This window comes from Mya arenaria, chromosome 10, assembly GCF_026914265.1.
Source record: "Mya arenaria isolate MELC-2E11 chromosome 10, ASM2691426v1".
NCBI lineage: Eukaryota > Metazoa > Mollusca > Bivalvia > Myida > Myidae > Mya > Mya arenaria.
The window spans coordinates 41163481-41297090 of record NC_069131.1 but is presented as its reverse complement, the minus strand read 5'-3'; the positions used below and the strand labels follow the sequence as shown (position 1 = coordinate 41297090).

Sequence of the window (133610 nt, the reverse complement as noted above, 5' to 3'; positions counted from 1 at the left end):
CGTTTATAATTGGTTTCCAAGATATATTTAAACTACACAATAAACATTAGTTTACTTAACTATAATAATGCTTTTCTAAGATGCGTATTGTGTAAATTTGTTTGGTTTTGTTGACACTATATATACTCAGGATCAAAACAAACTGTCGATCTTGCTGGCAGACATTTTATGAAACAAAACATATACGTAACAATAAATTGACTAATTGACTGATATTAACTGAAATTTGTTAAGCTCTGCTTAAAATAATAAACTGAATATTATAAGCCACATTATCTTATAAAAGCAAATATTATTGTTGTACAAATAAGAAAGCGATATTTTTGCACTTTTTAACTGGGGGAGTTTGTGACCACGTGGCTATTAATTTTAAAAAGGAAATCAGTTTTATATGTTCAATCTTTTCATCAAATTTTATGTGCCTTTCATACAATGTTTTCCTTTTTTGACTATATAAATCACTGACAACTAACGCACGCACGCAAGCACACAGGCACACAAGAACGTGATCACGCACGCAAGCACACAAGCACACACTAACGCACGCGCCCACGCACGCACGCACACGTACACACGCACACACATACACATTCCGACGCACGAGCGTACACGCACCCACGCACACACGCACGCACACACACACTCACACTCACACGCACGCACGCACGCACGCACGCACGCACGCACGCACGCACGCACACACACACACACACACACACACTTGCTTTCAAGCGTGTCTCTGCAGTCTCCACGTTTGTTATGAATTTAAGGCAACATCAGATTAATAATTTGGTTCTTACATTTACCGCACCTCTTTTTCCGAAATGCATTACAAGTACTGGCTTTTTTTTCATTTTGCGCCTGCACGTAGAAATTTTACCGACTTTAATTTCATAGAATTCATTGACATATCATGACTAATAGGAGATTATATTCCATTTTATTTCGTAAGGCTACACAGAAAAGGAACCATTAGCACTCTAAAAGCAGAAAGTGTGATTGTATTAAGAAGTTTCAAAATATGTTCTGCTTCTTAGCACATCGAAAAAACACGAAATCAGATGGGAAATCTACTTAGTATGTAGCAACGTATGAAACTATAATACAAAGTAGAATTTTAGCCTACTGCTATAGTGATTTGATTTTATGCTGTTCTGTATAATTAATGATAATATGCTTACAGCAGAGTAAAATGAGTTTGGCATCAAATATGTGAAGGTAAATAATAGATACAGCTTTTCGCACGCATTTAAAATGTGTGTTGTTGTTTTTTTTCAAAATCGCCTTTCGCCATTTTGTCATATCATTGAAATAAAAATAAGTACAAAATTTTAATTTGTTATCGCTTGCTCGCGCGAATATTTTTTTCTTGAAAATCCGTATAACATTTTTGTTATGTGACCTAATTCAAATTTAATAAAACAAATTTCGAGCTAAGACTGTTATTCTGTTTGCATGCCCTGATCAAGTTGTATTTGTATCGCAAACCAACGTTTCTGAGTCACCGTTAAACAATTATGATGATGAAGAGTACTCCATATTTTTCAATTGCATTGAAATAAATCATAGTGAATGTAATATGACTACTCATCGCACTTAAAATATCAAATAATCACATCCTTGCTCTTAAAATGTAAAAGGGGTTTTCTCAAAGAAGTTATACTATTTATAACGACAAATTATCGATGAGCATATCCTTGTTTCTCACTTAAATTTAAAAGGGACTTTCTCAAAGAATTTATATTTTCGACACATTATCAATGATTATATCCGTGTTACGCACTTAATGTTTTAAAGGGACTTTCTCAAAGAACTTATGATAACGACGAATTATCACAATTATCACAATAATATCCTCATTAGCACTTAATTTTTGAAGGCGACTTTTTCACTAAATTTGTTCACATTTCACCACGTGATTAAAAAGATCACGTGCTAGATACACACGGTAAACGCCTGATCGAGTTATGTCAGTCCACATCTTATATTATTGGTAATGGTCGGCTGCACAGCGATCACGGTGTTGGCGAATATACATTTCATTCAATGAATGGATCAAGCGTAGTGGATTTTTAATACTTAAGCCTCAGGATATCATTCATGTCTCGGACTTTCAAATACTTGATCCAAACGAATTTTCAGATCATTCAGGGATCGTTTTCTCTTTTAATAAGCGGGTTGAGAAAAATAATACCAATGATAATATTATTAATAATAATGATAATAAAATCAAATGGAATCCATCAAAAAATGAGGAACTTAAAAGAAATTTGTTACTAAAAAGTGATCAATTGTCTTTTCTAGTAGAACAATTAAACACTAATATAAATATTGACGGTATAACGAATTCGTTCATACAGATACTTCAAGATTCGTCATCGTGTATGTCTGCCAAAAAACAAAATAATATAACTACAAGAAAATTACACCCAAACAAAAAGCCGTGGTTTAATGCAGAATGTTTTAATGCTAGAGCTCATTTTAAAAAGGCTAGAAATAAATTTGTTCGTAATAAAACATGTGCGGAAAAACTATGCACTGTGTTAGTAAATATCTATATCATGCATTTCTGTTACGATCAGAACCTAATTATGTTGAGAATTGATATGATATATAGTATACTTCTCTATTGACTATGTCTTTGCTCTTCACGATGATTTGTTTCATATGATTTATTTCATATGTTTTGCATTTTGGCTATAGATGATATGTCATTTAATGCTGAATAAATATTATGTTATGTATGTTTTGTAAATTTAACCTTCAAATGATTCAAATTTTACTTAAAAATTATACACTATATTTACGTAACTAAATTAACTTATAAAACATAATATTCACCAACAAAGTTTTAAACACTTGACTGTTTTTCGCTGACTGAAACTTCGGAAATTGGTCACTATCTTTATGAATTTTGCCAATCATAATTATGACAAAATGAGTTTTGTTGGTGCAAAAGGAGAACATACACTTCAAATCCGTAAAACGTTCGATGATCATATTTATATCTCCTCAGCTCTTCTACACCAATAACAAACCAAATTTAATACAGGTTCCCAAACAGTGAGAAATAAACTCCATCGTACACATGACTGACCACTGTCATCAATGTAGAATAGTCAGTTTAAGGATATGTCTTTGTATTGAGTTCATTTAAAGCCGCACTCTCACAGACTTACCATTTTTACATTTTATTTTTTTGTCTTGGAAAGTGCACTTTTATGCGTAGATATCTGCAAACCAATGATATAAGGTTGCTGAAAAAAATATCAGATCGTAGATTTTCAAATTTCCGTTCGATTTTCGCGAAAATTGGCTCGTTCCAAGACAAATAATAATAAAGTTGATAAACGTTCAATCTGTGAGAGTGCAGCTCTAAAGTTTTTTCAATTGATATATATGTTTGATTTATTTTATAAACTTAAGTATGGCTCAGACAATCAGGCTATTTCATTTTAAACCAGCACTTTTAAGATAAATGCAATATGCAACCGTGGCTGATATTCAAAAAGAAGGAAACAAAACATTAGTTGTTCTTAAAAGACTTAAAATGTGCGTGCGTACAACCAAAGCATAATAAAAGATAACCTTACCTACAATGTAACATATTATAAATTGATATATTATGCAGAATCGTACAGATAGTGACCAAGGTTTTTTTTACTATACAGTCGATCCCAGTTGGCTCGAACTAGCTTGCCCCGGATTCCTCGTTGGCTCGAACTAAGTTGGGACTGATTCCTCGTTGGCTCGAACAAGCTTGGCTCGGATTCCCCGTTGGCTCGAACTAAGTTGGCTCGGATTCCTCGTTGGCTCGAACTAAGTTGGCACTGATTCCTCGTTGGCTCGAACAAGCTTGGCTCGGATTCCCCGTTGGCTCGAACAAGCTTGACTCGGATTCCTCGTTGGCTCGAACTAAGTTGGCTCGGATTCCTCGTTGGCTCGAACTAGCTTGGCTCGGATTCCTCGTTGGCTCGAACTAGCTTGGCTCGGATTCCTCGTTGGCTCGAACTAAGTTGGCTCGGATTCCTCGTTGGCTCGAACTAGCTTGGCTCGGATTCCTCGTTGGCTCGAACTAGCTTGGCTCGGATTTCTCCTTGGCTAGAACTAAGTTGGCTCGAACTAAGTTGGCTCGGATTCCTCGTTGGCTCGAACTAGCTTGGCTCAGATTCCTCGTTGGCTCAAACTAGCTTGGCTCGGATTCCCTGCTGGCTCGAACTAGCTTGCCTCGGATTCCCCGTTGGCTTGAACTAGCTTGCCTCGGATTCCTCGTTGGCGGGAACTAGCTTGCCTCGGATTCTCCGTTGGCTCGAACTAGCTTGCCCCGGATTCCCCGTTGGCGCGAACTAGCTTGCCTCGGATTCCCCGTTGGTGCGAACTAGCTTGGCATCCTATTCCTCGTTGACTCGAACTAGCTTGTCGCATATTCCTCGTTGACTCGAACTAGCTTGCCTCGGAATCCCCGTTGGCTCGAACTAGCTTGCTTCGGATTCCCCGTTGGCTCGAACTAGCTTTCCTCGGATTCCCCGTTGGCCCGAAATAGCTTGGCTCATATTCCTCGTTGACTCGAACTAGCTTGCCCCATATTCCTCGTTGACTCGAACTAGCTTGCCTCGGATTCCCCGTTGCCTAGAACTAGCTTGATCCGGATACCCCGTTGGCTCGAACTAGCTTGATCCGGATACCCCGTTGGTGCGAACAAGCTTGGCTCATATTCCTCGTTGACTCGAACTTGCTTGCCTCGGATTCCCAGTTGGCGCGAAATAGCTTGCCTCGGATTCCCCGTTGGCTTGAACTAGCTTGGCTCGGATTCCCCGTTGGCGCGAACTAGTTTGCCTCGGATTCCTCGTTAACTCGAACAAGCTTGGCTCATATTCCTCGTTGGCGCGAACTAGCTTGCCTCGGATTCCCCGTTGGCTCGAACTAGCTTGGCTCACATTCCTTGTTGGCGCGATATAGATTTCCTCGGATTCCCCGTTGGCGCGAAATAGCTTTCCTCGGATTCCCCGTTGGCGCGAACTAGCTTGCCTCATATTCCCCGTTGGCGCGAAATAGCTTGCCTCATATTCCTCGTTGGCGCGAACTAGCTTGGCTCATATTCCTCGTTGGCGCGAACTAGCTTGGCTCATATTCCTTGTTGGCGCGAACTATCTTGCCTCGGATTTCCCGTTGGGTCGAACTAGCTTGGCTCATATTCCTCGTTGGCGCGAACTAGCTTGCCTCGGATTCCTCGTTGGCTCGAACTAGCTTTCCTCGGATTTCCCGTTGGCGCGAAATAGCTTGGCTCATATTCCCTGTTGGCGCGAACAAGCTTGGCTCATATTCCTCGTTGGCGCGAACTAGCTCGGCTCATATTCCTCGTTGGCGCGAACTAGCTTGTCTCGGATTCCCCGTTGGCTCAAACTAGCTTGGCTCATATTCCCCGTTGGTGCGAACTAGCTTGGCTCATATCCTCGTTGGCTCGAACTAGCTTGGCTCATATCCTCGTTGGCGCGAACTAGCTTGGCTCATATCCTCGTTGGCGCGAACTAGCTTGGCTCATATCCTCGTTGGCTCGAATTAGCTTGGCTAGGATTTCCCGTTGGCGCGAACTAACTTGGCTCATATTCCTCGTTGGCGCGAACTGGCTTGCCTCGGATTCCTCGTTGGCTCGAACTAGCTTGGCTAGGATTCCCCGTTGGCTCGAACTAGCTTGGCTCATATCCTCGTTGGTGCGAACTGGCTTGCCTCGGATTCCTCGTTGGCGCGAACTAGCTTGCCTCGGATTCCCCGTTGGCTCGAACTAGCTTGCCTCGGATTCCTCGTTGGCTCGAACTAGCTTGGCTAGGATTTCCCGTTGGCGCGAACTAGCTTGGCTCATATTCCTCGTTGGCGCGAACTGGCTCGGATTCCTCGTTGGCTCGAACTAGCTTGGCTCATATTCCCCGTTGGCTCAAACTAGCTTGGCTCATATTCCCCGTTGGCGCGAACTATCTTGCCTCGGATTTCCCGTTGGCGCGAACTAGCTGGGCTCATATCCTCGTTGGCGCGAACTAGCTTGCCTCGGATTCCTCGTTGGCTCGAACTAGCTTGGCTAGGATTCCCCGTTGGCGCGAACTAGCTTGGCTCATATCCTCGTTGGCGCGAAATAGCTTGCCTCGGATTCCTCGTTGGCTAGAACTAGCTTGGCTAGGATTTCCCGTTGGCTCGAACTAGCTTGGCTCATATTCCCTGTTGGCGCGAAATAGCTTGGCTCATATTCCTCGTTGGCGCGAACAAACTTGGCTCATATTCCTCGTTGGCGCGAACAAGCTTGCCTCGGATTCCTCGTTGGAGCGAACTAGCTTGCCTCGGATTCCCCGTTGGCTCGAACTAGCTTGGCTCATATTCCCCGTTGGCGCGAACTAGCTTGCCTCGGATTCCCCGTTGGCTCGAACTAGCTTGGCTCGGATTTCTCCTTGGCTAGAACTAAGTTGGCTCGGATTCCTCGTTGGCTCGAACTAGCTTGGCTCAGATTCCTCGTTGGCTCAAACTAGCTTGGCTCGGATTCCCTGCTGGCTCGAACTAGCTTGCCTCGGATTCCCCGTTGGCTCGAACTAGCTTGCCTCGGATTCCTCGTTGGCTCGAACTAGATTGGCTCGGATTCTCCGTTGGCTCGAACTAGCTTGCCTCGGATTCTCCGATGGTTCGAACTAGCTTGCCTCGGATTCTCCGTTGGCTCGAACTAGCTTGCCCCGAATTCCCCTTTGGCGCGAACTAGCTTGCCTCGGATTCCCCGTTGGTGCGAACTAGCTTGGCATCCTATTCCTCGTTGACTCGAACTAGCTTGTCTCATATTCCTCGTTGACTCGAACTAGCTTGCCTCGGAATCCCCGTTGGCTCGAACTAGCTTGCCTTGGATTCCCCGTTGGCTCGAATTAGCTTGCCTCGGATTCCTCGTTGGCTCGAACTAGCTTGGCTCATAACCCCCGTTGGTTCGAACTAGCTTTCCTCGGATTCCCCGTTGGCCCGAAATAGCTTGGCTCAAATTCCTCGTTGACTCGAACTAGCTTGCCCCATATTCCTCGTTGACTCGAACTAGCTTGCCTCGGATTCCCCGTTGGCGCGAACTAGCTTGCCTCGGATTCCTCGTTGGCGCGAACTAGCTTCCCTCGGATTCCCCGTTGGCGCGAACTAGCTTGCCTCGGATTCCCCGTTGGCTAGAACTAGCTTGATCCGGATACCCCGTTGGCTCGAACTAGCTTGATCCGGATACGCCGTTGGTGCGAACAAGCTTGGCTCATATTCCTCGTTCACTCGAACTTGCTTGCCTCGGGTTCCCCGTTGGCGCGAAATAGCTTGCCTCGGATTCCCCGTTGGCTTGAACTAGCTTGGCTCGGATTCCCCGTTGGCGCGAGCTAGTTTGCCTCGGATTCCTCGTTGGCTCGAACAAGCTTGGCTCATATTCCTCGTTGGCGCGAACTAGCTTGCCTCTGATTCCCCGTTGGCTCGAACTAGCTTGGCTCACATTCCTCGTTGGCGCGATATAGATTTCCTCGGATTCCCCGTTGGCGCGAAATAGCTTTCCTCGGATTCCCCGTTGGCGCGAACTAGCTTGCCTCATATTCCCCGTTGGCGCGAAATAGCTTGCCTCATATTCCTCGTTGGCGCGAACTAGCTTGGCTCATATTCCTCGTTGGCTCGAACTATCTTGCCTAGGATTCCCCTTTGCTCGATCTAGCTTGGCTCATATTCCTCGTTGGCGCGAACTATCTTGACTCGGATTTCCCGTTGGGTCGAACTAGCATGGCTCATATTCCTCGTTGGCGCGAACTAGCTTGCCTCGGATTCCTGTTGGCTCGAACTAGCTTTCCTCGGATTCCCCGTTGGCGCGAACCACCTTGGCTCATATTCCTCGTTGGCACGAACTAGCTTGGCTCATATTCCTCGTTGGCGCGAACTAGCTTGCCTCGGATTCTCCGTTGGCTCAAACTAGCTTGGCTTATATTCCCCGTTGGCTCGAACTAGCTTGGCTCATATCCTCGTTGGCGCGAACTATCTTTCCTCGGATTCCCCGTTGGCCCGAAATAGCTTGGCTCATATTCCTCGTTGACTCGAACTAGCTTGCCCCATATTCCTCGTTGACTCGAACTAGCTTGCCTCGGATTCCCCGTTGGCGCGAACTAGCTTGCCTCGGATTCCTCGTTGGCGCGAACTAGCTTCCCTCGGATTCCCCGTTGGCGCGAACAAGCTTGCCTCGGATTCCCCGTTGGCTAGAACTAGCTTGATCCGGATACCCCGTTGGCTCGAACTAGCTTGATCCGGATACGCCGTTGGTGCGAACAAGCTTGGCTCATATTCCTCGTTCACTCGAACTTGCTTGCCTCGGGTTCCCCGTTGGCGCGAAATAGCTTGCCTCGGATTCCCCGTTGGCTTGAACTAGCTTGGCTCGGATTCCCCGTTGGCGCGAGCTAGTTTGCCTCGGATTCCTCGTTGGCTCGAACAAGCTTGGCTCATATTCCTCGTTGGCGCGAACTAGCTTGCCTCTGATTCCCCGTTGGCTCGAACTAGCTTGGCTCACATTCCTCGTTGGCGCGATATAGATTTCCTCGGATTCCCCGTTGGCGCGAAATAGCTTTCCTCGGATTCCCCGTTGGCGCGAACTAGCTTGCCTCATATTCCCCGTTGGCGCGAAATAGCTTGCCTCATATTCCTCGTTGGCGCGAACTAGCTTGGCTCATATTCCTCGTTGGCTCGAACTATCTTGCCTAGGATTCCCCTTTGGCTCGATCTAGCTTGGCTCATATTCCTCGTTGGCGCGAACTATCTTGACTCGGATTTCCCGTTGGGTCGAACTAGCTTGGCTCATATTCCTCGTTGGCGCGAACTAGCTTGCCTCGGATTCCTCGTTGGCTCGAACTAGCTTTCCTCGGATTCCCCGTTGGCGCGAAATAGCTTGGCTCATATTCCCTGTTGGCGCGAACAAGCTTGGCTCATATTCCTCGTTGGCACGAACTAGCTTGGCTCATATTCCTCGTTGGCGCGAACTAGCTTGCCTCGGATTCCCCGTTGGCTCAAACTAGCTTGGCTTATATTCCCCGTTGGCTCGAACTAGCTTGGCTCATATCCTCGTTGGCGCGAACTATCTTTCCTCGGATTCCCCGTTGGCCCGAAATAGCTTGGCTCATATTCCTCGTTGACTCGAACTAGCTTGCCCCATATTCCTCGTTGACTCGAACTAGCTTGCCTCGGATTCCCCGTTGGCGCGAACTAGCTTGCCTCGGATTCCTCGTTGGCGCGAACTAGCTTCCCTCGGATTCCCCGTTGGCGCGAACAAGCTTGCCTCGGATTCCCCGTTGGCTAGAACTAGCTTGATCCGGATACCCCGTTGGCTCGAACTAGCTTGATCCGGATACGCCGTTGGTGCGAACAAGCTTGGCTCATATTCCTCGTTGACTCGAACTTGCTTGCCTCGGGTTCCCCGTTGGCGCGAAATAGCTTGCCTCGGATTCCCCGTTGGCTTGAACTAGCTTGGCTCGGATTCCCCGTTGGCGCGAGCTAGTTTGCCTCGGATTCCTCGTTGGCTCGAACAAGCTTGGCTCATATTCCTCGTTGGCGCGAACTAGCTTGCCTCTGATTCCCCGTTGGCTCGAACTAGCTTGGCTCACATTCCTCGTTGGCGCGATATAGATTTCCTCGGATTCCCCGTTGGCGCGAAATAGCTTTCCTCGGATTCCCCGTTGGCGCGAACTAGCTTGCCTCATATTCCCCGTTGGCGCGAAATAGCTTGCCTCATATTCCTTGTTGGCGCGAACTAGCTTGGCTCATATTCCTCGTTGGCTCGAACTATCTTGTCTCGGATTCCCCTTTGGCTCGATCTAGCTTGGCTCATATTCCTCGTTGGCGCGAACTATCTTGACTCGGATTTCCCGTTGGGTCGAACTAGCTTGGCTCATATTCCTCGTTGGCGCGAACTAGCTTGCCTCGGATTCCTCGTTGGCTCGAGCTAGCTTTCCTCGGATTCCCCGTTGGTGTGAAATAGCTTGGCTCATATTCCCTGTTGGCGCGAACAACCTTGGCTCATATTCCTCGTTGGCACGAACTAGCTTGGCTCATATTCCTCGTTGGCGCGAACTAGCTTGCCTCGGATTCCCCGTTGGCTAAAACTAGCTTGGCTTATATTCCCCGTTGGCTCGAACTAGCTTGGCTCATATCCTCGTTGGCGCGAACTATCTTGCCTCGGATTCCCCGTTGGCGCGAACTAGCTTGGCTCATATCCTCGTTGGCGCGAACTAGCTTGGCTCATATCCTCGTTGGCTCGAACTAGCTTGGCTAGGATTTCCCGTTGGCGCGAACTAGCTTGGCTCATATTCCTCGTTGGCGCGAACTGGCTTGCCTCGGATTCCTCGTTGGCTCGAACTAGCTTGGCTAGGATTCCCAGTTGGCTCGAACTAGCTTGGCTCATATCCTCGTTGGCGCGAACTGGCTTGCCTCGGATTCCTCGTTGGCTCGAACTACCTTGGCTCGGATTCCTCGTTGGCTCGAACTAGCTTGGCTCATATTCCCCGTTGGCGCGAAATAGCTTGGCTCATATTCCTCGTTGGCGCGAACAAGCTTGGCTCATATTCCTCGTTGGCGCGAACAAGCTTGCCTCGGATTCCTCGTTGGCGCGAAATAGCTTGGCTCATATTCCTCGTTGGCGCGAACAAGCTTGGCTCATATTCCTCGTTGGCGCGAACAAGCTTGCCTGGGATTCCCCGTTGGCTCGAACTAGCTTGCCTCGGATTCCCCGTTGGCGCGAACTAGCTTGTCTCATATTCCTCGTTGGCTCGAACTAGCTTTCCTCGGATTCCCCGTTGGCTTGAACTAGCTAGGCTCGGATTCCCCGTTGGCTCGAACAAGCTTGCCTCGGATTCCCCTATGGTGCGAACTAGCTTGCCTCGGATTCCCCGTTGACTCGAACTAGCTTGCCCCATATTCCTCGTTGGCTCGAACTAGCTTGCCTCGGATTCCCCGTTGGCTTGAACTAGCTTGGCTCGGATTCCCCGTTGGCGCGAAATAGCTTTCCTCGGATTCCCCGTTGGCTTGAACTAGCTTGGCTCGGATTCCCCGTTGGCGCGAACTAGCTTCCCTCGGATTCCCCGTTGGCTTGAACTAGCTTGGCTCGGATTCCCCGTTGGCGCGAAATAGCTTGGCTAGGATTCCTCGTTGGCTTGAACTAGCTTGGCTCGGATTCCCGTTGGCGCGAACTAGCTTTCCTCGGATTCCTCGTTGGCTCGAACTAGCTTGGCTCGGATTCCTCGTTCGCGCGAACTGGGTCTAAAGGACTGATGCGTTTATTCTGAAGGTAAGCATTCCCGATTGGCTCGAATTTTCCGAGGCTCGAGGTATTTTTGCCGGTCCCCGGGCTCAAACTGGTGAACGATATATTCTTGATAGATTTCAAAAGGGACTGACTTCATCTAATTCTTAAGATTAAGTGCAAAATTATTACGTGAATTGTGTTAACCAAAAAAGAAAAGAAAGAGAGAACGCCTATTGAATATGCATGTAACAAGTATTCTTATCAGAGCTCAGAGTTCAATCACTGACTAATCGTTGATCAGCGATTAACCGATCAGGGATTGCGAGATTTTACGATAAAGGCACTTGAGCGTTTACCAAGAAAAAGCGGGATGATCCTAATTGGAATAGGTTTGTTTCATACTGTATAGTTATGATCGTTATTGATTATGGATCCTAAATGAATATAGTTTCGTGTATGTATTTGATGATGTACAAGATAAAAATAGTTGTTTATATAAGAGCGTCGCTCTCACCCGATATGTTTTCCTTTGCCGCATATGTCTCAAATCGGGTCACTTTCTAACTCCACAACTTCTAATACGGCTCTCTGTGTTTGAAACTTACTAATTTTTTTAATTATTTCAAGGAATCAATGTGTATTCGTAATGCTATTCCTAATTATCCATCTTAAAAATGTTCATCCTCGTAACCATACTGTTTCATACTGTTACAATGAACATTTTACATACACCTGACATGTATTTGATAATTCATAAGATATGTCATACATTTGTTGCATATTAAATTTGTCATTTACTAACATAACATTTGTTTCAAAAGTAACTTTATTGTGTAAAAATGCTTTATTAGGTACACTTTTATAGAATTTGTTTTTGAACAAACCAGGAGGAAAAACAAAATGAAAGTAAAATAAAACAATAAAAATATATAAATTCTGTAAAATTCCCTTCTAGATATAAAACTTGAAATGAATAAAATACTTAAGACCAGCATCGGCAACAAAAACTGCTTTAATGTCTAGTCAATCCTGACGACCATTGGTGGCTTATTTGGTTTTTCTTTATGTTTTGTTACTCGAACTTTGAAAAAAAATGTGCACACGATGTGGAAAATAAAAGATAAAAAAGTCAACATTTTTTGTTGATAAACTATTTAATTTCACAACATTAATATGAGTGTTGTTTAATATGAGTGTTGTTTTGACATACATTTGACTATCGCAAACAGTTTTACTTATGTTAAAATCAATTGAGGTATGTCTTTACTCTATACTGTTAATTAAATATATGGCCATTGCAATATATGAAAATACTTAAATACATGAAAGAAACACGAAGAATTGAAACTTTTTATTGTTATTTTTTATTATTGTTAATCATTTAAAAAGATAGCTTATTTTTATATGATTTTACAAGAGGTTAAACTGGTTTAAATGGTTTTGAGTACGACACGTCAAAAACTACCGCATATACTCAATAGGCTCTGGGAAAACTAGTTAACATTGATAACGAACTTACACATTTGTGCCAAATCGACAAAACAGATTTTAAGCTCGGTTTAATTCCCACAAGAGTAAAAAAGGCGGGGTACCACGGACTACGTATTATAGGTGACCCACCCACCTACGACTTCATAAACCCGTTAACATGTTAAGGGCACCCGCAAAATTGGCCCATTATCTGTACAAACCCCGTTTTCCGGCTTCGTCTAATATTCATGGCAGTAAATTAGGCGGAGTACTACATAGTATGTGGTGTATGGGACACACTAAAATTTTACCCTTTATAGGTCACATTCTGGGAAAATTAGTTAACTCGTTTATAGCAAATTGGTCAAATATCGAAAGAAAAACTTGTAGTCTGGCTGGGTCTGGTACTCACTAGAACAAAGTAGTCGGAGTTCTGTGTTGATTGTTGATAGTGGATGTGTTGATTGTTGATACTGGATGGAAACATCAGGACCTGATGAAACCAAATTAACTTTAACACTCAAACCCATTTACTTTATAAGTATAAAGACACAAGAAATCTTAACAATATTTAAAATACTTGACAATTTTGCGGGTTATAATCGATCATTATCATACAACAGGCTGTAAATTCAATTCATCCTTAAAATTCAGTTGAACTTTGCCTGTGCATATATCTATATTATTATGCCTTTATCGAGACCCCTATGATCGAATATCTCATAACCAATTTCTTAAATACATTGGAAATTGAAAGTAATCTTCCTTTCTGAATTTTTAATATTGTAATATTAATTCATTTCCTTACAGTTTTACATTTCATGGTAATTTATAAATATAAGAGTCCTAGTATCTCTAAGAAGTTATGAGAAGCTATAAGTAGATCTTAAGGGCTTTAAGTGGCCTTCAGCAGGAACAATTGTATCGGTATGATTAAGCGTTTCAATTTATGCATCTGTTCGCACTTCCGTTTTTATTAGTTTAGCGTATTGTCTATTCAGCATCTTCTAGCAATATCTGTGAAAAGGTTTCCGTGAAATACTTCAGCTATACATTTCCCAGGCGAACCTCCATTGTGTGTTGAAGCGGTAGTAGGAGCCTCGCAACTACAGTCACTTTGCGCTGCAGCCCTTGTTTTATCATACAATAGGAAGGTTAATCAAGTGGGCTTACAAAATAAACAGTATTGTTTCTTTATTTACTATAGTCGCGACACGGAAGTAACTTCTCGCTTTACGAGTTTAACTGGTTCAAAATACCACCTAGAATAACCCGTCCACCTACCACACAAAATAGGGCACCATTTTTGGTAAACTAGTTAACACATTTAAAGCCGGGCCAAAAAATGCCCAAATATCCGTTTTCGGGCTGTGTCTAATACTCAATATCAGTAAAGGCGGAGTATCACCAACTAGATATGCAAGTTTGTTAAGACTAGAAATGCTGGCCCCAAATTGACACGAACCCCACTTTCTGGCTAGAACTGTTTCTAAATAGGGTGAACTGGGCGAAGTACCATTAAGTAGGTGTAGTAAAGAACACACCAACCTACCACCCTATTTAGATTACCACTCTGGTTAAGTTTGTTAAATCGTTAAATGCACTCGCAAACTAGACCAAGGATCGACACCAAACTTCTTTTCCAACTGGGTCTGGCACTCACGAGAGAGCAAGAGGCGGAGAACTGCCCATTAAATGTTGTAGGGAACGCGCCCACCTACCATCTTATATATGTCACTTCTCTGGGAAAAACAACAACATTTACTCATTTTAACCACTCGAGGAGATTGCCCCAAATGGCCCCAATCCTACTTTTTTGTAGCGTTTAGAACTCATAAGTGAAGTTGGCATAGTACCGTCTATTATTTGTTGAATAGTACACGGCCATCTATATCCCTTGTAGTCTGTAAATGTTCGTTTACTAATTTTAAATACTCGCCAAGTGAGCCATAAATCACAACAAAACCCTCGGTCTCGATCTGTCTCCCAATAGGTTGAAGTGGGTGGAATACCAGCAAGTAGGCGTAGTAAGAGACACCCCGGCCTTCAACTCCATATGGGTGATCACCCAGTTTAAACTCGTAAAATCGTTTAATGCTCTAGCAAAAGTAGCAAAAAATTATACAAAACTCGTTTGCCTGCTTGTTCTGCTACTAAGATTGAAGAAGGAATTAAACAAAATAGGTGTTGTAGAGGAAACACCAACACACTACCCCATAAAGGTCATCGCTCATGTAAAAAAGTTTTAATGCACTCGCAAAGTCGGCCCAAATTTTTACAAAACCCAATTTCTGGCTGAGTCTGGTATATAAACGAGGGAAGTGAACAGATAAAAATGACAGGTGTAATAGGGCTATCGTCTCATATACGTCACCACTCTTCGTTTAAGTCTTTGTTTTTTAAAGCACTCGCAAAGACGGCTCAAAATCGCCACAAAACCCGTTTTCCGGTTGTGGCTGGTAATGACTTGAGTAGTTTATTTGGAGCACCACATACTACGTGTTTTATTTGACACACTCACCTAACACCTTATATAGTTCAACACAATGAGGAAATCGTTAGTAAGTTCCAAACGCTTAAAAAATGTGCCCCTTATCAACTCAAAACAAGTGCTTTGGCTGGGTCTGGTTCTTACTGGTTTAAAACACTCGCCCAAAATCGCCAACAAATTTGCTATCCTTTGTGATCTAATTTTTTTAAGTTCTCGATAAAATGGCCCATAATCACCATATTTTTTTCAGCCTAGGTAAATTAATAGTGTATAGCGTATTACAGCCTAGAATGTGTAGAGGGGATACGTCAACCTACCATCCTGTATAAGTTGACTCTCCTTGAAAACTCACAACTCGATCAAAGCACGCGCAAAATTGGTCAAAAATCGCCAAGAAAAACAGAGTGAAGTAGGGTGATCTCGACCATAGATGATGAAAAATGCTTGCCAACCAACAACAACATATAGGTCGTCAATCTGTGAAAACCCGTTAAGTTGTTAAATCACTCGTCAATATGGCCATAAATTGCCACAAAACACATTTTCCGGTTAAATCTGAGATACTACCATTAAGGTGTTTAGCGGACACGCCCTTTTTCTAGCCTTTTTAGGTCGTCACAAATTCAAATCTCTTAAACGTTTTGAATACTCATATCACAAACAGGTACAAATTCAAAAATATGTCTTAGTCTTGTACTCACTGGAGTAAAGTATACAAGGTACCATCAACAGTTGCATTAGGAGAGCAGACATTCTTATATACTTTTTTACGTCTTTATGTTTTTTAAAGGGTACTTCGTTTCATTAAATAGATTGTAATGGCAATGGTTTTAGTGTACTGATACATTTCATTACATTTATGTATTTTACATTCACGATAGGCTTGATCCTTAACGTAAAAATGAATCATTGAAAACTGTAACAAATCGCTTCCCATTGTATTATGAAACTTGTCACTTAATTGGGTGGAATTGATGCAGCCATCTTCGATTTTGTCGATTTTTGTCAGATGGTTGAAATCATATTGACATTAGCGAATGGTAAAGCGTATTTACGTTCATAACGGCCCTCATCTGTAGACATGTTAGACACAATCTTCTCCATCAACATATTTTCCAAACCTTGGAAAATACTTTGTAATTGTTGCCCTAAATATGTACAAAACCCGATTTTCGAATAGGTCTGCATTCATTTGTCTGAAGCAGGCTGGGTACCATAAACAAGGTTTGATAAGGATACTCCCACACACCACCATGTATTCGTGTAAAAGGACATGACTATAAACCTATACCGAATCCGAATTATGTCAGGATATTGTGTTCACTGCTGTGAAGTAGGAGGAGTACCACAAATCAGGCATGGTAGGAGACACGGCAAACTTCTAGAACATGTGAATCATAAAGATAGGGGTTTTCGTTTCTCATTTAATGAAATGGAAAGTTGATTCAAAACCGATATCTTTCCCGTTTCACGGCAAGGTCTGATACTGATGGAACATCCGAATTCCGGCCGTGCCCTAAATTGTGGTAATGGTGTAAAGAAGGCGGATTTGCACCTACCATTTGTGAACGAGAACACGCTACTTACTACAAATTATAATTCACTATCCTGGAAACACGCCCTTACTCGTTGACATTATAAGAACACTTAACACTTGACCCACAATTTTACGAAACCAGAAATCAGGCTACTTCTGATAAACACTAGAGTGAAGAAGTTGGAGTCGGACCGCTAACTACGCAACGGAAAGCGATCTGCAGCCCCGAGAATGAAACGAAACCCTTTCAGTTTTGGTTTGTACTTCTAATGACAAGTAACGTGGTAGATTCTATGTAATGTCATTCTATTTTTGAAGTTTAAAAAAAGTAGAAAATTTAATACAGCCACAAATATGCAATGTTCACGAGGTGAAATGATTTCTTGCTGAAACAAACATTATTCCTAAACGTATTTAAATTCATTTCATTGAATTACTCTCAATAGTGCTGAAATGCAATTATAGCAGAAACGTACAAAGTACATCTGACTCATAAAACATGATATTGTTTACTTTGTAAGACTTTAGAGCGCAACATTCAATCGTGTACGCCACGCTTATGTATTATTTTGAAGAACAAATGAGAAGTAAATTGTAAGCTTATTGTCCAAAAGAGAGCTTGGAAATATAATTCAATTAAATAAATTGAATATGCGATAACATGACAGGCGTGTAAAAACCCTCAATTCATTTATTTTTAATACACCTCTTAAGAAAAAGGTACTTAATTTATTGGCTTTACTTGTAACTCAAAAGTAGTTTTCACCATAATTAAACATGATGGTACTTCAGTCGTTTAAATTAAAACATAGTGTGTGAGAAAATCCAATCATGGTACAAGGGACTGTACTCGAGTTTAACAATACATCTATTTAAACTTAAAACACAGTTACCTCGCTTAAATATTTATTCAACATATAATTGATGTTAACATTTGTAAAGGTTCAAGAATTCGAACAAACACGAAACCAATCTTCAAAGCAATTGCACTGTTTCGTCCAACAACCCAGATATATGAAATACAAATTCAGAATGATCCCCTTAATCAATTCTGACGGTCAGAAACGTTGTCGGTAATATCAACACAATCGGAGGCAATGTGAAGATGCGGTTTAACGAAGGATTTGATGCACAAGAACCGGCAGCCTTCACATTCTATTGTGGTGCGAACGTGTGAAGTCTGGAGCCAAGAACTTAATTGCCTGCCTGGAATTTGATTATGCACTATTTGTACAATTCAATACAGCTTTATACAATCTACAACAGGCAGAATTAGGCCTTTCAAAAATTGCATTTGTTTAAATCAAAGATATTACTGACCAAAAACAGTAGCGTAAAATAGCTTTAAAGAATCATGACCTTCGGAGCATATTCTTGGGATGTTAAACAAGACATCATACTCATTGAAAACAGTTGTAATGACAGTACACTAAAAAACACGCGTTTTTTCTGCATATTTAGCACATTGCCACGATGTTTTCTCACCGCGGACGTTATCTTTTTAATCTAAAATTTACTATATGCCGCAATTGAAGCATAATGCCCACCGCGTTAAGTTCAAACCTTTTATTTTCCCCGCGTTCCACCGCGTCGAGTCACCGCGGCGTTTCGAAGTGTTATTAAATGGTTATTAAGATAGCTGTCTTTTCTCAGCTTTTTATTTGTTCCCGTCCTACAAACATAATTCAAGTCAGATTTATTAAACTAAAAGAAAAACTCGAATCGTAATCTACAAATCTTGGTACGCATTCAAAACGCTGTTTGATCCCTGAAAAGTATACTTTGCAATAAGTATTCAGACACTCTTGTCACCTTGTTCCAAGGAACTGAATTTCGAATGCTCTCTTTAAATTTGTGTAATTGTAAACAAATAATATATTCAATTTGAGTCAATTTACGTATAAAAATACTTAACCAACGCTCAATATACGAGCGACATAATAGTAAGTTTGTGGGATTCGATTGTTTACCCTCGCAATCGAGTGAAATCAATTCTGCGAGCACGATTCAATTTACATGTGTTTTTTTTGTATTTGTACCACGTTTACTTGTTAAATTCCTGCATATCGCGGTAAGCTGCATTGCGGCGATGTGCCGCGTGCTTGTTTTCGGAAGTGGAACGCTATAGCAGATGGACGCGCACCACCCCGTTGGCTACCGCGGAATATATCACCGCGATTTTCCGCGATGACGCAAACTCTCCCGCGGTAGCACCCCCTATTTTTGCAAAAAACACGTGGTTAGGAGTGTACTTATACTTTATACCACATCAGTCTCGAGGCCATATTGTAAAATGACAATCAAGGCGGCTTTTAAAATTATAAGTAATCGATCAATTTTCTGTTGCTGTTTTTATATACAAATACATTATATTTTTGTATACATGTTAAAGACTGGCGGTCATGTTTGATGGTATTATCCTCACGAATTTTCACAATTTCGAATATGTCAGACGGTAAAGGGTGCGCACGGCCAATAACATATTACGGCGGGGAATAAATTGAGCCACGACATTTCTTAATGCGTTGAAAATCCTCAAACGCGTTTTCCGTTCTGGGACTAGTTGTTTGAAAATCGGTAAATGAGGTAAACTGTGATATGTGTGTGTGTATGTGTGTGTGTGTGTGTGTGTGCGTGTGCGTGTGCGTGTGGGTGTGCGTGGGTGTGTGGGTGTGTGTGTATGTGTGTTTAAGTTTATACGATAAAAAACTTAGACTAAAGTGCCACATTGGATACATTATGTGTCGTGTAAAATGTAAAGGTTCTGAACAAACTCAAAATAAACTCAAAGCAAAATGTTGTGGCTCCAATTATTTCATGCTAGGATATAGGAAAGGACTTGTTCCGCATATAGAGATGAATGCTTACCTGGTAATCCATGCAGTGGAATCCGCCTAACAATGAAGTGAAAATCTTCTTTGTAGGGGCACATATATTCGATCTTCATCGATTAAGGCAACTAAAACATACTTTATGTTATTTGGTATTTAACTTGAACTTGATCAGCGCGACTTCAAAGATGGTATTGATACACTTTTTAGCTTTTTTTTCTTGCCAAACACATTACTTCCCTTTGTATAATTTACTTGTAAGTAATTGAATAAATGTTTGTTTTGATTTTTGTACAGTACAATAATATTAAGTATAAAACCCTATAAACGTATCATTGACATGTATGATATGCAAATCTGTAATGTTCAATGTAAAGCAATATGTGTTCAATACATAAATGATTAAGTTTAAGTAATCGTCCTAGTATATATGTTGATTTCGAAATGAGTTGAAATTGTCCAAAACAATATTGTATGATTTGAAAGAAACGTCAACAATATCTTTGGTGGGAACAAAACTTTCATAGTACGAAACGTCCAAGGTTGGCATACCTTTTATTCCACAAGCATAATTGTTTACAATGTCCCACCATAAGAATTGCTTAGAAATAGAAATCTTCGAAAGGCGGCGGTGTCAGGCGGATGTCTTAAATGTAAATAACATTTTACCTTCTGCATTCATTGCAAGAAAATGGCGACTTGCATTATATAAGATATGTTTTGTAATGCAACAAAATAGTCGGCGGTTGAGAGTAATGAAGTGGTAAATTGCTAAGTCTCTTAAAGAGGTATCTCGTAGCCCAATCACGACAAAAAGTGTACAAGCATTAGGTTCGGCCGAAAACCGTTCTCGGGGATGCTTTTAATAAGACCAATTTGTACGAACTTAACATATGTAAATGTATTTCGTGCCATGGAATTGTGTTCCTCTGTGGCTCTTTGTCCCTAATATTCCTTTTCGTGCTGCCCCGGTCCTGAATTATTTCCTTCGAACACGTTTGTTGTTGTTTACTATACAACGCTACGTCCTGGTTCGATATTGTTGATTATTTTGTAATTTTTGTCTTGTGTTTTTGACAGTGCTTGGCCTTACCGACAATATTGATATTGTTGTTCGCCGAATATCAACATAAAAAGTATTGTGTCTTCATACGAATCCGATAAATAAAAGAGGTTGCGAATTAATTGTTCAAGCTAAGCTGCAGACTCACTTTTATGACCAGTAATTTCAAAATAACAGAGAGTATGACATAATTACATACATAGCACATATCAAATTCTTCATTAAACATTGATATAAGTTACATATTAAAGCATCTTCTGAAAAATCAATTAGACTCGAGAGACATCAGTAAATGAGTATTTTATTAAGACATGGAAGCTGGATATACAAGACATGTGTACACGGTAAACAATGTTTTTCAAATCAGGTGTGCATACTGCAATATAAGCTACAGGGACGAGCCCAGATAATACTTGGTTGTCACTGCATATCAAACCAACACAATTATACTTCCTAAACAATGCGAATAACAAAAATTGAATGGCAAGTACATTTTACAATGACATAAAATGGTTAATCTTGCAATGTAAATAAAAGTGAGTTTAAACCGTTTTGTGCTTCCAGACATTTAGATTATTTCGACCAGCATAGTGATGACAAGCAATAATAGTTTATTGTTATTGTATTGGCTCTCATGAACTCTTCAAAACTGTTAACACTACCTAGATATAAAACAATATGCGCTCAAATCATTTGTTTGTAAACTATTTTCCTAATACACTTCGCAAGTTTTGTAGATCCGTTTGTTGATTTGACAAGATGGTGAAGCATTACCTATAGCTTGTTTGTAACGTGTAATCGAATGTCATGAAAAGGTCACTCATTAATCAATATCGTTAATGACAACCAACAGTTTAAATATGAGTGTATTTCTTTAACCATCCAAAAAGAACTAGACGGATATTAGTGTGCGAAATTCTATTTTTTTAGGTAAAAACATTAAAAATATAAATTTCAACTTGTAAACTTCAAGTTTCGATATTAACATTAACTTAATATGTTTGTTCATCTGATTTTAAGATATATCTTTTGGTCGAAATAAAACCCTTTATGTGGACTTAGAATCATCAATGTTTTTTTCCTTAAACCAACAGAAAATCAAATATCTTGAGCGGAATCCACATAAATTAGGCTTGTTTATGTATCATATAAAACAAGTACTAGCTAAAGTCAAACAAACGGTCTTTTTCTCTATCTGGTAAATATTGGGAGTCAATAAATGGATAATATTACAATGCATTGGAATGTAAACAGTCTTAGGTCTGAGCAATTTTAACCAGAAAATAAGTAATATTATCATAAGTATACATAATTGATTAATAAAGATACGAATATATACATGAATCTCAGTTATTTACAAACGCACACACACTACATATTGTTTAAAATAAATGGAGAGTACATTGATTTCCTTTCAATGTCATGAAAATCACGGTTAATCCAAATATATTATTTGTATCATTTATAATTTCATGGTTTGTAAGCGTGTGTAAATGTGACCCTGTTAATATATAAATGAGTGGCTGCTAGTTAAAAATTTGGTCTTTAATTTATTTAGAACAAACTTCATGGAACAAACATTGACAATTTTGCCATGCTCAATATAATAATTATAAACATTACAAATACATAATATAATGTAAAACACTTAAATATAAAAAAATGTAGGTGATTATTTTTTATGAAGTATCAATGAACTATTTTGTTTAACACGAAGCATGCAAGAAAGATAGAAACAATGTGCAACATTATAAAAGTGCAAACATTGCTGTGAGTGTAGACAATCATAGTTTAAAACAAACAAAAAATCGATAATGCGAATGCAACAAGTGTTTATAGGTTAAGGTTTATGTTATTTAAAACTGATATATTTTACCATGATAATGAAACTAGTTTTTACCATGTTATATCAACTGTTCTCGTTGGCACGATGGTACGCATACTGTGAAATAACTTTTTCGACATGGTGACCACAAGCCAAACACACATATACTTTAGGCAGTATTCATTTTCCGCGTAATTCATTTTAGCTTAGATGTGTTTCGAGATTCTTTGATAGGACCAATGACAATTTATCACGAACGTTACAAATGATACCAATACAAAGAATACAATATGAAAAACAACATCATGAAAATGAAAACATACCACTCGAATATTGTTCTTACAAATGCTTAACTAAGAATTGTTTGCCATGAGGTTACATGAAACTCTCTTTCAACGATACATAGTCTTTTATTAGTATTGAGACTACATAAGAGATCGTTTATTGATTGTATATCCATTTTCAAAAACACTCATACAATATAACTGCAGATAATACGGTATAAAATACACTTTGAAGATTAGTTAATACATTTATGTTACGTACATGTACAATAATGAAATAAATATAGTTTACTTTACATCTGACGTGCTGCAAATAATTAAACACACAATGCCCCTCGTCGGGCATTCGTAATGCCAATATTTTATAAACTGTCTTGTGTCTTAATCTTCAGCGGTAACGATAGGCCAGAGCATTAAATGTTCCCCGTTTTTTCACTAAACTTGGCGTAAACGTCGAACGAACTAAGATACTCCGAAACGCATCCATGGCAGAACACAAATTGTTCCTGGAAAAATAAATGAAAACATGTTGTTTAATAACACATAATGATTTCTAGCGCATAAATGCTGTAATCATAAATACTTTTTACGCATCGGATCATTAACTACGATACTGGTATCCGTCCCTAATATTTTTTAGGGATGAATTATTCACCTCATTGGGGATTGCTAGTCTCCGCATTGTTTTGATCTTCCTAACAGCATTGAGCACGCTGACTTCGTGTTCCACGGCCATTTTGTGGAGAAGGAACGAAACCACACAGAAAAGACCGCTTTTGCCCGCACCATCACTGTGTAATAGATAGTAATCGCCTTGATTTACATACAAGTAAGATAATTATTATTCAGGTATTTCTATTCAGTACTTAAATCCTACGTTTATGTTGAGCATTTCCAATCATTATTTTAAATTACATCGGCAATAAAAATAGCCATAGGATTCATAAAAACATTATTTTCTCGAACTTCATTTGATCAACTGATAATACTGATCATACCGATGTTGATATAAACCGGCATCCAAAGAAATTTTAAATGTGACTTTAAATTGAATGAAAACGTACAAACAATGGACCAATATCGGTCCGTCATCATGTTGTGTCGTGACAGTTTCTATCACGTTCAAAAACGACAGAAAATTTGTCGTTGACTTTGGAATATTCTTCATTTCATCCCAGTCGGTAAATTGAAAGTGTGGAATGGTCTGATCAGTGATCGTCTGTAAAGGTGATCGATTTTTTTTCCGAATGTATGGTTCAATTGATAGAACATTATTCAAATGATTACACTACAATCGTAAATCAGACATAATTAAATTTATTTCACAAAATTACGATTTTATGCCCAACATTTATTAGTCAAACGATTTCATTGTTTCTGTAGCATTCAATTACTTAACATCAGTGTCAGGGAAGCAGTTTTTGATGCTTACCCCTGCCCCTTTGTGCTGTATTGTCAATGTACAACGGTTATGTCCCTTTTGAAGGAAGCAAATCCATATTTTCGAATGGAAATCGCAGGCATTTCGTCACCGCTAATTAAAACCCCATCTGTCTACAGTAATATTCTATTGTAAGTACAGCAAGTAATTATATAATGAATTTTTGGCGTCAGAGTGGTTTAGTGGGGAAGATGTACGATTCTTCCAGACGGGTCTAGGATTCGCGGAGCGCCACTATAAATATGTTCATTAATTGTTGTATTTTGCCACATACGTGTAATTGGTAGTTAAGATAAGAATATAGCTGTTTCCACAGCGAGTTAAGAACAACTTATTCGAGCTGAATTAGGGTAAATATTTTTCGTGTAATATCATGGCAATGTGCTTCACCGAGAATTGTTATACCTAATATTAGTTTTCATGCAACGAAGGTCCATATCGGGGTTTTCTGTTGCTCGTTTCGTCTTTGTTTGTTCTGATCTTTGCGATCGTTAATTGTCGAATATGTTATTTGGTAGTTTTGCCTTCCCTTCGAGAACTGGTTATCATAAAACTGATTTGGGCGTTTTTATCCATTGTTTGAGCTAGCTACCCTTTGACACCATATAGCTCAAACATTTCATAATAACAGAAAGAAACAGACATTTATTTAGTATAATTCTATTAGTAATGATAACATATAAAAAAGAATTTTAAAGTCGATTTGACAGACTAATCACTAAATGAGTATTTCAATAATTCATACTAGACGGAACACATCATTTTCAACAATATTGACAGTGACAATTTGCGAATATACGTCACAGTATAAAGTTAAAATGAGAGACAATATTGACCATGGAATACGGAACACAAATTAATGTAAAATTAAATATGCCATTGAGAATAGGGAATGTATGGCTATAGAATGGACAAATGCTGTAATTACAGATAATTATTATTCACATGTTATAACATATATTTGTATCGAGGTTGGCTCTAACATATTGTACACTAAAGGTTTATATGAATGTACTCTCTGTTAATAATTTGGACCGATTTTGCCGTGAAGCATTTTGTTCTATCAGACATAATTATAACTAAGTAAGTAGTAATTTTTATAATGCACCAATACCGTTACGTCATTTCATAGTTGTTCGACATGCCAATAATACAACATCGATAATTTAAATCGGACATTTGGAAGTTCACGTAAGTATTTCAATAGTTCATTTATTTGAAACAAGCACTCTATTCTTATTCTATCACATAATTGGAAATCGATACAACCCCTTAACGGGGCTGTCACACGGATGATAAAATAGCGAAAAAAAAGAAAATTGTCGAAAACTGACATAAACTTGGCATCGATGTGTACAATGAATTGAAACTTACTAACTGAAGTACCACATAGTTTCCAATTTATTTAAGTTTAGCAGTTATTTCTTTTTTTCCATTAAAAATGATTACTGGGTATGTCTACCAGGTAGAATTCATTCCTTATGCGTGACTGGCTAGTCTGTGTTATCACGTGATATTACCGAGGTAGGTGTATAGCTTAATTATGTCACCCGATTAAAATAAGCCTTTGTAGCTCAGTGAGTTAGACGCTGGACTTCAATTTTGGCGTCGCGGGTTCGAATTTTTACATTTTGGTACATTTTTTTACAATTATGATATCAAAGCGTAACACATTCTATTAGATAATTGTCCTGAGATTCGTTACAGAAAAACACTTTTTTTGGTGCCAATCTGTGACACAGCCCCTTTAAGTTTTGGCTACTATGTTTTACTATGCTTGTCTTTATAATTCCCCTATCACTCTAAATGCAGATGTTTCTGCAAAAGACCCAGCTCATAATGAAATAATAGAACTTGAATAAAAAAATACCAACTTGCATAGATATGTATTATTATAGGTTTTTCTCAAGTAATGACTTCACGTAAATCGCCATTGTGCGCTCCTGCTATAGACCAGTTTGTGGAGTCGTGCGGAACGGAGTGCGGTTGAACCTGTATGTGGTACACCATGGTTGTTGAAGCCGGGTTGGTGGAAATGTATGCAGACAATGTATGTTTTAAATCGTTTCCATATTCATCAGCTTAAAAACCATAAGGCTCATAATTGTTTGTTTTCGTAATTTAGCAATTTTGACAACCACTATTAAGAGACAAGGGTGGTACGAGTGGGGCTTTCAGAAAATTTGAATGCTACCTTTTCGAATGGTCAAATAAAAAAGAGGAAATAGCGATGAAAATGTCTGACTTTATTGTCCATTTGGCAACGGACAATTATTTGGATATAATATATACTGGCCCCTTGATAACGCTGGTTACAGAATTATACAACATTCGAAGTAGAAAACCAAAAGCGACTTCAAATAATTGCTTTTGAAAAAACAAATCCGTTTGCCATTTTATTTTTTAAAGATGGCCACTTGCATTATTCATATAAGCTATCGTTTGTGATAATTACATATAGGTCAATTGATGACAGTTGCTTAGTGGTATAGAGGTACGACTTTCTAAGAGAGGTTAAGCGTTCAGGGAGTTCGACCATGGAAATGGTGTTTCGCTTTTTCAGCACTTCTTCATCAAGTTCTACAAGAGGACGGACTCGAGAGCGCTTTAGATTAGATAAAAACTGTCTTCAAAAAGAGTTATGGTTAAGTAATGCGAACTAAATAAAGGTAAAAGTTATTTTTGTGTTATGTCCTGGTAACGTGGTCCTCTGATGGCCACTGTACCTAATTTTCTGCATGCTGCCACGGTCTACCATCAATTAAACGCTCAGATACTAATAACATTACATTGCATATTAACTAATAGAAACACAAACTAAGATACTATACGTTTATTATAAAGCTCTCTGATTAACGGTGATAACATATATAAAGATATATTCATATTTTCTGAAAGAAAATCATGTAAAATTCGATTTACCTATCAGTAGATGATTTTATAAATAAGTCATTGTTAGTAATAAAACATTTGTATACTTTAAACGATGTATCCAAATCATAAATGTTGTGTACATGGTCTCGTAAAAGCATATTAAGATTTGATTGTCACTGCAAATCAAACCAACATGATTAAGTTTTTTCTTCAATGACACCAATGAATAATATATTTAGTTTAATCTCAACTAAATCCATCATGCTATTTTCAAATGTATATGCTATCTTGATTGTTTTTCTACCAAAACTTAAGGTATCAGATAAGTTTGAACAGTAGATGGATGAGCAGCAAAATATATTTTTGTTACTAAAATGTATCTTTAAAAAGGTCAAAAATCTGTTTTGAAACTATCCTGATATAAAACAATTCATGCTTAAATCATCATTTGTTTGTGGCGTCTTCTCAAACCTTTGGAAACCTTTTTATGTTCTGATCAACTGATGCAGCATATATTTAAGTATGTTTGGATTGAAATGTCAAATAGAAGTATCGATCAGTACAGTAGATAATCTTAATTATATGGAAATCCAAGAACAACCAACAAGAAAAATATGTTTGAAAAATAAAAACAAAACACCACATAAATGAACTGAAGCGCTTGGTATTCAAGATGTTGTGTAAAGGTCGTTATCAAAATGAAACATTAGAAAAAGGATAACATCAGTATAAGTTTGTTTAATTGTAGGAATATAAACCAAATATATAATAATGACATCAAATAATCTACATTTAAATTATACATGTAAAGAAAATTAATTTAGGCTTAGCTTAGAGCAACCATGTTATTAAACACACTAAGTTATGTATAAAACTAAGGGAGAGTACACCGATTTGCCTTAATATTAAATTTACGGGTTATCCAAATCTTACAATGAATGATATAAGATGAATATTATATTTTAAAGTTCATAGTATAACATGATGTATAAGTGTTACTTTGTTAATTATCTAGCCAATTATGTATAAAAAAGTTAAGGTTGCTTTATAGTTTGAAGTGATATACACTTTTGTCATATAGAACAATTATGCCAGGGATGCGAATATACTTTACAATATAATCTAAATGTTGAAAGATTAGTAATGGTTCAAAAATAATGTACACCTATCAATACTTTTCAATGGTTAATAACACACGCAATTTGACGATGGAATTAAAAATGAACTAGCAAATTCAAATACACATATGGCAGTACCAGAAGAAGCTGAGCATGCTCAACGACATTGGCGTCACGAAATACGACTCCGATAATATAATAAACAAGTTCAGTGTTAAAGCATCATGTTCACTTTACAGAAAAAAGCAAAACAAAGAGAGATAAATACAAAAGTGCACGTGCAAAATGTTCCATGACAGCAGTAAAACTGTAGTTATGAGTATAATATATTTAAGAATAAGATAATGTGAGTACAAAACAGTTTTTTAAGTTCGATAGAACCAGCAATAAATAAGTTTACATTAATGTTTGGCAAATGAGTTAACATTTCACAAAAAGGTGTGAATAATAAAATGTCTTACTTTTTACATACGTGTATTCTTTTTATAATGCAAACAGACCCTTTTCAAAATATACCTTAAAATACAAGATTACAAGACATCCTTAGTTTACAGAATTGAGCATCGGAAACCTTAAGACAAGAAAACCAAAACACAACACAATGGACTTAATAGACCAATTAAATATTGTTATAACACAATGTTCAATAGGTGTTTTCCAATGTTGTTGACTGGCTATAAATAGTATATTACGTGCAGCTAAATACAGGTTGTTCAAATAGTTAATAGATCATTAGAGTATGTACCATGAAATAGAACCGTACTTAAGGGCAAGTATGTACAAAGCTGACTATAAAAAATCATGAATATGTTTTGTAAGTAAGTCGATATAAGACATATGTTTTACGGTTTGTGATATCTATAATAATTTATAAAACATATTGCAAAGAAAAACATGAAACATAAGTTTGCACAATGTCATCTATATACTCTAAAATCTCCTTTTCTAACTTTGATATTCGATGAACTTCACAGTCTCCCCGTTTCTTCGTTCAAGTTGGCGTATACATCAAAGGAACTTAGATACTCAGAAACACATCCGTGACAGAAGACAAATTGGTTCTAAAACACAAAAACAAAAATGTAGACACAGAAACACGGACTTTGTCATTTAAACTACAGCACAATGACAGAATGACTATGACAAAAATAAATTTGAAACTATCTACCTGGTTTGGGATCGCTAACCTCCTCATAGTTTTGACCTTCCTAACAGAGTTAAGCACACTGACTTCTTGTTCCACGGCCATCTTATGAAGAAGCAACGAGACCACACAGAATAGACCGCTTTTGCCCGCACCATCTCTGTGTAAATGACACGTAGATTTTAGCAATACATAGTTATGGTTATGCAATGTTTAAGAGTTTATTACATTTGTCATGGACACGAGATGTGAAATCGATTGTTATGGCCTAGATGAACATACAACTAACACCCTCTCTGTGTTAAGGATATTTGTTGCAATACATATAGTCAATTAGTTGGTTGTTTTGCAATAATAAAGAAAATATTCCATTCGTTTTTATGGACAATCGATTGTAATGACCTAGATGGCAGATGGCAACACATTGTTAGATGTCTATACTTCAATCTGAGACTAATGCTAAGTCTTTCCTGTCATATATAAAAAAAAACAACATCCAACCAGGTTTTCTCAGCATTAAGTTCACCAATCAGTACTCACAAGCAATGGACCAAGATCGGCCCGTCACCTGACTGTTTTGTGACATTCTCTATCACGTTCAGAAATGACAGAAAGTTTATAGTTGACCTTGGAATATTGTTCATTTTATCCCAGTCGGTAAATTGAAGATGTGGAATGGTTCGATCAGTACTCGTCTGGAAAAGTAAGTATTAACATGTTGACTTTTACGATCATTGATTTGAAACAGTTTCCAATCGTATCTACGTGCATACACGTTTGCAAAACTTCAAATTGAAATATGTGTCTCATGTATTAATTGTAAAAATAGATAATGGATGAATACATATATATGTTTTCTTAAAATCGTCTGAAGTTTAATTCCGTTTCAAGGACATTGCAATTAATAAAGAATTATGTAAAGTCTACTACACTCATACATAAATGGGAAGAAAAATAATCGAATTCAACAGCTTATTGACAAAACGATTATAATTGATACATACATTTAAATCTCAATGAAACTACAGTAAGTTATTCCCCTACCCCTTTGTTTCGTATTTTCAACGTTTGCTCTGCGTAGAACGATTTCCATTCCTCTCTTAAGCATCTGACTTGAAATGTTCCAGCTTTCAGAACTTCTTGGGTTGCCGCTGGGTAATATATGCCGATATTCTGTGAAAATAATAAGATTTAGTAAAGCGTTCAAAAATCAAATCGTTTTACAAGGTATTGTTTTGAAATATTAGAAGCATCATTTTGATAAGACAATTTTTATCAGAACCATTCAACTGTATAATAGGTGGCCTTCCGGTCAGGACGAGATTGTTTATCCAAGGTTTAGAATTGTATTTGATGAAATAACTATTGGCTATAATTCATTTATATAATAGTAATTCTACATTGGTCTGTTTAATAAATGGCTGACAACTGGTACCTACGTCTGACGTTGTGTCTGTCGGTTATAATATATCTACTGAAACTAAATGATAAAGAGAACGTTACTCTTTGTTTGTCCATATCAGCTTCGAAGCTGACGATACATGAACAGCTCTCTTGGACAACAAGCGTCAAAAAGTCGATTACAGTCTCTGGAAGTGGAGTCTGTGCTACCAGGTAACGTTTCTTGGTTCTGAAGCTCTGTAAAACGCAAACCAATTAAAATATATTACGACCAATGATATTGTTTGTTGATCTGGAACAGGTCAGCTGATGAAGACGATGTTGGAAGACTTGTTAAAATATGAACCCTGATTAAATGAAATTTACTTGATAAATATAAAGACAATTAGACCAAAGAACACATCCATATTTCGTACCATCTGAACCAGCAGCGACAAATAACAGTCTTTAATATTGTTTTTGTCCACATTATATAAAGGGTAAAATATCGACACCATTGCACCACATGCAGACGATGGAAATGTTAATTAAAGTAATTAGTAGGTGGCTATATGTAACTATTAAGAATATGCACTTGATTTTAGAAACGCAAACTAAGAAATAGTGATATGCTTACGTGAATGTATACAGCATTGATGTAGTCTGACGCCCCATGTTTGAGGTTCAGGTAAAGTCTTGGCCTGTTTTCGTTACCTAAGCAAAAGCAGCACTATCAAAATCCGAACACATAATCACAAAGACATTAAGAATTGACATGGATTGTACTAAGTACATAAAACCTTCATTCTTTCATTACATCTGTCATTGTACATAAAGACAATGCAACTGGAACATTAATATACGTATTATTCAGCATCGATTGCCAAAAGAATATTCGAAATAATTTTACCACAAAAGCAGTTATTGTGATAGACGTTTTGAGCATGTCTGCAATATTTACCCGGAATATCTGCATTTGCTCTGTTTTTACTCAGGTGCTGTTTATTGCGCTCAACTGCCATTGTTTCGTCTTTAGTTCGTTTTACGACTGCGTGTTGCAGTCGCTGAAAATGAAATAAATTCAATTCAGGCAAACACACTATGTTTTAATTGCAGTCTACAAAATTGAATAATATCTTGAAATAATGTTTTTAAGATAGGACTACAACACGACACTTAAAATGGTATGCTTATGTTTGCAAGCTGTTTGTGAACCTCAAAACAAAAGGAAATACGGTTGCCATGTCTAATATTTCAAATACAAAATATATTTTGACATTGTAAATATCTAATGCGATAATCTACCTGAACTTAGGGTGACGATATGATAAAATTTCATTTCGATATGTTAATGCTTTCGGAGCATAATGCCTAGCATTAACATTTTTCACAACGCTAATGAAAAAACGCTATACTTGTACATTTACGTGTTTCTTAAAAGAGACAACCAGAAGACTCCCCTACCCTCATTTGTTTATATTTCAGCTGTTACGCTTATTAAAACATGACTTTAAGCTAAGACTTTTTATCGTACTTGTTCCCGTTCAAAGAACGGCATCCACTCGAATTTCTATATCGGGAAGTGAAAATGCTAGAAGTACACACGGACATGAAACCTTTTGGATGGCAGGCGATCGACTATAATACTTATCAATATAATGAATATATTCAATGATACCTACCTTAAACTGACTATTCAGTTCTTGTGTAGAATGGTTGCTCATGAACTGGTTGAAGTTCTCTCCCTTGATTTGTTTACAGTCGAAGGTCAACGAGTAAACCAAAGCTGTGTGCAGAAACTGGTACTGCTCCTGTAACGAGATAATGAAAGTGTTAAGAGTCAATATCATTTGAATACAATGACCGGATGCATAGACGATAGGATTCTTACTGATGGAATTCATATTTATTTGGAAAAGGAAAAGACTGGCTTAAAAAGCAAAACATTTAAAGAATTAAAAGTCTCAATTACACAAATTTGGATTTTATTACAAATGAATATTATGGCGACATGTTCTCAGGTGTATATCATCAATGCATGCGGTGTTAAGTATTAAAATATGCTCACAATTATCAAGGAAACTCGGAAGAGAACCCGCATTAAACAAGCGAACATTTTGGAGACATATGGAAAACTATACAAAAATTATGCTACTTTTAGCAACAATAAGAGGTATTCGTATGGTTAAAGTTTATGATCGTGCTGTGCATTGACTCGCAAATAAAATGAGCAAACATTAATCAAAATCTAACCATGACTTAAAGTAGTAGCTAGTTTATGCTTTGTACTCGTGTGGTCATGTTGCAATATCATTATCCAATCCAATAAATGCTTAAACTTGATCCATAAATCTCACCAATGTCTGAACCATATTCGGCCTGTTCAGGCGCATTTTGTGGACACATCCCGCGATATCAATGGCTCGTTCCGCCTCTCCTTCTTTTGTGAGAATGTCCAGAGCAATGTATGTGCCTGTTCTTCCTACACCAGCGCTGCAATGATAACATACAAATGTTACGGAATGTCATTAAAAACATGGTTATTCAGAATGAAACTCTACACTCAATGATAACAAACGTATTTATCATATTCTGATAAGTAAACATTTTCACTGTTTCATTAAAAATAGAAGCCCTTTTGAAATACTTTGTTCTAGGAAGTACACAATTTACTTTCCGCCATCTTTAAACAGTCCAAGGTTCAAACTATTTAACAGCCAAGTTTGTTGTATTTCTTCTCACTTCAATCATATATACGTCATCTTATGTTTAAAACGGAGTAACAATTTATTCAAATAAACTCAAAACTATTCATTGGCCACGAGAAGAAAAAAAGTATACACAACAGAATGGCATTTCTTTCTTTAACGTAAATCTAATATATTAATAATATTACATGAAATTTCTTCAAACCTGCAATGCACAACGGTTGGTCCATTTAGAGTATTCGGCGTACTCATAACCCTCTGTCGGAACTCTATCATTGCGGTTACATCGTCGGGTATGGCTTTGTCAGGCCAACAAGTGAAGTGCAGATGGTGCAACGTCCTTTCTTCGGTCCCCTGTATGCATTTAGATGTGTGAGTATGATACAATTGTAATGTATCCATTATTTGTATGCATACTATTATGATTTTACTGAATTTGGAGACAGGAAACCGGCTTATATTTTCAGAGCTTTGACCGTTGCAAGTGGTTCTCAAATATAGAAGTGTTTATGTTTAAACTTTTGCATACTGTGCTTGTTTCTGTAGTTTGTCAAATAAATATTGATGTAAACCGCGATGGTGTTTGCTCGGCTAAGAACTGTCGAATTGCCTACAGACGTTTGTTGTATGATAGCCTTTGTAACATGTCTACGGAACTTTCGCATTAAATAAATCTCAGCGCCTTCGTGACAAATATGTTTACCTAATACTCTATTGATTTGACTAAATTTTTATTTCGAGGAGAGAATAAATGACCATTGAGAGTCCTCCAACCGTAACGAATGCACATTGCTGAACAAATCTGATTCAATAGAGTTTCTTCTTGCATGTAAATGAAATAAATGAAGTTATATTTCATGTTTGAATGTCCCTTTGTAGCAAGACTTTTACTATTGCAAGCCCGTGCAAAACATTTGAAGTATACAGTGTGAACTAGATGGGTCATTCAGGTTATCGGTAGTTGATTATGTTAATGAGGCTTTCCCCCTTATTGTATTTTCAGTTGCGTGCTCTAAACTGTTGGTTGTATGTTTGGTAGTTTGGGTTTTAAAGTAGGCAATTACGATATTGTCATAAAATTATTAATGTTCAATGAGTGAAATGTGTTGCATCCACTCATTGACACGCTTATTTTGATCGTCGTATTAATAATTGTTTACGCTCTTGTAAGTTTACAGTGTGAACTGCTAATATATTGTACAGAAAGTTAATATAGATATCATTGTCTGATATCAAAAGAAAATGATATCATATTGTTAAATTCGGGCAAAAAAGTCACAAAAAAACACAGGTGCGTGGCACAACATTTTGAACAACTCATGCGAACTATTTCAATAGTTGTAACTAAAATAGCAGTGCAATTTAACATAGCTATGAATAATGCAATGGCCTAGTCATAAAAGGATTTCGTTACAATGAGCGGGGGTTGTTTGTCAATTAATACCCGGGAAAAAATATGTCGGTTTGCCTTCAAGATGCTTTAGTTTAAAGTATGCTAGTTTCAATGATCTCGCTGAAACATTGCAGTCAATATTGACAATGTACTTTTATGAATGCGTGAAACCCTTCGAGAATTGCTTCTAGTTGAAGTAAAATGCATTTAAGAAAGGAAATTATACCATTTTCGTAATCTGGTTATTCATGTAACAAAACTGAGAAAATGTGTCTTGAATTTGAACCAAACATGAACACAATTCGTAATTTTGTACAAGGTACAATGATGCATGATCATATTATATTGTTAATAAACTCTGCATAAAGATACCATTATATAATAGTATGAACATAACAGGTAACTCTATTTGTAAGAGTAATGATTGGTTGATTACAACGCCACGCAGCACTAGCTAAGAGGTTATCTTTGTTTAAAGAAGCCTATAACATATTCAATAAAGTCCATTGGTAGACATCGGTTGTCAGCTTACCATGGTCACTGATAAGGCTCGCCGGGTAAACTCGGCATATTCATCCTCAGAGCGGCTCTCCACCTTTATGTTACCATACCTCTTACCGGCCCCCGGGTTTGGCCAGTATTGCTCGCATTTAGGGGTCTAAAATAGTACTCCAACAATCGTTGACAACAATAACATTACGTTGTATTTTCACTCCAATAAGTGATGTACATATTAAGTCTACAAAAAGACATGCATTTAACACTCATGTTCATTAACATTATTATGACTTAAAGAAGTAGTTATCTTAATGTTTTCGAAATGCCGTTTCTCACTGATATATAAAAAAAGTTAACATTATGTTCTGGTAAAAAAGATGACATACATACTTATTTTCAAAAGCGGTCTACGACATGATCCAATTTTTACACTGATCACTCAATTTGTAATAAATGTACATGTGGAAATGTGGTTATGGAAAAATAATAATGTGATTAATAAGACAAAAACAAACTTGACCTTATTTGGGTCGATTAAATTATTTTCAATAAGTCCTTAACAGCACCTCGGGCATAGCTTTCCTTCCTTGTATTATACATATACTGAATCTTATCATAACCATACAAAATAAATGTTAATTTAATACTTACTCCATGTTCAATGAGATTGGTAACCATAACAATCTTTTCAACTCTTTGTTGCCAAATCATTTTCCAAAACAAACTGAAATCTTCTAATTGTTGTGACATTGGACCTGCAATGGAATTATGGCATGAAGCAAAAATCGTATCTTAGTTTCTTTCTGATGAATTCAATGTTTTCAATACGTCGTGTCGAAAATAATATTTATGCCCATTTGCATCATGTTAACACTATTATCATTACTTACTTTTATTTATGAAATAATGACATTTATTTACTACTTTCTGCTCTCTTTTTTACAAACTATGCGTATGATGACACATCGATTTAAGGTATGGCTATCACATGTAAGTTTTCCTTCTTACCTAATGTAGCGATATACTGTTTCTGCTTCTTAAAACCCTGAAAAAGGTATTATTATAGCGAAGTATTTAAAATCACTTTGCCCTTCTCTTCTCAACGGTTAGAAATAATAACACTATAATAGAACAGACTTGTAGAAAAAACATACTAGTATAAATGTTAAACAATACCAATTTTTTAATAACAAGGGCTAGGTAGCATGCCAATAAAACCACGGAGAAGATAGTTAATGTTTTACATATTTGATAGATTTACAAATGCTTATCTTAGATGGGTTTTTTTCAGGTCGAATAAGAGCCATACGTCCATAATTAATAAAGCCCTTTCTATGCTGGTTGTCAATTGTATCATGTGTACCAAGTTGCATTTTAATATCGTGAACGGTGGTTGAGTTATAGCCAAGGCTATTTTCCTTCAACAATCAGACGAGCTCATTCAATTACAATGTATTTATGGTACGGCATAGCTACATACGTCGATAAAGCTGGCATTTATGTAGTCTGATCCACCACTGCCCGTGACTCTGACCCTTGAATCATCGTCTAAAGGGTAGAAAACAACACATAAGTCAAATATATATATTAAGACTAACATTTCCTTTTTTGGGAACTCTAAAGATACAAATGTAACTACCTTTTCAGTTTCATTTCCTTATTATCAAAGGTCATAACGTCCTGAATCGCTACTAATTTGTACTAAAATCAAACTTGACACATACAATATGCAATAACAATGATCATCACTTACATGGATAAATGCCGTTGTACCGATTCTTACTCATGTTCTCTTTCTTCTGCGATTCCACATACGGCTTCACAAGACCGCGAGAAAATTTCTGTTAACGGGTAAAATGAACTCACACATTTGTAATTAAAACAAATAAGGAGTATAAAAATTATAATGACTTAAATTAAAATTTTCGGGAAATTAAACTATAGTATAACTCTTAAAATGTTCCTGTATAGCACTTTCTAAAACTTATTTCGTATTTTCAAGAATATACCTTTAGAATTATAGGTACGTCAATGTCATTCTTATACATTCTACTAATAACCATGTTATACGATCGATCATAACATTTACCTCAAACTCAGCACTAAACGCATCATGTGTCTTTCCGTCCACATACTTGACGAGTTGATTAATGTGTACTTTTGACTTATTAGTCGATGATCCAAGTTCATTGTAGTACGTCTGATCACCTCTTGAAGAATTCTCAAGAGCCCTATTCCTCTCGTCATCTACATTACACAATGAACTAATTAAAATGTAAATATAAAGACTATGTCACATCATAATTAAACAATTACAGAGCTAACTTTAAATCGAAGTCAAACAAATGACCGACTTACGTAACTGGCTTTAGATTTGTCGACAGAGTGTACAATTTAGACCAACTCTTTGACTGAAACTAATATCTTACAAAATCCGTTGTAAAGCTTACCTTTCTCAAGGTCAATCTCGTTTTCAAATGCAGTTTCCTCATGTGTAGATACTTGCTGCTTTACAGAAGTGGGTTTGTTTGCTGGTGGCCGGGGACTCTTTGGGTTTGGGTTTGCGGATTCTCTCTTAATTTGTCCTTCGTTATAGTATGTCCGATCTTGTGCTGATGAAAACAAGTATTTCAAGATAGATACAAAAATATATTTTTTCATTAAAAGGACAAGACAGATAGTCCCAACATCGGCAAATGCAGTATTTCATGAAAACAAGGAATGCATAGTCAATTTGAGCTAATATGAGGACGGTAATAGATCACTTTACATGATTAAAATAATATTTTGTCGCTGTCTCAGCTCAGTTTAGAATTATCGCATATTAATTTCCCAGTTAATATGGTGAATATTTAGTCTGTAAAAGTCACGTACTTAGTAAAGATAGCTATACCGACGCTAGTTCTAAATTTAATGGTATTTGCGTGGAATACAATTCCAGTGAATTTCGAATTAGAAATTTACGCAAAAACTGCACGAAAGATACATGGGTTATAAGCGATGTGATACATCAATACGTAAGATTCACTGCGTTGTACACAACGATATCAAGTTGAAGTAATTTTTTTTAACAATGTTCATTTCTTCTTTTTGCAGTTGTATCTTTGGTGTCTAATCACTTTAAACTCGAATTGTATAATCAAGATGATGCCTTAGCTTTTTAATATATTTTCGATAATGTTACGGAAAGTTGATTGTAATTCCTTGAGATATTACAAAGATGTTCGTATTAAAGATACCCTAACCTAACCGGCAAATTTAGTATGGACTTACTTTCTTTTTTCTTTTCGTCCGTAATGTTAGCCTGGAATGTTGTATTAACATTTTCCTTGATTTGGCTCGACGCAGGTAGACGAGTTGTTCTAATAAAAGTAAAGCACATAACGTAAAAATGTAGTCAGTTAGAGCTTTTTACATTAAAACAATCTGATCATATGTTATTTTAATCGAATTAAATACCTTATTTTTCAAATTGCACGGTATCGCCAAATGATTGTTCCCCGTCACATTTACATAATACACATAATAAACAAAGCTGGAATACAAACATTGTATAACTAATATTATATACCTTCGTCGAAAGAAGAAAAATGCAACAGCGACGGCAACAATGACTACAACGCCACCACTCACACCGCCCGCAATAGCTCCTACTAATGATCCGGCTGTTTCATCTTTTCAAGAAATATGTATGTTTGATGATCTTACTACATCATACGAACTACTAATTCGGCCCTAAAATGAACTTGGTAAGGCTCATACTTATTTTTTAATAATTGCATGATTTACTTGATCTAATTTCAATATAAACTAGGGATGGAAGCGAATATTCGAGTATCCGGATATCCGGATATCACGCAAGTATTCGGATACCAAAATGGGTATTCGAATATTCGTTAAGAATTAAAATTTCAATGAAATAGCCTAGCAGAGACAAAGCAATTGTTATAAAACTTTTCAGATGAAATATTTCAGGTGATCAACAGTGTCTGTCGCGAAGCGGGTATGTGTCACAAATCGTCTGCTAAGGACTAATTGGGTGTTTGCACAAGGCGTGATATTGTGTCCTTGTGCAGCACCCTGTGAAGTTCTATGACCTTGTTTACAATGACAAGTGTTGTTTTATGATCTCAGATGTGCTTAATTGACACTAATTGGCACTAGTTGATATTAAACGGATTGATCATTAATCCATGTTTAGTTTATTGATAAATAAAAAAGTACACGCATGTAAATAAAGAAAAATCAGATTATCTTTTTATCTTCTTATCTTTTCCGCAATTATATCCTTCATTACAAAACACCGCAGAAATTGTAGGTATTGCATTAAATCAAACAATGTAATGAAACAAAATTACAATCGACTATCAAATAATCAAAGCGTCATTTAACATGAAACCTGCTGATAAATCAACAAACTCGAAAGCACGTGGCAGTAACCAAGCAACCACCTCGGCCGAAGTGACTATCAAATTCGCGAGGTGTTTATGTGGTATTCATCATGAGTTTTATGACGTAAAATGAGTTGTTTAGCTTTGATTATAACATTATAAATTATTAAGACTGAGAAAGAATGAATGAAAAAGTGAAATTGCCATATGACGATTTATAAATTAAGTGGACAATTATGTCAAATAACAGGTTGGTGACATATAATAGGAAATTTACTTATTATGAAAACAATTTGATACGAGTATCCGGATAGTATTCGAATACTTGATACGAATATCCGGATACCGATTTGGTATCCGGTTTCCATCCCTAATATAAACCTAATGGTATATATGTCAACAATCAGTTATTGTGTATTTATATTAGTTTGGAAGCTTGTTTCATTGTATAATAATCATATTCTTACTTGTGCACTCCTCTCCTTCGTAGCCATCGACGCAGCCAAATTGACAGTGTCCATCGCCATTACATCTCGTTTCTGTACCACTTGTCCTACAAGCTTTAGGGCATTTTGTTTGACATTGTTCCCCGAAGAAACCGCCTTTGCATCCAAAAGAACAATGACCTGTGTTTTGATCACACTTGCTTTCAAAGCATGAGGAGCTGCATGATTGGTTACAATACCAACCATAGTAGGTGTTATCTGAACATGCCTCACAGATTCCGGACTGTTGGTGACACTGCATATTCCTACAGTTGCTATTGCAACTAATACAACTTCCATTTGCATGTGGATAAAAGCCGTCGTTACATATCAAACACTTTCCAAACGTCTGACTACATTTAGCACATTTAACATCCAACAATGTACATCTTAGGGAGCAGCTCATGCCATAAAACCCATCTTTACATCCATCTGTACATTGGGGTCCTGTCGTGCAAGAACCACCTTTACAATTTGCAGGACACTCACAACATGCAGAAAATAGGCTGTCAACAAAGAATGTATTGTTAAGACATTCGTTGCAACCAATAACATGGCAATACTTCGCATGGCATTTGCATTGATAATCAGGACTTTTCCACATATCATTACAAAGACTGCATTTATCACTCTTTTCACTACATTGACAATTAGGGGGACAACTGCATGAAGCTCCAGTATATCCTTGAAAACAAGAAATACAAATTGATTTATTAGACAGATCACATGTCGCGCAACTAGAGTCACACAAGATCGTACAATTTCTACCCGAATAACCAGCCACGCAACCAAATGTGCATGCTCCATCACCTTTCTCGCATTTCCGATATCTGCATTTATCCGAGCAATGTAAATCACATGATTGTCCGTAAGTGTCTTCATTGCATTGATCGCATGTAGCGCCGGTAAAATTAGGTCGACAAGCACAGGACCCGGTGTTACGGTCACATGTCGATGTTACACAACCAACACTACATGTATGCTGACAATCGTTTCCGTATTTCCCTTCTTTACAAGTTTCACATTTTGTACCAGTAAAATGTTCTTTGCAGATACACGAACCATCTTGATTGCAAGCCCCACCTCTGCAACCCTCAGAACAAGTCTTGTTACAGTTAGTCCCATAAAGTTTATCAATGCATTGGTAGCATGTTCCATCAGTCATACAATTTTCATTTCTACATCCGCTAGGACATTGTTTACAGTCGATTCCATAATAACCAGTAGTGCATTCGGTACAAGAGGATCCAGTAAACCCCCGCTTGCAAGTGTCACATTTATTTCCAGCAAAAGTTGCTGTACATGGACTACAATTTCCGTTATCATCACATGTCCCATCATCACACCCAACTGAGCATCTCTCGTTACACAAATTGGCTATATCATAAAATTCAGCCTTGCAGGTGTAACATTGTGTTCCGTGATTTTGTTCGCATGTATAACAGTTTCCCTTACAAGCGTTGTGGCATCTGTGACCATATATGGTATCAACACACCCTTCCGAACAACGGTAATCAGAATAACACTTGTTCCTTCCTCCTTTACAGCACACACAGTTCAGGCTACAGTTTGTCACCACCCCATGTATATTCACCGTCACTGAAAGGCATTTGTTTGAACAATTTGTTTTTGTTATAACTTCAATCAAATGTTCCTATATTTAAATAACGTTAGGTGGGAAACACTTTCAGCTATATGACACAGTATTTATAGCGTTTAAATAATAAAAAATCACCTACCTGCCATACATGTTCGTGCGACGAACAGTAGAGCAATTATCCGAATTATCATCCTGTCTCGGCTTTGTTCTCTGTTTCGGACAAAATAGAAAAAAATATTGATTGACATACATTTGGTAACCTTCATTCACTTGCTTGATCCTTCTTTTGGAGTAAGTATGGTTGATAATTATTATGATTGCCACTAAATAAACATGAGTTTTAATATTCAGTATTAGTATGTGTGCGATGTTAATTGAGAAAGATCATTTTATTTAACAGCTAACTATTGTTTTAATATGATACAAAAAGCCTAAAATAGCACAAGATCAACGCACCAACTTATATGTTTTTAGTTTTCACATTATTGATACATATTCGGAGGTCATGGTCATGCTATCTAGTAAAAGCTTCCTGTAGACTGAGTTCCAGTGAACTCGTGTTTCACTGACCGTTCCGAGGCGGTAATCCCATTATTTATCGGTTATAATGATATGTGTGAGGTCTGATTTTGGCGTTTCTAGTTATGTTTGTGGTTTGAATATGATGTGTTTCTGGTATTTTGTCGTTGGGTTCCTGTTATTTTCATTGTTCTTTTAAACTATGTTTGATTTATTTTTAAAAACAAACAAAAGTGATTACTAATAATTATTATAATATTACTCCTTTGAAGGCTTTGATATTTAAGCTCGATAAGCATGTAAGTTATTTGATGTAGGGTTATGTCTATCAACATTTAGATAATTATACAAAACAATAATAATACTTAACTGCCCATTAATTAATTAACGTACTGAAATATAATGATTTTAATGTCACATCAATGTTACTGGAGTGTACGGTTCTTAGATAAGATAATCAAAAAATTAATCCCAAAAATTTAATTTTACAATAATTAATGTAGACTACCGTTAATCGAATAGGCACTTTAGTCAAAATAAAATGTTACTTAATTCAATGCTATTTAAGATATTTTAATTTTTTATTATGCCCAAATAAATAAATTACATACGTCTTATATTGCATTACGCGGAAATAACACACGTCCAAAAGGGGGTGCACTCACATTAGTATTAAGCATGGCAATCCACAGTCACGACTGTCATATTTATATTTCTCAAACAGGAAGAAAAAGTCACAAACGTTGTAAGTCCTATCCACCTTACACTATTTCGACACTTGTATTTAACCGCTTGCAATGGGCTGAATAGACTTATGAAGCATGATACAACAATATGAATATTAGCCGCTTTGAATTCCACAGTGATTCATGAGTAAATGATATTATGTACCTGCAATATTTAATAATGTTGAAATGAAAGACTTAAATATCGCATTATAAGCATTACACTGTACAAAGAACCGTGTTTGGTCGTCGTTACAATAATTGAGGTTAAAGTTATTCGTCCATCCAATTAAAGCGCAATACTTCCTGCTTATATTGATTTGAAACTATATCGTTATATATCGCTTAAGTTATTATTCAATTGCCCTATAAACATAACTTTATAAATTGTTGTCGTTTATAGTTTTATAGAAATAATAAGCAAAAATTAAACTAAAATTTACGTTGTAAAAAGAAAGAAGACTTTTCAAGGTGCTTATTATGTAATTTTAAAGGTTCTGGCATTACCTTAACATTCTAAGGATCAAAACACACTGACGCTCTTGATGGCGAACACATTTTAAAGCAAAACATATACGTCAAAACACACTGACGCTCTTGATGGCAACAGTCTTTTGTGGAACTTATTTGTAAAACTGTCTAAAGTATGTGTTTAAAATATGAAAATACTATCCTCAAACCAGGATGATAAGGACAATATTGTAATGCAGTTAATATGGTGGTAAATTTCTCACTCATTTCGGACATGTCGATTATTCAAAAATTATTTTGCGGTACGACTTATCTTGACTAACAGGAGATTATATTCTATTTCATTCTATGAGACAAACATAAAAAAGAAATTATATGTACTCTGAAAGCAGAAAGTGTGATTGTGATAGGAAGTTTCAAAATATTTTCTGCTTCATAGGACATCGACAATACACTAAATTAGATGGGCAAACTTTATTGACTGCATCATTAATCATGGAAGTAAAAAACGTACTTGAAATGTGAAGTGAAAGAACATGATGATTTGTCCATGATTCAAATTCTGCAAACGCTGTCCAGTGTTTCACAGGTGAAATTTACAAGTGAATTGTTATGAGAAGTAGATTTCTCGGTCTTGTAACAATGTTCAATTGTTCAGATTACATGTCCTCGTTTTCTTGAATTTTCACATTGACTGCTGGTGCACAAACATCCATATTTGCCTAATGCAAACTTCTCAATGTGTAACTATGTATAAAAGTATATGTTCAAGGTGCAATTTTAGCCACACTGTTCGTATAAAACGACTGTTATGGTGATTTGATTTAATGCTGGTCTGTATTAATAATGAAAATATGCATAAAAAAGCGGTAAAGTACAGTAAAGTAATGTGTTGTGTTTAATTAAAATGGCCTTTTGCCGCTTTGTCATATCATTGAAATGAAAAAAAGTATTTAGTTTGTTATAGCTCGCTCGCGCGTATTTTTGTTTTTGAAAATCCGAAGAACAGATTTTTTTATGTGGCCTACCGCAAAAAATAAATAAAAAAAGTTAGGAGCTTAGCCATGAATGCGTTTTTCAGGCCTGGCCACATTTTATTTGTATTGCAAACCAAAGCTCCTGATTTACCATTCAACAATTATGATGATGAAGATTACTCCATTTTCTCAATTGCATTGACAGAAATCATAGTGAATGTAATATGAATACTTATCACACTTACGAATATCAAATAATCACATCCTTGCTAACCACTTAAAATGTAAAAGGGGCTTTCTCAAAGATTTTTTACGACAAATTATCAATGATTGTATCCTTATTACTCACTTAAATTTAGAAGGGGCTTTCTCAAAGAATTTATACTAACGACAAATTATCAATGACTATATTCTTGTTACTCAATTAATGTTTAAAAGGGACCTTCTCAAAGAATTTATGATAACGACGATGTATCATAATCATATCCTCATTAGTCACTTAATTCTTAAGGGGACTTTTCCACACAATTTATACTTACGACAAATGATTCAAATTTAACTTTAAATTTATACACTGTATTTACGTAAATTAACTTATAAAACATAATGTTCACCAACAAAGTGTTAAACATTGAATTGTTTTTCGCAGACTGAAACTTCGTTATTTGAAGGAAATTGGTCACTATCTTTATGAATTTTGCCTATCATAAATATGACAAAAATGAATTTTGTTGATACAAGAGGGGGAAAGATACATTAAATCAATAAAACATTCGATGGTCATTTTTATATCTACTCAGTTGCAACACCCCAATGATTAAGCAAGTATAGTACACAGTGTGTGTATACAACGTGAATAATTACGTCATAAATACTACGTCGGCAATATTTTGCTTCGAATGAAGACTTTAGACAAAGATAACTTCACTATTTCCTCACCATTTTAAATGAAACTTAGCACAGTCTACGCCGCTTACGGAGCCCCGCCTTCGGCATTTTACCAGAGTTTGATTGAGAATTTAGTTTCTTAAAACACTTCGACAAACCTTTTCACCGTACGGTCGTTAGACGGAGCATTGTCAAAACATTATTTTTGAAAAAGTTTTGTCGAAGTGTTTGATGAAACAAATCACCATATCAAACTTCGGCAATAAAACGAAGGTGTGACTCTTTAAGCGGCATAGACTGCCCTTTATTTTATTAAAAAAGGTGTAGGAAAAGAAAAGTCATCTTTTATTTAAGTCTTCATTTTAAGCAAAATGTTGCCTTCCGACGTAACATATATATACCAATTTGTAACGTGGTATACAAACACTGATAACGTTATCAAAACAGTGAGAATTAGACTCCATCGTATACATGACTGACCACTGTTATACATGTAGAATGATTAGTTTCAGGATATTTTGTTGTATTGAGACCATTTAACGACATAAGTTGTTAAACAGATGCAGATATATTAATTATTTTATAAATTTAAGTATGGCTTAGAGAGGTTTGATTAATCATAAGGCTATTTCATTTTAAACAGGCACTTTAAAGATAAATGCAATATGCAACAGTGTGATGATATTTAATAAGATAAAAAACAAAACATTAGGTTGTTCTTGAAAGACAAAACACTTAAAATGCGCTTGTGTACAACCGAAGCCTAGTAAAAGATAACTTTATCTACAATGTAACATATTATAAATCGGAACATTATGCAGAATCGTACAGATAGTGACCTAGGTTCGTTTTACTATACAGTCGATCCCCGTTGGCTCGAACTCGCTTGGCTCGGATTCCTCTTTGGCTCGAACAATATTGACTCGGATTCCTCGTTGGCTCGAACTGGATCTAAAGGACCGATCTGTTTATTCTGAAGGTCAGCATTCCCGCTTGGCTCGAATTCTCCGAGGCTTGAGGTATTTTTGCCGGTCCCTGGGAGTTCGAATGTTTTGATGAACTGTATATGCTGGAATAGACTTCCAAGAGGACTGACTTCTAATCCTTAAGATTTAGTGGAAAATTATTACGTGAATTGTGTTAACCAAAAAAAAGAAAGAACGCCTTTTGAATATGCATGTAACAAGTATACTTCTCAAAATAACTTAAGGACCACATTTCTTTATGCAGTATAACATTAAGCAAAAAATGTCTGAATAAAATAGGTACATATAAATTTTATGTTAATATTTAAATACAATGAATACAGAAAAAGAACGTTTACAGCGTCTGAGAATGAAATGTTGATGTACTCATCATAATGCGATGATATCAACCATGGCAAAGTATACGTCATTTAGCACAGAATGTTTTGAATAAACATATTCTATCAAACACGAACGGCTGCGTTACCGAAATGAGACTGAAAATAACTTCTACGTCCGTTTACAAAATACATCGGCTTTAATCTGCCTACTTGGCTACAACGGGCAATTCTAGCTGAAACTTTATTTGAAATGTTTAGGAGGATAAAATTCAGAGGTGTCTTGCAAACCTTTTTGACTGCACTGTTTGACTGCAACAAGCTCGTGTGAGGAATTGCTCAAATCCATTTGACAGATATATCGTGTATTTATTTACACGCAATGGCCTGGCAATCGCTCTTGTTGAGGATTTTGGCTCCTTGCCCCCTGGTAAACATTCATGCATCTTTATGCAGTTTCCGGTTGGACTGCAAAGGACGTAATGCAATACCAGTCAGTGGCATTCACTACAAGCATATCCAGGTTATCCAGCCGCTTAAATCGTCCAAGATTACTTTTTAGTTCAATAAAGGAGCAAATAAGTATTAAAATACGTCCAAAATGCACCATTTCGGACTAGAAATTGTTGGGGGAGTACCCCTAAGCCAAATGCCAACACTTTAAATCAAATAGATTTCGGTTCTGAGGGCGCAAGTTCAAAGGGTACGCCGCTAAGTTATACCCCATCTAACGCCAAATAATGTTACCGCCCCTGTTCACATGCACATATCCTTCGATTTTAATGGGTCTCTTTTGGGCTGGGCGATGGACTTGTTATTCTATTTTTTCTAATCTTTAAATCAAATTAATTTACTTCAATGTAGCGATAACTTCATAAACAAATTTAGATATATAAGTTTCTTTCTGTGGTCCAGAATATATTTTGAAAACTATATATACACTCGTACTATGTATTTGTTAAACAATGAATGAATTTTAGTGCCCGTTTCGATATCGCGAATAATGGATGGACAACACTCGATTAATCTGTTCATTCAACAAAGCGTAAATATATTAAATAATACTTTGTATTCTTGAAAGAGGTTGCGTCTTGCAAATTGACGTTCGTTGTGTACTTTCAATACATTCAATAGAAAAGAACAATACACCTGAGGTATATTCGTTCGTTTCATACTATTTGGTCCAATAGTGTAAATTTAGACTGGCCTTCGCAATTATTTATATAGATTGGCTTTCGCGTAGAGTAAATATCGACTGGTTTAAAAGAAATTTGCTTAAGACTGGCTTACTGGTTATGTATATCCAGACTGAATTTGCGAAGTGTATATTTAGACTGAAGCGAAGAGTATATTTAGACTGGCTTACACGAAGTGTTTATTTAGAGTGGCTGAAGCGAAGAGTATATTTAGACAGGCTTACCTGATGACTGGCTTACGCATATGATTTTTATAAGATTGGTAGGGAAATACCCTTCAGACTCAATCATTTGTTCCTACGCCTGTTTGTTAAGGAACTTAAGTTCATACCAGAGAGGTCGATACTTTATTCTGTTATAAAGACTTTTATAGCATCTATTGTCTGAATTAATGATAAACTATGTGATTATGTTGAATTCATTTTACCTCTACTGTTAATGTATTGTCTACAGCGTTATATTGTTCTCACTGTTATCACGTCCTTAAAAATAGTTCTCATGGCCAGGCATAATAATACACAGCTTATTATCATTTTTGTAATAAACAAGAATAATAACAATGTCCTATCAAACACGAAATCAATATCACAGATTAAGAACCAGGAAATAATTTAAACGTGCACATTGTAATGGTACATGCTAGACATACACAATACAAAAAAATCATCAAAATATCACGTACGCATTCGGAAGCCATTATTAACAGGCAACGGCTGCAAATGCTCAAATAAAAGGTCTAATAGTGGCAACTCTAGCAGCGGGCGGCAGTGCTCCTGAAGCGGAACTCAAGTTCGCACGTACAAACTGCACACTCATATCGTTGGCCTTTATCCGTCGGTATACCAAATTCAGAAGTCTGAACATTTTCTGACTTCGAATCCGTTATATCGTTGTCGAAGAAAACTAGTCTGTGCACAAGCATTGTCCATATGGTTTGTTGATTATTTGGCCAGCCCCATCCTTTCTTGTAAGGCTACACTTCAGCTCCTATTGGGCTAGTCGGGGTGTGAAATCACGCAGAACAGTTATGACATTCAGGGTAGAACTTCGCCATTAGGACGCTGATGTCGGATGAATCCCGCATTACATACGTTCGGCTTAAATGGAAATTGGAGCGGCGTCCCGCATCTCTCACATGGGGTTACGTGTACTTCTGGCTAAAAAAGCTTGGCAGCTAAATGCAGCACCGTGTGCACCGGAACCGCCTGATGGTGAGCTGCGGTGTGCTGTTGAGCCGCATCATGTCGACAGATATCCACTGACGGTGATTTCCGGCGTGCTGTGGAGCTGCATCATGTCGACAGATATCCGCTGACGGTGAGTTGCGGCGTGCTGTCGAGCTGCTACATGTCGACAGATATCCGCTGACGGTGAAACGCTCGTTCCGTTTAGAAATACGGATCCATCATCGGGAAACCAAAAGCACAAACATACTTATAATGACGCTGCCTCACTTACATTCTTGGCAAAGCAGCGGTCGTCCGGTAACTCAAAAACTCCAAATGCGATATTTTTATGTAATAAATTCCTTAAGGAGTGTTTAGCTTTGTTTCAAGTAATATTTAAGTTATTAAATATACGATCGTTGTTATGCGAATGGTGTTGTTAAAAAATCGTCTTGATTTTTTTTATAAAGAAGTTAAAGGACAATCATTATTACGCTGACAAGTTCTCATTTTATAACAATGGAGTTTTGGGTATGTAAGCATATTTATACCCGCACCAGGGCAAGGCTAATTCGGTGAGTGGTTCAAAATATTGTTATCATTTAAGGTTTTTGAAGCATTGTGCACATACAAAATGTAACCCTGGTAAGAGCTACCCTTGACTCTTTAACGCGCACCAGTGTATAGCACTGTCACACGGGACCCCACTTTATCGTCCCTTCCGATATATCAAAAACTGATCATGATAATTTTGTTCGCAAAAGTCATCAAACAATCTGGATATTACCCGCACGATTGATAAACCCTCCTCGGAAATTCGTATTTTTGCAGAAAAAATATGTTGATGCAACATTTTCGTCAATATGAAATTTTAAGGGCATTGCGATGTTCACAGTTTTGAATTTTTTTTATATCTTATTGAATGAACAAAAATATGTAAAGGAAAAAGTATCTTTTCTATTCGTACATTAACTTGAAGAAATGAAAAAGTGAAGAAAACCCCCCGACAAAAAGCAACTTCAAAAGAAAACAAAACAAAAAGCTACATTAATGAAATATTATTGAAACTCTACTCTTTCGTAGATGTATGGCTAGAACAAAATAACAGTGCTTTGTTAGACCAGAGATTTTTCTTTTTGTTATTTACTCGAACTCGAAAAACAGTGCGCATGATGTGGAAAATAAAAATAGAAATCAACATTTTTCATTATGTGTTGTTGATAAACTATTTAATTTCCCATCTTTAAGATGAGCGTTGTTTTTTCATACATTTGACCATCGCAAAAAGTTTAACGTAAATTATTTTGTGTTTATTAACTGTTAATTTTTTGCGTGTTTCCATTTTCATCAATCAATGTTTGAAAAAGAACTTTCAATAAATGTATATGCATAAGTAAAGGTAATAAGTATGACTGTTGCATCTTACTTATGCTGAAAATAATTGAGGTATGTCTTTGCTCTTTACAGTTCATTAAATATATGCCAAATTGCATTATATGAACATACTTAAATAAATAATAATAAAAAACCTACTCGTTTTATTGCCATTTTTAATTCTTTTCAAACATTTAAAAAGATAAAGTGTATTTTTAAATGATTAAACAATAGGAATTTCAGGGTCATATAGTAAATAATTTCCGGCCCGATTTTCTTTTGTTCAGAACTAAATATTAATTGCCCGGCCTTGAGTGTATCCTTGCTGGTTTAACTGGTTCTGAGTACGGAACTCTCACAAACAACCCTACACTTAATACTCTGTGAGAACTCGTTAACAATTTTAAAGGTTCACATATAGGTCACATTCTGGGAAAACTGATTAACTCGTTTAAAGCAAATTAGTCAAAAGTCAAAAAAATCTGGCTGTGTCTGGCACTCACTAGAACAAAGTAGGCAGAGTACTGTGTTGATTGTTGATATTGGATGTGTTGATTGTTGATTCTGAATGAAAACATCAGGATCTGATGAAATCATATTAACTTTGACACGCAAAGCTATGTACATTATTTTTGTATAGACACAAAAAACTTTGCAACATATAAACCATTTGCGGGCTATTATCGACCATTATAATACTAGAGGCTGTAAATTCAATTTATCCTTAAATTTCAGCTTGACTTTATGTGTATATCTATATTATTATGCCTCTATGAATAGATCATAAACAGTTTCTTAAATACATGGAAAAACTTAAGAATAATATTCCTTTGTGAATTTTAAATATTGTTATAATAATTCATTTCCTAGCATTTTTACATTTCATGGTAATTTATAAATATAAGAGTCCTAGTATCTCTAAGAAGTTATGAGAAGCTCTAAGTAAATCTTAAGGGCTTTAATTGGCCTTCAGCAGGAACAATTGTATCGGTATGATTAAGTGTTTCCAGTAATGCACTGGTTTAAAAGAAATTTGCTTTATGTTCGCACTTCCGTTTTCATAAGTTTAGCTAACTGTCTATTAATCATCTATTAGCAATATTTGTGAAAAGGTTTCCGTGAACTACTTCAGCTATACATTTCCCAGGCGAACCTCCATTGTGCGTTTAAGCGGAAGCAGAAGCCTCACAACTATAGTCACTTTGCGCTCCAGCCTGTGTTTTATCCTACAATATAAAATATATTCAAAGTTGCTTACAAAATAAACACAATTGTTTCCTTATTTAGTATAGTCACGACACGGAAGTTACTTTTCGCTGTACGCCACACAAAAATTATTAAATCGTTAAATGCACTCGTAAACTAGGCCAAGCATCGACACCAAACTTCTTTTCCGACTGGTTCTGGCACTCACGAGAGAGCAAGAGGCGGAGAACTGCCCATAAAATGTTGTAGGGAACGCGCCCACCTACCATCTATTTATGTCACTTCTCTGGGAAAAACAACAACATTTACTCATTTTAACCACTCGAAGAGATTGCCCCAATTGGCAACAAATCCTACTTTTTTGTAGCGTTTAGAACTCATTAAGTGAAGTTGGCATAGTACCGTCTATTATTTGTTGAATGGTACACGGTCATCTATAATCCCGTGTAGTCTGTAGATGCTCGTTTTCTAATTTTAAATACTCGCCAAGTGAGCCATAAATCACAACAAAACCCTCGGACTCGATCAGTCTCCCAATAGGTTAAAGTCGGTGGAATACCAGCCAGTAGGCGTAGTGAGAGACACCCCGGCCTTCAACTCCATATGGGTTGAACTGGTTGAACCTTATAAAATAGTTTAAAGCTCTATCAAAAGTAGCCAAAAATTATATAAAACTCATTTGCCTGCTTGGTCTGGTACTAAGAGTAAAGAAGGAATTCAACAAAATAGTTGTAGAGGAAACACCAACACACTACCCCATAAGGTTCATCGCTCATGTAAAAAATGTTTTAATGCACTCGCAAAGCCGGCCCAAAATCTTTACAAAACCCAATTTCTGGCTGAATTTGGTATAAAATCGAAGGAAGTGAGCAGATAAAAATGACAGGTGTAATAGGGCTATCGTCCCATATAGGTCACTTCGTTTACGCCTTTGTTTTTAAAGCACTCGCAAAGAAGGCTCAAAATCGCCACAAAACCCGTTTTCCGGTTGTGTTTGGTAATGACTTAAGTAGTTTATTTGGAGTACCACCTTATATAGTTAACACAATGAGGAAATCGTTAGTAAGTTCAAAACACTTAAAAAGTTTGCCTATAATCTACTCAAAACCAGTGCTTTTGCTGGGTCTGGTTCTAACTGGTTTAAAACACTCACCCAAAATCGCCAACAAATTTGTTATCCGCTGCTGTGATCTTATTTCTCGATAATTGGCCCATAATCTCCTTATTTTTTCAGGCTAGGTTAAATCAATAGTTGTTAGCGTAGTACAGCCTAGTATGTGTAGAGGGGATACGTCAACCTACCATCCTGTATAAGTTGACTTTCCTTGAAAAATCACAACTCGATCAAAGCACGCGCAAAATTGGTCAAAAATCTCCAAGATAAACAGAGTGAAGTATGGGGATTTCGACCATAGATGATGAAGAATGCTTGCCAACCAACAACAAAATATAGGTCGTCAATCTGTGAAAACCCGTTAAGTCGTTAAATCAATCGTCAATATGGCCATAAATTGCCACAAAACACATTTTCCTGTAAAATCTTAGATATTACCATTAAGGTGTTTTAGTACAATACAATACAATACAATACAATAGTGATTTATTTGTAATGCATAAGGCCACCGGCCCAAAATACAAATATACAGTGTTTAAAAAGTGATGTACATGATTTCATATAATATAAATGGTATGCACAATTTACAGTTGTATAAATTAAACAAATCAATGGAAATGATATATATATATATAATATGTGAGTTTTAAACAGAATATTTTATAACACATATATCTAATTAATACTATTTATGTAGACCTCTCGTAATTCAAATGATGATTTTAAGAACTTAGATAATGCAAAAATAGAAGTGATACTGTCGTTAGCCATCAATTTAACAAAACGGCGTTCACTGCTAACAATATTTTCTATATTCAATAAATATGTTGCTCTTTATTCATCATACAAAGGGCAATCAATAAGGAAATGTATTTCATTTTCTACAACATACACATTTCGATTGAGACAATATGAACAGAATCGGAAATCTCTTTCAATATTTTGATGTCTCCCTATTTCAATATTTAGAGCATGACTTGAGCATCTAAAATTGGCTAATATCCTTTTGTATTGAAACGGTATTGATGCAGAAATGTATGTCTCTGGCGTCAGTGCTGATTTAAACAGTCTATAACACAAAGCTTTTGGGGGAACTATTGATATCCGCCATAGTCTTCTGATTATAAGTGTCCGTCAACCTGTCCGTGAACAGTTTTATAAACATGTCTACTTGTCCTATTTCCTGGGCAGTCCAGGCGTATCCGAAGCCATGTTGGAACAGCAGACGTTTAACGCGTGTCGCCCACGTGGTGCGTCCGCTTTCGTCCAGGCGCAGTAACATCTCGTAGCACTGACGAGGGTTGCGGTCACGTGGCATCTGTGTGAGTTTAATCCAGTACCGTATACAACGTGATAGTGGACACGCTCTTATACTAGCCTTTTCAGGTCGTCACAATTCAAATCTCTAAACGTTTTGAATACACATATCACAAACGGGTACCAATTAAAAAATCTGTCTTAGTCTTGTACTCACTGGAGTAAAGTATACAAGGTACCATCAACAATCGCATTAGGAGAGCAGACATCATTTTTTATGTCTTTATGTTTATGTCTTTTTAAAGGGTATGTACTTCGTTTCATTGAATAAATTGTAATGGCAATGGTTTTAGTGATACATTTCATTACATTTACGTATTTTACATGCACGATAGGCTTGATCCTTAACGTAAAAATGAATCATTGAAAACCGTAACAAATCGCTTCCCATTGTATTATGAAACTTGTCACTTTGTTGGGTAGAATTGATGCAGCCATCTTCGATTGTGTAGATTTTTGTCAGATGGTTGAAATCATATTGACATTGGCGAATGGCAAAGCGTATTTACGTCCATAACGGCCCTCATCTGTAGACACTGTAGACACGATCTCCTCCATCAACATATTTTCCAAACCTTGGAAAATAATTCGTAATTGATGCCCTAAACATGTACAAAACCCGATTTTCGAATAGGTCAGCATTCATTTGTCTGAAGCAGGCTGGGTACCATCAACAAGGTTTGATAAGGATACTCCCACATACCACAATGTATTCGTGTAAAAGGACATGAATATAAACCTATACCGAATCCGATTTATGTCAGGGTATTGTGCTCACTGCTGTGAAGCAGGAGGAGTACCACAAATCAGGCGTGGTAGGAGACACGGCAAACTTTTAGAACATGTATATCATAATGATGGGGGTTTTCGTTTTTTATTTAATAAAATAGAAATTTGATTCAAAACCGATATCGTTCTCGTTTCACGACAAGGTCTGATACTGATGGAACATCCGAATTCCGGCCGTGCCCTAAATTGTGGTAATGGTGTAAAGAAGGCGGAATTGCACCTACCATTTGTGAACGAGGACACGCTACTTACTACAAATTATAATTCACTATCCTGGAAACACGCCCTTACTCGTTGACATGATAAGCACACTTAACACTTGACCCACAACTTTACGAAACCAGAAATCAGGCTACTTCTGATAAACACCAGAGTGAAGAAGTTGGAGTCGGACCGCTAACTAGGCAACGGAAAGCGATCTGCAGCCCCGAGAATGAAACGAGACCCTTTCAGTTTTGGTTTGTACTTCTAATGGCAATAAACGTGGTAGATTCTATGTGATGTCAGTTTATCTTTGAAGTTTAAAAAAAGTAGAAAATTTCATACAGCCACAAATATGCAATGTTCACGAGGTGAAATTGTTTCTTGCTGAAACAAACATTATTCCTCAACGTATAAACAGTGTACTTCATTTCATTGAATTACTCTCAAAAGTGCTGAAATGCAATTAAAGCAGAAACGTACAAAGTACAACTGACTCATAAACATGATATTGTTTACTTTGTAAGACTTTAGAGCGCAACATTCAATCGTGTTCGCCACGCTTATGTATTATTTAGAAGAACAAATGAGAAGTATAATGTAAGCTTATTGTCTAAGACAGCATGGAAATATAATTCAATTAAATAAATTGAATATGCGATAACATGACAGGCGTGTAAAAAACCTCAATACATTTATTTTTAATACACCTCTTAAGAAATAGGTACTTAGTTTATTGGCTTTACTTGTAACTCAAAAGTAGTTCTTAGTCACCATAATTAAACATGATTGTACTTCAGTCGTTTAAGTTAAATCATAGTGTGTGAGAATCAAATCATGGTACAAGGGACTGTACTCGAGTTTAACAATACATATATTTAAACTTAACACAGTTACATCGCTTAAATATTTATTCAACATATTATTGGTGTTTACATTTGTAAAGATTCAAGAATTCGATCAAACACGAAAACAATCTTCAAAGCAATTGCATTGTTTCGTCCAACAACCCAGATATATGAAATACAAATTCAGAATGTTCCTCTTAATCAATTCCGACGGTCAGAAACGTTGCCGGTAATATCAACACAATCGGAGGCAATTTGAAGATGCGGTTTAACGAAGGATTTGATGCACAAGAACCGGGAGCCTTCACATTCAATTGTGGTGCGAACATGTGAAGTCTTGAGCCAAGAACTAAATTGCCTAATCTAAAATTTACTATATGCCGCAATTGAAACATAATGCCAACCGCGTTAAGTTCAAGCCTATTATTTCCCCCGCGTCCCACCGCGTCGAGTCAGTGTTATTTAATGGTTATTAAGATAGCTGTTTTTTTCTCTGAGGGCTTTTTCTTTGTTCCCGTCCTATACATATAATTCAAGTCAGTTTTATTAAACTAAAAGAAAAACTCGACTCGTAATCTACAAATCTTGGTACGCGTTCAAAACCTAGTTTGATCCCTGAAAAGTATGCTTTGCAACAAGTATTCAGACACTCTTGTCACCTTGTTCCCAGAAACTGAATTTCGAATGATTGTAAACAAATAATATATTGAGTCAATTTACTTATAAAAAATACTTATCCAACACTCAATATACCAGCGACATAGTAATAAGTTTGGAGGTTTACCCTCGCAATCGAGTAAAATCAATTCTGCGAGCACGATTCAATTTAAATGTAGTTGTTTTATTTGTACCACGTTTACTTGATAAATCCCTGCATATCGCGGTAAGCTGCATTGCGACGATGTGCCGCTCGCATGTTTTCGGAAGTGGAACGCGATAGCAGATGGACGCGGCGATGACGCGCACCACCGCGTTGGCTACCGCGGAATATAAATGGCCGCGATTTTCCGCGATGACGCAAACTCTCCCGCGGTGGAACCCCCTTTTTTTGCAAAAAACACGTGGTTAGTAGTGTACTTATACTTTTTACCACATCAGTCTCGAGGCGATCTTGTAAAATGAAAATCAAGGCGGCTTTTAAAATTATAAATGAACAATCCATTTTCTGTATTTGTTGTCGTTTTTAACATATGTATAAATGTTAAGTAATAGCAGTCATATCTGATGGTATTTTCCTCACGAATTTTCACATTTTCGAATATGTCAGGCTGTAGGTGGTGGGCCAATAACATTATATGTTATATACGGCGGGGAATCAATGGAGCAACAACATTTTGTAATGCGTAGAAAATCATCCAACGCGTCACCCGTTCTGGGGCGATGGTTGAAAATCGGTAAAGAGGTAAACTGTGATATGGTCGTAGTATGTGTGTGCGTGCGTGTGTGTGTGTGTGTTTTAAATTCATACTATAAAAAACTTGTGCTACATTGGATACATTATGTGTCGTGTAAAATGTAAAGGTTCTGAAGAAAGTCAGAGCAAAATGCTGTGGCTCAAATTTTTCCATGCTAGGATATAGGAAAGGACTTGTTCCGCATATAGAGATTAATGCTTACCTGGTAATCCATGCAGTATGAACCGCCTAAGAATGAAGTGAAAATCTTTTGTGTTTGGGGAATAAATAATATTCGATCTTCCTCCATTAACGCATGCTATACGTTTGTTTCAACCAGAAGAGGATGTAATATTTTCAAGATTTGCTTTGAATCAAACTTACTTTATGTTATTTGGTGCTACATTGAACTTGATCAATGCGTCTTCAAAGATGATATCGATACAATTTTAAGCTTTATTTTTTTTTCTTGCAAAACACATAACTTCCCTTTGAATAATTTACTTTTATGTAATTGAATACATGTATGTTTTGATTTTTGTTTCGAAAAACAGTACAATAATATTAAGTATAAAACCCTACAAACGTTTCATTGACATGTATGATATGCAAATCTGTTATGTTCAATGTAAAGCAATATGTGATCAATACATAAATTATTATATTAGTGACACATATCACGAGTTGTTCAAGTAATCGTCCTAGTATATATGTCGATCTCGAAATGAGTTGAAATTGTCTAAAACAATATTGAATGATTTGAAAGAAATGTCAACAATATCTTTGGTGGGAACGAAACTTTCATAGTACGAAACGTACAAGGTTCGCATACCTTTTATTCCACAAGCATAATTGTTTACAATGTCCCACCATTAAATTTGTTTAGAAATAGAAATCTTCGAAGAGCGGCGGTGTCAGCCGGATGTCTAAAATGTAAATAACATTTTAACTTTTGCATTCATTGCAAGAATGTGGTATAAAGCCACTAAGGCATGATCGGTTAGATACATTGAACGGTTTGAAATCACAGTTGACATTTCCTAATTCTTAAGAATATCAAAGTTTTACAGAGTTAGTCATTTTTGCATTTTTTTCTGTTTGCAATGACTTTTCATTTATTTTTTGTTTGATTGGGCACTAGTCAGATTGCATAATGTTATACCTGAGATTGTATGCAATGCGTGCGATGTCACTCACTTCCATGTAGGTTCAAGATAGATTTATTCCATAAAACTCGGAAAAAAAGTTTGGAAATGTTTTATAGATTTTAAGATTGACTCGTTTAGAGCCCAAAACATTAAAATACATGTGGATAATTATTAGGATGATCCGTATTTTACATTTCCAACATTTATGTTTACCAAAATATATCAAGAATTGTAAGGTAAAATAGCCTTTATGCAATCTGTTCGACATAATTTCACAAGGTCCTGCAATTTTTGTTTATATTTAAAATATAAAAGCATGAAGTTTTGGTTCGCATTATCACACGATCATCATGGCATCGTTCATAGTTCCGTTGTGAACATCAATAACTGCAGTTCCCACTCGGCAATTATCCCTACGGTTGTCATATAAAACAGTGTGTGCCTTTATATATAAGAATGCATGTAGTTTTAAATAATAGCCATTGACGGTATTGTATTTGTAATTGAACGGATTGGGGTGACCGCTTGCATTTACCTTTAGTAAAAATAATGTATAGTACGTGTAGATACGTTTTGTTAAAATCAAATAATTCCAAACAATATTTCCGTCATTAGGAGTTGCAATATCGTTGAATGTATAACGCTTACCTTGCATAGTATGCAGTATAAGTATGATCATCCGAGTGGCTAGACATCCTAATAACGGTACGCTACAATACGCAATTACATATCGCATAAGATTATGACCGTTACTTAATTGTGTCATGCCAGGTCCTATAATGAAAGGATTTCAGGTGTAATTTTTATCTACGAAGATGGCGACTTGCGGTACCTAGTACTTAATAATCCATCGAACACATTTGTTGTTGTTTACTATTCACCGCTTCGTCCTGATTATTTATTGTTGATTATTTTGTAATTATATTTTGCAATAGATCGTCTGGTATTGTTTTTGACAGTGTAAGGCCTTACCGACAAGATTGATATTGTTGTTCGCCGAATATCAACATAAAAAGTATTGTTTCTTCATGCGATTTTACAATGTCATAGAATGGCCCAAATTGTAATGTAAATAAAAGTGAGTTTAAGCCGTTTTTTGCCTCCAGATATTTAAATTATTTCGACCAGAACAATGATGACTAGCAATAGTAATTCATCGTTGTTATAATGGCTCTTATGAACTGTAAACACTCCCTAGATATAAAACAAAATGCGCTCAAATCATTTGTTTGTAAAATATTTTCCTAATACACTTTGCAAGTTTTGTAGAGCCGTCTGTTGTTTGACAAGATGGTGAAGCATTGTATTTAGCTCGTTTGTAACGTGAAATCGAATGTCATGAAAAGGTCACTCATACTAATCAATATCGTTAATGACAACCAACAATTTAAATATGAGTGTATTTCCTTAACCATCCAAAAAGAACTAGACGGATATGAGTGGGCGAAATTCTATTTTTTGAGGTAAAAACATATAATAACATATATTTAAACTTGTTAACTTCAAGTCCTAAAGTTTCGATATTAACATTAACTTAATATGTTTGTTCATCTGATTTTAAGATAAATCTTCGGGTCGGAATCCACAAAAGATCAAATATCTTGAGCAGAATCAACGTAAATCAGTCTTGTTTATGTATGATATAAAACAAGTACTAGCTAAAGTCTAACAAACGGTCTGTTGTTTTCGATCTTGTAAAAATTGGGAGTCAATAAATAGATAATATAACAATGCATTGGAATGTAAAAAGTCTGAACAAATTCTAACCAGAAAAATAGTAATTTTATTACAACTATACACAGTTGTAGTAATAAAGATACAACTATATAAATGAATATCAGTTACACACACACTACATTTGATTTAAAATAAAGGGAGAGTACACTGATTTACTTTGAATGTCATGACAATCACGGTTAATCAAAATATTACTTGTATCGTTTATAATTTCATAGTTTGTAAGCGTCTTGTGTAAGTGTGACTTTGTGAAAAAAATAATATTTGTAATTAAATATAATTTCAAGTTGCTTAAATATAAAACCAATCCTCTTTTCTGTATTTCTATGAGTGGCTGCTGGTTAAAATGATATCATAAAAAATCCATAAAACAAATATTGACAACTTTGCCATGCTCAATATTATGATAATAAAAAATACCAATACATAATATAATGTAAAACACTTAAATATAAAAAATGTAGGTGATATTTTTGATGAAGTTTCAATGAACTATTTTGTTTAACACGAAGCATGCAAGAGAGATAGAAACAATGTGTCATTATAATAGTGCAAACATTACGGTGAGTGTAGACAATCATAGTTTAAAACAAAACAAATATTCGATAATGCGAATACAACAAATGTTTATAGGTTAAGGTTTATGTTATTTAAAACTGATATATTTTACCATGATAATGAAACTAGATTTTACCATGTTCATCAACAGTTCTCGTTGGCACGATGGTACGCATACTGTGAAATAACTTTTTCAACATGGTGACCACAAGCCAAACACACATATACTTTAGGCAGTATTCACTTCCCGCGTAATTCATTTTAGTTTAGATGTGTTTCGAGATACTTTGATAGCACACATGACAATTTATCATGAACGTTACAAATGATACCAATACAAAGAATACAATATGAAAAACAACATCATGAAAATGAAAACATGCCACTCAAATATTGTTCTTACAAAATGCTTAACTAAGAATTGTTTGCCATGAGGTTATATGAAACTCTCTTTCAACGATACATAGTCTTTTATTAGTATTGAAACTACATAAGAGATCGTTTATTGATTGTATATTCATTTTTAAAAACACACATACAATATAACTGCAGATTATACGGTATAAAATGCACTTTGAACATTAGTTAATACCTTCATATTTACAATGCGGTGTCATAAGTACATGTACAATAATGAAATAAATATAGTTTACCCCACTTCTGACGTGCTGCAAATAATCAAACACACAATGCCCCTCGTCGGGCATTCGTAATGCTAATATTTTATAAACTGTCTTGTGTCTTAATCTTCAGCGGTAACGATAGGCCAGGACATTAAATGTTCCCCGTTTTTTCACTAAAATTGGCGTAAACGTCGAACGAACTAAGATACTCCGAAACGCATCCATGGCAGAACACAAATTGTTCCTAGAAAAATAAATGAAAACATGTTGTTTAATAACACGTAATGATTTATAGCGCATAAATGCTGTAATCATAAATACTATTTACGCATCGGAGCATGAACTACGATACTGGTATCCGTCCCTAATATTTCTTTAGGATGAATTATTCACCTCATTGGGGATCGCTAGTCTCCGCATTGTTTTGATCTTCCTAACAGCATTGAGCACGCTGACTTCGTGTTCCACTGCCATCTTGTGGAGAAGCAACGAGACCACACAGAAAAGACCGCTTTTCCCCGCACCATCACTGTGTAATAGATAGTATTCGCCTTGATTTACATCCAAGTAAGATAATTATTATTCAGATATTTTTATTCAGTACATCAATCCTATGATTATGCTGAGCATTTTCAATCATTATTTCAAATTACATCGACAATAAAAAAAGCCATAGGATACATAACAAACATTATTTTCTCCAACTTCATTTGATCAACTGATAATACTGATCATACCGATGTTGATATAAACCTGTAATGAAAGGCATCCAAAGAAATTTTAAATGTAACTTTAAATTGAATGAAAACGTACAAACAATGGACCAATATCGGTCCGTCATCATGTTGTTTCGTGACAGTTTCTATCACGTTCAAAAACGACAGAAAATTTGTCGTTGACTTTGGAATATTCTTCATTTCATCCCAGTCGGTAAATTGAAGATGTGGAATGGTCTGATCAGTGCTCGTCTGTAAAGGTGATCGATTTATTTTTGTGAACGTATGGTTCAATTGATAGAACATTATACAAATGATTACACTACAATCGTAAATCAGACCTTATTAAATTTATATCACAAAATTTCCATTTTATGCCCAACTTTTATAAGTCAAACGATTTCATTGTTTCTGTAGCAGTCAATAACTTAACATCAGTGTCAGGGAAACAGTCTTTGATGCTTACCCCTGCCCCTTTGTGCTGTATTGTCAATGTTAGCTCAGAGTAGAATGTTTTCTGTTCTTCTCTCGAACAGCTGACTTCAAACGTTCCCTTCTTTAAAACATCTTGGTTTGCAGCGGGATAGTATATGCCGATATTCTGTAAGAAGAGTTATTCAGTATGGGGCGCAAAAAATGGAACTATATACACGTACTCTATTGCTTCGTAAACATATGTGTTGTCTATGAACAATATTAAAACAAAATGACTACCATTTCAAATACATAGGCATGTTAAAACACAGCTGAGTTATTGCTAATAGGTGTTCGTTTAAATATTCAATTGTTTTTTTCTTTATAAATATCATTGTATCCGACAATATACAATTCATGTCCCAAATCGTCATTACCTTTTGTTTGTCCATATTAGCTTCGAAGCTGACGATGCATGAACACCTCTCTTGGACAATAAGCGTCAAAAAGTCTGTAACTGTCTCTGGTAGTGGAGTCTGTGCTTCCAGATAACGTTTCTTGGTTCTAAAGCTCTGAATAACATGTACGACTACAAAATAATTTCACGAGCACGAAGGTTGTTGCCTTGTTCTGAACCAACGCTCGAGCTTTCCTTCTACACAAATACATGCTTTATACAACACGATATCAAAATATGAAGTTTGTAATTCAAATATTAAGTAAACTATATTGAAAAATGGGGACATGCTTACATGTATGTAAACAGCATTGATGTAATCTGTCGCTCCTGGTTGGAGATTCAGATAAAGGCGTGGTCTGTTTTCATTACCTAAAGCAAAGAAATAAGCATCAGCAATCAATAGCACAATGAGACCGACACATGTGTAAGACAATGTCTACCAATTACGTCGTAGCTTTACTGCAATAACCATCACATTCAAATCAATAACCATAATAGTATAAATTTTATATTTTTCTAGAGAACAAATCATTCAGCATCATTTATCGTAAAACATCTCAAACTGTTTTTACAAAAAATGCCCGAAGGTTTCTTCAGCATTTTTGCAATTATCACCTGGGATATCTGCGTTTGCTCTGTTTTTGACTAAGTGCTGCTTATTCTGCTCAACTGCCTCAGTTTCATCTTTAGGTCGTTTTTCAACCGTGTGCTGCAATTTCTGAAATAACGAAACTCCAAAAATTAATAGCAGCGCGTCGATCGTGTGTTTGTATAGTCGAATAAAGGACATAACTCGACATTAATTGAAGCAAGAAGTATGGCCATGTTACATTTCTGGCCATTGCGTTGCTGATGATCTGTATACACGGTTTTATGTTATTATCTAGCTCATTTATAGTTTTTTCCAACTGTCAAAGGCTTAACTCGATAATTACTAAATCAATAGTAATGGACCTTGCTACACAGATAACGTGTTATTGAACTTTATGGTCTAGTTGAATGCTTCTGCCATACAAACCCAATAACCTCCGCCGTCACCGCCAACGTCACCGCCATTACTGCCGCCAACGACGACGACACCAGGGCTATGGCAAATCTCGACTATTTCATTAATTAACGGACGAGATAAAATGTGCCTTATTTGAAGTGTGAAGAAATTATTCTTAAATGTCCTTTTTATATTATAAAACTTTGTTACAACTTAACTGTGCATCGTATACGTATCTGTTAATACACACACAACGAACGGTTGCATCTGTTTGAGACAGAAATTAAAAAGATTTGTCGTTTGTACACGATGACATGATGATAAACCTACATACAGTACCCTCAGAATATACATACTCTTGTGTAAAATAACCTAGTTAATATTCCAAGTGTTATTCTTGTAATATTGAGATCGAATGGCTGAAGTAAACCGGTATCGGACCTTAGGCCTGTTTAAGGGTTGGTATCCATATAAGTGTCCCCTGGAGGTCAAGTAAAAATGCTAGTTGCTACACATAAACATTGGGTCCCCTTCCGATGAGAAACGGATTACTATACTGTTAATCAACATAGAAAGTGTTCAATTAACCTACATTGAACTGATTATTCAGCTCTTGTGTAGAATGGTTGCTCATGTACTGGTCGAAGTTCTCTCCCTTGATTTGTTTACAGTCGAAGGTCAACGAGTAAACCACAGCTGTGTGCAGAAACTGGTACTGCTCCTGTAACGAGATAATGGCACTGAATAAAAGTCAATGTCATGTAAAAAAACCTTGATGCCTATAAACAAGTATTCGTGATTCTTAGCTTGTTAAACAAAAGGAAACATTTTGATACATTTAAAGGCTTTAATAACACCAAATTTGGTTTTACGTATAAAATGCTCATAATTATACAATGTCGGAACAAATTCACATTAAAATGTTATTATATTACGTGAGAAACTATATATTATTTTAGCTCATTTGCAATATATTATAAACACTCATATTACTATGGTAATCATGATACTCATTGAAGAAATCGAAAAATGCATAACAATTTGAACAAATATTAATCAAAATTACAGTATCTAATCCTGATTAAAAATAGCATATTTAGACTTGGTGACCTAACAATCCTTGATAAACATACCTAGTATTTTGTATATATAGTATGTATGCACTGTGCTGTTTGTGGATTTTTGTGCTGTTCTTCCATGTTTCTTGTTTGTGATTTTCGTTTTTGTGTTTTTTTAACCGTGTTTATGTTTAAACTTTTTGCTACTGTTTTTCACATAAGTATTGGTACCCGTTCCCATTCACGTTACATTGCTTGGCTTTAAATCAAGACCCGATCATTCCGACCATTCCGACCAATGCTTAAGTTAAATCCTAGTATCTCACCAATGTCTGAACCATATTCGGCCTGTTCAGGCGCATTTTATGGACACATCCCGCGATATCAATGGCTCGTTCCGCCTCACCTTCTTTTGTGAGGATATCCAAAGCAATGTATGTGCCTGTTCTGCCGACACCAGCACTGTTAAGTAAGAAAAAAAAGATTACACACATTCATTTCGGAAATCTAATAAGTTCAAACCAGTCTCTTCAAAATGAAAACCTACAACTGATTGTAACAAATGTATGTCTTAACTTCTATTTACACGTGTTTTATTTATTTATTAAAATGGCAAATCCAGTCTGTAATATTTTGTTCCAGGCGGGAAAATATTAACACCTCATACAGTCGATATTTAGGAAACATTCATTGACCAAGGATGTAGCCTTTTTGCCCGACTTATTGTATTTTCTTTCACTTCAAGAACATCCGCTCCGTCAAATATCGATGTTTGCTCTATGATGCAAACTCCAAAAACATAAAGAAATAATTTACTAAAATAATCTGAAAGCTTTTCGTAACCATGGCAGGGATACTAGTATACGGAACAACCTAAGCTTATCATTCCTTTTACGTACACTTTGAATGTCAGGTGTTTCTATACAAACCTGCAATGCACAACCGTTGGTCCATTCAGTGTACTCGGCGTAGTCAGAACCCGCTGTCTGAACTCTATGATTGCAGTTATATCGTCGGGTATTGATTTGTCAGGCCAACACGTGAAATGCAGATGGTGCAACGTCCTTTCTTCTGTACCCTGTTTTGATATCATTTGACGTATGTATTATATTTGATTTCAATGAATGAACGGATTGAAACCCAGCTGAACTCTCATTTTTTCATTGATCTTTGCGAGGTGTAAACAAGCACAACTATTAGAATTGATGTTATCTACTATGCTTTCTTTGCCTTCCCAGTAAACAAGTCAATGGTTAGTTGTTTTTTTTAGCTTTATCAGTTTTGAAAATTGCATGGACCTTGTTTATGAGTGTGACTACGATAAAATAATGAAATGTTAACGTTTTGTGAGTGAACAATAGTTTATCCAATTTTCAAAGACGTATATTTAGATCGTATTCTGACCGTAATATTTGTAATTTTTAGAGTTTGTCTTTGTTTACCTCTTTGTTTAACTGATAATAATTTAGTAATGTATTAATATAAGTATAGAAAAACTAATTATGAAGTACTAATAAAATAGACATCAGGAAACAGGATTGTTTTTGCATTATTTTGAAGTATTCATGCACGCAGTATAATTTTATTTAAATTTAGCAGAGGAATACAATATGGATATTTAAAATGCTTTGGTCTTGTTGCAAAATGTATTTGTAACAATACGCATGTTTATTTTTTTTAGTTTAAACCCGAAAGTAAGAAAACTTCGGTTAATGTTAAAGTTTCGACTATGCAATATTCGATTGAGCAAAACTGCCAAGTATAGTCAACGTTGACAAAGCGCATTTAGATTTTGTTTGGCATATACCCATCGAAAGTGTTATTAATGACAATAAATCCATTAAATCCTACGAAAATAATTTCTGAAAGCAAAATAATTGTTCGTCAAAACTATGTTTCTTTACTTTTTTGAATTGCTTCTTAATCGAATTGGCACAATGAACCATATTTTAAACAAACATCATCAGTCTCATTGAGACTGTTTTCTGTTAGTAATCATAAGCAAATCGTCCCTTTACAACAGCTATGCGGTTTTCTATGTTCGAGAATACTATTCAATTTCATCAATAATAAATATCTTATGTCAACTCACCATGGCGACCGTGAAAGCCCTCCTAGTAAACTCAGCGTACTCATCCTCCGAGCGGCTTTCTACCTTTATATCACCATACGTCTTAGATGCCCCCTGATTTGGCCAGTATTGCTCGCATTTAGGGGACTGCATTATCACACAAATAATCGTTACCAATGGTATTAACATTAGGCTAAACTTCAAGCAGTTGAAATATATAAGTTTGCCTGTACTGGAAACAATCTTAAACATAACATGCTATTTAAAATAGTTTAACTCATAAGGAAGAAATAAATTCAATAAAAATGTTATTATAATTGTCTTCAAAATTCCTGCTCATACTCATATATTAAGAGCGCTGGTATTGCGTTCGAATGAAAAAGTGACATACATCAGACAGGGCATGTGATACGGATTTAACTACGAATTCAAACTTTACACTAGTAATAATAAAATCAATGATTTGAAAAAGCAACAGAATAAAACTAATATTTATCCATTAATTCATTCAAAATAAAGTAACGTTATCTATTTTTAACTTAATGATCAACGCGACGTCGCTCGACAATGGTGCCAACTATAGCCTAAGTATGGATTGTCCTTCACAGTTTCGTTTCCTTTGTATTATATTGAATAAATTGAACGAGTCTTATGATTACCATATATATTATTCGGCTAGTAGATACTTACTCCGTTTTCAACGAGATTGGTAACCATAACAATTTTCTCAACCCTTTGCTGCCAAATCATTTTCCAGAACAAGCTGAAATCTTCCAATTGTTTGGACATTGGACCTGGAATGGAATAACACACCAAAAAATCGTATATAATAGTAAATTACTCACAAATATATATATGTATATATATTGTTGGAAATAAATATTACCAACGACAATTCATTCATGAATACGTATAGTAAGATATAAATAGTTAGGGCTGAAATAGTTTTAAAAATGTTAAATAAATAACTGATATTACCAACGACAATACATTATTGCATATGTGTAGGAGTATGTATATATAAACTACAGAAACAAATCATGTAGTCGAAAGTCAATTTGCATCTTGTTGTATGCAGGGCAAAATATCACTATCAAATCAGACAGTTTAAATTTAAAAATAATATATGAATTGCTTCGCTTTAATGGAAGTTTTAAACTTAATTATTTATGTTTACTTGTGTCAGTTGCATGATAAAAAAATGTCTGCTGTATGTAAGAAACGAAAATGCATTGAATCGTGTGTATTTAAATGAAACCAATCTAATTTTGACCTGATTTTACCATAATAACCTGGTTGCTTGAGGGTAATGACATGTCATATCCCTTCTTACCTAGTGTGGCGATGTACTGTTTCGGCTTTTTATACCCCTGAAAAGTAATTGTTATAAAGGGTTGATTATTATATACTTGTTCTTCTTTTCTGAAACATTAGAAACGACCACACTGTATAAATAAGCCGAGATGAAGAGAAACGTATGTAACTAGGAAGTTAAAAATAACCTTTTTCAATTTACGAAGGCATAACTAGCTTGTCAATAAAACTACTTAGACAACAAACTGAACAAAATATAGTTCTACAAAACCTCGAGCCTCGAGCGTTATTTAAAATGAAGTATAACCTGTAACTGTTGCTGCATCTACCATTGCATCGCCAAATTGCTTGTATTTAATAAGTAGGCATTATATATTGCTTAAAGATTCACCAAAGCATTTGGAATACAGGTGTTGCTTTTTCAGTCGAATAAGAAGCAGAGCTTTACATTAATTAATTTACCGAGTATGTGCATTGTCATACATAGTCAACGGTAATACATATAACGAAATATGTTACATTGAAATATTTTGAACGGTGGTTGAGTTGTGGCGTTGTTAAACTTTTATAGCCGACGACGCCAATGACATCAAGATAATGACAATACCCCATTATTTTCCAAAATCATCTAATAAAACAATTTATTGTTCATCATACGTCAATAAAGCTGGCATTGATGTAGTCTGATCCATCACTGCCTGCGACTATGACCCTTGAATCATCGTCTAAACGGTAACAGAGAATACAACCGAATAAATATAATGCAGTTATGCAATCAACATATCCTTATTTCCTATTTGGCAATCACAATAAATGTCATTATGTAAGTCAACAATTTGAAATCCATATATGACTTCTATTTCGAGATATGATGGTAACTAACTTTTTCATATTCATACATTATTATCAAAGGTTAAAGCGTCCTAAATCGTTACTTGTGTGTACGATTATCATACTAGACACAAACAATATAAATAAAAAAAAATGAGCATCACTTACATGGATAAATCCCCTTATATCGATTCTTACTCAGGTTCTCTTTCTTTTGCGATTCCACATACGGCTTCACAAGACCGCGTGAAAACATCTGTAAACAAGGGTCAACAAGGGTCAACAAGGGTAAACAAGGGTCAACAAGGGTAAACAACAAGGGTCAACAAGGGTAAACATGGGTAAACAAGGGTAACATGAACTCACATGTATAACTATAACAAACAAGGAGCAAAGTATGACAACAATAAATTATTTTTGCTGAATATATATTAAACCGCTTTTAAATTTGCTAGTATGGCACTTTACAAAACATTTTTGCCATCAATGATAAATTTCAGAAATGTACCATTAGGATTTAATGTAATATGTCAATGTCATTAAAATACGTTATACCAATAACCATGGTAATACGATCGTCCATGGCATTTACCTCAAATTCTGCAACAAACGCTTCGTGGTTCTTTCCGTCAACATACTTGACAAGTTGATCAATGGGTATTTTCGACTTGTTACTTGATGTTCCAAGTTCATTGTAATACGTATGATCATCAGTGGAAGAAGTATCAAGAACCCCATTGCTCTCGTCATCTACATTACACAATACAATACGTTAATGTAATTATGATGGCTGCATCATCTATCATGATTGAATTTGTAACCTAACAACTCAATTACACTCAATCAAGTCTAACAATCAAGTCAAGTATTTTATAGTTACCGATTAATGTTATTTTGTGTGTGTTACACCATGTTTAGATCTGGCTACAAGTTTGTACAGTTTAATACCAATAGCCTAACAGAAATGCAAACAATAATTTCCAATTCTTTGTAATAAATCAAACACTAACATACTGAAATATAGCTAACCCGAACTTTAACCTCTTTGAAGTCATGTCAGCATTATAGCATAAAGAAGCTGAAATATAACTTTCTCTATTTTAAACTGGTTTAAATCCATTTCAGCCTAATATCTCACAAAAAGCTTTTTAAAACTTACCTATCTCCAGGCCATTCTCATTTTGAAATGCAGTTTCCTCATGTGTAGATACTTGCTGCTTGACAGAAGTGGGTTCGTTTGCTTGTTGCCGGGTGGCAGGTTGATTTTGTTCGGAGGATTTTCTTTTGATTTTACCTTCATTTTAGTATGTCCGTAGATAATAATATAAATCAAGTCGATTTATGAAAACAAAGACGTATAACGTTAAGAAAATATTTTTGAGATTGAGCTATTTAGTTGAGATATAACAAATAAATTCATATTTAGGATTCTTTAACCTAAATGGAGAATAAATGGTAAGATTGACTTACTTTCTGTTTCGTTTTCTTTGATTATGTCAGCTTGGAACGTTGTATTGCCATTTTGCATGGTTTGGCTAGAGACAGGCTTGCGAATGGATCTTATAAAAAGAAATTGTATATGATTAAAACGATTTAGACAGTTAGACCTTTAAATATCGTTAAACAACTTTAAAAGTTTCAACTTTGGACTGCATGAAATTCATGTCATCATTTAGTTTGTACGATACAAGAATGAAACCTGCATATTTTCTACAAAAGATAAGTTTTCTAATAATACAAGTATTCATTAATTGCTATAATGTAAAGTCTTTGATACAAATAAGACAACTGTACAACTAATATCTCATACCTTCGTATAACGATGGATAATGCAACAACGATGCATATGACTACAACGCCACCACCTCCGGCGATAGCTTCTACAGGTAGCCCAACTTCATCTGAAATATATATTCTTTTAAAAATATCAGTTCCTGATTATTATTAAATCAAACGAACTACATTTTTCAATGATGAAGCCTACGGTAGTGGTAGTGATTAAGAAGTATGTATGAACACATTATTTTCTTACTCTTGTCGTAGTATTGCCAAAAGGCTGATATAAAACATTTACGTTAATTATATGAACTTGAACAGAATTAATAATGAACAACATCTTAATTGAATTATAGATTATAAGTAATCAGTTCTTTTATCACACTTGCTTTCATAGCAGGAGGAGCCGCAGGATTCGTTGCAAAAACCTCCGCGGAAAGTACGGTCTGTACATGAATTACACATTCCCGAATCTTGCTGACATGTTTCACAATTTGAACTACATCGACTGTCACATTTTTCTCCCCAAGTTTTGCCTGTACAACCGAGTAGACAAGTGCCATTGTCTGAACTACACTGCCTTTTCAAACAATTTCTATTGCAACTGATGCAACTTCCATTATCATAAGTATAAAATCCGATGTTACATTCCAAACACTTTCCATGAGTTTGATTACATTTAATGCAATGTTTACTGACGGACAAACAACTTTGAGTACAATTGAGACCGTAAAAGCCATCAATGCAACCGGATATACACGCAGGCCCTTTCTCACAGACACCATTTTTGCAGTTATCTGGACATTTACAGCAAACATTGCTGTCAACATAAAACGTTTGGTTTACACATTTATCACACACGGTTCCATTACAATAGTTTGACTGACACGTACACTGTTTTCCAGGATTGCCGTAACCATCCTGACATGACGTGCATACGTCTGCTGCACCGTCACAGTTGCAATTAGGAGGACATTCACACGTTGATCCATTGTTTCCATTGTGGCACGAGTCGCAGTGTGTTTTATCAAACTGTTGACATGTTGCGCAAGTTTTGTTACAAGGCGTTGTACAATTGTCACCTGAATATCCATCAACACATCCAAGTGTGCAGTTCCCCTGGTTTCGTGAGCATGTGCGTTGCTTGCAATTATCCGAGCAATTTAAATTACATGATTGCTCGTAAAAGCCTGATTTACATTGGTCGCATGAATCGCCAGAAAAGTTTGGAAGACATTCACAATGGCCATTGCTTTTGTTACAGGACGAATTGGTACATCCAACGCTGCAGATTTGGCTACAGTTTACACCGTATGTTCCATCCGCACACGTTTCACACTTATCTGTAACGAAGTTTTGGCCACAAGAACAATTGTCATTGTTTGAACACAGTCCATTTACACATCCTACAGAACAGGATACATTGCAGTATGCCCGATAATATCCTGACTGACATTCACTGCATGTATTTCCCGTAAATCCACCTCGACAAGTGCAACTACCGTCATCATTACAAACGCCATCCTGACATCCTAGGGAACAAGATGTTTGACAGAGGGAACTTTTGCCGTAGAACCCCGTTTTACAAGAAGTACAATCAGTTCCAGTCGAACATCGGCAGTTCTGGTGAGTACAATTAAGTGTACAAAGTGAACCATATTTTCCTTGTATACACGTCTCGCATTTTGTTCCTTCGAAGTTTGCTGTACAATTACTACATGTTCCATCATCATTACAGACTCCTCCATCACACCCGACTGAACAGCTCTTACTACACTCACTGTTTGTATCATAGTATGTTGCCTTGCAGCTGTAACATGGACTACCAGTTACTTGACTGCACGTAGAACAGTTACCGCGACAGAGATTATGACATTTATTGCCAAATACTCCTTCAACGCAGCCTTTTTTACAATGATGGTCTTCTTCGTTACACGATGTATTTCCTCCTTCACAACACACACAATCGAGCGCACAGTCAAACACCTCCCCGCTTATATTGACCGTCACTAAAAGATAATTATTTCAAACAGTCAACCCCGTCTCTAAGATTTTTCACGAAACGAATTGTCTTAAAACATTTAGTAATATATCGTATTCATTTTTCCACGTTTGTCTTATTTTAATCAGGAAGAAAAACATACGCTTTATTGGAGCAGTTTACACATACCTCCCATACATGATCGTGCCAAACAGAGCAATCCAAATATCCAAATTATCATTCTGTCATGGAGGTTTCTCAAATAGTTGTCTGCAACAGACACAATATGAACAAGGTTTACGTAAAATTATATACGTGCATGTACTTATTTGATGTTTACTTTAAACACAAACAAGTAAAATTAAATTGATTCTTACATGTATATACTGATTGCAATAAAAACTGCGTCCAACAAGTTCATTACTTTAAAATGCATGGCCCATATTACTTATGCATAGAGGAGTAAGTTTCGCATGTTCAGAGGCGTACTATGTCAACCGTATAAAAATGTTTCAGGTGATAAATAATAAGCGAGTGCTTAAGCACGGCTGTATAATTTCAATCACGAGGAATTTGAGAGACCTAACTATTTTGAACCATGTTTTCAAGGATCCCGTTCAAATAATAGCGTGCAATATGAGTAAAAAGTGTTGTAATTTATGTCCACGGTAGTAATATAACAGTTCTGCCCATTCTACTTCTTACAGATTCTACATCGCAGCTAATGTTTAGACAAAAAAAGAAAAAAACACTGCTTTAATGGTTCAAATCGTTATTTCTGTTAAAAGAAATGTATTATACAATTGTATAACATATTATTTGTTATATATATACAGCAATTTTTAGCATGATAATGTTTATTCTTACGGAAGTTTTAATTTTTATCAGCAAAATAAAGAATATAATTCTGCGCCTTGAGTCTGAATTTAAACTAATATATTAAGTCAATACGTTATTGATCTTTTATCAAAATGATCTCATTACATGAATAATTTAAACTGATGAAATCACGTTTCTTATCTTAATAATTTTACATTTTTAAATATTTATTCATTTCCGATATAGCCAACATATCTCTATCTGTGTATTCTGAAAGACGTTTTGTAATTTAAATATTGATGTACTGAGAAGAGACATGAATAACAAAACTCAACTATACAGTCGAAACCCGTTCGCTCAAACTCGCTTAGCTCGAGTTTCTCGTTGGCTCGAACGAGATGTAAAGGACCGATTTCTTTCTACTGAATTTAACAAAAACCCGCTTGGCTCAAATTTCCCGAGGCTCGAGGTATTTTCGCTGGTCCCTAGAAGTTCGAGCTAACGGGTGTCGACTGTATGTGTTTCATTTTTGTATTCATCAAGCGGCCATGTCATCAACGTGCGTACGAAACAAATCGTAAAATTAGGAATTCAGTCGAAAATTCGACGATTAAGATCAATTAACAAACTGTTCAGTAGACAAAGTCTATTATTTCCAGTCTTTCTATTTTTTCCAAGTTTGTGACCATACATTCGTTGATGAGATTTTCCAAACTTAATGTCTTACTCGTTTATTGTCTCTTTATTCACTGACAAACTGGCAAAAACAACAACGTTTTCAATGAAAAAATCAAAGAAATTGTCTGAAGAAATCAGCAATTTAGTATGACTAAATTCCATCAAACGGGAATGAAATCATATTAGAATTAAATGATATTAACTTAAGTCCAAAACATTTTTTTTACTTATTTCTGAGACAAAATGATGTTACATTAGAGACCAAATGAACAGGAACTTACCGAAGTATTAAATCATGACCATCAACAATTCATGTTTATGTTATATACTGGGTCGTTATCCATTAAACATCTTAACTAATTTTCTTACTTAAGTAAATGTTTTAAGTAAAGTTACACACTAGTCATATTCTATGGTAACCTTCAGGGGCGGTTCCATACATAACATAATGAACGATGTTTGAAGCGCCAACAGCCTGCTCCATACATACAGTATGCCCGCTATTCGAAGCGCAAACGTTCTGCTCCATACATTCCATTATGACATATATTTGAAACGCCAACAGCCTGCTCCAAACATACAATTATGACTGATATTTGAAGCGCTAACGGCCTGCTCTATTCATACCATTATGACCGATATTTGAAGCGCCAACAGCCTGCTCCAAACATACTATGGTGACCGATAATTCAAGCGCCAACGGCCTGCTCCATTTATACCATATTGACTGATACTTGAAATGCCAACGGCCTTCTCCATACATACCATTATTACTGTTATTTGTAGCGCTAACAGCCTTATCCATTCATATCATTATGGCCGATTATTCAAGCGCCAATGGCCTGCTCCATTCATACCATTATGACCGATATTTGAAGCGCCAACCGCCTGCTCCATACATACCATTTTGACCGATTTTTGAAGCGCCAACAGTCTGCTCCATATATACCATTTCGACCGATATTTGAAGCACCAACCGCCTGCTCCATACATACAATTTTGACCGATATTTGAAGCGCCAACAGTCTGCTCCATACATACAATTTTGACCGATATTTGAAGCGCCAACCGCTTGCTCCATACATACCATTTTACCGATATGTGTAGGGCCAACGGCCTGCTCCATTCATACCATTTGGACCGCTATTGGAAGCGCTTATTGCCTGCTCCATTTAAACCATTATGACCGATATTTGAAGCACCTACGGCCTGCTCCATTGCATACCATTATTATTGATACCTGATTTGCCAACGGCCTGATACACTCTTGTCATGGACGAACAGTTCGATACTTCCCTTTTGTACAATTATCGCGTTATACACACAACATACATTTTGTACATGTACTTGTTGTTATAAATTTGATGTAAAGAAATTAAATCAAATAAAGTTTCTTTTGCATGCTTGATCACTCCTTACTTTTGTCTCAAAAGTATCGAGAGTCATCAGCAATTAACAATAACCATGACATACTTATAAATTGTTTGCATATAATTAAACTATAATTGAATTGATGGTTATCACAACCATCCCACTTCTAAGTGATCCGATTTTCTCGCAAAACTTCACAAACTTTTAAGGGCATAAGCAGATCACAACTTTAAAGTGACTCTCTCACACATTAGCATACAAAATCGCAATGTAAGGGACCCTCTCACACATTGGCTTACTCTATCGTAGCTTTAAAGGGATTCCCTCATGCATTTGTTTACTCAATCGTACTTAAAAGGGATTCCCTCAAACAAAAGAACACTCTATCGTAATTATAAAGGGACGCTCAGCACATAAACTTACTCTATCTTTACGTTAAAGCGACTCCTTCTTACATCTGTACCTTAAAGGTTTTTATTCACACACAGAGTATACTCTTTCGTAACTTTCAAGGGACTCTTTCTCAAATACTCTATCTTAAACTTAAAGGGTTTCCCTTACACATTTACAAACGCTATTGCTACCTTTAAAGTGACACTCTTATTCAAAATCAATACATACACATGTATAACAAATATAAATTTTGAGAAATAAACCTTTAACTACTTACTAAATAATGCATTTATGGGAATACTAAATACTGATATTTAGACTGTAACCGTGTATTTAATAGCTGAAAACGCAAAAATATAACATGATTGGTGAATGCTAAAAGATTTTCTGTGGTCTACTTTTGTATCATAAGATAGATATACCATGTTTTTGCACCTTTCTTTCAAATTAAACTCAGAATTCTTCAAAAGAACAATTTTTTTACATTTATTCATCCTTTTTGGTATATTAAATCATTGTCTTAATTTTGGTAAATTTTATTTGGGAGTAAGAGTGCATCGTTACTCTAAGGAATTCTTTCACACAATGTATACAAGCGACAAATGTTTAGAAATTGCTCAAAATTGGACATTATATTTCATATTTTATAATTGAACAATAACGTTGAATTATTTATTGATAACCTCACCGTTTGTAAATGTTTGAATACCAGGATGTAATTGAACACATTTTGAGGAAACTTAATAATTATCAAGGGAGGGAATTCTTTTTCATTGCCGAATGTTCAATTGTCGCCCTTCTTTATTTTGGCGCCTTTCTTACTTGTTCTTTAATTTTAATCCGGTTCGGACGTGTGTTTAATAGGTTTTTCTACTTGTGAAATATAACCTCGAATTGAAAAACAAATTTTTTGTTTTGTTTTATTGAAAGATTGTAAATATTAATCATGTTTATTTATTGCATTTACTGATAACGCTAACTTTTCGTGCATAATCCCATAAAATGTTAGAAAGTCAAACATGTATAAAATACACTTCTTAGTATCTGCTATGTAATTGTTAAACACGTAATGACTTTCCGGACTTAAGTGGCTAAATTTGAATGGCGTATGTAACAGACAGCAACAATTGATAGTTAAACGTTTAAAGTGTAGTGCAGCTTGTAATATTTTATGAATTTGAGCATTGACATTTGGCGTACTTTTTTGCAAACACATAGAATAGTTCAACATCATGTCATTTCCAGCATTTGATGCGTCCTGAAAGTGTATTGCTTTTGTGAAAATTTTATCATACGTTTGTGAATGAACCGGCGTGATATTAATCGATTGATGTAAGAAATACATACAATACAAACACGATTGCGATGACATTGTTTAGGAATGTAATTTTATAGCAAAATGCTCCATACATACCATTATGACCTATATTCGATAACAATACTCCGAAAATGACTTATGTACGTTCAATCAAACGTTTTGCAAGACGACGAGACCAAAACTTTGACAGTTCTATGTATCTTAAAATAACACACAACAGCATGAGACTATAAGGCACATTGCTTAATTGCGACACTCAACTGGTCCGGAACAGTGCGGCAAAATCTTTCAAACAATTTCAACTTCAGCTGAGCGATTTTAAAAACATGTTTTAAACGCTATAAATGTCGTAATTCTATACTAATGCACCAGTCAATTGTAACCACGCCCCCCTCCAGTTCCGGGGGGATAGCCGGGGAAATGGGCCGTGTTTTTTACCTTTTATGTGGCCCACAGTGCCGGGTGAATGCGGTGGTTTTGTCTTCGCTTTAAATATAGCGTGAAATGGGCCTTACCTGAGTCCCTGGGGTGCGGGGGCATTTGGCAGGGATTTAATCATTTGTTCGTCCCCGCTGGGCGGGAATTTTAGCCGGGGTTAGCTGGACCGAAAGTTAAAGTCCCCGCTATTCCCCGGAGCTGGGGGGCTGTGGTTACAATTGACCGGTATGCACCAGTCACTGCATATTGCATTCACTATAGTTTTAAGCTGTTACTAATGTTAACCAATTCACTTCTTTGTATAATGCACCAGTCAATTGTAACCACGCCCCCCCCCCCCAAGGTCCTGGGGTATACCGGGGATAGCCGGGGAAATGGGCCGTGGTTTTACCTTTCAGGTGGCCGCCTCGGTGCCGGGTAAATGTGGTGGTTTTGCTTCGCTTTAAATATAGCGGGGAATGGACCTTACCTAGGGTCCCTGAGGTGCGTGGCATTTTGCGGGGACTTCTGACCATCTGTTCGTCCCCCTATTCCCCGGACCTTGGGGGGGCGTGGTTACAATTGACTGGTGCATAATGAGTATCACATTATTTATTGCAATTATACAAACTCGTAAACTTGTATACCCGTGTGTTGCAGCAAAAGTAGTATTGATATAACATAACAACAGTGTTTTAAATAAATGTTCCATTGATTTAAGAGCGTATGAAGTTCTTAACTTGATGGCACTTCAAATTGAAATGTCTTGTGTGAAAGGTGAATAAAAGTATAAATAATCATCAGCAGTTCTGCTGTAAATGAATAAGAAAAATCACTGACATAAATTAAACGCTTAAATAAGACCAGATACAGCTTGCAATGTTATCAAGCGAATGAAAACAGTATCTCATTCTCATTCCAACAGAGGACACTAACTAAAGAAATACCGCAGCATGAGGTATAATTCTGTGCTCAGCACTTTTTCTCCATATGACATATCTGCATGTGTTATTACCTAGATATTCCTAAAAACGAAATTGGAGTAATGCTCCGGACAAAATATAAGTCAGGCTTTATATGTAATACACTTCTTCTGAATATTATCTAACAGTATACGAAAACGTAAGAAACTTGTGGAGTTTTACCCTGGACGGAATTAAAACACGAAAAAAAACAGTGGGCTCAGACTTGAAAAAACGCATCCACAGTTATGATTTCTATGTACTTCTACTTAGTATAATCTATCCGAATATGAAGACTGATATCAACACGTCAAGGGCTTTTGGATATGTTGCAGACAAACTGAAGGTACTAGAATAAAATAACAAAAGGGTACTTCCTAAACAAATATCACAGCAAGACTAACGGTTTATGTGCAATACACTTTAACTCAATGTTATTTGTCTGTAACGGCATTTTGAAGTAATACCGCAAAGAATTTGGAGTAATACTCTTAAAATGAATGATTTGGACGCACGCCTACCAATTATATACCACTTTTCCAAATATTTAAGTTTTGATAGCAACATTGAACAGAAGTCAGATGCTGATATGGGTAGCAAAACCTAAACAAACAGTCAAGCTATATTAAAACAGTACCTGTGTTCCTTAACAATTGACTATAGATATAAATAACATAATTCACAAGACAGTGTTAAAGGAACGGAAAGCTGAATTTAAGCGATAAGATAACCCTAGAAAAACTAAAGGTATGTCGACATCGATTTTATATATACAAGTTAATTGATATTTCGAATTATATCATATTAATTTTCATTTGTTATATTATTGTAAATGTAGTTTTAAACAGTTTAGAATGCATAGTTATGAAAGCTAAAAGGCAAACAATTTGTGTTGACTGGATTTGTTTTCTAGTTTACAAACAAAGTTAAAAATACTGATCTTTGTACAAAAATAGGATCACCTTACCTACAGAACATAAACTGATGTTATCCAATCTCAATAAAATGCTGAAAATTTGGCAAAAGTATACATTGAGTTTACTAGCTCTAAGGCAACTCGTTATCTGGCCATGTTGAAAAGGGAATACGGTCCCCGCCTGCAGACCAAAACGACACAGGTTTGATGCATTAGCCTGATGTTACATTTATATTTTTTTTTTATGAAATATATACATGTTTAAACTGATCACATAGTTTTTTATTTCAAGATATACAGATATATGTAACAGACGATAACATAAACACTACAGATAATCAACCTTTAAGTGTTTTAGGAAAAATTCTGCTATAATAGTTTTAATTATTAGGTGAAAACATTAACAGTCTTTACCGGTTGTCCGGTTGGCGTACCCGCTTCTCATCAAGGTGTGTCGAGTTCAATTTACGGCCTGGGCGTATGTCAGTTTGGTTTGTGTTCACCAAATGGGATTTCTCCGGGTACTCAAGTTTCCCTAACAACACAAGACCACACTCTCGTGCCACACAGAGTGACCTCGCATACGTTCATACAACTTTCTTACAATCGTAAAATGGTTTAAAATTAATTATATTAAAATATCAAAGAAGGTTGGGTCAGTTAGGCTTCGAAAGATTTGAATATCTTATCTTATATTTCATTGCTTCAATTTTACAATCGAGTAATGAAGTAAGCGCCACCACTCATCTTTTATTTTAAAGTTAAAGAAGAGAAATGGTCTACAATTGTGAAAGAACGAGCTACCGACCTTATACTAACATGTGCATGTTTGGCCGGGTTACACTTTTTAAAGTCAGACCTCACATTAACGCGAGATGGGAACGGTGATAAGCAGAGTGGACTGTAACTACCTTGCGGATAAACAACGCCTCTATGTAGTTATACCGCACGAACAATATAAAAAAAATAATGTTGTGATTGGCATTTTACACGCGCGCTAAAGGGCATGTGCTAAATATAGCCTTGCCTGGCCTGTTGACTCAGCATTTGGTGTCAGGCCAGGCATGGCTATATTTTATACATATTGAGAGTACAAACACGGAATATACTTAATCACAATCATAGACCTTTATTTAGAAATGAAAATACATTTTTAATGTTATAAGTTTTATTTAGATAAAAAGTAGTTTAACTGAATGCAAGGGAATATTATTCCACTAATCGAATATTTTTTATTTAAGTGCACGGAAGTTGGTTTAACAAATCGAATCTTAAAATCAATGTGTTCAGACACAAATTTTACATGCAAACATATTTTATTTTTTACAACCATATAATTATATTTTATTTCTTATAATTTGATGTGTTTTCTTTATCTAAGATGTAGAATTGCCATCTTACAGTTCTTATAATTGAACACCAAGTTGTTCAAAACTATATGCATTGTTTAATAGAAAACCTAATGTTTGTATCGTAAATATCTTAATTATGCATTCAATTAAACTTCATTGTTAATCTAAATAAAACTAAGAAAATATATATTAAACATGCAGTTCAATTTCTAAATAAAGGTCTATCATTGTGTTCGAGTATATTCAGAGCTTGCACTCACAATACGTATAAAATCTGGCCTGGCAGCAGGCCAGACCAGGCCATGATTTAGAACATGCTAAAGTGCTCGGGTATAATCTAAATACCTCGGTTTTAGGGTGCCGTATCCATAACTTAGGAAATAAGTTTCATTATAAAACTAATAAAACGGGTAAAGATCAGAATTATCCCTTTCTAGTTTGGGTAATATCAGATTAATCTATATTATTAATTTCATCAGAAACGTATGACACACACTGATAATGTTCCAACAATTAATGTAACACTCTTATTCAAAATTAATACATACATATGTATATCAAACATAAAATTTGAATGATAAACCCTCAACTACTTACTAAATAATGCATTTATGGGAAATATTAATTACTGATAACACTTATATAACTGTGTATTTAATAGCAGAAAACGCAAAAATATTAAAATATTGGTGAATGCTAAAATATTTCCTGCGATCTCTTTTCGCCTCATAAGGTAGCAATACCGTGTTCTCTGCACATTTCTTTCAAATTAATCTTGGTTGCCGTCATAAGCACCATTGTTTTCGAAATTTGTTTATTTTTTCTGGTATGTTACAACAATTGTATTAAATGGGTAAAAAAAATTTTTGGGAGTGATAGTGCATCTTTAACTGTTTTTATACCCAAAAAGGTAGATGTTACCAAAAAAAGATCTAAAATCCTACCTGATTGTAAATGTTGATGACGATGTCAATCTTCAATTTTCAGTAATTGTTACGCTTATTTTCCCTTTGCAGCACTTGTTTCAGATGTTTCTATGACGTAACACACTGAAATGTTTGCGCCAACTAGAGTCTATTTTACACGAGCACAGGCTTAGTAAAGACTGCATGATATAAATAAATTTAAACGAGAACTATTCGAAATGTTCGGCAGCTTAATTTGGTAAATAATGCGTACGACTACTGTATATTCAAATCAATTTTATTTTGACAATATAAATCAAGATGCAAGAACAATACACTTGCAGGTCAATAATTTCACGGAAACGGCTCGATTTTACCATTAAGAAAACTACCGATAGCAATTTCGTTGCGCTCTGGTGAAAATTTTGTGTCCGACATTCATGCGCTCAGTATTATTTGTGAAACCAAATTACTGGTTTCATTACATTAACGTCTTCCTTATTGAGATAGAAAAAATAACTTTTAAAAGAAATGAGTCCTATGATCATTATGTAATTCCATTCGAAAAAAACAGATCCCGGGATTAGTGGTCCAAGTTCATGAGCATCGAAACACAAGTTCTTGTTGACAATGTTATGAAACCGACTGCCATGATTAATCAGCAATTAACAATTGGGATGAATCTTATAAAGATTTATCGGAATTGATTTACAATTTTATTGATGGCAATCATGGTGATTTCAAGATACTCAGCCCACGTGTCGATTATCATACAATCTCGCAAACCACTTAAAACTTTAAACTTGCCATAAATACTCGCACAAATGTGCATGCTAAATCGAAACTTTAAAATCTTATTATTGATCACATTATAAGTTAAAATGTCGTACTTGTATCGATTACCATGTGTTTATACAGACACCAAACTGCAACAGACTGATTCTCATTTGAACACTTTTTTGTAGACTCAAGCTTCATCAGATGATTTTTTTTCATCATTTTTTAGGAAATAACGACAAAAATCCTTACTACTGCAAATAAGTATACGATCGGGAGAATAAAGAGGGATCGGTCGGTTAAGTGAACCCACCTACCCAAAATAAAACAACAACAACAACACACCAAACAAACACCTTATTACTAAGCAATGTAGATACTACAGTTGAAACAACAGGTACAGACTAGGTAGGAAAACATTTCACGATGACGCTGTTTGTAAACTCCGAGATCAACTAAACAAGAGACACAGAACGTAAAACAACACCACATCATACAACATCTAACAAACAACAAACAAATCAGACAGAACCACTAAACAACACATATATGACACATGCAAAACACCAGACATATCAGACACAAACATTCCACACACAGACATTCCACATACCAAACAACATACATACCACACACCAAAACAACAGACAAAACACTCACAGACATACCATACACCAACAAACAGACATACCACCTTCCAAACAACAGCCAAACCACACATAAACCACAGACATACGACACACCAAACAACAGGCAAACCACACACCAAACAACAGACATACCACTCACCAGCCAATTGATATACCACACACCAAACAACATACATACCGTTTACTAAACAACAAACATACCACACACTATCCAACTGACATACAACACACAAGCCAACTAACAAACCACACACCAAACAACAGATATGACCTACACTAAACAACATACATACCGGTCACAAAATAACTTACATGCCACTCGCCAAACATCAGAGATACAACACACCATCCAAATGACATACCGCACCCCAGCCATCTGACAAACCACACACAAAACAACAGATGTACCGCACACCAAACAACATACATACCACACTTCAAGCAACGGCCTAATCTCATATCAAACAACATACATACCACACATCAAGCAACAGACATACCACACATCAAACAACAGACAAACTAACATCAAACAACAGACATACCACACACCAACTAACAGACATACCACACATCAACGACAGACATACCAAACACCAACCAACAGACATACCACACATCAACGACAGACATACCAAACACCAACCAACAGACATACCACACATAAAGCAACAGATATACCACACATTAAACAACATACATAGCAAACACCAACCAACAGACATACCACACATCAACGACAGACATACCAAACACCAACCAACAGACATACCACACATAAAGCAACAGATATACCACACATTAAACAACATACATAGCAAACACCAACCAACAGACATACCACACATCAAACAACAGACATACCACACATCAAACAACAGACAGTCCACACACCAATCAACAGACATACCGCACATCAAACAAAATTCATACCACACACCAAACAACAGACACACCACACATCACGCAACAGACATACCACACATCAAACATTATTCATACCACACACCAACCAACAGACATACCATATATAAAACAACAGACATATCACACACCAAACAAAAGACATACTACACATCAAACAACAGACATACCGCACACCAAACATCAGACATACAACACACCAAACAACATTCATACCACACACCAACCAGCAAACATACCACACATCAAACAACAGACGTATTACTCATCAAGCAACAGACATACAACATCAAGCAACGGACATACCACACATCAAACAACAGACACACAACACACAGACATACCACACACAGACATACCACACACAAAACACAGACATACCACACTCCATACACAGATATATTAAACAGACATATAGATATATATTTGTCCGCAAAAGTAGGGGTTGCCGTCTCGGCAAAGTCAGTGAAACCGGAAACGAAAAAGAAATGCTCATTTTAGTTTCAAGAAAATTCTGAAAGATTATTGGTGTATGAACGCAGTTGGGCTAGTCAAAGTGTGAAGGACTCCACGCGTATTTTGAACAGCCCAATTGCATTCATACCCCCGATAATGAAACCATTCCCGCTAATCATTACTTATATTTACACAAATAATGCATTATTTTATTCAACAATTGTTAAAAAATACTTCATTTCATTGAAGAAAACCTTTCAATAATATTCTTACCCATTCTGTAAATAGAACCATCCGACCGTAACCTGAAACATTTTTTCAAAAGACGTCACAATAACGCGGGAAAGATCGGCCACTTGAAATCACTTTTAAACGTAACGTTTAAACACAAAACATTTAACATATCATAAATTGAAACGTTCTCAATTGTGGAATAAATATTTTACGATCCGAAACTATCCGAAGGTGTTGCGTTCATCGGATGATAACCGCAATTGCCGGAAGGCAGTTCATTTAAGGAGTGGAACATAACGTTTAAATATATATTGATGTGTATTACAAACACGGCTTAATAGACATATTTTCTTGGGATAATGACCTTCAAAAGAATACTGAAACTACCCAGGATATCAATTAAACATAAACATTACTTTTGAATTGCTTTCAAGTATTTTAGACATATGCATTCAAGTTCTGCGTCCAGGGATGGTATTCAATATTCAAGTTTAGTTAATCTAATGGTCATACATCACTGACTTCTTTCACCTTATTGGTCAATTATTAATTACAAGTAATCCGATTAGCTACATCGTTCTTAAATCCATTTAAGACCAATATTGAATTCCAGTCCAGGCCGATGCATAGATGTCTTCCTGCGTAACAGAATCATTTTCTTTAAAATAAAATCAATTGCGTAGCAACAAATAAGAATATTAGAGCGCACTAAGACTTTATAGGTTGACGTACACTAGATTGGAAACCAACCCTTGATGATTACCAGCAAACTTATTAATTCGTTATCTTGGAAAATCAGCGCATTTCTGGTAATAATCAAGTAATTCCTACTAATATATACAGATTGTTATATTTCTAAGTGATAAGTGTGACGAGGAAATTGCCCACTAAACGTATAATTTTGAGAAAAGGGCTTATCAGTCCATGAAATCATCAGGAAATTAAACCAATCTATTATTCAATAATTAAGTGACAATCCGGCTGGGCTATTTAATGTATGGTATTCCCAATTGATCTTATCTTGGTTTTCATTTCTTGCACAGTGTTACTTTGATAGTGTTTCAAGTGGTAAATCACATGTTTGATCTTATTTCATTTCGCTGTATCTCTGCTATGGATAATCTATTGCACATAAAATGCAGTGACTTATGATACAATGGACCCCCATACAACAATTATTTCCTCTAGTATATAAACCTGTGAACTGGACACTAACAAATAATAAAGTTCACTTTTGTTTGTTAAATTTTGCTTAATGCATTTTTAGTTAAAAATGATTATAAAATCATGAATAAAGGTATTGCTCTTTCTTAAATGTGTGTTTAATCTAATACAATTGTGAGCATTTCTAGTAAACTTTTAGTATAATTAGAACAATCATATTATCACCAGTCACCATATGGCATAATTATCCATACCATACCTAAAGTTGTTTGAAATGTGTACGAATTTCTGTGTACCACATTCGGAGGTGTGATAAATATAATGAAAGAGGAGTAATAACATTTTATTGATATTATCAGTTTTATTAATAATAGTCTTGAGTTGTCCTTAACAAATATCACAACTAAATTATTTTGCATTAGTAATCTCCATGTAATGCAACAAATGAAAATATGTGATATCGAGAACAGGGTATTGCCACTTAGACTTACCAATAAACAGAGTACTGCCTTGATCAAGTCGTAGACTAAGTACAACGTCAATTTTTATGTTTGAATTCCTCCTCTGTTGGACTTTAGGGCAGCATCGCGAATATGTGACTCATATTGCTGTGAATCTAGCCAGACTGGCGACTTTATGGCACCACGGTTACTATGGAATCAATTGGAAGGGTCCCATAATTTCTATAAAATGAACTGCATGAACTGACTTTTAGATATTGTCTTGCATTATCGCGGAGTCGTAATAATTCCCTTTTCATCATTTCCATCGGATCAATCAGTCATAGCGAGAAATCAAATCTAAAGAGTTGATATGACTGATATTCCGTAAGGTCGAAATATTCATACCACAGTTTACGGTAATCACTTCTGAATATCAAATAATTGCAAGGGAGAGAATCGAAACTATGGGAGCACTCATATACCTACCCATATATCTCCAATGTCATTTTTTATGTAACTGATATTAAGAAATGGCTGAACAACTGTTTGCAATACAAGGATAATATATCTTCATCAAATTACGAGGAAGGAACATTAAGAGCATGCATATAATTCGATGAAATATTAACTATATATGAATAGTCTTTAAACACGATAATCGTCACTGAATTATGTGATGAATGTATCACAAAATTGCAAGGGAGGGGTTCACAACAGCATGCTCATTTATATATCTACAGATTTGTCCCCATGATTGTTTGTTACGGTTTCTAAAACTATTTAAATAACAGGTTGTGATTAACTTATAATATAATAGTTTGAAATAAAAATGACACTGACGAAAGCTTCGCAGCAAACGTTAAGAAATAAAGTATACTAGATCTTTGGAATTTGAAGGGAAGGAAATTAAAATAATACATATGTCTATAGGGATTTTTTTTTCTATAAATCATGACATTTACAATGATTTATGGCAACCTTCCTTTGAAATAGTTTTACAGGGAATGCAACTGACCCTCCCAATGACAATGACAGACGGGGACTGGCTGATTAGATAACGAAGTAACTGACGAAGAAATTCTCTCTCTCTCTCTCTCTCTCTCTCTCTCTCTCTCTCTCTCTCTCTATATATATATATATATATATATATATATATATATACTCTTTATTTCCACCCGTAAGTGATTTAACAATTATAGGAATTAACATATATACAACAATACAAACAATCGAACAATACATTTGAAAGAAGTAAGGAAGAAAAGTACAATAGTTTATATTAGCACTTATTTTAAAAAAAAAGCGAGCAAATTTACCAGTTGTTCAAGGTTCTCATTTGGTTCATGGTAAATGTATTTGTAGTTTCAAGAAACAAATCAGGTTCAGAAAATAGGAATATCTTAACAACAGCATTACATATGTTATTGTGCCTTGCTTAAACATGTTATCAAATCCAATAAATAGCTGGGGTCACTTTCCTAAAACATGAGTGAAAGTGTAATCGTACCAAATCAGAAGAAAGATCAGACAAGTAAGCACCCTATTTATAGGGCAAAATCACTTACAGTGAGTATCAGTAAACGATTTACTTACATCCTGACATAACGATTTGCAGAATGGAGCGATGGAAACAATATAATAAACGAGCCTCAGCGGGGTTCCAAAAATGATAATATATTCAACATACATACAGAAATATATCTCAAAAAGCAAAGGCAGAGCTTACGTGTTTTTATTGACTTTAAAAGGCAGTTCACTCGTTTATTTACGTTAATATATGGAACCGCATGACAGGTAAAATCTCCACGGAAGGCAGCAAATTTCTAATTTTCTAATAGATTTAAAGTAACTTGAAATCGTGTATACCAAATAGTCTTACTAAATTCTTCTAATGCAATATAGGAAAATAAGGCTGCCTGTGTTCACCAATAATTTTTCTCTGTCTATGAATGACTATTTGTTTTATAAGAGACTGAATAGCGGTAGAGGAATTCAAATATCTGAAGATGCTTTTATGAGTACTCTCGGAAACGTATGAGTTTAGTTCATTCGTTTCGAGTTATTAACAAAAGCAGAATAGGAAGTGAAAAATGCCATTTATTCAAATTAAATGACGGATATTGTTATAAACGAACAATATAAATGCCAAAAACAAAGTTGGAGGTAAATTAAACGCCATAAGAAACCCCAACCTCAACTCATTCGTGATGAGAGAGTGACTACTTTGGCTTGATAAAGGAAAAGTCAGAAATCGGTAAATGTGAAAAGTCGATCAAATGTATGCGATTGTGTTCGCGGACGGCATTGCTAGTGTTGCCGACACTTAACAGATTCTATAACGTCAGATCGATTGTAGTCAATCGTTCTTTGGTTAGATGGCATTTAAATCAATGGTGGTTTTTAGACATGGTGGAACACTGATTAAAATCGACTGACGGTTTTAAAATAATGAGCAAATCAAAATATTAGCCTTAATGAAAATACCTTGGAACATTGTCCACATTTAGATTTGCATTGTCCAAAACCTAAGAAGTTATTGACCAGCAAGGTTCAAAAGCGATGTTTTTATACATAGAGAAACAATCAATTTATTCGATTCCATATTGCAACCTATTTTGTGTCATTTCGCAGGACTTTGGCGTTCACGTTTATCTAAATAATGATCGGAAATGTTAGTATAATGTTTTGCAAACGTTAAGCCTGTCTTAATAGAAACCATGCTATGATTTTGGTAGCAGATATCCACTGTCTGTATCTTACATGAGCAATTGAGCAATAGTCTTGTTTTAACTAACCAGATTCAGGAACAGAAGATACTCAAAGCAATGCTACAGGATGCTAAAATCGTTATATGAGACTGATAGAACAACATGGGCAACATATTAAAACAATAATATTTGATTATGGATTTTGGTATGACTGGATATATGATCGCACTGGAGGTACCTCATGTTTCATGACATTGTTTAAGACTAGACTAAAAGAGCACGGATTGTATAACCGCGGCGTCGTTTAACCAACGAAATACGACGTTGCAAATAAATCAGCTATTCTTTTATGCAATCGTATGATATCGCTTAAACTTCTTTGAGAACAAATACTCAATTGAAAAAGGAACTGCGAATGACTAGTCGCAATGAATATTTTGTAAATGTAATAGAAGTAATTCCCCTTGCTTTTATGATGTATAAACGCAGTAGGACAGGCGTGCAAATGACCGAGAAGAGCTAGCGCGCTTTATGGACTTTGCTCACGTGCATTATTGCGTTCATACAGTATAAAGGCAAGAATATTTCAATCAATCAATCCTTAAATGTCTGTAAAGCCAAATCCCTTTGGCCAGATCATGTTTATTACAACAGTTTTCGAAATGAACATTCAATAAATTATTCATTGATATCATTTTCCTTGAAACAGACAAACAAAAATATTGCAATTTGCAATGCAATGAAAAACCATGTAAATATGATAGCGAACTATTATTACAGATATCAGTGATTAGATTGCTTGTTAGAATTTGTATTCATTTCCTGTTAATATTTATTTGTTTATTTAAATAAAAGAATACATTAAAACCTAGAGAACGAACAACAAAATGTAAATTACCAACAGTAACAATTAAACAATGTCTGCACTTGGATTACATTAACGTATTCTAATTTCCAGTTCAATTGTCGTTCGAAAACTTTGTAATGAATAATTTAAATATTCGGAATGCAATTTGAAATGCTCAGCAAAATAAATGAAAAAGATAATTTTCAAAATGATATATTTACATTCGCCTAGTCTTTTGTATAGAAAGTACTTGACGCTCATAGTGTATAATACGCAATAATACTGCGCTCCGATTGGATGAGCCATTTAACCAATGATTGACGACGTTACAGAAATCAGCTATTCTTTTTAAAACGTATGTTGTCGGTTACATTTCTTAAGAAAAATACGCAATTGCAGAAGATATTGCTAAATTTTAGTCGTAATTAAATTAGTTTGAATGTAAATATTAAAGTATTGATCGCATTGTTTGTTGCGTTTATGCTGTATGAACGCAAAAGGGTAAGCGAGCAAATGACCAAAAGCGCTAGCGCGCTTCATGGAATTTAATCGTGTGCCCTACTGCGTTCATACAGCATAAACGCAAGAAAATGCAATCAATCCTTAAATGAAGCATGTTCCATGTTTGGTTGTCCATATATCTATTGTTTAGTAGATCGGTGTTACAGTTTTATTTACTTATACTTTTTATAATATAATTCGTAAACTATGAGAATGTCATGGAATACAAAATGTATGTTGATTTTTATATTTAAGCATGTGTAAATACTATCTTACTATACGTATACTTATACAATGAATCCTGCCTGAGCAAGCCAGACAACTATCCAATATAAGCATGACCTTATTTCACGCTACACTGATTAAAGCCTAACTGACACTCAACAACAGACACACATCGTTACAAGAAGGAACAACTAGATCATGTATTACATCTACGCGCTGCATTATCACAGGTTGGCCGTTTTTTTGTTTTTTTTTTTGTCTTGGAATGAGCCCATATGTGCACAAACTAGTGTTTGTAAGACTGCTGACAAAAGATCAGATCGCAGATTTTTAAATTTACTCTAGAAGATTTGTGATTTATGGCTAAAAGCTGTACTAAGGCTTTAAGACAAAATGATTTTTCCGGCAGTTTTCAGAATATTGAGATTTGTTCTTTTGTGAAATTATATAACTCAATTGAAAGCATTGATGCCGAAATCAGTTGATTTTGAGTCAATAAAATAAAATAAGTCAAAGCAGTTTGTCTGTGAGAGTGTAGCTTTTAAGTATTTTATGATATGCTTTTATTATAGAGATGTATATGTGAAATACAAATAATATTTCAAATTCTCAAACAGTGAAAATATCAATTTGATATTTCACTGTTTTTAGTTTTAAGCCCGTTTTGTTTTCTATCCAAAACAAACATCAAGGCGCACAGAGCTGGTATTCAATATTGGTCTTAATTGGATATAAGAACGATGTAGCTAATCGGACTACTTGTTATTAATATTTGACCAATAGAGTGAATGAAGCCAATGATGTATAACCATAAGATTTACTTAAGTGGAATATTGGCTACCACCCCAGGGCTAGGACAACGACGATATCTTTTCCGAAACAACGTTACGTGCGCGTACAATGTGGTTTTTTTTTATAGTAAAATGAATAATAATAATAATAATAATAATAATAAAAATAATAATAATAATAATAATGATAATAAAAATAACAACAACAACAACAACAACAACAACAACAACAACAACAACAACAACAACAACAACAACAACAATAATAATAATAATAATAATAATAATAACAATAATAATAATAATAAAAATAATAATGATAAAAACATTTGTTTTAGTTTAAGATTGCAAAATAGTTCACCTCGTGAACACCAGAAGTAAATATTTCGGCACTCGTGAAATATAGCATTTGATGCTTACTCGGTGAAAAATATCACAATCTTACAATGGAACGAACAATTAAATATCATCAGGGCAATACTTTATGACGAAACATGAATATGACATTTGTTGTCATTTTAATTTATACAAAATTAATGAAAATGGTTATTTAAAGATGCGCTCTTACTCCCAAATAAAATTTACCACAGTTATTGATATTGTTTTAATAGTCCTTAAAGGATGAATAAATGTCTAAAACAATGGTTCTTATAAAGGATACCGAATTTAATTTGAAAGAAATGTTCATAAAACACGGTATTTCTTCCTAAGGAGACTATAGTTGATCATAGTAAATATTTTAGCATTCACCAATTATTAAATATTTTTGGGCTTTTTGCTGTTAAATACACGGTTACAATCTTGTTTTCAGTAATTAAAACATTTAGCAATTTTTAGAAAAAAAATGTGTTTTAACTTTCGTATTGAATGAAATCGCTTGCAATAACCTCTATATATTGCCGTGCTTTATATGCGCTTAGGATTAAGCTTATTTTTCATATGCATATTTTATTATCATTAGAGAATAATGTGCTTGTAAATTATTGATTTAGTTGATTTGCCAATTGTTCTGTTTTAAAATCAGTTTTACAAACCCTTGACACTCGATAATATAACAGAAATAAATTCCACATCGCTTATTTGAGTCATGTGGTCTTGTTCATAGTTTTGAATAAAATTGCCTGAATGTTTTAAACTTGTTATATAATGCATTGTAAAGCCAGTTGCCATCGAGGAATACAGGCTAACGCATTGCTTTCAAACTGCTGCTGAATAAAATAGTTAATATAAGATGCTAGCTCTTTTATTGTTTTGTTTCACGTTAAGTATTATTTAAGGGTTTACTTGGACACACACTGACTAGGACCAGAATTCTGGGAGCTTCGTAAAAAACAAATTCATTTAAACTATTTGTTAAACATGTATATCCGATCAATTATTTCATTGGAGATAATCATACAGATATATCTTGTAGTTTTGTACACAAAACTTGCGCTATTCTGTGGTTTAACTGAAGGACAGGACTTTGAATTTAAACAAGCTGGCTATGACAAAATTGATATCCCGAGTCCGAAAGTTTGGATACGCGATGTAAGTTTTGAAGTCTGCAGGGATGAATGTAAGGTCCGTCCATCTTGCACGGCCGTGAATTACCACACATTTGTCTTTCTGTGCGAACTGGACCTAGAGCCTAGTCCTGAAGTTGTTCCGACCACAGACAGAGGTCTACTCTACTGGATTAAAACGACCCTAGAGGTATTTAGCTTTATGATGTTTGAACATTTATAAAACCTTCAGGTAACAATATACATTTGGAACTCCTCGGCTATTTTTATCGAAAACAACCTCGGATGTATGCCGGTACATCAGTTGAAGTAGTTTGTATTTTTTTAATTTTATCGTTAATTAAATGTCGTGTTTTAGAGTTGTATTAATTAATCTTAGTTTCAATTGATTGCCAGTGAAGTGTATTATTGCAAACATAATTAAGATTCCAAAGAGTTAAGTCATAGCGTTTAACTGCTCAATAAAATTATTAAGCGATCTACTTCCAGCGGACAACTTAAACGTACCGCTTTTTAAGTGTGTAAACCGTCCAAATGCATCCGATGTTGTATTCGATAAAAATGGCCAAGGAGCTCCGAATGAGCCAAAAATTCCTACTCGTCTACATTACACTATTTCGTTGTTTTCCGTCCTTATAAGACAACGTTTCAAGTAAGGGAGCTGTCTTTCAGACTTAAGTATTTCAGTTCTACAAACACGTTTTTCATGGTTTTATCAGAATCTGAAAGTTATCTTTTAATACACCAATCACCACATACCTCTTTATTCTTAGTGTCATGTGTTGAAATGAACGGTTTCGTTTTTTTTTCTTCTTTTTTATTTGCCGCCTTTTGCCAAGTCGCATTTTAGTCTTTACATCTCTGAAATCATCCTAGAAACCCACTGGATATTATATATATAAAGACTTGCCAATATTTGGCATAACACAAGCCCTGACTGAGATTAGTTATCCTGAATATGGCAGTCGGTGAAATTGCTCATGTTTGCAATTCGAGATGGAAGACAAATTTACAATAGGAACTTATAAATGGCACTGCGGGGCAACCTGGAAGGTAAAAACACGGCCCATTTCCCCGGCTATCCCAGGTATAATCCGGACCTGGGGGCCGTGGTTACAATTGACTGGTGCATTACCAGAATGCTTTATGAACCTCAAGCTATCTCAAAAACCAATCCCAAAAGTTTAACTGCTACTCAGCTTGAGTATTTTATTCGCATTGATGCGAAGCGCATGGCTTATTATCATTTTTCGGAAATGTTTCTTTCATACTGCTTTCGGGTCTCTAATTGTCATAGGTTAATAAACTATTTTCGTCAACGTGAACTTTTAAGGACATTTTGATGTTCACAAGAATAGATTAAAAGTATATATTTTTGACAACAACGATTGTGAAAAAAATACATTTTAATTTAAATAAGTGGTGTTTTTTTTTTCAAACCGAATAAGATATTTACTCTTCTTTCCCGGTAGAAATAGAGTTAGAAAAAAATAACAATAATTCAGTTACGTTAACATCTCCTAATGCGGTGGAAGGTTCCGCTAGAAATTATGTTTAACTGTATAAGTATAGAACTGTAGATTGAAATGTGTGTTGTTCGTCATTAGATATAGTTAAAACATGCATTTCTCTCGAAATAAATTTCCATTTTGCTAATTTAGCAAACAATAATCCACTACCGTCCCTATAAATAGTGACCTTAGTTTCGTTAAAGCTGTACTCTTACAGATTTACCGTTTTGACAACTTTTTGTTTGTCTTGGAATGAGCAAATTTCTACGTAAATATCTGCGAACCAGTGATATAAGACTGCTGACGAAAGATCATATCACAGATTTTCATATTTCCGTTCGAAATTTGATTTGAAATGGCTAACGTGTTACTAACGGCTTAAGTAAAATGCATAACACATCATTTTTTTTAACTTAAATATGAAAGTCTGCGATCTGATTTTTTGCCAGCTGTCTTATATAACTGATTTCCATGCATTTTCGCATAAATTGGCTCGTTCCAAGACAACAGATAAAGAAGTTGTCAAAACGTTCAATCTGTGAGAGTGCAGCTTTTTATAAGTGTATAAAGTTTTTTTGAAAAGCAACTGAAGCAACATATAACAAGTTACTCTTGACATATGAAAAGATAATGGCGCACGTATCGTACGATCGCTCTTTCGAATGAATATTAATTTTATGAGTAGATATACTATTTTTATTTGAAACTAAGAGCTTTATTGGTCAGGTTTTGGAGTGTTTTGATATTAGAAAAAAAAATACAGTAACTTGATTAAAGGGACATAATATTTAAAAATGCACTCTTACTCCTAAATACGATTTACCACAATTAATACAATTGGTCTGATATACCAAAAGGATGAATACATGTCGATAACAATGGTTCTTATGAAGGATAGCGAGTTTAATTTGAAAGAAATTTGCAGAAAACATTGTATTTTGTACTATTGTTAGCACTCACCAATCTTTTAATATTGCTCCTTGATAATGCACCAGTAAATTGTTAGCACGCCCCCCCCCCAGGTCCGGGGAATAGCTGGGACTTTGACTTTTGGTCCAGCCAAGCCCGGGTAAAATCCCCGCCCTACGGAAACAAACTGCTGGTAAAATTCCCGCCAAATGCCCCCGCACCAAAGGGACCCTAGGTAAGGCCCATTCCCCGCTATCTTGGCGCGAAGACAAAACCATCGCATTCAACCGGCACTGCGGGGCAACCTGGAGGGTAAAAACGCGGCATATTTTTCCCCGACTATCCCCGGTATACCTCGGGACCTGGGGGCCGTGGTTACAATTGACTGGTGCATAAGATGTTTTATATTGTAGGACCAGATACAGTGTGGCACAGAATCATGTGGACGTGGCTTTGTATGCGATAAACAGAAGAACAAATGTGAAGTGAAAGGTAAGCTTATTGTCAGCTACTGCATGAAACTTTATTGCAATCAGAGACACTTAAATATTCATATTCGTGGATAAAATGACAATCGTATTTTAAATCCTATCTCATAATGTTTCTATGGAGTGGAGTACACACGTCTCATTTACATCTACCTGATTGATAAAGTGTTGAATAATTGATTTGCTTTATTTGCTGTTAATCCGGAGATCTAGTATACCATGTTTAAGCATGTACCTCATTGGTTTTATAACTAAAGTATCATATATGAAGTCCCATTGCTTAAAAATGCTTAACGTTAAGTTGGTGTTTACATTTTTTAAACATTAAAGAAGTTAAAAAAATACCACAATGAATTAAAAAGTTTGGCTTCCAGCAAACAAATTGATCTGTTTCGTCGATCAACAAAGACATTTAAATCAACTTTCAGAATGTGGAACGTTATCGATTCCAAATAGCACCGTCATCCTCGGCAACGTCAACGCAGTCGGAGCCAAGTTACAGATGCGGTGTAAGGACGAGTTTCTTGCACTAGGACCGGCATTCATCACTCTAACGTGTGGAACGAACGGCAATTGGAGTACAGACCGATTGGTTTGCATTAAAGGTATTTTATGACGCAAAAGGTTTAGAAAACGGATTGGAGCAAGCCCGTTTCGTATTTAAAATTTGATGGTAACCACGACAAGCAGGATTTGGTACTATGTAAACATTGTGTAAGTCGAGAGATACTTTGACGTCATATTTCACCGCCTATGTAATATTGACAATCAGACATATTTCTGCTCGTTGCAGTTTATATATTAGTTTTGACAGCTTTCGTTGACAGTAAACGACAAGCCAAGATGATAAATAACTTACAACGAACCTGTTCATAGCCAAAAACACTTAACACACAACACGGACATACATACCGCATGCTTAACACTACGAACATACCACAGATGCATTAAAATATGGAAATAGAAAATCCTTGTTACATAAAAGAAACGTAATTTTGGAATGGAATTTAGTGCTTATATATTCTCACCTACCAAGTACCATGTATTGAAAACCATCAGATACGCGCTGCGAATATCTAAGTTATATGGCAAATTATGGTGGGTGTTTCAAATACTCTCCCACTTTCCGATTGTTCTCCTGGAATGTACGTCTGTCTTCTGTAGATGCTTGTGCGTACCGGTGAAAATGAAGCTGTGATTACGTAGACCTCTACTATCGGTACAACGAAGACGGTCTCGGTATGCCGTCTTGTGGCCACTTGTTCTCGTAGGGACTTGGTCTACCATGTACCAATGCATACATATAAATGATGATTCTTTAATACACTATACAATCTATAAACATATTTTGTATCTAAACAACTTAAAGTCATGAGTGTATGGTTCTAGTTTGTTATGAAAATGACCTAAAACGCATCGTTACACGCTTTTTGGTTCATAGAAACAGCTTTCTTCCGTACTATGGATGTAATCATATTTAGAACATAACTCACCGTCGTTTATGGTGTATCTACAACATTAAATACTTATTACTCTGTTTTGATTTGTGTGTACGACAAGATGTAAGGCTCTCCGCCCTAGGTGCGTATTAACTAACGTCTGAGATTAAGCCTTAGAAAGACTAAACACATTTATTTTGTAAAAATGCTCTTATAGAAATTGAAATTGAAAAGATTGTGAAAATGATGTATATCATATGCTACAAATAATCTGGTCTACAATCAGGCAGAATTCCTTTGTTAACATTAGTTATACTATATCATAGATATGATAAAGCATTTAAGAATTCAGTTTTCTGAGCCTGAGTCTGAAAGTCAGGCTCGAGAAATAAGTGAATACGGGCGCTGGACAACAGTATGCAGTAGAAAGGGAAATCCGGCTGGAGAAGACATTTTGTATTTATAAAATCTGACATAAAATACTTATCATAGATCTACTCGCAATTGTTTGCTAACATGCATTGCTTTAGAATGTGCATGTTTTGTCCTCATAAGTTCGTACATGTAGTTAATATATGCTACTGTCTTGGGGTTTGGGAAAATGAATATAGTGCAACGCCGTAATATTTACACCTTAACTTCCATTCCTTAATTGAACGGCCTTTTGGCAGTTGCCAATATTTCCCGATGAACTCAACATCTTTGGATATGTTAAGACCAAGAATCATCGCATTTAACATAAATTGAAAATTGTAGGCCACTTTAATAATCATGTTGAAATATGTTCATTTATTATATGATGTGAAATGTATTGATGTCATAAGCGTTTTAATTTAACTTAAAATGGTTTGAAGTGATAAGATTTTCCCGCGATTTTGTGACGTTATATGACGTTATATGATAAACTATTCCCGGTAACGGTCGTGTAATTCTATTTTTGGATGGGTGAGAAAGAATGAAATTATGAATTTTTAACGATTTTGGAAAGAATTAATGAACTATTGGTGAAAATATAATTAATGATTTGGTAACTGATATCATTATCGGGGATATGAACGCAGTTGGGCTTGTAAAAGTCAGCGTGTAGTCCTTCGGACACATTTCACTTTAACAAGCCTAACTGCGCTCATACCCCATATAGGGAGAAATGGAAGATACCACTTCTTCTTCACCTGTCCACTAAATCATGCTCAAATACATCATGTATTCGACAAGGTAAGTGGTATCAGGCCTCTGTCTTTTGAAATTCTATTGCTAGATTCAAAAGAAACCACATATCATACAAATAAAACCATATTCAACAACGTTTAGCACTATTTTCATGCACAGCACTACTGTCGTCAATGTTAACGTTTCTGATTTTGTTTTTTATTTCAATATTATGTACGCAGAGCAAAAGCTAAATTACCATTTGCCTGAATATTTTATTTTAAAAAGAAATACGTTTCTGATTTTTATTTCAATACTATATATGCAGAGCTTTACTTTATTTACCATTTGCCTGAACATTATATTTTAAGTGGAAATTGCAAAATATGGGGTCGGACAACAGGAACAGTTTTGTCAAGGATGTTTGGTAAATTTAGCAGAAATAGCTACATTTTACGAAAGGCGGGTTGAAGCCATTGTAAATTGAATTGTTTGAAGTGTGCAGTAACAATATGTGTTCAAAGAAAATCCTTTGTATGTTGTTTGATGTTTGTTGTTGATGTCTATTAAATAAAATTATTCAGTTTGAACATATCAAAAAACGTCGCCATCATAATTTTGTCAAACAGTTTTATTACTTCCATGAGCAGTTTTGTCGAGCTTTATTATACAAAACGACGCCTTTGTTATTTTATAACTCCAATAACTCCAATTCATTAGCATAATACTTGAGACAGATTGCTCTCCCTTTATATGTTCGAACTGATGTTATGATGAACGATTATAATCGAACATTGATTGGTTGGGCCTGAAATGAGCAACAATCGCTTGTATTCGGTCATAATCGATCATCGATTCAACTAGCGAGTTGTTTTTCTTCTTTCCCTTTCATTATTTACGTTTGGTTAATTTCCGCCAATTTTCTCCATTGAGTTCATTTATGCATTCGGAAGTGTTCAGTTGTTTTCGTTAACAATATGGCCAAAACAAACTGAAAATAACTTCAAAACATACACATAAAGTAAACATAGTTAAGGATTACAATTATTGTACAGAAATAAAACTAAAATTAAAGTATTGTCAAAAAACGATTGTACTATCAATTATCAGTTACTTGAGTGGAACCGATTATCGAGAGTCAAAATAGAACTGATTCCCAACACTAGTTTGAACGGACTTGAACATTTAATGAAGTGCTGAACGTATGTTTTAAAGTAGTTAATGTTGTTTTGTTTAAGATCCTGAATGCAAGGGGCAGTTCGAAGTTTGCACCCAGATTGGTAACTATGATGGCTGTAACAGCAACGATGAACTTGGCGAGTGTTTCTGCAAACACGCAGTCAATGAAACTGACAAAAACAAATGTTGTATGTTTTTTTTTCATATTCGACTAATAAAACATTGAAAATTGCAAGGACAATTAAGGCCAGTAGTAAACCATTAAACGGTGATCCTGTTGAGAGGTTTATAAGTGAATACTTGATGGATGTAGACGATTATTTTTAATGTATTATGTTTGACACATTTGATTTTAATGATGAAAAACCGAGCATATGATTCGTGTACAGTAGAAAAAGTCATTTATGAACTGAGTTTTAATTAATAGATACATTGCTAAAAATTATCCGGTTAAAAAGCGCACATATATTGCTGATATATTTATATCTGTAAACAAATATTGTCTTTTAATTGACCATTAAAGTCAAATGACTTTTACAGAATAATGCATTGAAATGAAATATTTTTGCATCTATTAAGTGCAGCCTGTATTGTGCCCTTTAACCTATATTGTGCCCCATTAACCTATATTATGCACCATTAACCTATATTGTGCCCCATTAACCGATATTGTGCCCCATTAACCGATATTGTGCCCCATTAACCTATATTGTGCCCCATTAACCTATATTATGCACCATTAACCTATATTGTGCCCCATTAACCTATATTGTGCCCCATTAACCTATATTGTGCCCCATTAACCGATATTGTGCCCCATTAACCTATATTATGCACCATTAACCTATATTGTGCCCCATTAACCTATATTATGCACCATTAACCTGTATTGTGCCCCATTAACCGATATTGTGCCCCAATTAACCTATATTGTGCCCCATTAACCGATATTGTGCCCCATTAACCTATATTATGCCCCATTAACCGATATTGTGCCCCATTAACCTATATTGTGCCCCATTAACCGATATTGTGCCCCATTAACCGATATTGTGCCTCTTTAATCTAGATTGTGCCCCGTTAACCAATATTGTGCCCCAGTAACATAAATTGTGCCCAATTAACCTAAATTATGCAACCATTAACCTTTAGTGTGCTCCCTTAACCTAAATAATGCCCCATTAACCTATACTGTATCTCGTTAACATATATGGTGTCATAGTTAATGAATGACTAAATGCTCTTATACATGGTGGATTAATTGGTTTATACATATTTTATTATTTAAAGAACAAACATATGTAAAAGTACACAAAATAATCAAGATAAGGATTGGGCTGGAAGATGATAAACAACTTATGAGAGCCGTTTCTAACAGTTAATGAATTGCGAAATGTGAGCCTATCATGGCTTTTCAGATAATACAATTTAACCCATGTAAGTTTTTATATGTGGGTTCAATTGTTATTATACATTGTTGTGATATTTGGAATCAATGCCACTCACATAACTCAACAAGAACACACTCTCTCTCGGAAACAGACAACAATGATATACTGAAAAAAATATTTCTTTACAGTATATCACTGTTGTCTATATCTTTGTTTGCCTTTTTAAGTTTGTTTCATACATTTATTTTAAAATAATAACGTCCACCAGGAAATTTATTAACTGTGCCATATCCAATCTAAACGCATTATTGTTGCAAATGATATAATATTCATTAATAAGCTATCCTTAAGAATGATATTTTGAATGTCATTTTCAGGCGAAGAGTGCAGCAATGAGAAAGAAGAGAAATGTTGTACGGACAGTGACATGGATTGTGGGACGGCGAACATAGGCGAATGCTTTTGCGAGTTTGGGAGAAATTCTTCTGGAAAATGCTGTCAGTTTGATATTCAAACGTATCTTAAGAGAACAAAACAAACACGTTGATTTAAATTTGATGAAATGTACTAACTGGAAATAATTACATGAAATGCATTTATTAACGTGTTATAACAGCAAAACAACGGCTCATTTTCATAATGCGTTTTGTCTGGTTGGCTGAAAAGTGACGCTTGTATATATTTAACATTTCTTAACTAAAAAACGACAAAAAAAACTGTATACATTAACAGTTTTTAATTGTCAATTATGCGCCACTATAAGAAGCGCGTCTGCCACTAATGCGTCACTATAAGAAACGCGACTGCCACTTTTGCAAATAATAACTTACACGCCCCTATAAGGAAGCGAATGCCTGCAACGCACCAAAGGAATGGACGCAATTGGCCAATTATGTGTCACTGTAAAGTAAGCGAAGACCACTTGCGCACCACTGTCAAATAGACATACACGAATGCCAGTTATACATAAATGTAAGGTAAGTTAAGACCTTAAATCACAATTAGGAAAGTGAAGGCCACTGATACACCACTGTAAGGTAGGTGAATGCATCCGGTCACAGTTAGGGATGTGAAGGCCACTGATAAACCACTGTTAGGTAAGTGAATGCATCCGGTCACCGTTAGGGATGTGAAGGTCACGGATACACCACTGTAAGTGAATGCATCCGGTCACCGTTAGGGATGTGAAGGCTACTGATACACCATTGTAAGCTAAGTGAATGCATCCGGTCACCGTTAGGGATGTGAAGGCTACTGATACACCACTGTTAGGTAAGTGAATGCATCCGGTCACCGTGAGGGATGTAAAGGCCACTGATACACCACTGTAAGGTAAGTGAAGGCATCCAGTCACCGTTAGGGATGTGAAGGTCACTGATACATTACTGTAAGGTAGGTTAAGGCATTCAGTCACCGTTAGGGATGTGAAAGTCACTGATACACCATTGTTAGGTAGGTGAAGGCCACTGATACACCACTGTAAGGTAAGTGAGCGCATCCGATCACCGTTAGGGATGTGAAGGCCACTGATACACCACTGTAGAGTAAGAGTGTAATTTTATTTTTGGATGGGTGAGAAAGAATGAAATTATGAATTTTTAACGATTTTGAAAAGAATTAATGAACTATTGGTGAAAATATAATTAATGATTTGGTAACTGATATCATTATCGGGGATATGAATGCAGTTGGGCTTGTAAAAGTCAGCGTGTAGTCCTTCGGACACATTTTACTTTAACAAGCCTAACTGCGCTCATACCCCATATAGGGAGAAATGGAAGATACCACTTCTTTTCACCTGTCCACTAAATCATGCTCAAATACATCATGTATTTGACAAGGTTAGTGTTATCAGGCTTCTGTCTTTTGAAATTCTATTGCTAGATTCAAAAGAAACCACATATCATACAAATAAAACCATATTCAACAACGTTTAGCACTATTTTCATGCACAGCACTACTGTCGTCAATGTTAACGTTTCTGATTTTGTTTTTTATTTCAATATTATGTACGCAGAGCAAAAGCTAAATTACCATTTGCCTAAACATTTTATTTTAAAAAGAAATACGTTTCTGATTTTTATTTCAATACTATATATGCAGAGCTTTACTTTATTTACCATTTGCCTGAACATTATATTTTAAGTGGAAATTGCAAAATATGGGGTCGGACAACAGGAACAGTTTTGTCAAGGATGTTTGGTAAATTTAGCAGAAATAGCTACATTTTACGAAAGGCGGGTTGAAGCCATTGTAAATTGAATTGTTTGAAGTGTGCAGTAACAATATGTGTTCAAAGAAAATCCTTTGTATGTTGTTTGATGTTTGTTGTTGATGTCTATTAAATAAAATTATTCAGTTTGAACATATCAAAAAACGTCGCCATCATAATTTTGTCAAACAGTTTTATTACTTCCATGAGCAGTTTTGTCGAGCTTTATTATACAAAACGACGCCTTTGTTATTTTATAACTCCAATAACTCCAATTCATTAGAATAATACTTGAGACAGATTGCTCTCCCTTTATATGTTCGAACTGATGTTATGATGAACGATTATAATCGAACATTGATTGGTTGGGCCTGAAATGAGCAACAATCGCTTGTATTCGGTCATAATCGATCATCGATTCAACTAGCGAGTTGTTTTTCTTCTTTCCCTTTCATTATTTACGTTTGGTTAATTTCCGCCAATTTTCTCCATTGAGTTCATTTATGCATTCGGAAGTGTTCAGTTGTTTTCGTTAACAATATGGCCAAAACAAACTGAAAATAACTTCAAAACATACACATAAAGTAAACATAGTTAAGGATTACAATTATTGTACAGAAATAAAACTAAAATTAAAGTATTGTCAAAAAACGATTGTACTATCAATTATCAGTTACTTGAGTGGAACCGATTATCGAGAGTCAAAATAGAACTGATTCCCAACACTAGTTTGAACGGACTTGAACATTTAATGAAGTGCTGAACGTATGTTTTAAAGTAGTTAATGTTGTTTTGTTTAAGATCCTGAATGCAAGGGGCAGTTCGAAGTTTGCACCCAGATTGGTGACTATGATGGCTGTAACAGCAACGATGAACTTGGCGAGTGTTTCTGCAAACACGTCAATGAAACTGACAAAAACAAATGTTGTATGTAATTTGTTTTCTTATTCGACTAATAAAACATTGAAAATTGCAAGGACAATTAAGGCCAGTAGTAAACCATTAAACGGTGATCCTGTTGAGAGGTTTATAAGTGAATACTTGATGGATGTAGACGATTATTTTTAATGTATTATGTTTGACACATTTGATTTTAATGATGAAAAACCGAGCATATGATTCGTGTACAGTAGAAAAAGTCATTTATGAACTGAGTTTTAATTAATAGATACATTGCTAAAAATTATCCGGTTAAAAAGCGCCAATATATTGCTGATATATTTATATCTGTAAACAAATATTGTCTTTTAATTGACCAGTAAAGTCAAATGAGTTTTACAGAATAATGCATTGAAATGAAATATTTTTGCATCTATTAAGTGCAGCCTATATTGTGCCCTTTAACCTATATTATGCACCATTAACCTATATTGTGCCCCATTAACCGATATTGTGCCCCATTAACATATAGTGTGCCCCATTAACCGATATTGTGCCCCATTAACCGATATTGTGCCCCATTAACCTATATTGTGCCCCATTAACCGATATTGTGCCACATTAACCGATATTGTGCCCCATTAACCGATATTGTGCACCATTAACCTATATTGTGCCCCATTAACCTATATTGTGCCACATTAACCGATATTGTGCCACATTAACCGATATTGTGCCCCATTAACCTATAGTGTGCCCCATTAACCTAAATTGTGCCCCATTAACCGATAGTGTGCACCATTAACCGATATTGTGCCCCATTAACCGATATTGTACACCATTAACCTATATTGTGCCCCATTAACATATATTATGCACCATTAACCTATAGTATGCACCATTAACCTATATTGTGCCCCATTAACCTATAGTATGCACCATTAACCTATATTATGCACCATTAACCTATATTGTGCCCCATTAACCTATATTGTGCACCATTAACCTATATTGTGCCCCATTAACCGATATTGTGCCTTTTTAATCTAGATTGTGCCCCGTTAACCAATATTGTGCCCCAGTAACATAAATTGTGCCAAATTAACCTAAATTATGCAACCATTAACCTTTAGTGTGCTCCCTTAACCTAAATAGTGCCCCATTAACCTATACTGTATCTCGTTAACATATATGGTGTCATAGTTAATGAATGACTAAATGCTCTTATACGTGGTGGATTAATTGGTTTATACATATTTTATTATTTAAAGAACAAACATATGTAAAAGTACACAAAATAATCAATATAAGGATTGGGCTGGAAGATGATAAACAACTTAAGAGAGCCGTTTCTAACAGTTAATGAATTGCGAAATGTGAGCCTATCATGGCTTTTCAGATAATACAATTTAACCCATGTAAGTTTTTATATGTGGGTTCAATTGTTATTATACATTGTTGTGATGTTTGGAATCAATGCCACTCACATAACTCAACAAGAACACACTCTCTCTCGGAAACAGACAACAATGATATACTGAAAAAAATATTTCTTTACAGTATATCACTGTTGTCTATATCTTTTTTTGCCTTTTTAAGTTTGTTTCATACATTTATTTAAAAATAATATTGTCCACCAGGAAATTTATTAACTGTGGCATATCCAATTTAAACGCATTATTGTTGCAAATGATATAATATTCATTAATAAAATATCCTTAAGAAAGATATTTTGAATGTCATTTTCAGGCGAAGAGTGCAGCGATGACGACAAAGAGAAATGTTGTACGGACAGTGACATGGATTGTGGGATGGCGAACATAGGCGAATGCTTTTGCAAGTTTGGGGAAGATCCTTCTGGGACATGCTGTCAGTTTGATATTCAAACGCATCTTAAGAGTACAAAACAAACACGTTGATTTAAATTTGATAAAATGTACTTATTGGAAGTAATGACATGAAATGCATTTATTCAAAAGGTAATACAGTAGTAACACAACGGCTCATTTTCATAATGCGTTTTGTCTGGTTGGCTGAAAAGTGACGCTTGTATACATTAAACATATCTTAACTGAACCACGACAAAAAACGGTATACAGTAACAGTTTTTAATTGCCACTTATGCGCCACTATAAGAAACGCGACTGCCACTTTTGCAAATAATAACTTACACGCCCCTATAAGGGAAGCGAATGCATGCAACGCACCAAAGTAAGGGACGCAATTGGACAATTATGTGTCACTGTAAAGTAAGCGAAGACCACTAACGCACCACTGTCAAAAACACATACACGAATGCCAGTTATACATAAATGTAAGGTAAGTTAAGGTCTTAAATAACAATTAGGGGAGTGAAGGCCACTGATACACAACTGTAATGTAAGAGAAGGCATTCAGTCACAGTTAGGGATGTGGATGCCACTGATACACCACTGTAATGTAAGAGAAGGCATCCAGTCACAGTTAGGGATGTGGAGGCCACTGATACACCACTGCAATGTAATAGAAGGCATTCAGTCACAGTTAGGGATGTGAAGGCCACTGATACACTACTGTAAGGTAAGAGAAGGCATTCAGTCACAGTTAGGGATGTGAAGCCACTGATACACCACTGTAATGTAAGAGAAGGCATTCAGTCATCGTTAGGGATGTGAAGGCCACTGATACACCACTGTTATGTAATAAAAGGCATTCAGTCACAGTTGGGGATGTGAAGGCCACTGATACACCACTGTAATGTAAGAGAAGGCATTCAGTCACAGTTAGGGATGTGAAGGCCACTGATACACCATTGTAATGTAAGAGAAAGCATTCAGTCACAGTTATGGATGTGAAGGCCACTGATACACCACTGTTATGTAAGAGAAGGCATTCAGTCACAGTTATGGATGTGAAGGCCACTGATACACCACTGTTATGTAAGAGAAGGCATTCAGTCACAGTTATGGATGTGAAGGCCACTGATACACAACTGTAATGTAAGAGAAGGCATTCAGTCACCGTTAGGGATGTGAAGGCCACTGATACACCACTGTAAGATAGGTGAAGGCATTCGTACACAGATAGTGATGTGATGGCCACTGATACACCACTGTAAGATAGGTGAAGGCATTTAGTCACCGTTAGGAATGTGAAGGTCACTGATAAATCACTGTAAGGTAGGTGAATGCCATTTTACTCCAGTAAGGCAAGTAGTTAAGGATACACACGTGCAGTTAAAGTAAGGAGAGGCAATGTTACTATGATACCACTGCAAAGAGGGAAGGACACTGATGCACTAAAGTTATGAAAGCGATTGTTACGTACATTTTTTGGTAACAGCAGAAATGAGCTTTATAAAGAAAATAATACAGGAGAGTGTTGATATACAAAACAGTAAAAGCTGTCTTATAATTTTACATCTTTTTCCTGTATTTTTGATTTAATCATTTCACCAAGGATAATATTCGACAAGGCAGCGTAAAAATCCATAAAAGCATCGTTAACTTTGAAGCATGTTTATTTCAGATAAGACACCATCGTTTTAGTGCTGTCCGAGTAGTTTGACATGCAACTACATATACACACTTCTTATATCTATATTCTGTTGTTTTTAGCTACATGTATCAACAATGTATTCTATACGAACGGCTTATTTTGCTCTGCATTCAACAGGTCGTTTATCCTAGGTACAGCAACTATTTGAAACATGTAGCACATACGTTAGTGAGCCAGATACAGATCATAGTTATTTTACATTTTACCATTCAGTCTCGGGACATGTGATTATATGCGAGGACAATAGCAGTTCCGTCGAATGTCCTCTTGGCAAAAATATATCTGTGTACGACGCCTACTACGGACGGACACACGACAATACTGTCTGTTTCCATCCAGCCACTACCGACCAGAACTGTCGCGCAGATAACTCAACCGAAATGATCAAGACTGATTGCAACGACAAACAGGTAGATAAGTATTTGAGTTTATGTGTATTTAAGAATGTGAACTCCGGACAGATATGAACCTAGGAGGAATCACCATCAAGTACCCAGTCAGGCGTGCTCCTGTTATAGCTTTAAAAACAACTGGGCTTTTCGTCTTTGCAATAAAGTGTATAACTCAAAAGCTTTGATTGAATTTTCTTGCGTACCGGACAAATTTCATCAGAGATATAACCATTGTTTTTTCACTCTACATGGAAGATGAGACAGGCGCAAGCACGTGTTAACTTAATATATTTTAATACAAATGTAAATAACTTGATACCTAGAATCAAATTGAATTTAATTAATTTCTATAATGTAATGTTTGATTAATCGTATGTCTCACTTTGATGTATAATTCAGTAAAGTCAATTGTCGATGCATTCTTATGTCGCACTATTAATTATTCTTGTGTTATATTCAAATTGTGTGGCATCATAATATCGCACTCTTATGTTTCCTAGCGTTATATGTATTGTTTGACGCATCATTATGCGTTACTCTTATTTATACTTGTGGGTTCACTCTTATTTACCGTTTTGTTGTTTTGAGTTTGTGAGACATTATAATATCTAACTCGTATTTATCCCGGATTTATTGTTAGTTTAAGTTTTAGGCATAATGATAGAGGATCTGCCAAGGATCGTCATATAATACACTGCTTTATTCAACTTGTTATGGAAATATCTAAGCAAGCGATTCTTTGGTGGGCTAACTAACATATATAACAAGCATGCGGAGTAATATTTTTTCTGACCAATTGACATAGAGCATGTGTAATACAGAAAAAATACGTGATTCCTATTATTAAACCGAAAGGATGCCGTTTAGCCGTATATCATGTGGTACATCATAATTTCTCACTTATTTATTCTTGCGTTGTATTTAATACTAAACTTTTGACGAATCAGAAAATCTCGCTATTATTTATCCTTGTATAATACTTATGTTTGACGCACTATAATGTCTCACTCTTATTCATCTTGTATTGTACAAATGTTTGACACATCATGATGTCTGACTCTTATTTATCTTTTGTACATGTACTTATGTTTCACGCACTTGAATGTCTCACCTTATTTATATTGTATTATACTTATGTTTGACGCGTCAAAATGTCTGACTCTGATTTATATTGTGTTATACTTATGTTTGACGAATAAAATCTCTGACTCTTATTTATATTGTATTATACTTATGTTTGACGAATCAAGATGTCTGACTCTTATTTATTTTGAATTAAACTTATGTTTGACGAATCAAAATGTGTGACTCTTATTTAAATTGTATTATAATTATGTTTGACGAATCAAGATGTTTGACTCTTATTTATTTTGAATTATACTTATGTTTGACGAATAAAATGTCTGACTCTTATTTAAATTGTATTATAATTATGTTTGACGAATCAAGTTGTCTGACTCTTATTTATTTTGAATTATACTTATGTTTGACTTATCAAAATGGCTGATTTTTATTTATCTTGTATTAAACTTCAGTTTGGCACATCAAAATGTCTGACACTTTTTTAACTTGTACTAGCTTATGTTAAACGCATAATAATATCTGACTCTTATTTATCCTTGTATAGTAATTATGTTTCACGCACTTTAATGTCTGACTCTTATTTATAATGCATAATACTTATGTTTGACGTATCAAAATGTCTGATTCTTATTTATTTTGTATAATACTTATGTTTGATGCTACATAATGTCTGACTCTTATTTATCTTGTAGTAAACTTATGTTTGACGCATCATAATATCTGACTCTTATTTATCCTTGTATAGTAATTATGTTTCACGCATTTTTATGTCTGACTCTTATTTATAATGCATAATACTTATGTTTGACGTATCAAAATGTCTGATTCTTATTTATTTTGTAAAATACTTATGTTTGATGCTACATAATGTCTGACCCTTATTTATCTTGTAGTATACTTCTGTTTGACGCATCATTAAGTCTCACTCTTTTATTTATCTTGTATTATACTTATGTTTGACGCATCATAATGTCTTACTTTTTTATATGGGGGCATCATAGTATCTCACGTTTTTATCCTTGCGTTATATTTATGTTTGGTTCATCAAAATGTTTCAGTCTGATGTATCTTCTTCTTCTGATTAAAAATAAGTATTTTCATATCTAATAACAGCTATTTTTCTCAAGCATTTTCAGAATCTAGTAAACGTTTTAAAGAAAGTTTAGCACATGGCCAACAGTATAAAAGAAGAGGGAGGAGATTGTATTGTATATTGTTTATCGACTAGATATTGCACAATTGTTATATAGGTGTTTTTTTTTTTTTTTCTCTACTGTTAACATAATTTATTCTGTGTTCATTCAAATAGCTTCTGTATCTGTTAAGGTATTTAACACAATGATCACCTTGTTTATTTTATTTGCTTATATTCATTATTTCGTTCATAAATAACCATTTGACAATAGTTTATATTCATCCTATCAATATATATACATGTTTATCCACTAAATACCTTTGTATGTGTGTCGTCTGATTATATTTGTATCTTCATCATTGGAGGCAATAAAGTATTGAATTGACGTGTATATAGCAAAGTACATGCATTTCGTTTCATAATGAAATACCATCGTTTGAATCAAACTTTTGCACAGAAAACCATGTTAGATTATTTGTTAATATTTGTTGATGAATTTGAATGACAGTATAATTCTAATACTATTTTATCTATATTTTTGTTTCAATAGGAATGCAAGTTGGAGGCAAAATTTGTCCATTTTGGTGATCCATGCCCAGGAACCTACAAATACATTGAAGTGAAATTCTTCTGTGTTGGGGCATAAAACAGCCGGTTTATGACTATGTACAAGTGAAAACAGTAACTGCGCACACAAATAACTGTCTGAAAATGGTAGAGACCATTCGGAACTCCTCGGTCGTTTATATCGAAAACAACCTCGGATGTAAATGGACGGTTAACAATGTTAGAAATCGGTACACTTTAACTCCGCTGCAAGTAGATTGCGTATAATCTAATTTAGCAGTTAAACTTTATGACTTAACTGTTGGGAAATTATGTTTGCAATAATACACTTCACTGGCAATCAATTTAAACACAGTTACTTGTTTCTACAAATACAAGCTAAAACACAATATTTATTTAACTATAAATCAAAATTTTACGAACTACTTCTACTGATGTACCGACAAACATCCGAGGTTGTTTTCGATACAAATGGCCGAGGAGTTCCGAATTGGTTAAAACAAATCAAGATATATTTGATATTTTTATCATTTAAAGTATAGGTAAACACGGATAAGTTTGTCTGCTTTGTGACTTTATCCCGCTGCTATATATAACCAAAAACATCCAAATCAAATGTGATAAAATTTTAATCTTCATCGAATTATGCATGATATGTGTTTGTTCAAGAGGATGAGTTGTGATATTTACATTATTTTCTATGGCTGGAAATAAAATCTTATGCTGTTTGGTGTGAACTTGAACTTGATTTGTTTTTTGTTTTTATACATCATCTCCAAGTTATTTTTCTAGGCTACTATCATTGTCCATGTAGTTTATGTAGCATAAATTATTTTACTATTAACAAATTAGTTTGTATTGTATGCTTAACTTACAAGTGATTGTTTAATTATTTTCCTAGATTTCAATTTCGTTTTTAAGAACAAAAGTAAATCTGATTAAACCAGAACTCCTATTGAAGTGACAGTAACGAGGGCTGTCCAGGTAAATCGTAGACTTTGTTTATATTTCGTTCGTACAAATACACTGAAACATACAAAAAGTGATAAACAAAGATTTGCACTTATGGAAAACGTATAACGATGCAACTTAAAGATGATATCTTTGTGTTCGTGTAACGCCCGCAAAGATGCGGTTACTTTAAGACCGTAACATAAATGGATGCATATCAAAGGTTTAAATCATTGTTAAACACACATGTCAAATGGATATTACTGCTGAAGATAATGACTTAAATGACTAGGGTTTCAAAGTGCACATGTCATTATACTGGTAGAAGTACATGTTTATAATAGTATAACACCAGTATAGAAAGTGATCCCCGGAAAATGTGGACGTCATCTAGAGGGGCGGCGCGTGTAAATGCCATTTAATTTTGTTATCATTTTTGCCAGCATTTCGGTTTGAGACACATTTATGACATGTAAATAAGAATTTGAGATATAGATTTACTTAATTACATTAATGCTGCTTTCAGTGCTTCTGTCATTAGTCACATATACGGATTATATATATTGTTTGCGCTCGCTAGCGCCCATAGGCGGCATGCGCCTCGACTACTGTGATCTGGTCTATATGTTGGTAGGGACCACCTGGTTACTCACAATATCCCTGGTGTCAATGAAGAGAAGTCCCCTGGCCACTCATGATTTCCTTTGACAAATAAATCATCACGAAGCAGCACCCGGAATTCTGCACTCTTCTGTAGCGCTTGGAAAAAATAACTCTGTCACCCCCTTTTTATATTGGTTGCATGTATTCTGCATATCATTTATCATTGCAGCATTGGCATCCATACTTGCTGGAAAAGAAAGAAAGTTTTTTACTGCTATATTACCAATGCAGCTAGTGCCCTTTAAACTTAACTCGAAATCCGGTTAATGTAAACAGCTTAGCAATCACTTTCTAACGTTTAACTATTTATTGCTTTTAACGTAAAATAGTATGATTCTCTATAAAGGATAATAGACATCATGCAGCACACATAAAAATATGGCATAGCACTTCCTATTTGTTCTTAATCTCGTCTCTATAACATTATAGAATGTGTTGACTGCTGCAAAATTCAGCGTACAAAGAAACCCAAAATGAAAGCTATCTGTTGTTAAATATATTGTTGACAACGTTGTTGAAACAGTCTTTAGTATAACTTCATGTTAAACGAATTTGGCAAGTGTCTGTCATTTCAGATTAACATTTATCTATGTAATTTTGCCGATAAATTTGACATGAGCTTGTACTTATTTGCAATCATGGCCAGACTATTTTGACCCTGAACACCGTTTACTTATATACTAAATCTTAAGTAGGACACGGTGTCCGGCAGTTATGGCAAAACCACTGTGCGGTAGCGTTTTCCTGACCTAGATAAATTAGGTAATGGCCGGAAACAAAGATGACTGACTGTCAAAATTATAAACAACTTGTGCATTTACGCTAATTGTGACTGATTCTATGGAATAAAGTGAAAATAAACTTGAATAATGACTTGAGTGGCAATGAATTAAATAAATTAACACATCCTAAACCATACACAAGCGCATAATAAATGTTTTGCCATACACATATAGGAATAATTATTGTGGAAGCATATGATTGCTAAAACATTGGAAAAGAGGTAAACTAAGTTTCCTCATATGGCGGTGGTCATTTATGATAAAAGTGTTTGACCGTGTTTACATCTTAACGGCACTATGTCATTTTACACGAGTTACCGTCACCGTGTAACATTTGGCAGAATGTCTGCGGTAAGTAAGATTATTGTTATTTTTTATCAATCCCCAATAACACTGGGTCGATCATTATAAGATGATGACAATGCCAGGTCTTGGTTACCTTTCCAAATAAGAATCAGCTGTGGTGATGGGTAAAATGATAAATATTATGAAACTTTTAACTAAGAAGTATACAAACGGTATTACCCATGAGGTTTTCACTGACATATATGAAACTTGATTTGCATATTGCAGAACAATTTGTAGGAAATGTACAGTGTTTGATGGAATAGACGTTAGTGTTCTTTAAATATTGCCATGCCACGTTTGATAATAGTACACATACAAATTATTTGTTGAGATATGATCTGTGAAATTTTATCAGCACATGTAAAATGATGACATATACGTTTGTAAAATGTTTAATATTTTTATGTACATTCATTATATTGCAATGACTTTAAAACTTGTACGCTTTACTGGAACAACAAATATGCATATTAACATACAAACTCTTTTTAAATGCCAATGTTTTGGTTGTTAAAATTGTAATGTTCTAAATTGACCTAACTAATGAAATGATTGCAAATATATATTTGTAAATCTTGTCACACCGTATAGAAAATAAATAAATGAACTTGTCCATACACGGTGAAAGCAGTGATAAGACATTATACCTTTTATTGTATTTGATTACCTTCAACAACGACAGTTATAATTATAATTTAATGTATATATCAACTATATCATGGTAATCTATAATTCACATAACAATGAGACTCATGAAACAAACGTTTATATTTTATTGTGTGCATTATGGATCTATAGTCCTTATTATATTGGTCAAAAACATCAAGTAGGTCTATGCTTCAGACGTTGACGGAGGAGAAGGCACGTGACCCCGATCTTTCTCAAAAAGCGATTGCAAAAAATCTCCATTCTTTCATGACCAAGCCCGAAATTGAGACAGAATGCATCGGGGATGGATAACGCGGATATAGACCTAGTTTCAATGAATAAAGTCCCTTGCGGGCTAAAACAAGACGAAACAATCTACCTTTTTAAGGTGCCATTGGCTTTCCTCTATGAATTGCCTGCAATATGGTGTATTCTGCATGGGCGATAAGTATTATGTTGCACACTTGCACTCTGCTCCTTTAACTAGTAAGTGTATGTTGCATGGGTGCTATCACAGAGACTTGAAAGTACGATGCAGATCCCAACAGCTGTCCCTGGTTTACTTTAAATAGTTGCGTGTGGACCCAGTTGGGTGAAATCAGTCTTGACAAAATAAAAGAAACAGTAGCTTATCACGCCATGGGACACAATACTCCTATAAATCATGAATTGTCGACGATATTTCAATATATTATGAAAGCTCAAAATCCACTAGGTTAATATAATTGACAGGAGAAGAAACGTTCGTCATGAAAAAGATAAACATTCAGTTCAGACATGGATTTAATAGCCAATATACCAAACCTAACCATATTAATGCGTTCTAAATGACAGAACAATCTTACCGGTTATTCCAAATTGTGGCAGAAATCCGATTAAAAACATACACACTATCGGCTAAATTTCACGAGAGACGCCATTTCATTCCATTTCACACGATATTTCGATTAATTCTACTGCTGCAATAAGCGCCTGAAATGAACCCGGTGATGCACAGACGAAATGGTCCACCGAAAACGGTTAAAATTAGTTTTACTTTCGGTTTTTCTTAAATCATTAATTTGATATATCGAAGTCTCTGTGGGTCTGAAGCAGCACACTTTCCCATAGCTCCTCAAACAAGTTGGTATATGCTGCATTGGTGCTATGTCTGAAGCAGCACACTTTTCCATAGCTCCTCAAACGAGTGGGTATATGATGCATTGGTGCTATGTCTGAAGCAGCACACTTTTCCATAGCTCCTCAAACCAGTGGGTAAATGGTGCATTGGTGCTATGTCTGAAGCAGCACACTTTTCCATAGCTCCTCCAACTAGTGGGTATATGCTGCATTGGCGCTATGTCTAAAGCAGCACACTTTTCCATAGCTCCTCCAACTAGTGGGTATATGCTGCATTGGTGCTATGTCTGAAGTAATACACTTTTCCATAGCTCCTCTAACTAGTGGGTATATATGTTGCTTGGGTATAAGGTCTTAAGCCGCATACTTTGCCATGGCCCCTTAAACTAGTAAGAATATGTTGCATGGGTGCTACGTCTGAAGCCGCATACTTTGCCATGGCCCCTTAAACTAGTTTGTGTATGTTGCATGGGTGCTAAGTCTTAAGCCGAATACTTTGCCATGGCCCCTTAAACTAGTAGGTATATGTTGCATGGGTGCTAAGTCTGAAGCCGCATACTTTGCCAAGGCACCTTAAACTAGTAGGTTTATGTTACATGGGGCCTATGTCTGAAGCCGCATACTTTGCCATGGCCCCTTAAACTAGTTTGTGTATGTTGCATGGGTGTTAAGTCTTAAACCGCATACTTTGCCATGGCCCTTTAAACTAGAAGGTGTATGTTTCATGGGTGCTAAGTCTGAAACCGCATACTTTGCCATGGCCCTTTAAGCTAGTAGGTGTATGTTGCATGGGTGCTAAGTCTTAAGCCGCACACTTTGCCATCGACCCTTAAACTAGTAGGTATATGTTACATGGGGCCTATGTCTGAAGCCGCATACATTGTCATCGCTCATTAAACTAGTAGGTATATGTTGCATGTGTGCTATGTCTGAAGCCGCATACTTTGCCAAGGCACCTTAAACTAGTAGGTGTATGTTGCATGGGTGCTAAGTCTTAAGCCGCATACTTTGCCATGGCCCATTAAACTAGTAGGTGTATGTCGCATGGGTGCTATGTCTGAAGCCGCATACTTTGTCATGGCTCATTAAACTCTTAAGTGTATGGTGCATGGGTGCTAGGTCTTAAGCCGCATACTTTGCCATGGCACCTTGAGCTAGTAGGTGTATGTCGCATGGGTGCTATGTCTGAAGCCGTATACTTTGTAATGGCTCATTAAACTAGTAGGTATATGTTGCATGGGTGCTATGTCTGAAGCCGCATACATTGCCAAGGCACCTTAAACTAGAAGGTGTATGTTGCATGGGTGCTAAATCTTAAGCCACATACTTTGCCATGGCCCCTTAAACTAGTAGGTGTATGTTGCATGGGTGCTATGTCTGAAGCAGCATACTTTGCCATGGCCACTTAAACTATTAGGTGTATGCTTCATGGGTGCTACGTCTTAAGCCGCATACTTTGCCATGGCCCCTTAAACTAGTAGGAATATGTTGCATGGGTGCTACGTCTGAAGCCGCATTCTTTGCCATGGCCCCTTAAACTAGTTTGTTTATGTTGCATGGGTGCTAAGTCTTAAGCCGCATACTTTGCCATGGCCCCTTAAACTAGTAGGTTTATGTTACATGGGTGCTATGTCTGAAGCCGCATACTTTGTCATGACTCATTAAACTCTTAAGTGTATGGTGCATGGGTGCTAGGTCTTAAGCCGCATACTTTGCCATGACACCTTGAGCTAGTAGGTGTATGTCGCATTGGTGCTATGTCTGAAGCCGTATACTTTGCCATGGCTCCTTAAACTAGTACGTGTATGTTTCATGGGTGCTAAGCCTTAAGCCGCACACTTTGCCATGGCTCCTTAAACTAGTTGGTATATGTTACATGGGTGCTATTTCTGTAGCTGCATACTTTGTCATGGCTCATTAAACTAGAAGGTGTATGTTGCATGGGTGCTATTTCTGTAGCTGCATACTTTGTCATGGCTCATTAAACTAGAAGGTGTATGTTGCATGGGTGCTATTTCTGTAGCCGCATACTTTGTCATGGCTCATTAAACTAGTAGGTATATGTTACATGGGTGCTATTTCTGTAGCTGCATACTTTGTCATGGCTCATTAAACTAGAAGGTGTATGTTGCATGGGTGCTAAATCTTAAGCCGCATACTTTGCCATGGCCCCTTAAACTAGAAGGTGTATGTTGCATGGGTGCTGAATCTTAAGCCGCATACTTTGTCATGGCTCATTAAACTAGAAGGTGTATGTTGCATGGGTGCTAAATCTTAAGCCACATACTTTGTCATGGCTCATTAAACTAGAAGGTGTATGTTGCATGGGTGCAAAATCTTAAGCCACATACTTTGCCATGGCCCCTTAAACTAGTACGTATATGTTTCATGGGTGCTAAGCCTTAAGCCGCACACTTTCCCATGGCCCCTTAAACTAGTACGTATATGTTTCATGGGTGTTAAGTCTTAAGCCGCACACTTTCCCATGGCCCCTTAAACTAGTAGGTGTATGTTGCATGGGTGCTATGTCTGAAGCCACATACTTTCTCATGGCTCATTAAACTCTTAAGTGTATGGTGCATGGGTGCTAAGTCTTAAGCCGCATACTTTGCCATGGCCCCTTAAGCTAGTAGGTGTATGCTGCATGGGTGCTAAGTCTTAAGCCGCACACTTTCCTATGGCCCCTTAAACTAGTAGGTGTATGTTGCATGGGTGCTAAGTCTTAAGCCGCACACTTTGCCATGGCTCCTTAAACTAGTTTGTGTATGTTGCATGGTTGCTAAGTCTTAGCCGCATTCTTTGCCATGGTCTCTTAAACTAGAAGGTGTATGTTGCATGGGTGCTATGTCTGAAGCCGCATACTTTGCCATGGCTCCTTAAACTAGTAGGTATATGTTACATATTTATCTATAAAGCATTCAAAGCAAATTTTGGCATTTTCTGTTTTTAAAAATATTATATGCTACGGTTTCTGCTGAACAGGTACTATTTTGCTACTGTTTCTTTTATTTTGAGCTTCTTTTTCGAAAGTGGTGGACACACCCTCGAATTCGAATCTGCGCCTAGGCTTCAAACCTGTTGTCTGCAAGCCGGTGTTTATCAATCTCGTACTCAGTATTCTCCCTTGAAAAGCAGAATAAACATCTGCATATGGCTGGAACTCAACTATAATCATTTTTTAATTGCCTTTTCTTCCGATTTCTTTTTTGGTAGTTTTGTCCAAAGCGCAATTATCCTAAGGATTTAAAAAAATAGAAAATATTTTTTTTACAAGTCATTAACAATTTTTTGAACGAAATGATTTTTTTTATGCTGACCGGATTTGCTTAGACCTTAGAAATTCAAAAGAAATATTGACATCCTTAATGGGCCAAAACCAGAGTTTTCCCAGCACAGTGGCCTATGTGAGGTTGAAGTGTTGCCAAATGCCTACCACCCTGGCATAGTGGCGATGCCCATGATTGTTTCACGTGCACGTGCCAATGCCTCGAACATGACCCATAGCAGCCTATTTAGCGATGCATAAGGCAATGTTCACGTGCTTAATGCGCCCAAACCAGAGTTTTCCCAGCACAGTGGCCTATGTGAGGTTGAAGTGTTGCCAAATGCCTACCACCCTGGCATAGTGGCGATACCCATGATTGTTTCACGTGCACGTGCCAATGCCTCGAACATGACCCATAGCAGCCTATTTAGCGATGCATTAGGCAATGTTCACGTGCTTAATGCGCCCAAACCAGAGTTTTCCCAGCACAGTGGCCTATGTGAGGTTGAAGTGTTGCCAAATGCCTACCACCCTGGCATAGTGGCGATACCCATGATTGTTTCACGTGCACGTGCCAATGCCTCGAACATGACCCATAGCAGCCTATTAAGCGATGCATAAGGCAATGTTCACGTGCTTAATGCGCCCAAGCCCATTTGCGACACCGATGATTGTTTCACGTGCACCTGTCACGGCAGGCAACAACGGCTATTATATAAGCTGCATCCTGTTTTCTACACAGGCTAAATCGGCTACATAGGCTGCACGCTGCAGCCTGTTTACTACACAGGCTACATAGGCTAAATCGGCTACATAGGCTAACTTCACAGACATTGCTTACTCGGTGACAAATATCACAATCGTACAATGGAACGAACAATTAAATATCATCAGGGCAATACTTTATGACGAAACATGAATATGACATTTGTTGTCATTTTGATTTATACAAAATTAATGAAAATGGTTATTTAAAGATGCACTCTTACTCCCAAATAAAATTTACCACAGTTATTGATATTGTTTTAATAGTCCTTAAAGGATGAATAAATGTCTAAAACAATGGTTCTTATAAAGGATACCGAATTTAATTTGAAAGAAATGTTCATAAAACACGGTATTTCTTCCTAAGGAGACTATAGTTGATCATAGTAAATATTTTAGCATTCACCAATCATTAAATATTTTTGGGCTTTCTGTTGTTTAATACACGGTTACAATCTTGTTTTCAGTAAATAATACTTAGCAATTTTTAGAAAAAAAATGTGTTTTAACTTTCGTATTGAATGAACTCGCTTGCAATAACCTCTATATATTGCCGTGCTTTATATGCGCTTAGGATTTAGCTTATTTTTCATATGCATATTTTATAATCATAAGAGCATAATGTGCTTGTAAATTATTGATTTAGTTAACTGGCCAATTGTTATGTTATAACATCAGTTTTACAAACCCTTGACATACGATAATTTAACATAAATAAATTCCATATCGCTTTTTTGAGTCATGTGGTTTTGTTCATTGTTTTATACCTGTTATTCAATTCATTGTAAAGCCAGTTGCCATCGAGGGATACAGGCTAACGCATTGCTTTCAAACTGCTGCTGAATAAAATAGTTAATATTTGATGCTAGCTCTTTTATTGTTTTGTTTCACGTTAAGTATTATTTAAGGGTTTACTTGGACACACACTGACTAGGGCCAGAATTCTGGGAGCTTCGTAAAAAACAAATTCATTTAAACTGTTTGTTAAACATGTATTTCCTATCAATTATTTCATTGGAGATAATCATACAGATATATCTTGTAGTTTTGTACACAAAACTTGCGCTATTCTGCGGTTTAACTGAAGGACAGGACTTTGAATTTAAACAAGCTGGCTATGACAAAATTGATATCCCGAGTCCGAAAGTTTGGATACGCGATGTAAGTTTTGAAGGCTGCAGGGATGAATGTAAGGCCCGTCCATCTTACACGGCCGTGAATTACCACACATTTGTCTTTCTGTGCGAACTGGACCTAGAGCCTAGTCCTGAAGTTGTTCCGACCACAGACAGAGGTCTACTCTACTGGATTAAAACGACCCTAGAGGTATTTAGCTTTATAATGTTTGAACATTTATAAAACCTTCAGGTAACAATATACATTTGGAACTCCTCGGCCATTTTTATCGAAAACAACCTCGGATGTATGCCGGTACATCAGTTGAAGTAGTTTGTATTTTTTTTAATTATATCGTTAATTAAATGTCGTGTTTTAGAGTTGTATTAATTAATCTAAGTTTCAATTGATTGCCAGTGAAGTGTATTATTGCAAACATAATTAAGATTCCAAAGAGTTAAGTCATAGCGTTTAACTGCTCAATAAAATTATTAAGCGATCTACTTCCAGCGGACAACTTAAACGTACCGCTTTGTAAGTGTGCAAACCATCCAAATGCATCCGATGTTGTATTCGATAAAAATGGCCAAGGTGCTCCGAATGAGCCAAATATTCCTACTCGTCTACATTACACTATTTCGTTGTTTTCCGTCCTTATAAGACAACGTTTCAAATAAGGGAGCTGTCTTTCAGACTAGGGTATTTCTTTTCTACAAACACGTTTTTCATGGTTTTATCAGAATCTGAAAGTTATCTTTTAATACACCAATCACCACATACCTCTTTATTCTTAGTGTCATGTGTTGAAATGAACGGTATCGTTTTTTTCTTCTTTTCTATTTGCCGCCTTTTGCCAAGTCGCATTTTAGTCTTTGCATCTCTGAAAATCATCCAGAAACCCACTGGATATTATATATATATATATATATATAAAGACTTGCCAATTTTTGGCATAACACAAGCCCTGACTGAGATTACTTATCCTGAATATGGCAGTCGGTGAAATTGCTCATGTTTGCAATTCGAGATGGAAGACAAATTTACAATAGGAACTTTCAAATGGCACTGCGGGGCCACCTGGAAGGTAAAAACACGGCCCATTTCCCCGGCTATCCCCGGTATATTCCGGACCTGAGGGCCGTGGTTACAATTGACTGTTGCATTACCAGAATGCTTTATGAAACTCAGGCTGTCTCAAAAACCCAATCCCAAAATTTCATACTGCTTTCGGGTCTCTAATTGTCATATGTTAATAAACTATTTTCGTCAACGTGAACTTTAAAGGTCATTTTGATGTTCACAAGAATAAATTAAAAGTATATATTTTTGACAACACACACGATTGTGAAAAAAAAAATACATTTTAATTTAAATAAGTGGTGTTGTTTTTTTTTCAAACCGAATAAGATATTTACTCTTCTTTCCCGGTAGAAATAGAGTTAGAAAAAAATAACAATAATTCAGTTACGTTAACATCTCCTAATGCGGTGGAAGGTTCCGTTAGAAATTATGTTAGTGTTAAGTATAGAACTGTAGATTGAAATGTGTGTTGTTCGTCATTAGATATAGTTATAACATGCATTTCTCTCGAAATAAATTTCCATTTTGCTAATTTAGCAAACAATAATCCTCTACCGTCCGTATAAATAGTGACCTTAGTTTCGTTAAAGCTGTACTCTTACAGATTTACCGTTTTGACAACTTTTTGTTTGTCTTGGAATGAGCAAATTTCTACGTAAATATCTGCGAACCAGTGATATAAGACTGCTGACAAAAGATCATATCACAGATTTTCATATTTCCGTTCGAAATTTAATTTGAAATGGCTAACGTGTAACTAACGGCTTAAGTAAAATGCATAAAACATCTTTTTTAAACTTAAATATGAAAGTCTGCGATCTGATTTTTTGCCAGCTGTCTTATATAACTGATTTCCATGCATTTTCGCATAAATTGGCTCGTTCCAAGACAACAGATAAAGAAGTTGTCAAAACGTTCAATCTGTGAGAGTGCAGCTTTTTATAAGTGTATACAGTTTTTTTGAAAAGCAACTGAAGCAACATATAACAAGTTACTCTTGACATATGAAAAGATAATGGCGCACGTATCGTACGATCGCTCTTTCGAATGAATATTAATTTTATGAGTAGATATACTATTTTTATTTGAAACTAAGAGCTTTATTGGTCAGGTTTTGGAGTGTTTTGATATTAGAAAAAAATACAGTAACTTGATTAAAGGGACATAATATTTAAAAATGCACTCTTACTCCCAAATACGATTTACCACAATTAATACAATTGGTCTGATATACCAAAACGGATGAATACATGCCGATAATAATGGTTATTATGAAGGATAGCGGGTTTAATTTGAAAGAAATCAGAAAACATTGTATTTCGTCCTATTTTTAGCACTCACCAATCTTTTAATATTGCTTCTTAATAATGTACCAGTCAATTGTAACCACGCCACCCCCCCCCCCCACCTATGTCCGGGAATAGCGGGGACTTTGACTTTCGGTCCAGCCAAGCACGGGTAAAGTCCCCGCCCTGTGGAAACAAACTGCTGGTAAAATCCCCGCCAAATGCCACCGTACAAAAGGGACCCTAGGTAAGGCCCATTCCCCGCTATCTGGAGTGGCAACCCTGGAGTGTAAAAACACGGCATATTTTTCCCTGGCCATCCCCGGTATACCCCGGGACCTGGGGGCCGTGGTAACAATTGACTGGTGCATAAGATGTTTTATATTGTAGGACCAGATACAGTGCGGCACAGAATCATGCGGACGTGGATTTGTATGCGATAAACAGAAGAACAAATGTGAAGTGAAAGGTAAGCTTATTTTCAGCTACTGCATGAAACTATATTGCAATCAAAGACAATTAAATATTCATATTCGTGGATAAAATGACAATCATATTTTAAATCCTATCTCATAATGTTTCTATGGCGTACACACGCCTCATTTAAATCTACCTGATTGATAAGATGAAATGATTTGCTTTATTTGCTGTTAATCCGGAGATCTAGTAAACCATGTTTAAGTATGTACTTGATTTGTTTTATAACTAAAGTATCATATATGAAGTCCCATTGCTAGAAAATGCTTAACATTAAGTTGGTGTTTACATTTTTTCAAGATTAAACAAGTTAAAAAAATACCACAATGAATTAAAAAGTTTGGGTTCAAGCAAACAAATTGATCTGTTTCGTCGATCAACAAAGACATTTAAATCAACTTTCAGAATGTGGAACGTTATCGATTCCAAATAGCACCGTCATCCTCGGTAACGTAAACGCAGTCGGAGCCAAGTTAAAGATGCGGTGTAAGGACGGGTTTCTTGCACTAGGACCGCCATTCATAACTCTAACGTGTGGAACGAACGGAAATTGGAGTACAGACCGATTAATTTGCATTAAAGGTATTTTATGACGCAAAAAGTTTCAGAAAACTGATTGGAGCAAGCCCGTTTCGTATTAAAAATTTGATGGTAATCACGACAAGCAGGATTTGGTACTATGTAAACATTGTGTAAGTCGACAGATACTTTGACGTCATATTTTACCGCCTATGTAATATTGACAATCAGGCATATTTCTGCTCGTTGCAGTTTATATACTAGTTTACTGATTCCCAACACTAGTTTGAACGGACTTGAACATTTTATGAATTACTGAACGTATGTCTTTGAGTAGTGTACATGGTTTTGTTTAAGATCCTGAATGTAAGGGGCAGTTCGAAGTTTGCACCGAGATTGGCGATTATGATGGCTGTAATAGCACCGATGACCAGGGCAAGTGTTTCTGCAAACACGGAGTCAATGAAACTGACAAAAACAAATGTTGTATGTATTTTCGTAATTATTCGACTAATAAAACAATGAAAAATGCAAGAGCAATCAAGGCCATTAGTAAACCGTTTAACGATGATCTTGTTAAGAGGTTTATAGGTTAACACTTAAAGCTGCACTCTCACAGATTTACCGTTTTAGCAACTTTTCTTTTATTTTTGTCTTGGAATGAGCCAATTTTTGAGTAATTATTTGTAGATAGCAAATTTTCATATTTCCGTTCGAAAATTATTTTTTTGTGGCTAAAAGCTTTACTAGCGGTTTAAGAAAAATGCATAAAACATCAAATATTGAACTTAAATATGGAAATCTGCGATCTGATATTTAACAGCAGTCTTATATCACTGGTCTTCATGAAATTATGTATAAATTGGCTCGTTCCAAGACAAAATATAAAAAAGTTGTCAAAACGTTTAATCTGTGAGAGTGCATCTTTAATTGATGTAAACGATTATTTTTAATGTATTATTATGTTTAACACATTTGATTTTAATGATAAAAAGCATATAATTCGTGTACAGTAGAAAAAGTCATTTATGAACTGAGTTTTCAATTAATAGCTACATTGCTAAAAAGCGCCAATATATTGCTGAAATCTTTATACAAAGGGTAACCAACCCGGGGGTCAACGATGCAAACTTTTGCACAAAAACATATTTTTAGAATACATAATGTAGCTGCATACAAATACCAAAACAGGAAATAAACCACAAAAGTCATATAACTTGCATATTTTCTGCTGAGTTATCTTTTCCTGGCAAGCTGATGTGTTTACCAAATAGTTTTTTCTGCAGTTGTTTTGGCTATTAAAAGCACTAAATTATGTCTAAAACGACTCACTCCTCCGAACTTTTACTTATTTCTGTCGATTTTATTCAGAACATACGACTTATATGGGCATGATTCCACTATGTCGTATGCAATGAACAAAGAAATTTCAAATATTTTTTCTGTGATGCTGAAGATGCTGTACATTTTATCAAGAACATGTTTACAAAATTTTCAGGCTTAAATTAGTTATCAAAACAAATAATGCTTTCCTTTAGTATAATGATATCGGTCCTTTACATCAGTTCGAGCCAACAAGGAATTCGAGCCAAGCGAGTTCGAGCCAACGGGGTTCGACTGTATATCAACAGTTTCGGCAACATATCAAAGAAACAAAAATTAAGGCTCTTCAACAACGGGCTGGAAACTAAAGGAATCGCGTCTGTCACAAATGCGTCCTATAAGAAACTTTCACCCATGCAAATAATGCGGCACTGTAGGCCTCTTACACGCAACTGAAAAACATGATCGAAAACAACTTACACGCCTCTAAAAGGGAAGCGAATGCCTGCAACGCACCAAAGTGACGCAATGGCCAACTATGTGTCACTGTCAAGTAAGCGATGACCACTTACGCAATACTGTCAAATACACAACCACGAATGCCATTTACACACAAATGAAAGGTAAGTTAAGGACTTAAATCACAATAAGGGGAGCGAAGGCCACTGATACACCACTGTAAGATAAGAAAAGGCATTCAGTCACAGTTAGGGATGTGAAGGCCACTGATATAATACTGTAAGGTAGGTGAAGACATTCAGTCACAGTTAGGGATGTGAATGTCACCGTTACACCACTGTAAGGTAGGTGAAGGCATTCAGTCACAGTTAGGGGTGTAAAGCCCACCGATACACCACTGTAAGGAAGGTGAAGGCATTCAGTCACCGTTAGGAATGTGAAGGTCATTGATACACCACTGTAAGGTAAGAGAAGGCATTCAGTAACAGTTAAGGATGTGAAGGCCACTAATACACCAATGTAAGGTAAGAGATGGCATCCAGTCACCGTTATGGATGTGAAGGCCACTGATACACCACTGTATGGTAGGAGAAGACATTCAGTCACAGTTAGGGATGTGAAGGCCACTGGTACACCACTGTAAGGTAAGAGATGGCATTCAGTAACCATTAGGGATGTGAAGGCCACTGATACACCACTGTAAAGTAAGAGAAGACATTCAGTCACAGTTAGGGATGTGAAGGCCACTGATACACCACTTTAAGGTAAGAGAAGACATTCATTCACAGTTAGGGATGTGAAGGCCACTGATACACCACGGTAAGGTAAGAGATGGCATTCAGTCAACGTTAGGGATGTGAAGGCCACTGATACACCACTGTTAGGTAAGAGAAGGCATTCAGTCACAGTTAGAGATGTGAAGGCCGCTGATACACCACTGTAAGGTCAGTGAAGGCATTCAGTCACCGTTAGGGATGTGAAAGCCACTGATACACCACTGTTAGGTCAGTGAAGGCATTCAGTCACAGTTAAGGATATGAAGGCCACTGATACACCACTGTTAGGTCAGTGAAGGCATTCCGTCACAGTCAGGGATATGAAGGCCACTGATACATCACTTAAGGTAAGTGAAGACATTCAGTCACCGTTAGGGATGTGAAGGCCACTGATACACCACTCTAAGATAAGAGAAGGCATTTAGTCGCCGTTAGGGATGTGAAGGCCACTGATACACCACTGTAAGGTAAGAGATGGCATTCAGTCACAGTTAGAGATGTGAAGGCCGCTGATACACCACTGTAAGGTAAGAGAAGGCATTCAGTCATCTTTAGGGATGTGAAGGCCACTGATACACCACTGTTAGGTCAGTGAAGGCATTCAGTCACAGGTAGGGATATGAAAGCCACTGATACACCACTGTTAGGTCAGTGAAGGCATTCAGTCACAGTTAGGGATATGAAGGCCACTGATACACTACTTAAGGTAAGTAAAGACATTCAGTCACAGTTAGAGATGTAAAGGCCACTGATACACCACTCTAAAGTAAGAGAAGGTATTTAGTCACAGTTAGAGATGTGAAGGCCGCTGATACACCACTGTAAGGTAAGAGAAGGCATTCAGTCATCTTTAGGGATGTGAAGGCCACTGATACACCACTGTTAGGTCAGTGAAGGCATTCAGTCACAGGTAGGGATATGAAAGCCACTGATACACCACTGTTAGGTCAGTGAAGGCATTCAGTCACAGTTAGGGATATGAAGGCCACTGATACACTACTTAAGGTAAGTAAAGACATTCAGTCACAGTTAGAGATGTAAAGGCCACTGATACACCACTCTAAAGTAAGAGAAGGTATTTAGTCGCCGTTAGGGATGTGAAGGCCACTGATACACCAATGTAAGGAAAGAGAAGGCATTCAGTCGCCGTTACGGATGTGAAGACCACTGATACACCACTGTAAAGTAAGTGAAGGCATTCAGTCACAGTTAGGGATGAGAAGGTCACCGTTACACCTCTGTAATGTGAATGAAGGCATTTAGTCACCGTTAGGGATGTGATGGCCACTGATACACCACTGTAAGGTAAGTGAAGGCATTCAGTCACAGTTAGGGATGTGAAGGTCTCCGTTACACCTCTGTAATGTGAATTAAGGCATTCAGTCACAGTTAGCGATTTGAAGGTCATTGATACACCGCTGTAAAGTAAATGATGGCATGCAGTCACCGTTAGGGATGTGAAGGCCACTGATACACAACTGTAGGGTAAATGATGGCATTCAGTCATCGTTAGTGATGTGAAGGCCGCTGATACACCACCGTAGGGTAAATGATGGCATTCAGTCACCATTAGGGATGTGAAGGCCACTGATACAAAACTGTAAGGTAAATGAAGGCATTCAATCACCGTTAGGGCTGTGAAGGCCACTGATACACCACTCTAGGGTAAATGATGGCATTCAGTCACCGTTAGGGATGTGAAGGCCACTGATACACCACTGTAGGGTAAATGATGGCATTCAGTCACCGTTAGTGATGTGAAGGCCACTGATACACCACTGTAAGGTAAGAGAAGGCATTCATTCACCGTTATGGATGTGAAGGCCACTGATACACCACTGTAAGGTAAATGATGGCATTCAGTCACCGTTAGGGATGTAAAAGGCCACTGATACACCACTGTAAGGTAAGAGAAGGCATTCAGTCACAGTTAGGGGTGTGAAGGCCACTGATACACCACTGTCAGGTAAGTGAAGGCATTCAGTCACCGTGAGGGATGTGAAGGCCACTGATACACCACTGTAAGGTAAGAGAAGGCATTCAGTCACCGTAAGGGGTGTGAAGGCCACTGATACACCACTGTAAGATAAGAGAAGGCATTCAGTCACCGTTAGGGATGTGAAGGCCACTGATACACCACTGTCAGGTAAGTGAAGGCATTCAGTCACAGTTAGGGATGTGAAGGTCATTGATACACTGCTGTAATGTGAATGAAGGCATTCAGTCATCTTTAGGGATGTGAAGGCCACGGATACACCACTTTAAAGTAAGAAAAGGCATTTAGTCACATTTAGGGATGTGGAGGCCACTGATACACCAATGTAAGGTAAGTGAAGGCATTCAGTCACAGTTAGGGATGTGAATGTCATTGATAAACCATTGTAAATTAAGTGAAGGCATTCAGTCACTGTTAGGGATGTGAAGGTCACTGATACACCACTGTAAAGTAAGAGAATGCATTCAATCACAGCTAGGGATGTGATGGTCATTGATACACCGCTGTTATGTGAATAAAGGCAACTGGTCACCGTTAGGGCTGTGAAGGCCACTGATACACCACTGTAAGGTAAGAGAAGACATTCAGTCACCATTAGGAATGTGAAGGCCACTGATACACCACCGTAGGTGAAGGAAATTTAGCTCCAGTTAAGCAAGTGAATGTTACACACGAGCTGTTAAAGTAAGGAGAGGCAATACTACTATGACACCACTAAAAAGAGGGAAGGCCACTACTGCACTAGAGCTAGGAAAGCGATGGTCACATAAACTTTTCGATAAAAGCAGAAATGACCTTAATAAAGAAAATAATACAGGAGAGGGTGGATATATAAACAATAAGTGTTAAAGCCGTCTTATAATTTAACCTCCATTTACTGACTTATTTGTTTGAAGCATTATATCAAAGATAGTATCCAGCAACAAAGCAGCGTAAATTACCTTATAAGTATCGTGATTTTTTGGAGCATGTGTATTTTAGATAATACATCGTCGATGGTGTGCTGTTCGAGTAGTTTAAAATGCATATACACATACACATCTTTTACGCTTTTCGTCCGTGGCTTTTAACGATCACAAATGAATTCTATACGAAAGGCTTATTTTGATTTATCTGTAAAGCAACTATTTGAAATATGCAACAAACATGATTGTGAATAATTACAGATGTATACAATTAAACATTTTACCACTTCAGTCTCGGGACATGTGATTATATGCGAGGGTCACACTGGTTACGTCATGTGTCCCCTTGGCCAGAAGATATCTGTGTACGACGCCTACTATGGACGGACACACAACGGAACTGTCTGTCCCCATAACAGTATATCCAACCTGAACTGTCGCAAAGATAGCTCTTTCGAAATGATCAAGACTGCTTGCAACAACAAACAGGTAATTAGATTTTGAGGATTTGTGTATTTATGACCGTTAACTCAGTTATATAAGACTGCTGACAAAAATTATATCGCAAATTTTTATATTAAAGTTCAAAAAATGACGTTTTATGCATTTTTCTTAAACCGTTAATAACGACGATTTAAGCCATACAGCAGTAATTTTTGAACATATATATGAAAATCTACGATCTTTTATCATGTGTTTGCAGATATATGTGCAAATAATTGCTCTTTCGAAGACAAAAAATAAAGAAGTTGTAAAAATGGTATATCTGTGAGAGTGCAGCTTTAAAGAACAAAAATGGGCTTTCGATCTTTGCAATAAAGTGTACCGGACAAATTTCATCAGAGAAATAACCATTGTTTTTCACTCTACATGGACGATGAGACAGGCGCAAGCACGCGTCAACTTAATATATTTTAATACAAATGTAAATAACTTGATACCTAGAATCAAATTGAATATAATTGATTTCTATAATGTAATGTTTGATTAATCATATGTCTCAATTTTATGTATCATTCAGTTATAATCAATTATCGGTGCATCCTAATGTCGCAATACACATTATTCTTGTGTTATATTCAAATTGTGAGGCATTATAATATCACACTCTTATGTTTCCGTGCGTTATATGTATTGTTTGACGCATCATAATGCGCTACTCGTATTTTTACTTGTGGGTTCACTCTTATTTACCATTTTGTTGTTTTGAGTTTGTGAGACATTATAATATCTAACTCGTATTTATCCCGGATTTATTTTTAAAGGTTTAGGCATCATCAGAGGATCTGTCTAGGATCGTCATATAATACACTGCTATATTCAACTTGTATAGGAAATACCTTAGCAAGCGATCCTTTGGCAAGCTTACTAACAAATATAACAAACATGCGGATTGATATATTTTCTGCCCAATTGACATAGAGCATGTGTAATACAGAAAAATGCGTGATGACTATCATTAAACCGTGTGATACATCATAATATGTCACTTTTATTGATCCTTGCGTTATATTTAATACTAAACTTTTAACGAATCAGATAATCTCGCTATTATATATCTTTTTCTTTCATGCTTTTCGGTAAAAAATGGGCTTTTATCAGCGAAATAACAACAGTGAAAATATCAGTTTGCTATTTTCACTGAAAAAAAGGAGTGAAAATATCAATTTTTAGAACTACTTTTAAAATCCTTTGTCATAATTTCCCCTTGATCAAAACAGAACACTTCCCTTTGAACCAGAAAATTTTGGCAACAAATGTTTAAAATTTAAAGAAATATTTAATACTTTAAAAAAATATATATTTGGAAATAAACAAAAACTGTTTATTACTGGTTATCCCGTTTTTCAAACGATTTCTACATGTTGAAGCTGGTCGAATGTTCGAACATTTGCTTTCATACCAAACAAATTACAGACGAAAACAATTGTTTGTAGTTGTAATACGTAAAACGAGCTTCCCGGAAAATGCACACAACAATTTACAGATAATCTTTTATTTTTTTACCCCACCCACGCCTCAAAATTTGTCAACAAACTAGCGTCACGGTGGAGAACCCACGTGACTTATTTGGTAAAGTACACGGCAACAAATGTCAACAAGTCTCGATTCAGGTAAGGTTTTTAAAGATAACTTTCTTAATATTTAGAGAATTTTTGTGAAATAAAGACCATAAACCCCGCATTTAAGAGCTCTATCCACGGTAATAAAGAACTTTCTCTAATATTCTAAAGTTTTCCTGAAAATCTTGACCAACTGATTTCTCAGAGTTGAAATCTAAGGCAAAGTACACGGCTTTTGACAAATCTATCGCTTTACTTAATGTTAGCCGTAAATAATTATATACATACACAAATCTTATTTTAAGCAAATTTTATGTATTTTAAAGTTTTCAGCGTGTATTGTTGCACTTCTTATAGTTATTTCAAAGGCAAAAATGAACTAAAACCAAATTGATAAAGTACACGGGCATTTTAGGTTTGATAAAGTACACGGCCGTTTACAACCTTCAGTGTGTATACTCATTATTTCACTGACTGGGGCTTAAACGAGTTATTATAAATTTATTTATTACTTCTATTCTTCAAATTCATTATTGAACATTGCTCCATGTTTGAAAAGACGCATTGTAATGGAGTGGCAATGGAAGAATGAACGCGTTTTAACAGACCGACGGATTCGCCTTAATGATGGGCTCATTTTCATGAATCATGGAAACATGTGTTATCACACTAAAATTCAGTCCCGTATTATAACAATATATTCGCAATTGACATATAAAGGGCTTGATGTTTTTGTAAAGGGTGTTCCACTTCTTTTTCGTATCGTATATGTAAAACGTGTTGGTATTCATTATACATGGTAAGCAGTAACACATAACTACTTTATAACTCTTCATTTTGTCAATTTTGAGAAAGAAAAGTATTCTTGTATTTTTAATGTCTTTGATTGCTAGCTGATTTGATAGACTTATGATTTTGTGACATTTGTTTCATTTCAGAATATGAAGACTCCGACTTTATGCAAAGAATGCGGAATGGCATTTCTAAATAAAAAAAAACATCTAGTAGACCACGATAGAAGGCATTCTGGTCAATTGCCATCGTTTTTGCGGTAAAGTGTTTACGCAGACACAGGTTAGTCTTTAGCTTTATTTTTTCGCAGAGAAATAAGAATATACTAACAGTTATGCTTTTATTATGACTCCCCTCGTGTAGAGGTTAAGAGTTGCCGTCGTCTGACTGTGTTTTTAACGTTTTTAGGGGTTGCGTTTTTCACATTATAATGTGGTCCGTGTTTCAGTGGACAGGATAGTTTAGTTTTATGATGCTGATTACATGATCAAACACTCATTGCGTGGCAGTAATATATAGTGTTTTTGTTTTGTTTTTTAAATTATATTCAAGTACTTCCATTGCCAGCATTTCTCGCTAACTTGTGACAGTACATGTCTTTTTATAGGTGCAACAATCACGGCGAGACAAAGTTGCACGTTTGCAAATATTGTGGCAAAACTGATCTTGCAAGACTTGAAGATACACGAAAGATGCGAAAGCGGCCAATTGAAGCTAACCTGTGATGTGTGTGGGTTCAAATTGGGTGACACGACCAATCTCAGTGACCAGATTTCTTCTAGACACAAGGAAATGACACGTCACAAATGTCTACAGTGTCGCTCAGCATTCAAGTTCAAATCTGGACTCAGCAGGCACGTTAATGCGAAACACACCTAATCAGGACACATTGGAAGATTACAATGGTCTAGTTAGAAGTGCATTCCAGTATGTTGCCGAGTTAAAATAACGTTTTGATGAGTTTGACATTTTATTAAGATAAATAGCAAAACGTACTATTACCAAATGGTGCTCTTTCAAAATGTTCGTTTGTCTTACAGTACTGAAAAAATGCTGTGTAAAATTATTATGAAAACGGGTTGAGCTTAAAA

The 133610-nt window shown here is 36.0% G+C and overlaps 4 protein-coding genes across 10 annotated transcripts; 2 read left to right on the top strand and 2 right to left on the bottom strand.

The window, feature by feature from the left end:
• Window positions 1-27052: 27052 nt before the first annotated feature.
• LOC128205438 (receptor-type tyrosine-protein phosphatase mu-like) lies at window positions 27053-43006 on the bottom strand. The gene is made up of 22 exons (XM_052907068.1): window positions 42927-43006; window positions 41936-42006; window positions 40179-41795; window positions 38892-38994; window positions 38594-38682; window positions 37771-37932; window positions 37410-37567; window positions 37074-37161; window positions 36801-36868; window positions 36329-36365; window positions 35972-36075; window positions 35355-35480; window positions 33635-33783; window positions 33079-33214; window positions 32404-32532; window positions 31683-31785; window positions 31359-31435; window positions 30845-30979; window positions 30386-30514; window positions 29882-30036; window positions 29366-29501; window positions 27053-29258 (listed from the first exon to the last, which is right to left on the bottom strand). Exons 1-22 carry the CDS (start codon window positions 42938-42940, stop codon window positions 29166-29168), a joined length of 3879 nt encoding a protein of 1292 aa, XP_052763028.1. The 5' UTR covers window positions 42941-43006; the 3' UTR covers window positions 27053-29165.
• A 17192-nt stretch (window positions 43007-60198) lies between these two features.
• Window positions 60199-82735, bottom strand: LOC128205439 (receptor-type tyrosine-protein phosphatase alpha-like). Of its 4 annotated transcripts, none has more exons than XM_052907071.1 (23): window positions 82468-82735; window positions 82130-82279; window positions 73149-73229; window positions 71368-72987; window positions 71013-71103; window positions 70673-70761; window positions 70362-70496; window positions 69795-69952; window positions 69371-69458; window positions 69029-69096; window positions 68391-68427; window positions 67748-67851; window positions 67079-67204; window positions 65916-66064; window positions 65313-65448; window positions 64521-64649; window positions 63556-63658; window positions 63233-63309; window positions 62918-63052; window positions 62533-62667; window positions 62164-62318; window positions 61744-61879; window positions 60199-61594 (listed from the first exon to the last, which is right to left on the bottom strand). In XM_052907071.1, the coding sequence occupies exons 3-23, from the start codon at window positions 73198-73200 to the stop codon at window positions 61502-61504; spliced, it is 3816 nt and encodes a 1271-aa protein (XP_052763031.1). In that variant the 5' UTR covers window positions 73201-73229; window positions 82130-82279; window positions 82468-82735; the 3' UTR covers window positions 60199-61501. The 4 variants fall into 4 exon arrangements, with proteins under 4 accessions (XP_052763031.1, XP_052763030.1, XP_052763029.1 ...); XM_052907070.1 differs by having other exon boundaries at window positions 82130-82290; window positions 82483-82735; XM_052907069.1 differs by having other exon boundaries at window positions 82130-82735.
• Window positions 82736-92910: 10175 nt separating this feature from the next.
• LOC128205442 (uncharacterized) lies at window positions 92911-111923 on the top strand. Of its 4 annotated transcripts, none has more exons than XM_052907076.1 (9): window positions 92911-93505; window positions 96149-96227; window positions 96652-96828; window positions 100050-100091; window positions 101759-101878; window positions 104395-104520; window positions 106222-106341; window positions 108223-108419; window positions 111170-111923. In XM_052907076.1, the coding sequence occupies exons 1-9, from the start codon at window positions 93170-93172 to the stop codon at window positions 111263-111265; spliced, it is 1293 nt and encodes a 430-aa protein (XP_052763036.1). In that variant the 5' UTR covers window positions 92911-93169; the 3' UTR covers window positions 111266-111923. The 4 variants fall into 4 exon arrangements, with proteins under 4 accessions (XP_052763036.1, XP_052763034.1, XP_052763038.1 ...); XM_052907074.1 differs by having other exon boundaries at window positions 100050-100178; XM_052907078.1 differs by lacking the exons at window positions 100050-100091; window positions 101759-101878.
• Window positions 111924-120547: 8624 nt separating this feature from the next.
• On the top strand, window positions 120548-130691 carry LOC128204710 (uncharacterized). The gene is made up of 6 exons (XM_052906112.1): window positions 120548-121053; window positions 123600-123678; window positions 124092-124268; window positions 124563-124691; window positions 129957-130153; window positions 130686-130691. The coding sequence occupies exons 1-6, from the start codon at window positions 120718-120720 to the stop codon at window positions 130689-130691; spliced, it is 924 nt and encodes a 307-aa protein (XP_052762072.1). The 5' UTR covers window positions 120548-120717.
• Window positions 130692-133610: the final 2919 nt, after the last annotated feature.

Coding starts and splice junctions, on each gene's coding strand:
- LOC128204710 (XM_052906112.1), top strand. CDS start 120,718: ATGTATTTCCTATCAATTATTTCATTGGAGATAATCATACAGATATAT. Junction 123,679..124,091: donor GAACAAATGTGAAGTGAAAG/GTAAGCTTATTT, acceptor ATCAACTTTCAG/AATGTGGAACGTTATCGATT. Junction 124,269..124,562: donor CCGATTAATTTGCATTAAAG/GTATTTTATGAC, acceptor GTTTTGTTTAAG/ATCCTGAATGTAAGGGGCAG.
- LOC128205438 (XM_052907068.1), bottom strand. Junction 38,995..40,178: donor CGAAGGAGAGGAGTGCACAA/GTAAGAATATGA, acceptor TTTCTTGAAAAG/ATGAAACAGCCGGATCATTA. Junction 35,481..35,971: donor CCAATCTCATTGAACATGGA/GTAAGTATTAAA, acceptor GTACTATTTTAG/ACCCCTAAATGCGAGCAATA.
- LOC128205439 (XM_052907069.1), bottom strand. CDS start 73,200: ATGATAATTTGGATATTTGGATTGCTCTGTTTGGCACGATCATGTATG. Junction 70,762..71,012: donor TTATCCATCGTTATACGAAG/GTATGAGATATT, acceptor TCTTTTTATAAG/ATCCATTCGCAAGCCTGTCT. Junction 61,595..61,743: donor GACTAGCGATCCCCAATGAG/GTGAATAATTCA, acceptor TTATTTTTCTAG/GAACAATTTGTGTTCTGCCA.
- LOC128205442 (XM_052907074.1), top strand. CDS start 93,170: ATGTATATCCGATCAATTATTTCATTGGAGATAATCATACAGATATAT. Junction 96,228..96,651: donor GAACAAATGTGAAGTGAAAG/GTAAGCTTATTG, acceptor ATCAACTTTCAG/AATGTGGAACGTTATCGATT. Junction 106,342..108,222: donor AGATCCTTCTGGGACATGCT/GTCAGTTTGATA, acceptor TTTACCATTCAG/TCTCGGGACATGTGATTATA.